General features: G+C 43.7%; 4 protein-coding genes across 6 annotated transcripts; 2 read left to right on the plus strand and 2 right to left on the minus strand.

Moving 5' to 3' along the window:
• The first annotated feature begins 13,954 nt into the window (after positions 1-13,954).
• On the plus strand, positions 13,955-16,824 carry GIP (gastric inhibitory polypeptide). Its single transcript, XM_069953590.1, has 6 exons — positions 13,955-13,968; positions 14,771-14,859; positions 15,102-15,248; positions 15,941-16,075; positions 16,178-16,255; positions 16,719-16,824. Exons 2-6 carry the CDS (start codon positions 14,783-14,785, stop codon positions 16,726-16,728), a joined length of 447 nt encoding a protein of 148 aa, XP_069809691.1. The 5' UTR covers positions 13,955-13,968; positions 14,771-14,782; the 3' UTR covers positions 16,729-16,824.
• Positions 16,825-32,366: 15,542 nt separating this feature from the next.
• On the plus strand, positions 32,367-44,329 carry SNF8 (SNF8 subunit of ESCRT-II). 3 transcript variants are annotated; one of them, XM_069952162.1, is made up of 8 exons: positions 32,367-32,465; positions 34,874-34,924; positions 37,070-37,208; positions 37,571-37,675; positions 37,818-37,890; positions 40,105-40,246; positions 41,220-41,294; positions 43,769-44,329. In XM_069952162.1, exons 1-8 carry the CDS (start codon positions 32,412-32,414, stop codon positions 43,904-43,906), a joined length of 777 nt encoding a protein of 258 aa, XP_069808263.1. In that variant the 5' UTR covers positions 32,367-32,411; the 3' UTR covers positions 43,907-44,329. The 3 variants fall into 3 exon arrangements, with proteins under 3 accessions (XP_069808263.1, XP_069808264.1, XP_069808266.1); XM_069952163.1 differs by lacking the exon at positions 32,367-32,465 and adding an exon at positions 32,492-32,513; XM_069952165.1 differs by lacking the exon at positions 32,367-32,465 and adding an exon at positions 32,723-32,888.
• A 5,957-nt stretch (positions 44,330-50,286) lies between these two features.
• UBE2Z (ubiquitin conjugating enzyme E2 Z) lies at positions 50,287-62,480 on the minus strand. The gene is made up of 7 exons (XM_069952575.1): positions 62,192-62,480; positions 57,932-58,004; positions 54,565-54,752; positions 54,337-54,448; positions 54,036-54,148; positions 51,940-52,030; positions 50,287-51,057 (listed from the first exon to the last, which is right to left on the minus strand). The coding sequence occupies exons 1-7, from the start codon at positions 62,380-62,382 to the stop codon at positions 50,887-50,889; spliced, it is 939 nt and encodes a 312-aa protein (XP_069808676.1). The 5' UTR covers positions 62,383-62,480; the 3' UTR covers positions 50,287-50,886.
• A 10,532-nt stretch (positions 62,481-73,012) lies between these two features.
• CALCOCO2 (calcium binding and coiled-coil domain 2) lies at positions 73,013-112,108 on the minus strand. Its single transcript, XM_069953171.1, has 19 exons — positions 111,989-112,108; positions 111,673-111,890; positions 98,747-98,825; positions 96,701-96,849; positions 96,052-96,093; positions 93,396-93,554; positions 92,538-92,623; positions 91,631-91,721; positions 90,866-90,930; positions 87,672-87,762; positions 87,485-87,580; positions 84,032-84,100; positions 82,178-82,285; positions 80,686-80,781; positions 80,296-80,400; positions 78,742-78,837; positions 76,599-76,704; positions 75,185-75,210; positions 73,013-73,597 (listed from the first exon to the last, which is right to left on the minus strand). The coding sequence occupies exons 2-19, from the start codon at positions 111,850-111,852 to the stop codon at positions 73,451-73,453; spliced, it is 1,791 nt and encodes a 596-aa protein (XP_069809272.1). The 5' UTR covers positions 111,853-111,890; positions 111,989-112,108; the 3' UTR covers positions 73,013-73,450.
• Between the last annotated feature and the right edge of the window lie 32,071 nt (positions 112,109-144,179).

The following is a 144,179-nucleotide window of genomic DNA, read 5'->3' on the forward strand; positions in this document are numbered from 1 at the left end:
TGTAACACCACACAGCACACTGTATTCTCTACCTGTAACACCACACAGCACGCTGTATTCTCTACCTGTAACACCACACAGCACACTGTATTCTCTACCTGTAACACCACACAGCACACTGTATTCTCTACCTGTAACAGCACGCTGTATTCTCTACCTGTAACACCACACAGCACGCTATATTCTCTACCTGTAACACCACACAGCACACTGTATTCTCTACCTGTAACACCACACAGAACACTGTATTCTCTACCTGTAACACCACACAGCACACTGTATTCTCTACCTGTAACACCACACAGCACACAGTTACTACCTGTAACACCACACAGCACACTGTATTCTCTACCTGTAACAGCACGCTCTATTCTCTACCTGTAACACCACACAGAGCACTGTATTCTCTACCTGTAACACCACACAGCACACTGTATTTTCTGCCTGTAACACCACACAGCACGCTGTATTCTCTACCTGTAACACCACACAGCATGCTGTATTCTCTACCTGTAACACCACACAGCACACTGTATTCTCTACCTGTAACACCACACAGCACACTGTATTCTCTACCTGTAACACCACACAGCACGCTGTATTCTCTACCTGTAACACCACACAGCACACTGTATTCTCTACCTGTAACACCACACAGCACACTGTATTCTCTACCTGTAACAGCACGCTGTATTCTCTACCTGTAACACCACACAGCACGCTATATTCTCTACCTGTAACACCACACAGCACACTGTATTCTCTACCTGTAACACCACACAGAACACTGTATTCTCTACCTGTAACACCACACAGCACACTGTATTCTCTACCTGTAACACCACACAGCACACAGTTACTACCTGTAACACCACACAGCACACTGTATTCTCTACCTGTAACAGCACGCTCTATTCTCTACCTGTAACACCACACAGAGCACTGTATTCTCTACCTGTAACACCACACAGCACACTGTATTTTCTGCCTGTAACACCACACAGCACGCTGTATTCTCTACCTGTAACACCACACAGCATGCTGTATTCTCTACCTGTAACACCACACAGCACACTGTATTCTCTACCTGTAACACCACACAGCACACTGTATTCTCTACCTGTAACACCACACAGCACGCTGTATTCCCTACCTGTAAGACCACACAGCACGCTGTATTCTCTACCTGTAACACCACACAGCACACAGTTACTACCTGTAACACCACACAGCACACTGTATTCTCTACCTGTAACACCACACAGCACACTGTATTCTCTACCTGTAACAGCATGCTGTATTCTCTACCTGTAACACCACACAGCACGCTGTATTCTCTACCTGTAACACCACACAGCATGCTGTATTCTCTACCTGTAACACCACACAGCACACTGTATTCTCTACCTGTAACACCACACAGAGCACTGTATTCTCTACCTGTAACACCACACAGCACACTGTATTTTCTGCCTGTAACACCACACAGCACGCTGTATTCTCTACCTGTAACACCACACAGCATGCTGTATTCTCTACCTGTAACACCACACAGCACACTGTATTCTCTACCTGTAACACCACACAGCACACAGTTACTACCTGTAACACCACACAGCACACTGTATTCTCTACCTGTAACAGCACGCTCTATTCTCTACCTGTAACACCACACAGAGCACTGTATTCTCTACCTGTAACACCACACAGCACACTGTATTTTCTGCCTGTAACACCACACAGCACGCTGTATTCTCTACCTGTAACACCACACAGCACACTGTATTCTCTACCTGTAACACCACACAGCACACTGTATTCTCTACCTGTAACACCACACAGCACACTGTATTCTCTACCTGTAACACCACACAGCACGCTGTATTCTCTACCTGTAAGACCACAAAGCACGCTGTATTCTCTACCTGTAACACCACACAGCACACAGTTACTACCTGTAACACCACACAGCACACTGTATTCTCTACCTGTAACACCACACAGCACACTGTATTCTCTACCTGTAACAGCACGCTGTATTCTCTACCTGTAACACCACACAGCACGCTGTATTCTCTACCTGTAACACCACACAGCACGCTGTATTCTCTACCTGTAACACCACACAGCACAGTTACTACCTGTAACACCACACAGCACGCTGTATTCTCTACCTGTAACACCACACAGCACGCTGTATTCTCTACATGTAACACCACACAGCACACAGTTACTACCTGTAACACCACACAGCACGCTGTATTCTCTACCTATAACACCACACAGCACGCTGTATTCTCTACCTGTAACACCACACAGAGCACTGTATTCTCTACCTGTAACACCACACAGCACACTGTATTTTCTGCCTGTAACACCACACAGCACGCTGTAATTTCTACCTGTAACACCACACAGCATGCTGTATTCTCTACCTGTAACACCACACAGCACGCTGCATTCTCTACCTGTAACACCACACAGCACGCTGTATTCTCTACCTGTAACACCACACAGCACTGTATTCTCTACCTGTAACACCACACAGTACGCTGTATTCTCTACCTGTAACACCACACAGCACGCTGTATTCTCTACCTGTAACACCACACAGCACGCTGTATTCTCTACCTGTAACACCACACAGCACTGTATTCTCTACCTGTAACACCACACAGCACACTGTATTCTCTACCTGTAATGCTGATATTGGAATAAAGTAAAGAACTTTTTAAATTAAATTTTTTTTCTTTTCATTTCCACACAGATATTATGATCAAGCATCTTTTATCTATGAAGTTGAGCCGCACAATAAGGACCTTATCCCATATTATCTTACATTGGATATACTGTTTATGCCATGTTTTTTGTCCAGGTGGCATTGTCAGTGCTGACTCTGATCCTCTCTGCTGTTTAGCATAATTTACTTCTGTTACTGAATCATTTTTGTGAATATACTGCAGTACTGCAATGAAACTCCAACATGTGTGAACACAGCCCTAATTTCACTGCACACTTCTGCACAATCAGCGAAATTGCAGCAGCTGCTTCTGGCCGGTCAGAGATGGTGAATCACTCAGGGGATTGGGGGATCCAGCCAAGCCTCCAGTGACATCACACCCTGCCCCCTGTCTGCATCATCAGCCTGTGCTCAGCAAACACACACACAATGTGAGACAGAAGCATGGAATATTTGTCTCCTAAGGTGGGAGAGCAGTGGGAACAGGAGACAATGTGAATTGGCACAGCGACTAGTTTTCTTCACTTCCTGGATTTCTATCAGCTAACAGTGTGGCAGAACCGGACAGATACGGTAATACATTGTATAGACACATCTTTATAACTTTTATTCTACTTTTAATAGAAAACTAATTTTCCTTATGTGGAGTTCCCCTTTAAGGGTCAATGGCCCAAAAATCATACCCTCAGTGGCTCTCCTAAAATTACATTACTTTTAATAATAAAATGTACACCTCAATGAACTTAGTAGCTAATAGGAACACCCATCAATCAAAACAACGCCATACAGTATTGGCATGATGAACCAGTCTATTAGTAGCAGCAGACTACTAATGTTATATTTTTCTATCGTTCTAGTGCAAATAGTGTGAAATTAAAACATACACCACATAGCCCCTTTCCTGGACTGGGAGACGCTGGGAGACAGCGTCTCCTAGTCCAGGCAAAGCTCCTGCCGCAATCACGCTGACAGCTAGCACAGCTCTCCTACTGATACCAGGACTTATCAGTCTGTGCCTATACCAAGACCTCCCCTCCCAGCACTGAAGCTGTTTCACAAACTGTTCTACCAGGACTCCCCACCGTTTATATCCAATTCATGAGTCTGATGAAGGTCGTATAGACCAAAACGTCATTTTATCTGCTTTGCCAACTATGCAAATAAAAATTACTTTAATTGCAACTCAGCGCGGAGTACATGCTTTTCCATTTCCATGCTTGTCTGGGCTTGACCCTTCTCCGGCACCACTGCTACTAGTACATAGATCCACAACACAGTTTTCTTCTCCGTAACGCTACACAACACTATGCAGTGTTAAACCCCTTTCAAGAGAGGACAAGTCAGAGACAACCTCAGCCCATGCCATGGACTAGGAGAGTCACAGAGCAGGACAGTATCCAAAGACAGCAGTAAGCTAGTAACTGATCCAGATAGAGCAAAGTTGCGCAAAGCCTAGGAACTCTATCTCACAGCGTGGTTGTCAGCAGGGAACCCTCAGCATTCCGCTCATCCCAGGTAACAAGGTCTGGGGCTTATGTCACCCCCTAGGACGGTTCAGCCAACTCTAGTGGGCATAAGGTGGTGTGAAGACTAACAAAAGGCCAATACATGGGCACAAGTGTTCTTCTTCTTCTAAGTATTCTTCTACCTCATCCTCCAACATCCCGGCAGAGCACAGTACTACTTGGGTTGACACTCTCAAGACATCCTCTTCTCTGCTACTCTGCTTCTCTATTTCACTCAACACACTACTCAGTCAGCACGACTATACTCTCCACTGCATTCCTGTCACAGACAGGAAGTGTATTATTCAGTGCTTTATCAAGAGAAACACCATAATTGTGTATCCTGCTCCAAACAAGTACTTTTCTAGTAAAACAAGCTTATTTGCGGTAAAGAGACTCTGTGATTTTTCACCTCACACCGACACAGTACACACTGCAACCTTGGGACACTTCCCCTTTCTGTGGGTGGCAGATCCGATAGTCCGGGAGGGTCACTACACCGCTCTGGCCATCCATGATTACACTACCCCAAGGGACCCCGTAGCAACCCGGCAGGACACTGACCACAGTAGAAAAAAGGTACAATCGGCCTAGTAAAATAAAAGCATGCGTGCCCTCACACCTGTGTGCCCAACCGGCACTGGCATCACAATATAACACCTCAAGGTCCGGCTGTATCTCAGCCATCCACTACCGGAGTGGATTCACACCTCACCATCTAGCAACTGACCGGCCAATCCTCCGACACAACATCACCGGGAGTACACCACACATGGAATCTTCATCTCCTAAGGTGGGAGAGCAGTGGGAGCAGGAGACAATGTGAATTGACACAGAGGACAGTTTTCTTCACTTCCTGGATTTCAAACAGCTACCAGTGTGGCAGAACCCCACGGATATAGTAATACATTGTATAGACACATTTATATAACTTTTAATGTACTTTTAATAGAAAAACAGTTTTTCTTATGTGGAGTTCCCCTTTAAACTACTTTGTTGTAGTATTACTGACCATCTCAGTCCATCTTATGTTATAATACACCAGGGATGGGGAACCTTCCGCCCTCCAACTGTTGCAAAACTACAATTCCCATCATGCCTGGACAGCCAAAGCTAAAGCTTTGGCTGTCCAGGCATGATGGGAATTGTAGTTTCGCAACAACTGGAGGGCAGAAGGTTCCCCATCCCTGTCATAGAGCCATGCATGAATCTTAAAAGGAAATACCTATCACAGAGGGTTTCCTCCATGGACTTATCTCGGGCGCTGCAGGTTATGTATATGTTAAATGCTACTAATGGTCCTGTATAAATACCCTGACACTTACAGACCTTGTGCTTTTCAGTCCACCGATGTTTTACTCTATAGTTCTGTCTCGATAACAACCACAAATTCACCATCAATCACTTAAACAACCACCCATAAAAACACAATCAAGGAAGCCCTAAAACTAATGTTGCAAAAGACAAACTGCAGTAAATCGAGGACAATAAAACATCGATTTATAGTCGATCTCAGCTCATATCTTCATCCACCGTGAAAGCTTCACGGAAAAAGTATCTAATTTTTCTTCAATATCAATTCAATAAAATACGGGCTAAGTAATTACAATTAGCGCAGGCAATTATATATTGTAAATGTTTACGCCACAACAGATTCTTGAATTATGCTTTGAGCATATGCAGTATAAAGACCCGAATTTAAATACCTTTAAAAATAATCTTTTTTTTTCTCTCTCTCTGTGACTCGTGTCAGGTTATTTCTGATTCAATGTTGCAAATTAGTAAAAAAAAAAAGAAAAAGAAATTGTTTTCAAAACAACTGGTGCATTAAAGTTATATAGATTTGTAAATTAAAAAAAATTATCAGTAATATTGTATATGTATAAGGACTGGCCTCTTACCTAGAATATGCGGTGCACTGGCTTAGAAGTTCACTCTAAGGCTATGTTCACACTACGTATATGTCCGGCCGCATATTTTCGTGGCCGGACATATACGTGTTAAACTCCGGCCGGGATTTACGTAAGTTGAGGCCGGCTACATATGGTCCGCGAACTTACGCCCGTAATCTACTTACGCTTCCCGAGCGCCCTACGTAGCGATCTGACAGCGGTCTTTGTGCAGCCGTAGATCGTATACTTTCCATTGTACGCAAACTACGTAAATCTCCGGCCACTTATTCACGGAACGCGCTACGTCCTGAAACTTACGTAGTGTGAACATAGCCTTAAAGTGGTATTCCAGCTATTTTCTTTTCAATCAACTTGTATTAGAAAGTTATATAGATTTGTAATTTACTTCTATTTAAAAATCCACAGTCTTCCAGTACTTATCAGCTGCTGTATGTCCTGTAGGAAGTGGTGTAATCTTTCCAGTCTGACACAGTGTTCTCTGCTGCCACCTCTGTCCATGTCAGGGACTGTCCAGAGCAGCAGCAAATCCCCATAGAAAACCTTTCCTGCTCTAGTTCCTGACATGGACAGAGGTGGCAGCAGAGAACACTGTCAGACTTGAAAGAATATACCCCTTTCTGCAGGACATACAGCAGCTGATAATTATTGGAAAAGCTTGAGAGTTTTAAATGGAAGTAATTTACAAATCTCTGTAATTTTCTGACAACAGTTGATATAAAAACAATTTTTTTTACCGGAGTACCCCTATAAATAACTGCACAGGCCGAATGTCCTCTGGTGTTCTGGCTTGATGGTGATATTAAAGGGGCTCGCCACTTACCATAAATTACTACATTTTCTTAATACATTCCTATGGATAATTCAGTGCCCTAGTGGACATCTCAGGTGTTTAAGAGTTGTTAGAGTTGTGAGTAGAAAAGAGCGAACCTCGATGACGCCTGGTTACATCTGAACCCAAGCATGTTGCATTTGCATGTGTGTGTGGCTGAAGAAGTTGAATGTAGCCCTATGGGTCCTATTAGACGGGCCGATGAAGGCCCGATCAATATAACACGGCCCAATAGTCGTTTAGCAAGGGCTGCACGAACATCGTTAGCGATGACTGTCCAGCCCTTGCCCAAACAGTTAATACTTTACCTTTCCATGCTCCTGGTCTTCCCCTGCGCACTGCATGTGTACAAGGCCATGGATGTGTGCTGACACTCAATCCAATACATGAAAGATATGCAAACAGCCAAATAAATACTGCATAACACAGACACACCAGACCTGACCAATACCACCATACTGTGACTGGATAACACCGCCACACCAGACCTGACCAATACCACCATACTGTGACTGGATAACACCGCCACACCAGACCTGACCAATACCACCACACTGTGACTGGATAACACTGCCATACCAGACCTGACCAATACCGCCATACTGTGACTGGATAACACCGACACACCAGACCTGACAAATACCACCATACTGTGACTGGATAACACCGCCACACCAGACCTGACCAATACCGCCATACTGTGACTGGATAACACCACCACACCAGACCTGACCAATACCACCATACTGTGACTGGATAACACCGCCACACCAGACCTGACCAATAGCGCCATACTGTGACTGGATAACACCGCCATACCAGACCTGACCAATACCACCATACTGTGACTGGATAACAACGCCACACCAGTCCTGACCAATAGCGCCATATTGTGACTGGATAACACACCACACCAAACCTGACCAATACCGCTATACTGTGACTGGTTAACCCCCATACCAGACCTGACCAACACTACTATACTGTGGCTGGATAACACCGCCACACCAGACCTGACCAATACCGCCATACTGTGACTGGATAAAACCACTACACCAGACCTGACCAATACCACCAAACTGTTACTGGATAACACCACTACACCAGACCTGACCAATACCACCATACTGTGACTGGATAACACCGCCATACCAGACCTGACCAATACCACCATACTGTGACTAAATAACACCGCCATACCAGACCTGACCAATACCACCATACTGTGACTGGAGAATTTTAAATAGAAGTAAATGACAAATCTGTATAACTTTCTAAAACCAGTTGACTTGAAAGAAAAAGATTTTCGCCAGAGTATTCCTTTAAATAACTGTTACACTTTAATCTTCATAGAGAAAAGTAGCACTAATGCATAGTGATCTGAGAGCCATATGCTGAGGACAGGAGGAACATTCTCTCTGACCATTTTTTTCCTTCTGTAACTTCCCCTAGAAGGGCACTGCATTATTTAAAGCTCAGTAGTATACGTAGGTGTTGTTTTGTTCAAGGTTATTATTGCTTATTCTTATTTGTTTGTTTTACAATTCAAATGTTTTATAACAGAGTGGGAGGAATCAGCAGGAAATCATTTCCAGATTTTCTTTTTGTTATATTTTGGATTTCCCCAATCGCAGTGGCCAAAACACCTTTAAGGAATACTCCAGCAAAAGAAATCTGTCAAATCCACTGGTGCCAGAGATTTTTAACTTACTTCTTTTAAAGGAAAATCTCCATTCTACCAGTCCTTATCAGCTGCTGTGTGTCCTGCAGTAATTGGTGTATTCTTTGTAGTCTGGAAAACAGGAGAGCTTTTCTATAGGGGTTTGCTAATGCTCTGGACAGTTTCTGACATGGACAGAGGTGGCACCAGAGAGCGCTGTGTCAGACTGGAAAGAATACACCACTTCCTGCAGGAAATACAGCAGCTGATAAGTACTGGAAGACTTGAGATTTTTAAATTGAAGTAAATTACAAAGCTATATAATCTGACCCAGGAATAGAACGGCGCCGTCACGAGGAAGAGGGTGCCGCGGGTCTGTTTTTTGAACCGTGGCCTGGAATTCCCTCCCACTGGGGGCGGGCCCGCCGTTCTATCAATGTGTCCTGGAGGAGGGCGGGCCCCCAGTGGGAGGGAATTCCACCAGCTTCCACGTGACGGCGCTGTTCTATCCCTGGATCAGGTTAAAGAGGATGTACCTGATGGAACATCCTCTATAATACATGTAGGTGTAGCAGAAATAGCAGCTGCACTTTAGCCAGAAACTAAGGTGGGGCATCACTTCTCAAGGGTCGCATGTGGTCCGTGATTACTGTGCAATGCAATCCAAAACAATCCAAAAAATCAGTGAAAATCTTGAGAGAGGTAAGCCCTTTCCATGTTTTACTATAGGACCCCACAATTACTTGTAACCCATCTGTAAGGTCGTCTCCCATTCTACATATGTTTAGACATTGGGGGAGATTTATCATACATGATGTAAAGTGAAACTGGCTCAGTTGCCCCTAGCAACCAATCAGATTCCACCTTTCATTTTCCAAAGAGTCTGTGTGGAATAAAAAATGGAATCTGATTGGTTGCTAGGGGCAACTGAGCCAGTTTCACTTTACACCATGTATGATAAATCTCCCCCATTGTCTTTATTGGATTGATCAATTGCACAATTAACTGTGAATAATTCATGGTTTAAAAAAAAAAAAACCTTCAGTTCTATCTAATAAGTTGTTGTTTTTCTGCTGAAATCACAATGAAAGCTATTAAGTAAATTATCCCTGATGCTGGAGGGTGTGTGTACTCACTAAGGCCTGAGCTATATAACTCTTATCACTTCTAATGAACAGGCAGGCCAGGAATTGCTACCATTGTAATAACAGGAAACCTTCCACTTAAGCTGAGCCTTATCTAATACAGGCAACACAGCGTGTGTACTGGCCCTCAAATGGGAGAGGTCAAGAGTTCAAGCAGAATGATAAGCAGCTCTCATTTACAATATATTTACAGTTTTCTAGTAGTTTTCAGTCCTATGTGTATCATGAGTTACCTCTGGTAGTCCCCGGCTTCATGTGTAGAGAATAGGACAATAACTAACTGGTACAAACCAAGTTTAAAAGATTTGGCTGACATTACTATTATTAATTTACTCTGTTACTAAGGCGCCCCCTAGTGTCTTATTTATTCCCTTTTAGAATGTCCACCTGTTATGGATGAACCTCAAGAGTGCTGTCATATTGACTGTTTGTTCCAAATATCAAGTTATAACATTTAGGCTATGGTCACACGTAGTATGTCACACGTAGTATGAGACCTGCCGTTCCGTGCGTTCAGTGACCCAGCCGGATTACGGAACGGACGGTTTTAGAAAAGATCATCAAAGATGATCTTTAGCACCGCTGAGTTCTGATGCGGGCGCATCCGTGTGCGCCCGCATCCGAACTCTCCACAGCACACAATGGAGCGTGCGCCCAGAGCTGCTTGCTCCATTGTGTAAACTGACAGAGTTTTCTTCGGCCGCTATTCACTGAATAGTGGCCGCAGAAGACTGACATGTCAGTTTTCCACGGCGCCACTAGGGATCCCGGCGGGAGCGTATACTATGAGTAAACACTTCGGATTTCCTCAGCCTGCCGCACTGCGTAACAATTTCTGCGGAACTTACGTAGTGTAAACATAGCTTTACAGTGCACACTGAGAATTAAACACCCTGACACTGATGGTTAAGGTGGATCTCCTTTATTCAAAGCTTAAGAAATGTAAACATTTCTACATGTTTAGAAGGTCAGTGCCATATTGTAATGGCTTCACTAAATATACAAAATATGACGTCCTTAACAGCCCCCCCCCCCTCGAAGCCATTTTCAAAAGCAGACAACCTTTATCTGCTCTGTGTGTGTGTGTGTGTGTTCCAAGGTCTTCATCATTTTAGTGACAGCCCATCTCTAGCAAATAGGTTGCCTCTTAAGGGGCTTATACAAAGAAAAGTCAAATTTTAGTCTATTACTCTCTTATATGGGGGTGACTTTGCTTTGTCTTTCTTAATTCTTTCTTAATTCTTCTTAATCATCTGAGATGGGGAAGTCATATACATAGTTGGAATAGTTATAACATCAGGATGATCCTTGAAGACGTGTTGTCCTTCCTCCTGGAAAAATATCTATAAGCATCAAGTTAGTTTTAACCCCTCATTCAACAGCCTTAAAGTGACACTGTCACCCTCTTTTTGCAATATGACTTCTCTACACAGGTGTAAAAGGTAAATTTAGCAGTTTTCATACCTTATTTTCTATCATTTTATCAACTGCAGATTGTGCTAAGAGGGCGGGGCTTCATGCTAATAACGCCACTTAGCCCTGCCTAGAGCACCACCCGTCTGTGACGTCGTCGGCACAAAGGCCCTGCCCCGTTGCCGACCATTGGAACAGGCTGGCCTAAAGATCTAGCTCCATCCCCTCTAGGTCGGCCCATACCATAATGGGTGTCGAACTTCTCGTACTCATGTTTACATATAGTTGCCTTTCCTTAGGGGGTGTCTGTCCTGACTAAAGAAATCCACGGCGTAGACAATGGTTGCCCTATTGTCCGGTTACCCCACCTCTTGGGTTCAGCACTGCATATTGGCTGGCTGTCTTAGCATACAGAAAGAGGTGTAGTCCCTGGCTTAAGTCAGGCCGGCTTAGTTACTGTAGCAGGAACTCTGGTCTGTGGACTGTCTCTCATGCACACTAACAAGAAGACCTAACTAAAGAACTAAATCCTGACAGGAAACTCCTATGCTTTGGTGTGACAGGAAGTAAAAAGAATAGAATTCATTTACAAATAGAATTAATTTACAAAATCCACAAAATTAATTTACAAAATAGAATAAATTTACTAAAAACTTGTGTTAGAGGGTATAGCGGTTGGGGGCATCCCTGTTCGCATTGCCTTATTCGCGGATGATCTTCTTATATTTTTAGAACACCCGAGCAGAGATTTACCAGCCGTATTTAATTGTCTACATGATTTCGGACTCAAATCTGGTTTCAGGGTCAATGTCTCTAAGAGCACACTGTTGGAGTTGCGGGCCAGCTCCTCTCGACTATCACAACAATCGTTAGGGGTCCCGGTATCCCTCACTCGCACTAATATGAAATATCTGGGGGTATTGTTGGGGTCAAGTCCTGGCACCTTGTATGGTCTAAACTTTCCTCCCCTCATCCAGTCCATTATAGCATCCTTGGAGAGATGGGCGAAACTACCCTTACCCTTGCTTGCCAGATGTCATCTGGTGAAAATGATGGCCTTCTCAAGGTTATTATATCCAATGCAGACCATCCCCGTCCTACTCAAACATGATGATGTTCGCCGGCTGAACTCGGCTTTTATTAAATTCATTTGGGGAGGCAGACGCCCCAGGATTGCATTGAAAAAGTTACAACTATTCCGTGACCAGGGGGGTCTTAATTTCCCAGACTTTAGACGTTACAACTTGGCGTGTCAAATGCGCCATGGAGTGGATTGGATGAGGAGAGGTGGCCCGTACTCCAATATCCGCCTGGAGGGTGCCCTTGCCTTCCCCTGCCCGTTGCAGTCGCTCCTTTACACAAAATTTCCTGCTATCCCTCCAGCTATCAAACGGAGCCTCCTTCTACGGGACACAATTATAGCATGGAAGTCTAGCTTAAAGGATGCGGGGTTGCCATTCGCCATTGGTAGGCATATGCCCATATGGCATCATCCTGAGGCACAAGAGCTATCTACTAACAAGTTATATCACAGATGGAAGGATAAGGGTATCACCCAAGTCAAACATCTTCTTCATAAGTCGGAACACAGATATCTGACTTTGGAGGAGACTCTGTCAAAATATGGGTTAACCTCGGATCATTTTTTGATTTATTCGCAGGTGGTGGCCTTTCTAAAATCTAGGCTCCGTAATCTCAAACCACTACACCAGTCATCTTTTTTTTATGACGTCATTCAAACAGAAACTCCTATTCATTCACTGTCTTATTTGGCATGGGCGTTGAGACGGCAAGCCTCGAGCCGATTGGACATGAGTGTTTTCAAACACTGGGAACATTATTTCAACAGGGGAGATCTTACCAAACCAATTCTGGATGGCTATGCTTCTGTGAGGAAGGCCATTGTAAATGAAACTTGGCGGGAAACACAATTTAAGTTAATCCATAATGCTACGTATGGCTTTACCCTGCCTAAAACCGTTGACAGGCCTGATCGGATTGAGGCTTGCCCGAACTGTAATGCCCGAGGCACGGATCTGGTACATGGCCTAGTCACTTGTCCTCTGACGACATTTCTGGGTACAACTGCAGAATCTTCTTATAGCTAAACTACATATTACTTTGTCGTTAGACCCACTGCAGATTTTCTCCTATTACTTACTTGGTTTTATCTTCTATGTTGTATCATTGTTTTTTCTTTACATATATGTGGTAACCTTTGCATAGATCTCTTGGCGGGAGTGTTTTCCGCTGTTTTGACAGATATTTGTAAAATGTTTTTGGTCAAAAAACAATAAAAAAAATGATATTTAAAAAAAAAAAATTCACTGTAACTTTCTGATACTAGTTGATTTGAAAGAAAAAAAATCTCCTTTAAAGGCCCAAATGTAGCATATTAACTAAGCAGCGGCGTGCCCTCCTTCATAGAATGTCCAGCTAAACCTGCCCTGTCCACGTTTTTCTCTAATATAATAAACAGCTCTCCATCTGGTCAATGAAGCATCAATTATTATCTATTTATCAGTATGATTCTGAGACCTATTTCCATTCAGAAATCCCCCTCCATAAACACTGAATGGTGATTTACATTAACTTTATTACTGTACACCGGCCGTTCATGTGACATTGACTCAATTGGTGCTAATGAAGCAAATATAATGAGTACAGCTGGCATGTTCCTGGGTAGCCAATAAGGGGCTGTCGCAGGGTATATAAAGTGGTGGCACTCACCAAGTGAGTCAGGAGTTCAAGACGCTGCTCACAGTAAGTAGCATGGGGTTCTTACTACTAATACGCCAGTATTATACTGCATTGCTATATGTACATAGACGTTCCTTTGGTCTGGTTTGTTGGGAGTCATTCTACTCCTGTGGGTTAATGCTAAAGTCAAGTATACAAAGTTATTAATATATAGAATATTATTCTGTATATACGACTGCTCGGGATGTTACTCTGATTGGGCCATTGATGGAATAACATCTGACACGTTCAATGGACAATGCAGAATCCAAGCCCCACTATGATCTAAATGTATGTGATGGTACACACCATGTATTGACACTGCTACTTAGTACTTTATTGCACTAAATGGCACTATATGGCATTCTTATTAAAGGGGTACTCCAGAAAAAAAATCTTTCAAATCATTGTAAATTTTAATTTACTTCTAGTAAAAAAAACTCAAGTCTTCCAGTACTTATCAGCTACTGTATGTCCTACAGGAAGTGGTGTATTCTTTCAAGTCTGACACAGTGTTCTGTGCTGCCACCTCTGTCCATGTCAGGAACTGTCCAGAGCAGGAGAGGTTTTCTATGGGGATTTGCTACTGCTCTGGACAGTTCCCAACATGGACAGAGGTGGCAGCAGAGAGCACTGTGTCAGACTGGAAAGAATACACCACTTCCTGCACCACATACAGTAGCTGATAAATACTGGAAGACTTGAGATTTTTTTAATAGAAGTAAATGACAAATATTTTTCGCTGGAGTACCACTTTAAGTGTTATGCAATGGAAACTTTTATGCTCCGTAAGAATAACACCTAGCAAATTTGTTCTTTCACGCAGATTACTAACAAAATGAAGACCAAATATTTTGCTGTCTTTTTCACTTTTATTGCCTTCAACACTATAGATTGTCAAGAAACTAATGTAAGGTACGTAGGAAATTCTATTTACATACAGGTAGTATAATGTGTGATGATCAAAAACTGTTCATGTTGTATAATTAAACCGATATGCCACACTCTCAGTGACAGGAAGAGGAAGAGGAGGGTTCTCCATTGTCATTTCCTGCCAGGAAGACCTATGGGAAGGAAAGAGGAGTACCCTCTAAATAACAAATAGCACCCAACTATCCTGAGGCTGTTGTTTTACATGTAACTTCTCTCTCTTCCAGGGCATCAGTGAGCAGTGAGGTGCCGCAGCCCGTACAGAGGCGATACTCAGAGGCCATTCTGGCCAGTGACTACAGCAGATCAGTCGACAACATGCTGAAAAAGAATTTTGTGGACTGGTTGTTGGGCAGAAGAGAGAAGAAAAGCGAGTATGTTGTTTAATGTTCCTATATAGAACCATAGATCAGATGGGTGCGCCATTATGAAGACCCTGAGCACCATATCACAATATTTTCCCTGCTTCTTCTTCTTTGTAGAGAGTCCTGTACATGGTCCATCACACATACCTTGAAGTTCCAAGATGGTACTTCTCAGTACAGCTTTCACTATATCTCATTGTTTCTAAGTACGTTAAAGGGGTTATCCAGCACTACAAAAACATGGCCACTTCTTCCCCTCTCTTGTCTCCAGTTCAGGTGTTGTTTGCTATTAAGCTCTATTTACTTCAGTGGAACTGAGTTTGAAACCCCACCCAATCTGGAGACATGAGAGGGGAAGAAGTGGCCATGTTTTTGTAGTGCTGGATAACCCCTTTAAACAGGTCTTTCCAGTAGAAACAATGGGGGGCATATTGCAAGGATATATGGGATAATTGTATAATTGGTGGTTGTCCAATTTCTGGTTCCCATAAAAAAATCTCAAGAACAAAGAAGCCTCACTTTATCATATACATGTGATGCACCAAAAGAACCGCTGATCATTTGGTTGCAATGGCAGGGACAGAACGTTGGGTTCCATATAATGTTCCGTACATGTATCTTGTTCTTCCAACAAGAATATGGTAGCTGCATGTTGAACTTATCATCTCGACCCTCTGACCCGTGCCTTTTCTCTTCCATAGCAATATCTCCGACTTTGCCAAACGACAGGTGGATTTCCAGATTCCTGACTTCACCGTGGACACTGACTCAATGGAAGGTTTTGAAGGGAACAAGAAATTTTTACCCTGGATCTTGAAATACAGGCAGATGACCAGGTAAATTAGTAAAAAGCCTTATGCTATGTCCTACATGATATACAGGATCTGAACACATGCCTAAACCAGCAGACAATATGTAATTCATCTGATCCTTTGCAGTGCTCAGAATGATGTGAACGCAGCGGTGTGTCGGCAAACCTTGGATCTACTCATGGCGATGGATTTATGCAATTCTAAGTGAGTATGTCTAGGGATGGGGAACCTTTAGGCCTTCCAGCTGTTGCAAAACTACAATTTCCATCATGCCTAGACAGCCAAATCTTTAGCTTTGGCTGTCTAGGCATGATGGGAATTGTAGTTCTGCAACAGCTGGAGGGCCAAAGGTTCCCTATCCCTGGTCTATGCCATAAGAATAATGGTGCACATGCAATGTTTTACCTTACTGCGCATGCTTTGTGCTTCAAGAAAATGGCAGCCATCTATGGCCGCCTTACAAGATATTTTGTTTTTGTTTCCCCAAATATGTCTTCAGCAGAGCCATGACAGGTTGTTGTCAATGTTGTCTCGTCCATCTTGTCTTTCTGTCTGCGAGAATATTGATAGCTATGCTATATTATTATTATTATTATTACATATGGAGAAAGGCAGGTTGGGTACATCATTCTTCTAATACAAGGATTTTTTTTTACCCTTTTTACAGATTCCCCTAATCATTATTGCATCACCCAGTTCAGCACCAGTTGTTGGGGAGACAGCGGACATATTTACAACTAACATATGGATAACATGCAATATGTATTCACAATGCAATAAAACATTCATATAAAAATAATCAGCCTTCCGGTATTTCTTTGAGTTTTTATGATATTTGACATCTGCAGGGCGGTTGTAGGTAATAGTGACCACAACATCATCACTTTGCAGTCATCTTTTTATAGCTACAAAAAAACAGGAAAGCCATGTGTGTCTGATCATGTGAGTCCTTAGTCATAGCAAAGTTGCATGGAATTGAAAGGAATTGGAAAAATATATTCCAGCAGGTACAGTCCATCATAGTTAGGTGAAAAAACTGGGAAACCTTTATTTGAAAAAAAAATATATATATTGTTCAAACAGTAAAAATGGTGCAAACGCAAGCCAACGCATTTCTAGTACATCACTAGAGATGAGCGAGCATGCTCGTCTGAGCTTGGTATTCGTTTGAGTATTAGGGTACTCGATGGTACTCGTTACTCGGACAAGCATCTCGCGATACTTGAGACAATTGCATCTTCCTCTTCCCGCATGCTTGGCTGCTTTTTCTCAGCCAATCATCATGCAGGAGAGTCTTTGGGAGCTCGTAGCATCACGTGGGAACCCTACATGTCGATAGCAGCGATTGGCTGGCCAGATCAGATGACCTGGGCATATAAGAATCAGGTCCTGCGGTGCTTGCATCAGACACAGGCTGGAAGAAATTAGGGAGAGAGCTGCTGTCTGTCAGAGAGCGTTAGGCAGGGAATAAGTGTGCGGTTAGGCAGGAATCCGACACGAAGAACCCAACAGTCCTTGCAAGGGCTTAAAAAAACTTTTTTTTTTTTTACTACTCTTGGCTGCTGGCTTGGATTTGTAGTGCAGCTGTCAGCAGTCGATTTGTCCTGTTGCTGACATTCTCTTGACTGGCTGGGATCTGTAGTTCAGCTATACTTATCCTAACTGTGCTGTGTCCTGTGCATGTGGTGCCTTAAAAAAAAAAAGCACCAGTTACACACACACACTCTATATGTCTACCCCCAAATCTGCTGTCATTAGTCAATTTGTCCTGTTGCTGACATTACCTTGGCTGGCTGGGATCTGTAGTTCAGCTATACCTATCCTCACTGAGCTGTGCCAGCCCCAGAGGTGTCCATGCATGCTGCCCCTGCTGTTTCCTGTCCATTTTCGTGTTGTTTCCATCATTTTCTAAGGTTTCCAGGTTTTCACACAACCTTCCCTGTGCAGAGCTTTGGTCCCCTGCAAAAGTGCTCAAGTTTCCCATTGACTTCAATGGGGTTTGTTACTCGAAACGCGCACACGAGTATTGGGAAATATTCGTCTCAAGTATTGAGCATCTGAGCATTTTAGTACTTGCTCATCTCTATCTCATCACCCATTCTTAGGGCCCCAATTTGACCGATTATCGCTTCATGAAATAGAGACGACGATCAGTTGATGAAACAATCATCGGCTAACCGTTGGTTCATGTTTGGACCTAAAATCCTCAGCCAATTATCTAATCTAAGGTCCAGTAAACGAGCGGCGATTTAGCAGTTCACTAAAATGATCGGGCCGTCGTCGGCGCGTGTAATAGAGCCCTTAGTCAGGGCTATTTGAACAATAAAGGCCTAATAAGTTTGTGCTCTTTACTATGCTGAATTATTTTTGTTGGAATATGGATCTTCTACACACTGGTCAAGATGCAATCTTGGCCAGTTCTTATAATGTGATTACAGAGGCAGGAACTATATATAGATAAGGATACACCAACTGTGTCTTGTGTTACAAACAATACTAGTAGAATTAGAAACCCAGGCCGAAGATATTATCTAGCAAACACAAGCATAAAGTATACACATCTTTTATTTCAACCACAAAGAACATATGCTTGGACTGTGGCTATCCAATAGACTTAAAGGGATTATCCAGCATTAGAAAAACTTGGCCATTTTCTTCAAGAGACAGCACCACTCTTGTCTCCAGTTTGGGTGTAGATTTTGCAACTAATTTCCATTGAAGTGAATGGAGCTTAATTGCAAACCACACTTGAAGGGGAGACAAGAGTCATTATCTCTGGAAGAAGGTGGCCATGCTTTTCTAATGCTGGATAACCCCTTTAATGGTTTAAGTATGCACTGGAGCATAGGGATAGGGAAATGCTGATGTATCAAAAAAGGTATACGAACTAATCCACCGCTCCCCACTCCTGATCTCTTCACTGGCTACTAGAGTTGAGCAGACTTCAAGCATGCTAAGGTTCGTCCAAATTCAGCATTTGATCACCGATGGCTGCTGAAGATGGATGCAGCCCTAGGGAGTCCTGGAAAACATGGGTACAGCCTATGGATCATCCGGCTCTCATCCACCACCAAGACCTCCAAGACCTTTAAGAGCAATTTGAAAACTCATCTCTTCAGAATAGGTTACAACCTAAAATAATATCAGATGCAGATATAATAACAAAAATGAAACACAAAATAAATAGCAGAACTTCAAGACAAGTTAAAGTGTCCCACCACTGGTGTTTTTCTCTTCTTTTTTTTTTTTTTAATATATTTTTATTAAAATTTTTCACATAGTAGTTTTTTCACAGTTTCACAAGGTATTTCGGATATACACAATCAACGGTATCCCCAAACCCCTCCCCCCCTCAACCCCCCCCTTCCCCCCTCTCTCGCAGTACCTCTCTCCATGCCGCCCTTAGATCAACCAAAAACAACCTAGAACGGTGGTAGCGAAACCATAGATCAGAAATCTGACAAGTGTAGCGGAGATAATGACAACTCCTCTGCCCTCCAGTATTGGTCTGGGGTGTGGGCCCGATTAGTACAGTTTGAGTCTCCCCAGGGAACCCGCCAGGTCCGCTTTCAGGTACCATTCTGTCAGTTTAAATGGGGAAATAGCATGAACAATTTCCTGGTCACTACAGAAGGAAGTTATAAACGATTTCCATTTAGAGATGAAGTGTGTAGTTTTCGTAGACTTATGCTGCTCAGCCTCCAGTTGGTCCATTGTCATATAGTATTTTACCTGGGCGACTACCTCAGAAACAGATGGGATGGTGGGTACAAGCCATTTGGTTAACAGACACCTCTTGGCCACTAAAATAAATATATGCATGAGATGGGAAATCGGGTTGTCGCTTTCAGGGATGTGGAGTATGATGGTAGGGGCTCGTATTGGTAACCTTTGGTGCAATTTGGACCACAACAATTCACTCAAGGCCGACCAGTATGAGTCCAGGACAGGGCAGGTCAGGAGACCATGTAAAAGGTCAGTGTTGGGTGTGCGGCACCGGGGACAGGCCGTGAGACGGTTGGGGTCTGTGGAAGTGCCCGGCAGTGAGAAGCCATATAGGGCGTGGTGCATTATTTTAAAATGCGTTTCCCTCCACCGTTCATTAATCACTGAAGCTCGTATTATACCCCAGCCCTTCAAGATGTTATCCTTCAGGCCGGTCTCCCCTAGCTTACGTTCCCAGTAATCGAACATTTGTGATTCCAAGTGCTCCAGACCTGATCGTTTGATGTCCTGATAGATAAGTGATAAGGAGTGACAGGCCTCCGAGCAGTCCACATAATTCTCCAGGATGCCTGGTTGTATTTCTCGTGACCAGTTCCCAAGGCGGGAAGTCAGGAAGGATGTGACTTGTCTATATGGTTGTCAGGATTTGAACCTAGTGACTCCTGCACTCCAGGCTGCAGCTCTACTCACTGAGCCACTGAACCTTGCTGGACAGCTCCAGTTCTGAATATATTGGTCAAGATCATGTTTCTTTAGTTCCCAGTCTTGAATCCTTAATTGGCTCCACCCCTGGACTTCCTATATAAACCCAGCCTTTCCAGTTCCTCCTTGTGAGATTATTGTGCTTTTGCCCTTAATCAAGCTACTCCTTACTCTGCTCTGCTGTTGTTACTTACCTGTGTACCGAACTCTGGCTAGTTATCTGACTCCGATTCTGCCTTATCCTCCAACTATATTGCTGCTCTCTGTGCACCGGACTCTGGCTAAGTATCTGACTACGCTTTGTATAAACCTCCAAACACATTGCTGCTACCTGTGTATGGACTTCTGGCTGACTGCTGACCACGCTTGTCTCCACCACTTCACTGCAACCTGTGTAGCGACCTCCAACTAACCAAGGTTAGTCTCTTGTACTTTTGTCTACATCCAGTGTTGTTATTGCTATTGGGCTCCAACCCAGACTAGACGACTAGACCGTTACAGAATAATCTCACCTAAAATATGGAGTCTGCTCTGACAACTTTGAGGGAACAAGTTGCTGAATTACAAGCATTTGGTGCTACCTATCAAGAAAAGTTTTCTAAATTACAAACTGTAGTACTGGATCAACAAAAGGACATTATTGAGCTACAAAGACAACTTCTGGACGTACGTGGCTCTGACTCAAATCCACGCATGCCGCTGCCATCAAAATGCAATGGTGACCGTCAACGTTACCGTGGATTCCTTAATCAATGCCGTATATATTTTCAAATGCAACCTGCCTCATTTTCTTGTGACAAGAAAAAAGTTCTGTTTATCATTAATCTCTTGACAGATGAAGCTCTTGCATGGGCTTCTCCATATGTGGAAAAAGACTGTGATATTCTCAATGACCTAAAAATCTTTATTATTGCTATGAATCAAGTTTTTGATGATCCAAATCGTTGTGCCACTGCTGAAACTAAATTGCACAATCTACGTCAGGGTAGACGCTCTGTTGCTGAATATACAGCCGAATTTAGACGCTGGGTTACTGATACTACATGGAATCCAGCAGCACAAAGAAGCCAGTTTCGCCGAGGACTATCAGAGCAAGTGAAGGATGAGCTTGCCAGAGTAGAGACCCCAGATGATTTGGAAGCCTTTATTCAACTGTGTATTCGAATTGACCAGAGACTTACTGAAAGAAGAAAGGAAAAACTGCAGGTATTTGGAAACAATCCTACTTTTTCTTTTAATCAACTACCATTAAACACCCAGAAAGATTCAGAAAGTGCACCTGAACCCATGCAAATTGATGCCATCCGGAGACCCCTTTCTACAGCAGAAAAAGAGAGGCGTCGTACCGAAAACTTGTGCCTCTATTGTGGGAGTAAAGGTCATTATGCAATCAACTGTCCTAACAAAGTCCAAAGGACCATAGCCTTTACTGGTGCCAAGTCTGTAAGTAACCCTGATCTTGAACATCTGGACTATGTTGCATATCCTATTTCCTCTATAACTATAGATAATGTGAAGGCATGTTCACCATCTTCTCACTTTATCATTCCGATACAAATCACCATTGGAAATTATAAGGTGCAGTCTTCAGCCATGTTGGATTCTGGGGCAGGAGGAAATTTCATGGACTTGGAATTTGCACTTAACCACAGCATTGAGAGGAGAAATAAAGCCATGCCTATTGATATGGAAACCGTAGATGGATCAGCCTTATCATCTGGGCCTGTAACCCATGAGACTGTTGAACTTCAGATCTATATTGAACCAGACCATCAAGAAACCATTAGTTTCCATCTGATTTCTTCTCCTAAATTTCCGGTTATTCTAGGAATTCCCTGGTTTTCTATCCACAACCCATCTATCAACTGGGAATCAAGGACAATTTCTTTTCCCTCTGAGTACTGTAAGAACAGCTGTCAGAAAAATGTTTCTGAATTCATCAAGGTGGCTGAGATTTCTCAACAGGATTGTACTAAGCTGCCACCTCAATACCAGCAGTTTAACGATGTCTGCAGCAAGAAGAATGCTGACCAACTACCACCTCATCGCCCTTATGATTGTCCTATTGAGTTACTACCTGGAGCAGCCATTCCTTTTGGGAGAATTTATAACCTCTCTGAACCTGAATTAAAAGCACTCAGAGAATACTTAGATGAAAATCTTAACAAAGGCTTCATTCGACCTTCTACATCTCCAGCTGGGGCACCTATATTCTTTGTAGAAAAGAAAGACTCAACCCTACGACCATGCATTGACTACAGGGAGCTAAATAAGATAACTGTGAAAAATCGCTACCCTCTCCCCTTAATTCCTGAGCTGTTGGAAAGACTCCGCTCTGCAAAGATCTTTACCAAACTAGATCTAAGAGGGGCCTATAATCTTATACGCGTTCGCCCAGGGGATGAGTGGAAAACTGCATTTAGAACTAGATATGGACATTATGAATATCTGGTAATGCCATTTGGCCTCTGTAATGCTCCTGCCACTTTTCAGCATTTTATCAATGATGTGTTTCGAGATTTCTTGGATCAATTTGTTATTGCTTATCTTGACGACATCCTCATATTTTCTGATAGCTTGGATGAGCATCGTAGACATGTAAATTTAGTCTTGGAACGTCTACAGAAAAATCACCTTTATATCAAACTGGAAAAATGTGAATTTGAACAAACTCAGATTCAGTTTCTTGGATATATAATTTCCCCAGAAGGTCTGACTATGGATCCCAGTAAAGTCAAGGCTGTCGTTGATTGGCCTACTCCAAGCAATTTAAAAGAAGTTCAGCGTTTTATTGGATTTGCTAATTTTTACAGAAAATTTGTAAAAAATTTTTCAAAAATCATTTTGCCAATCACTCATCTCACAAAGAAAGCAAAAACATTTAATTGGTCTCCAGAAGCACAGGTTGCATTTGAGAAACTAAAGACTCTTTTCACTTCGGCACCCTTACTAGTTCATCCAAATCCGGAATTACCTTTTATTGTTGAGGTTGATGCCTCAGAATCTGCAGTGGGAGCAGTATTATCCCAACGAATCGGTGACAAGATGCAGCTTCATCCGTGTGCATTTCTTTCTCATAAAATGTCATCTGCAGAAAGAAACTATGACATTGGAAATAAAGAACTTTTAGCCATAAAGGTTGCCTTCTCAGAATGGAGACATCTCTTGGAGGGAGCTAATCATCCAGTAACAGTCCTTACAGACCACAAAAATTTAGAATTCATACGTACTGCAAAAAGGCTATCTGCAAGACAAGCACGATGGGCCTTATTCTTCTCTAGATTTAACTTCATCATCTCTTATCGGCCAGGTTCAAGAAACGGCAAAGCCGACGCCTTGTCCAGGACTTTTACTGAGTCTCAAGAGAGATACAAGTCAGAGGGTACCATTTTGTCTCCTAAAAACTTTCTAGGAATACTTGACTTTAAAGAATTTTTGACAATGCTTAAAGATGGCTACCAAGATGATTCTTTCCTTAATCATCCTCCTAATGATGTGGATCTCTTTTTTAAGGAGGGGTTTTGGATGCAAGAACATAGGCTATATGTCCCCGAATCTGTTCGACTTGAAATCCTCAAGTTGGTCCATGATTCCAAACTTGCTGGACATCTTGGAATCAATAAAACTAATGAATTACTACTCCGTTCATTTTGGTGGCCTAACTGCAAGAAAGATGTTAAAAAATATGTATCCTCTTGTTTAACATGTGCACGAAACAAGACCCCACGATACCCCTCTTTAGGACTTCTTCAACCACTTCCAATTCCATCCAGGCCTTGGGGCTCAATTTCCATGGATTTTATTGTTGATCTTCCCTCTTCTAAAGAAATGACTGCTGTCCTCGTGGTGGTGGACCGACTTACAAAAATGGCTCATTTTATTCCAACTAAAGGGATTCCAACTGCTGAGCAAACTGCAGAATTAATAATCAAAGAAATATTTAGACTACATGGAATTCCTGATAATGTGGTTTCAGACAGAGGTGTACAATTTACTTCAAGATTTTGGAAAAGTTTCTGTACAGCCTTAGGAGTAACTGTTAATTTGTCTTCGGCCTTTCATCCACAATCTAATGGTCAGACTGAAAGGACCAACCAGACTCTTGAACAGTACCTTCGCTGCTTTATTTCATATCTTCAAGATGATTGGGTAGATTATCTACCAACAGCAGAATTTGCATACAACAACTCTGAACATAGTTCTACCTCTCAAAGTCCATTCTATGCTAATTATGGCTTGCATCCTGTGTTCATTCCTAACCTCCCACTCAATACTCCAATTCCTGCTGTTACTGAAAGATTATCAATGTTGCAAAAATCTCACAAAAAACTAGTAGAGATGTTACAAGAAGCCCAAAAGAACTACAAGAAAGCAGCGGATAAACATCGCAAAGCTCCACCTACATTTCAGGTTGGTGATCAGGTCTGGTTGTCCACAAAGAATTTGAAGGCTCATGTACCATCTCCTAAATTGGGGCAAAAATTCATTGGTCCTTTTAAGATTTCTGCAAAAATCAATGAAGTTGCTTTTCGTTTAGAACTTCCAAACAAACTGAAAATTCATCCTGTATTTCATGTATCTCTGCTTAAACCATTTAATGAAAATCCTTTTCCAGGAAGAAACCAGCCACCTCCTCCACCTGTAAATGTTCAAGGGGAAGAAGAATTTATTGTTGACAAGATTCTGGACTCTAGAATTTTTAGAAACAAATTGCAATATCTCATTCAATGGAAGGGATATGAGCCAGAAGAAAATTCCTGGGAGCCAGAGGAAAATGTCCATGCTCCTAGGTTAACAAAAGCATTTCACCAACAGCATCCTGAAAAACCAGCTCCTAGGATGTCCAGAGGCCATCTTGGAAGGAGGGGACTACTGTCAGGATTTGAACCTAGTGACTCCTGCACTCCAGGCTGCAGCTCTACTCACTGAGCCACTGAACCTTGCTGGACAGCTCCAGTTCTGAATATATTGGTCAAGATCATGTTTCTTTAGTTCCCAGTCTTGAATCCTTAATTGGCTCCACCCCTGGACTTCCTATATAAACCCAGCCTTTCCAGTTCCTCCTTGTGAGATTATTGTGCTTTTGCCCTTAATCAAGCTACTCCTTACTCTGCTCTGCTGTTGTTACTTACCTGTGTACCGAACTCTGGCTAGTTATCTGACTCCGATTCTGCCTTATCCTCCAACTATATTGCTGCTCTCTGTGCACCGGACTCTGGCTAAGTATCTGACTACGCTTTGTATAAACCTCCAAACACATTGCTGCTACCTGTGTATGGACTTCTGGCTGACTGCTGACCACGCTTGTCTCCACCACTTCACTGCAACCTGTGTAGCGACCTCCAACTAACCAAGGTTAGTCTCTTGTACTTTTGTCTACATCCAGTGTTGTTATTGCTATTGGGCTCCAACCCAGACTAGACGACTAGACCGTTACAATGGTAAGAAGTGGCCTGCTCCCAGGCCTGTGGCTGCCCGTAGTTCTGCAAACGTCAGAAAGGCGGTGTAGGCCACCCTTAGTTGTTGACTATAGTGAGCGAGGCGAGAGTTTGCTTTTTTCTTTTGGGAGGACACGTAGGCCATTATTCTACCCCTTAGCACCGCTTTCGCTGCATCCCAAAAGAGTTGGGCATCTTGGGTGTGAGCCTCATTATCGGAGGCATATGTCATCCACCATCCCCTTAACATGTCTTGAAAAGACTCATCCTTCGCCAAACCTAGGGGGAACTTCCACTGGAAGTCAGATCCACGGGGGTGCAGGTCAGTTACATCTAGACTAACCGGGGCATGGTCGGAGATTACCATCTCATGAATCTCAGATCGCCTTAATCTGGGAAGCAAGGGGGCGGATGCCAAGACGCCGTCAATACGGGACCAGGTGGAATGAACAGAGGAGAAGTGAGAGAATTCTCTCCCATCTGGGTGTAAGTGGCGCCACGTGTCGGTAAGACCGACTGTGCTAATAAAGTCCCCAAAGACGGCATCATTGGCAGACACCCTCCCCGGACCCACCTGTTTCCTTTTTCTATCCTCCAAAGGGGAAGGGACTGCATTAAAATCCCCGGACACCAGGACATGTTGTGACGGATCTGCCATCATTGATACCGCAAGCTCTGAAAAAAAGGGGCGAGAAGAGTCATTAGGACCGTATACATTATGAATTAGGAATTCTTCTGTACCAGTGTTTATTTTGACTACACAGTGCCTACCCTCTGTATCGCAACCCACTAGGGAAGCTGAACAAGAGAAGTGTTTGCTGATGAGTGTTAGCACCCCGGCCTTACGGTTATCAGAAGATGACCCAAACACTGGCCCCACCCACAATTTTCTCATTCTGTCAAAGTCAGCGGATGGTAAGTGGGTCTCCTGTAACAGGACCACATCAGGACGTAATTTTTTCAGATGACGTAGGACCATCATGCGTTTATGTGGAGATTTAAGCCCTTTAACGTTCCAGGAGATTATCCGCATAACCTGACAGAACCGAATAGATCATCTTCTGGCAACATAGAGAGAACGTACTGCGAGCATTTCCCCCCCCCCACCCTCCCATACCAACTCCCAACCAACCCTCCCACAACAGGACCCCCCCCCTCCCTCCCTTCCCAACCCCCAACCATCCCGACAACAACTGTTAACATGTAGTGAATAACCATCACAAACAACAAGGCAATCCCTAAGTGCTGATACCAGAACGTGTCTGGTAGGGATCCATGGTGCCTCATGGCCACCTTTTTTCCATGCGACAAGGCACAGGAGAGTACCTTCCTCCACATCTTCTAATGCCTTCATCCTTGGAGAGCATAGCCCTGCCTCCGTTAGTGAAAAAAGGTATATCCTGTGGTGTGATTCACCGTGTCCCAGGGGAGATAAAGCTGTTGACAACTTCCCCAACCAGGGGATAGACGGGGTAGCAGGATGCTTTCTCTAAAGGTAACCATAACAAGTCCACCTCTGAGGGTGGTAAGACCCGAAATCAACTGTGGGGTCCAGAGAAACATAGAACATAGCTTAGCCCCGGCGGGGCATAGGAGCGAAGCCGGAGCCTTCAAACCGGAGTAAGGGATGATCTCCTCTTGCGCTGTTCTTTGGGTAGCGAGTCACGAGACATCTCGGACCTCCTCGACTCTGTGGGCCACGAAGAGCTGGGGGGCCGCAAGGGGGACCTTGATGAGCTGGGCAGTGGATCTCCAGGGGGTCGCTCCTCACCCGGATCGGGATGAGTAGGTAATCCATCCGGCGGACGCAGGATGTAGGAAAGACCGTCCGCTGCAGCATCAGGAGAGGTGTAGGAGGAAGTGGAGCCGTCCTCATGAAACACCCGCAGGGTGGCTGGGTATATCAGGGCGAACTTGACTTTGTGCTTAAACAGGTCAGAGCATAGGGGTGAGAACAACCTGCGTCGTCTAGTTGTCTCCACAGAAAAGTCACTGAAAATCAGCAGCTTGCGATTCTGGTACGACAGCTCACCTTTATGGCGCCGAAACGCCTGCAAAATGTCCACCTTGTCAGTAAAGCGCAGAAATCTCACTATTATCTGCCGAGGTCGCTCTCTGGGTAATAGCGGCTTGGGTACCCCTTGTATCGGGCCCTGGCGTAGGTCCGGGCCGAGTCTATGGGCTCTCTCCACCTCGCATTCCCGTGGTAGCCGCAGTAGCTGGGGGAGGGTTACCTCACAGAAATGTCTCAGATCTTTGGCCGGGACTGACTCCGGTACCCCCAGAATTCTCAGGTTGTTCCTGCGGGACCGGTCCTCAAGATCTTGGACCTTGTCCCACAGGTTCTTATTGCATGGCGCCCGTTTTTCTCTTCTTTTATGCACCTGTCCAAAAGTTCTCAGGTTAAGTGGTGGATGAGGTATTTTACAGTGTCCCGACTAGGTGTCAGTGTTTCTTATGTATGTATATGAATATCATTGCACAGCTGAAGGAAGTAATGAGTTAAAGTTGTTTGTACCAAGTGTTATGTGCTGACCACTAGGAGGTGCTCTTTCTCTTTGTCCTATCCTCTTTTATCTTTTTCTTGCAGACACTCATCCCCACCACTTACAGAAGGGTACACCCCAGTAGGAGGAGTTACTGGTGGAGGAAGTGCAGTTCACTTCTTGTCAGATTCTCAGAGAGAGAGAGGACACAAACAAAACCGTTCCTGCAGTAGTTAAGCTAGGGCCTGGCTTAAGCTAGGACCTCTGTCAGGGACACCAAAGTCAGTTCAGACTAGCTTCCATTCTGAACAGATGCAGCTACAGACCAAGAGTTTTTCTCAAGCAACTACTACTTACACTATGCAGTGCTAAGTACAAGGGAGAGTAACCATCAAGGAATACCTAGGCCAGGCACACGTTTACAAAGTACAGGACAGACTCCTGAAGCAATAAGAGCTGATCCCAGTAGGACAACCATAAAGAAGGTCTATGTATCCTACTGCGCAGTGCAGGTAACTGGGACACCTCGGACACCTTGCTGCACCCAGATAACCACAGCTGGGGCTCGTACTATCTACCTAGGATTGTTTCTATGATACTAGAGGGCAGAAGGTGGTCAGAGATAGTCTAAACGTGAGTACAAGTATCACTTCACTACTAAAGATATCTACTAAGGTTCCGGCAGAGTACAAGGCTACACTGGGATCAGGGCTCCTTTGGCAAACTCCTGTTCTCTCTACCTTCTACAAAGCACTACTACTTCTCCTTCTCTTCTCAAGCACCTACCTCAAGCACCAAGTTAAGCACTGAAATCTGTATCAAGATTATTGTCTGTAAAACATGTACGTTTGGCTGGGTTCACACTACGTATATTTCAGTCAGTATTCTGGTCCTCATATTGCAACCAAAACCAGGAGTGGATTGAAAACACAGAAAGGCTCTGTTCACACAATGGTGAAATTGAGTGGATGGCCGTCATTTAATGGCAAATATTTGCTGTTATTTTAAAACAACGGCTGTTATATTGAAATAATGGCCGTTATTTACTGTTAAATGGCGGCCATCCACTCAATTTCAACATTGTGTGAACAGATCGTTTCTGTGTTTTCAATCCACTCCTGGTTTTGGTTGCTATGAGGACCACAATACTGACTGAAATATACGTAGTGTGAACCCAGCCTCAACCTGCAAAAGCTCTACAGTAAAGTTGTTCTATTTTTATATCAAACGCACAAGCCTCTATCTATCTACTCACACCTTTACCTATACACACATATGGCATTAGATGGCCATAACAGCTGACTATTGTGTATTATACCAATAGTTATTTGGAAACCACACTCACTAGGAAATTCCTATTTAGAGGAAACTCATAGGAGGAGCTGTAAAAATATTGGTTCAGATTTATTTGTTACAAATATAAACTGTTGTAATTTGCCATTAGCATCCAATGACAGGCCAGGTTTCAGATCTCATCAAGCTCTGGTAAAAATCATACCTGAGCCATTATTAGTTGCTGTGGGTAAATTCTATGAAATGACTTAGGCTACGTTCACACAGAGCAAAAGGAGCGGATTACGCAAGGAAATATTTCCGCCTGAAATCAACTGACTCTGAATTCCGAGCAGAATATAAGCAGAATGTAAGCAGAATCCCTGCGTATTCTGCTAGGAAAGTGTTCAGCTCGTAATCAGCTCTTGACAAATTCAGCGCGGAATACTCGAGGAATCCGCGCTGAATCCGCATGCATTCAGCGCTGAAATTCAGCGAGTATTTGGTGAGTAAACTAGACTATACCAGAACATATACTAGAATCCTCTTCCCCCCCCCCCTTTTCCCCATTTTCGCGCTGATTAAGCGCGTAATTTCCGCTTGTATTACGCTTGTATTCTGCGCTGAATACGCGCGCCATTCCGCGCTGAAACAGAAAATCAGAGCCCCATTGATTTGTATAGGCTTCCGCTAGCGGAAGAATGAACATGTTCATTCTTCTGGCGGAAAGCGGATTAGTTCAGTGCGGAAATTCCACTGTGTGAACTGCAGAGCAGAATTTCCATTCAACACAATGGAAATTAGCTCTGCACCTATTGTAACGGCTGAAATTTCAGCGCTGATTCAGCGCAGAAATTCAGCTGCTTTTGCTCAGTGGGAACGAGCCCTAAGGGTACTATTACACGGAACGATAATCGGCTGAATGGGCCCTATCCGACCAATTATCGTTCCGTGTAATAAACACAACGATTAGACGATGAACGTTGTCATCGGCTGAACGTTGATATAGGTCCAGACCTATAATTGTCGGCCAGCCGTCGGCTGGCGGCTAACGATTTGCAAAAGAATACATTACCTATCCATGGTCCAGGGCTCCTCCTGCTCCTCTTCTCCCTGGGTCTCGCGCACTTCAGCTTCTCAGCTGCCTGTCTTAGCTGACAGCCGCTCAGCCAATCACAGGCCGGGACCACCGCGGCCAGTGATTGGCTGAGTGGCCCGTCAGCTAAGACAGACCGCTCTGAAGCTGCAGCGTGCAGGACCCGTGGAGAAGAGGAGCAGGAGGAACCCCTGGACCCGGCATAGTTAATGTATACCAGTTAAGCAAGGGTTGCAAGGACATCTGTAACGATGTCCCTGCAGCCCTTGTTAAACGATTACCGGGCCGTGTAATAGGCCCTGTAAACGAGCGCCGATCTAGCCGATCGGCGCTTGTTTACATTTATTATCGAGCCCCTATCGGCCCGTCTAATAGTACCCTAAAGGCCCTATTACACTAAACCATATTGGCCTTACTTGGCCGATTACCGACCTGTTTAGTATGATAGGACATGTTGAAAGGCAACGATGAGCCGGCATACACAATGTCAGCCAAACGTGATCTTTCAACACTTTGAAAGATCGCGATATGTTCAGCGAAAGGTTTGCTGCGTGTCACTCCATGTAATAGGAGCGGGGACAGGAAACCGCTGCTGACTGCAATGAGTAGCCCAAACAATCTGAGGATCATTAGGGCAGCCCCTTCCACTGCTCCCTACTTGCTGTCTGTGCATGGCTTGTCAATTATCATTCAGGATCATTCAATTATCATTCATGATGTCCAGGAAGTGACATCACCATTTTATCCAGGAAGTGACATCATCATGTTATCCAGGAAGTGACATCACCATGTTATCCAGGAAGTGACATCACCATGTTATCCAGGAAGTGAAGCCTTGATGCAGTAGTAAGTGCAGGGGAAAAAACACTTTATAAGCATTTCCCATAATAAGTGTATATTGGTGATTTGTATAACTTTTGGGGGGCAATACAATACTTTAATAAACATTTTCACTGGACTTCTCCTTTAAGGTAATCTGCGGTTTTTGCGGACGTTACAGATGTAACATCTGCAGGAAATGCAGATCCAATAGACTTCTAATTGTTCAGCAATTACGGTCCACACTAGATCATGCCCTATTTTTTCCAGAATGGATTGCAGATCCGTGAAACTAGGTATAATGTGAATAACCCAATAGAAATCAATAGGCCCTAATGTTGTCTGTAACTGCGGATCCGCAATTACGGACAAATTTACAGGACATGTGAATAAGGCCTAGGCTGATTATCTGCCAAATTCTGCAGTCTGAGACAAAAAAAGAAGAAACAGGAACTGAGAAATTATGATCAGAGAAGACTCCCCCCTGTAGTCACTGGATTCAACTGCATCTAAATCTCTTATGTGATCTGCAGGGTGCCTTATTGGGTACTTGTACTCAGGCAGGTACTAGGTGTGGTTACACTAGTAAAGTAAAAGAATGTACTAATACTATAATAAATCATTAATAGGTCTTCACAAACATGGCCGCCTCGATGTCTCTCTATGAGTGTAGTTGCGGACACACTTTGAGTGGGATGTGTCATTAATATCTCCCCCTAGCGGTTATAAGCGTTTTCATCACAATGTCGTCATCAGCTAGTGTCGGCGTCGCGCGGTGGTGACGTAGGAGAAGTGCGGAAGTGAAGCTCCGAGCCGCAACGATGCACCGGAGAGGGGTGGGAGCGGGGGCGATAGCCAAGAAGAAGCTGGCGGAGGTGAACGGACGGTTGTTAGCCATGCCGTGGGCTCTCCGCATGTAACTAGTGTGTAGACGTGAGATGCTGTTGCCAGTAATGTGTCTTATTATGGTGACTAGTCCGTAAATGTAGCGTTATCCGTCCAGTGACGTCACCAAACCCTCCTAGTCACATGATGAGAGGAGAACTAGCTCTGTAGTGGTATCCGCACTGTTACCCCTAGCAACCAGTCCTGTAAGCTGATTGGTTATTAGGAATACTACTTTTATTTTCCCTCTCTGTTGCCCCTTCCTCTTTGTCAGTGTTCTCCAATTTGTTGCCTCTGAGCTAGTGCCAAACTACAACTCCCATCATGCCTCAACAGAGTCAGTGTCCTGCAGGAGGGTCATGTGACCTCCACCGCTCACAGCATGTCCTGCTGACCACCAAGGCTTCCTAAGAGTAAGCGCCATGTGTGGGGGTGTGCAGTGGGCACCGCTATCTAAGGCAGCAATGGGGAACCAGCTGCCCTCAACTGCTTCAAAACTACAACTCCCATCATGCCGGCACACCGCAAGCTTTGTTTGTCCAGGCATGATGGGAATTGTAGTTTTGCAGCAGTTGGAGGGCCGCACATGGTGCACCACTGATCTAAAGGGTTGTATGTAAATTACACTTAAAGGGGTTTTACAGACCTTGCTGGTGATGACCCATCCTTATGGAATACTTTTTATATCGCATTAGTTGGGGCTCCGACATCTTGCACCCCCACAATCACCTGGACTGTTCAAAGCACTTCATATCCCTCTCATTGGTTTCCAGGCACAGCTCCACACTTTTTTTTAGTGGCAGGGCCTGGTACTGCAGCTAGCTCCTATTCATTTGAATGGGACTGAGCTGCTGTACCAGGCGCAGTTACTAGCAGAAGTAAGGAGCTGTGTCTGGGCTTTTTAAGGTGCTGTAGCCATCTCAGTTGAAGGGGTACTCTGTCTGGGACCCTTTTTCTACAATAGTCATTGGAGGGGATGGGTGAAAACAATTACATCCACTTACCTCCCTAACTCCAGTGATGCAGCCCGCATCCAGCTTCCCCGGTCTCTGACCTTTTCGTGGTCTGAGTCAGGACTTAAAGTGACTCTGTACCCACAATCTGACCCCCCCAAACCGCTTGTACCTTCGGATAGCTGCTTTTAATCCAAGATCTGTTCTGGGGTCCGTTCGGCAGGTGGTGCAGTTATTGTCCTAAAAACAACTTTTAAACTGGCAGTCCTGTGCCCAACGGCCGGGGCCTAGAGTGTCTGTGCATTAGGCTGGCACAAACTCTGTTCCTCCTCCCCGCCCTCCTCATCATTAGGAATGGCCCTGACAGATTTTCTACTATTCATCAGCTGTGTGAATACAGCACATGGGCTGGATCGTTAAGGCACCTGTGCAGTGTTCACTGCAGAGGAATAGGAAAAATCCTGCCAGTGGCATTACTAATGATGAACAGTAGGGACAGAGGGGCGGTGTAAGGTAAGGGCACAGATACTCTAGGCCATGGCAGTTTGAAACAGGGCTGCAAGATTAAAAGTTGTTTTTAGGACAATAACTGCATCACCTGCCGAACGGACACCAGGACAGATCTTGGATTAAAAGCAGCTATCTGACGGTACAAGTGGTTTGGAAGGGTCAGGGTGTGGGTACAATGTTGCTTTAACCACGTCACTTCTCAGACCAGGAAGTTGCCGGAGACCGGAAGTGATGGATCGGTAAGGGTTTAAACAGTTGTGTCAACACCAGGCACCATTTTGGATCCTGTTTTACCCTCAGGCCAGGGTTAAAAGGAGTTTGAATGTAGAAGAGTTCGGACTTGCACCCAGCCACTTAAAGGGGTTTTCCAACGTTAGAAAAATGTGGCCGTTTTTTCCCCACAGACGGCCCCACTGTTTTTCCCAGTTCGTGTGTGTTGCTGCAGCTTAGTTCCATTTTTTTCCACTTAGTTTCAAGTTGTAATACCACACACAACCTGAGTGGCACTGTTTTTGAAAGAATCCAGGATAACCCCTTTTACTTCAAAGTCTGGGGCACCACCAGAACAGATTACTATGCTTACGTATGTTCATCAGTGACATTTGACCTGTTGTTCTTGTTCACAAGGGATCTCCAATGTGTGCGAAGCTACAAACCCATAGCAGGTCCTGGCAGCTGCAAATGACATACTGTGAGCTGTGGTCTTATAACAGCAGGGGAGCCATTGTTGGGCAGATGTGTAAGTGGTATATCACCATAATGCAGCCGGCTGGCAGTGTACAAATGTAATGATCATTGTAAGGTATACAGATAGGAGAGGAGTGGTCTGTATTTGCTCATACATAATACAGCAGATTTTAGGAACCCACGTATCCCCTTTTCCATGTGTCAGCACATAACTGTATAAATCTTAATATCCTCTCTTTCCTTCTCAGGCAAAGTACAAGGAGCGAGGGACTGTCTTGGCCGAGGATCAGCTTGTACAGGTGACTAAGGCCAGAAATAGAGATACATCCGGCTCTGTGCATTGCAATTACTAATATAAGACAAGGAAGTGGTAAAACATTGTACATCATGAGGGGTTGTCACTTGTCTGACACCCACAGCATGGCTGAACACTTCAGGAAGAGACACCCAGTCATTATATTGTGATGCATAGCGACAGATGTGTGATTGACTCTGCCAGATCCTTATACACCCTATACCAGGGATGTCAAACTCAGGCCCTCCAGGTGTTGCAAAACTACAAGTCCCATCATGCCTGGACAGCCAAAGCTTTGGCTGTTCAGGCATGATGGGAATTGTAGTTTTAAAACAGCTGGAGGGCCTGAGTTTGACACGTCTGCCCTATAAAGATGGTAAACGGATTATAAATGTATTCATATAGACAGATACGCCTCTTAGTAAATCCAGCCGGGTAAATGGGGGCAGGGCATTATAAATATATTTAGTAAATCTGTCAGCCCCTTCCTGCTGATAAGCCCCACCCACTTTGAACAAACTCAGGAAAAAAAATTTCTGCCAGAAAGCTGACTTCTATAGTATAATAAATCCCCTCCTAAAAAAACATTCATTCTTATGGAGCACTGTTAGATCCCCCCACAATCACTAGCCAGTAAGTGATTATGTGGCCAAGCAATGCTGCCACATTATTCTACCAATATGGTCCATGATATTCCGCCTGTGTCTGTTATGGGACAGTCACCCATTTTAAGGGTTTTTCTGCTTTTAGACATTGTCTACTTCAGGGGTGTCAAACTCAGGTCCCCCAGCTGTTGCACAACTACAATTCCCGTTATGCTTTAGCTTTGGTTGTCCAGGCATAATGGGAATTGTAGTTTTGTAACAGCTGGAGGGCCTGAGTTTGACACCTGTGGTCTACTTTTTAGAAGGGCCCTTTGAAAATAAGACTATCACTTAGTTGCCCCCTGCTGGAATCCTCAGCTGTATTATGCAGTGAAACCCGGCAGTAAGTGTTCAGTGTCTCTGCAGCACTACCACAGAAGACATTAAAGAAGTCCAGTGAAAATTGTTATTAAAGTATTGTATTGCCTCCCAAAAGTTACACAAATCCCCAATATACACTTATTATGGGAAATGCATATAAAGTGCTTTCTCCCTGCACTTACTACTGCATCAAGGCTTCACTTCCTGGATAACATGGTGATGTCACTTCCTGAATAAAATGGTGATTTCACTACCCGACTCCCAGAGCTGTGTGGGCTGTGGCTGCTGGAGAGGATGATGGCAGAGGGATGCTCAGTGCCCTGTGTCCTTTAGTGTTCCCCTGCCATCATCCTCTCCAGCAGCCACAGCCCACACAGCTCTGGGAGTCGGGTAGTGAAATCACCATTTTATTCAGGAAGTGACATCCCCATGTTATCCAGGAAGTGACATCCCCATGTTATCCAGGAAGTGACATCACCATGTTATCCAGGAAGTGACATCCCCATGTTATCCAGGAAGTGACATCCCCATGTTATCCAGGAAGTGACATCCCCATGTTATCCAGGAAGTGACATCCCCATGTTATCCAGGAAGTGACATCCCCATGTTATCCAGGAAGTGACATCCCCATCTTATCCAGGAAGTGACATCCCCATCTTATCCAGGAAGTGACATCCCCATCTTATCCAGGAAGTGACATCACCATGTTATCCAGGAAGTGAAGCCTTCATGCAGTAGTAAGTGCAGGGAAAAAAGCACTTTATAAGCATTTCCTGTAATAAGTGTATATTGGGGATTTGTATAACTTTGGGGGGGGGGGGGGGGCAATACAATACTTTAAAAAAAATTCACTGGACTTCTCCTTAAAGGGCCCATTCACACTACGGAATTGGCGCCGATTCCGTAGTATGGACAGACCCCTAAGCGCACACAGCTTTCATTTAAATAAGTAATACAGGATAGGTCCTTCAGAGCAGGAGACACTCTTGGGTACCACTCTGAATAGATGATCCCTCGGCTTTGAATGATCAGAATTCCCCAATAGGGTTTCTAAAAATAGGCTTTTTAATCTGGACCGTCTCTACAGGCGTGCTCCAGATAATAAAATGCCGCTGTCACATCCCATCATTCACTATTTGTTTTTATGTGAATCGCTCTAAGCCTGTTTTTTTCCTCATTTGTAGATGTCTAAGCAGCTAGAAATGTTCAAAACAAATCTGGAAGAATTTGCCAGCAAACACAAGCAGGAAATTCGCAAGAATCCCCAGTTCCGGGTCCAGTTTCAGGATATGTGTGCAACGATTGGTGTGGATCCTCTGGCTTGTAAGTTCAGTAATATAATACGTATTTATCACCAGTGGCTCCATCCAGCAGTCAGTTTCATATAGCGTTTAGGCTTTGTGTAAGATGTATCATGTTCGATCAGGGATGGAGAACCTTTGGCCCTCCAGCTGTTGCAAAACTACAATTCCCGTTATGCCTGGACAACCGACAACCGAAGCTACAATGGGAATTGTAGTTTTGCAACAGCTGGAGGGCCGAAGGTTCCCCATCCCTGTGTTAGATGATCACTGTTCCCAAATGTGTCCTTGTAGAATCACAGTGATTGATAAGTTTATAAATCCTCAGTGTTATATCATTTAAGATTCATTCTAAAGAACAAATGGTTCCTTATTGTTTTCCAGCTGGTAAAGGCTTCTGGTCAGAAATGCTGGGTGTCGGAGATTTCTACTATGAGCTTGGTGTACAGATAGTAGAAGTGTGTCTGGCTCTAAAGCACCAGAATGGAGGTAAGTTTGTCATACATTTTTAGATGGCAATGACATGGAAGAATATCTGAAAGCAAGTAGAGCCCCTTTAAGTGACCCCCTGAGCTCTGTGGGGCTCTGTAGATTGCTTCATCACTCTTAACATGCACTTATTTGTTCTTAGGTCTCATCACCCTGGCTGAGCTCCACCAGCAGGTTCTGAAGGGAAGAGGGAAGCTGGCTCAGGACGTCAGTCAGTGAGTATATCCACATGCAGCCGGGGTCACTGGGAACTGGCATATTATTTTTGAGAAAAATAGTTAACCCCCCCCCAATGATGGTGTATTTGTTACACAGAATAGTTTCTGATCATGAAATAAAATGTGATATTTGTTAAATAATGTAACTACTAGTTTTTAAATTAAAGGGGTTCCCCAGGCTTTCAAAAAAAAAAAAAAAAAATGTCTGCTTTCTTCCAGAAATGGCACCACCCCTGTCCTCTGCTTGGGTGTGTGTTTTGCAGTCATTGTAGTCAATTGAGATGAACTGTAATACCACACACAACCTGAGGACAGGGGTGGTGCTGTTTTTGCCACAATGTTCACACTGTGTAAAAAAAAATAAAAAAAATAGAAAAGGCGGCCACTTTTTCAAATTTTTTTTTTTTTTTTTTTTTTTTTTTTTTAAATAACGTCCATTATCAGCAAAATTTAATTAAAGTCAATGGAATGACGGGCACCCAATACATACAGTCTACTGAATAACGGACATCGTTCACGCAGCAAACTAATGTTCATGACAATTCGTGGATTTTTTTCAAACAATGGCCGTTTTTTTAGTTGTTCACACACACACACACTTTTTTTCAATGTCCTTTCACCGTCTATACTACTAAATTTGATGGACCCTCAAAAAAAAAAAAAACATACACAAAAGGGCCTGAACTAGAATAATGTATCAACGGCCATCATTGTAATCACGTCCGGACACCAAAAAAAACCAAAATGATAGACGTTATTTGGTACCCAAAGAAAAGGAAATTGACAAAGAAAACATCATGTAGAGATAGGCATACACTGCATTTTTCTAACCCTGGATAACCCGTTGTATAATACATATAGCAGTCACTGCAATGGGTATGTTATAGATATCTCTATTGGTGCCTGTACACACTGCATCCTTAAAGCAAATGAACCAGCACATAAGCTGGTAGAAGGTTTCATAGTCAGCTATTCGACGCTTCCATGCTTGTTCCACAGGTGCCATTTGTCTGAAAATCCGCCACCCCGCCCTGTAGTTATGGCCGCTTTTCATTATATGTAAATGAGGATGTTTGGTGCACGGGGGGCGGGCCTAGGTCTGCTTCTAGTGCACCAAACATGCCCATGTACATAACGAAGACTGTCCATAACTACAGAACAGGGTGGCAGATCGGGTTGATATGGTTCCCTGAACTGCTGTATACAGCTCCTGCAGTAGTAGCTGTATTCCCGAAAAAAAAGGACTTTAATCCCCCGGGCGTGTGACAGGCAGCGACGGGGAGGTAGTCATCTGGACGCCTCCCTGCCTGTATCTAGTCACCGCTCTCTGCCTGTCAGCGCGCTTGGAGAGGATGAATGACGGGCAGAGAGGTCTGTTACTGGCCTCTCTGGCTGTCAATCATCCCTCCGAGCGTGCTGACAGGCAGAGAGCGGTGACTAGATACAGGCAGGAAGCCGCCCAGATGACTACCTCCCCGCCGCTGCTGGTCATGCGCCCGGGGGATTAAAGTCCTTTTTTCGGTAATACAGCTCCTGCTGCAGTTGCGGTCGGTATGTTCCGCAGCTGCTGCAGGAGCTGTATACAGCGGTTCAGGGAACCATATCAGCCCAATTGGGCTGATTGGTTCCCTCTAAGCTCTCACAGATGTCACTGCAGGTTTCAATTGTAAATGGCTGAGCAGTAAGTTATAGAGCACTGGCATGTACAGACTGTGCCTGCACCTTCATAGCATGTGATGTAAAGCTACTGCGGATATTACGGGGAGAAATCAGGGTTGGGGGGGGGGGTTTTAAAGGGGCCGGGTCATATATCCGTGCAGGTATGTGACCCCATAGACCTTCACTAGACCAGGATCCAAACTTGCAGCATGAAATCCGCTGCGGATCTGGTACGTGTGAAGCTATCCTTACATGGATATTTGTAGTTATAAGACTATACTAGAAAAAAGTATAAAACATGTATATAAACCATGAAAGTGTGCGACTGTTTTCTCCCTGTAATGCCCGAAGTAGCTTTACATCACATGCTGTGGAGGTGCAGGCACAGTCTGTACATGCCAGTGCTCTTTTTAACTTACTGCTGCAAACTCACAGCGTGAAATCCGCTGCGGATCCGGTACGTGTGAAGCTACCCTAAATGTTTTGTGCATGGTGTATTATGCCTTGTTCCTCTCCCCCAGTCTCTTTCACGGAGTACAATTCTTGTTTCAGGGACGATATCATCAGAGCAATTAAAAAATTAAAAGTCCTTGGCAGCGGTTTTGGTATCATCCCAGTGGGCGGAACGTACCTGGTGCAGTCGGTTCCTGCTGAGCTGAACATGGATCACACAGTGGTCTTACAGCTGGCGGAGGTCAGTAAAGTTATATCACCGGACAGGACAGGCAGCAGTCATTGGTCATTGTACATTTTAGGCGTATAGTATAGTGTTAGTGAGCACTAGAATAAGTAAGGCTTCTCAAATCCAACAATGTTGATAAGCGTCAATAACTAGATACCAAGTAATGTGAAGACATCATCATAGCACCAGTCTGGAGTTTAAAGGGTTGTTCCATGCATAACTATTAATCTACTAGATGGAGCAAAAATAAATGGAATCATTTAAAAACAAAAATGCCCCAGTGTCTGGATATTGCTGCTGTTATGGTGCCCCCTGGTGTTCGTTTGATACCCTATTAGAACATCCACCTATCCATGGTATCCAGTGTTGGCGGTCACACATGCTCAGTAGCTTATCGCCTTTTGTGAGCATTGTACTCTGTTGGTTCTGTGTGGCACCACACAGCTCTGCTCAGAGAGGGGCATATGGATGTTCAGAGCACATTAAAGGGGAACTATCATCAGGTTAGACAAATCTAACCTGTCCCTATTGCACAGGAGACAATGAGAAGCAAACTCCAAACTGCTCTGGAACTGCAGAAAGGAAGAAGGTAAGAGACATACCTTTCTCCTCAGCGTCTCCTGTGCAATTACACCTGATTTGTGACGTCACGGTATTTCAGAGATCTACTAAATTAAGGGAAATAGCAGTATATGTGCATTTCCCATAATTAATGTACATTAGGAATTTGTCTAACTTTCCATAAGTAATAACATATTAAAAAATACTTTTGGCCGAACTTCTCCTTTAATTCTGCTGAGTTACACCACCGCTTTATATAGCAGAATTTCTCTAGGATATGGTAAGAGTTGGGGTGAAGGGATTTTTTTACCTCTGACATGCCAGGTACTGTTATAGGAGAATTGCCTCAGAATGACATTGTATATTGGTGATTCTGGATTATTAAATATATTAACAATCACTGGACTTTTTTTTTCTCCTGCAGAAGAAGAGCTACGTGACAGTCAGTGAAATTAAATCAAGTTTAAACTGGGAGAAAGAAAGAGCAATACACGTCCTGGTGAGTGTCCTCCCTTCTGTGTCATTAGACAGCCGGACACATGCGGGGTAGTGTCTCTGCTCTTCACTAGTATTACTGCCCATCACAAAGGGGCACAAATAATCAGTGTTACCCTTAGCAGCAATTCAGATGCTATACTGAATGGAATATGAGCTTGGTGCCACTAACCACAAATCTTTAGTGAAGCGCTTTATATCACATACTTGTTGCAGAATTTCAGCTGTGCAATCCACTATAATCCATTATGGTACAATGTAAGTCAGTGGGGTTTCAAACTGTAAAGTATGAATTATTGTAACACATGTATGTAATTCTGTTGGCTTTGTAAGGCAGGTCAAACAGTGGAATGTCTATGCAATAGGGGGATTTATGACCATCATTTCATGCACTGCTGAAGTTAGATACGCAAGATGTATTAACATTGAAAATGAGTACAGCTGGAGCATGCTCGAGTCCATCTGAAAGACTGCATTTCATTACCAGTGGCTGAAGAGGTTGGATGCAGCCCTTAGGCTGCTGGGAAAAGCCTATGGCTGTATTCATGATTTCCAGGACTCCATCCAACTTCTTCAGCCACCGCTAATCAAATGCCGAGGCTTCCGGGTCCGGACAGACTCAAGCATGCTCAAGTTGCACTCATCTCTACTTAATATACACAAACATCTTAATACATTTAATTTCCTTTGGGTTTCTGCCACGGATTTTTCGCTTGTATGGCGTTGATTATTCCAGTTTAGTGGGCCTAGTCCACCTTTAGACTACCCAGTGTTGTCTCCAAGTCAAGAAGTGGATATGCTTATCTGCCTTGGAAAAATCTGACTCATGTAAACTAAGGTGCATATTCCCAGTGCAATGTTGTTTTCAATATGGAGTCCACAAAGACAGCATTCATTGTGTGTCGACCCTCAAGTCAATGCAAATTCAGACGTAAGCTGCTGAAGATTACTTAAAGGGGTACTCCGGCACTGATTAAAAAAAAAAAAAACATCAAACATAGTTTCCCCACTTACCATCCCTCCCGAGGCTGTCTCCATTTGAATTTCCCGCTGTTTGCAGGTCCCTGAACCTCCAGTTTGTGTCTTCATTTTTTCTTCACTTCCTGGTTTAGGCTTTCCCATGATGCACTTTGTCTCCTGTGATGTCTGACTCTGTAAAACTCTTAGTAGAGAGATAGGGGTGCACAGCAGGACTGGGTGGTGCTGGTTACGGATGGATCTTCATCCACATATAATCCAATACAAAGACTCCGTAGCACTCGTTTTCATATGCAAAGTGTTCAGACGTTTATTTACAGCGTGAAAAAGGCAAGGCCAGGAAATATACAATCATTGCTTTGAAAGAGATAAATATTTTGGGTTATGGCGACAGTGGACGTTTCGACCCTGTCCAGGGTCTTTCTCAACGTCACTTGGTGTGTAGATGGGAAATGCGCTCCCGGCGCTGGTCTGTGGCGTATCAGGCGTATCTACACACCAAGTGACGTTGAGAGAAAGACCCTGGACAGGGTCGAAAGGTCCACTGTCGCCATAACCCAAAATATTTATCTCTTTCAAAGCAATGATTGTATATTTCCTGGCCTTGCTTTTTTCACGCTGTAAATAAACGTCTGAACACTTTGCATATGAAAACGAGTGCTACGGAGTCTTTGTATTGGTCTGTAAAACTGTTAGATGGCTTACAGCTTGTTCAGCCAATCAGAGCTGAGCAACCTGTGTCATCTGACAAAGGGAAATATGTAGAAGACGGCACTTCCGTGGCGGTGGTGCTCTAGGTGAGAAAAATGTTCAGATATTAGGAAGAGCCCGGCACTCACCAAGTAGATTATGCTTCTTTATTGTAGTGTAGCAAACATATGGTACAAGGACGTGTTTCGGCCAAGCATGGCCTTCATCAGCTAAGGGGTGTACACCCCTTAGCTGATGAAGGCCATGCTTGGCCGAAACGCGTCCTTGTACCATATGTTTGCTACACTACAATAAAGAAGCATAATCTACTTGGTGAGTGCCGGGCTCTTCCTAATATCTGACAAAGGGAGGCTGGCCTAACAGGGCTTAGACCTGCCTCCCTCTTGATGATGTTTTGTCACAAAATGGCTTCCTGGGGGTCAAGTCATTAGGTAAGAATGAGTTTACTTCACTTCCTGGTTGGGGGGTTGAGGGGGGAAAAGATAGGTGATTGAAGCATATGCAAAGTTATATAACTTTTTAATGTGTTTCAATTACTGGGAAAAAGTTTTTCACTGGAGTTGTCCTTTAAGTCAGGGGTAGGGAACCTTGGCTCTCCAGCTGTTACAAACCACAACTCCCATCATGCCTAGACAGCAAAAGCATGATGGGAGTTGTAGTTTTGCAACAGTTGCAACCAGTCTGGAGATAAGTTGCAGCATGGTTGTGCCATGTCTTACAACCACCAGAATGCAATGTAAAATTACTTCTTACTCTAAAATGCTGAGTGATCGCTCTCTCCTCTTCCAGGAACACTTACTAAAGGAAGGTTTGGCGTGGATTGACAAACAAGCAGCAGGGGAGCCCCAGTACTGGCTGCCAGCCCTCTTTTCCGAACTTTATTCCAGACAGATTACTCCAGATGAGAGTGGGGTGGGGGCTCCCTGACATCTGCCGCTGACAACTAATCTCCACTACCTCAGACTCGCCCGTCTATGAAAAGAGAAGCCTCTGAGGAAGCATTATTATCTGCTGGGGTGTAGCTGCCATGGGCTGCAGAAGGTATATGTATCTTACTTGTAATGTAGCACTTCTGTCCCCTTTTATATCTGAGCACTGGAGGGCAGTAGGTGTGATGCAGAGGACGGACTGTGTGTTTGCAGAGTTCACGTCTGGTCAGTACATACGCAGCATACCTGTAATATTCCTTCCCGTGTTTTCAAGGCTCTGTGAGTACCCAGCAGTGTATGCAATCCGACACGGGAGGATTGGGCCTATAGCAGCCATTGATCCTTAACAGCCTGGATGAGGAGCAATCTCATGTATCAATGTAATATACTTTCTATCAATAAAACCTTGGAATATTTACAATGCCAGATATTTCTATTGTGGGTATTAGGAATCTTTGCTTCAATTCTCTGGAGCAGGAAAATCTTATAGTGTTTAGTTTATTGATGCAGCAAGTAACAACAATCTACTGTATATTTTACCACTTTACAGTATGGCAGATGACACAATAACTCACTCCAGCCCAGACGGGGATTTCATTATTTTATTTATATAAGATTCCGATTTGCCAAATAAATCTTTACTGTACTTAATCCACCAACCAGTCACAGACCCCCGACATGACTCGCAATGAACATCACAACATAATAGAAGCAAGCAGTGTTCTTGAATGTCATAGTTTTCACAATAGGGAGGTGGCATATCAAATGGAGATGTATCCCTTGACCGGTCCAGAGCGTCACTTTGTAAGCACTAAGAGAACATAATCTTAAAACACACAACTTTCATGGATCCTTTTAACAGACACAAAGCATATTAGAACAATACAATATCAAGATGTACATACCTGCTCTTTAACTTACTAGACTGATCAGTGTATGATCCCCCATAGTCCTGTCGCTTATAAGCTTGCAGATATAATTACTACAAGTTTTTAGTATGCTTTCTTTAACATATTCTCAGGTTTTTTAAAGATCTCTGCTCGTTCAATATTTTTCACTTGCAAGGATTTAAAGGTAAGCATAAGGAAATATAAGATAATAAGGCAGACACAGTTTTCAGTAGTCTCTCATGGCAAAGCATACAATAGTTTCCATGCAATTACAGTATGCAGCACACACCCGGCATTTCCAGATAAGAGTCAACATTATTCATTAAAGGGGTATATCTATCTTGTCCCCTAGACGCAGGTTCTATCTTCAGATTGAAGGCACAGGACGTTGCCAGCCATTGAAGGTGTTGTGAATAGGCTTGATCGAATATCGGGAAAAGCTAGGCTGGACCTTCCGCATTTGATTCCCGATGCCTTCCCGGTCCGTGGGGAAGGAGGAGACAGCCCGGGTACCACCTGGAATTCCGGGATACAGCCTATTACCTAGGCTGAATCCCAGAATTCCAGGCAGTCCCCATGATGTCTCCTCCTTCCGCACGGACCGTGAAGACATCAGCAATAAAATGCAGAAGGTCCGGCCTAGCTTTTCCCGATGTTCAATCAAGCCTAGTTGTGAAAGTCAAAAACAGATGAAGCCACAGAGTTAAAGGGATTATCTATGCTTAGAAAAAAACATGGCTGCTTTCTTTCAGAAACAGCACCACTCTCCTCCTCAGTTTGAGTGTGTTAACTCTGTTCCACTGAAGTGAACGGTGGAGCTGTAACACCAGACATAGCCTGAGGACAGGAGTGGTGCTGTTTTTGCAAGAAAATAGCTGTGTTCTAATCCTGGATAACTTCCATTCACTTTACTGGTAGTTGAACACACTGAGCCTCACTGTTTGCTCAACTCTAGAAATTACATTAAAAGCAACAGGCCGGAGTGGGCTACGGAGCCTTTAATCTGAAGATCAGATTATTGGGGACACTTAAAGCATGTCCTGTGGATATGCCATGCATCCTAATGGGTATATCCCTTTAAGTGGCGCTACCACCGCCCACCCTTCATATCTGAATCAGCAGCATGGTGACTCTTCTAAGTATAAGTGCTCATAATCTAGTATACCACTGAAAACAGTATATCTGTCACTGTTAGGCTATGTTCACACACTGTACAAAAAATGGCCGTGGATAGTGGTAAACAACAGCCGTTCACAGCAGAACACACATTGTTTGTACACAGTGGGAACATAGGGGGAGATTTATCAAACATGGTGTAAAGTAAAACTGGCTCAGTTGCCCCTAGCAACCAATCAGATTCCACCTTTTATTTTCCAAAGAGTCTGTGAGGAATGAAAGGAGGAATCTGATTGGTTGCTAGGGGCGACTGAGCCAGTTTCACTGTACACCATGTTTGATAAATCTCCCCCATAGTCTTAAGCAGCTCTCACCATAACCAGCCTGATAGCTTCCCTTTAAAAAGGTGTCCTGGTCATGTGATGGTCAGATGGGTACAGAAGCTCTGATACCTGTAATGTTACACGCCATGTACCCATCTGACCAGGACACATTTTAATAAACAGTGAATGAGGTTTTACTGAATGACAACAGGCAGAGATCAAGAAATAGCTAGAGATATTTAAACAGGAATGTTCTGTAGCCTTTTATTACCAATAAAGATGTATATGATGAGAACAGAATGGAAGGGGGATTTATCAATGCTTGCACATTTCCACATACTTCTGTATGCCAGAAAACTGGTCTGCAAGCTTTGACAAAATCCTCCAATTCCCCTTTTACCTCTGCAAGCAGGAGAGACCCAATGAGAGGGCTGTGTTAGGCCACGTTACCACATGCCCCATGTGGTCACCAATATAGCAGATAACACTGCGGGGCTACTAGTGAAGAAACGGGGACGTGGTTTAGTCCTGTTTAATTCATTACTTTACCATAGTAGAAAACTCTACCTTATTTGCTTGACGGACCTATGACAGAAAGCATTTTAGAATGATAAACTATAGCGTCATTCACTGAGAACCAGAGAAATTATATATATATATTTTTTATCACAGTCAGTTCTTTCGCCTTTGTGACTCTGCATAGCAGAATTCTAGCTGCTGGTATGAATCTATTGCTGTAAATGTCTTACTAGGCAACAACCCATTCTTACCACATCAAGAGCAATGTAATATCACTTCCCACTGCAAATCAGTCAAACGGCAGGACTTGGCCATGAGTATTCACAGCAGGTACAGGCCGTTGATTCAGAGATAGTGTAAAGCAATGTAGCTGGGCGGGAAAGCGATATACAAGCCCTCATTCACACACCGCACACTTGGTCAGCATTTGAAAGCCAATGGAAATACTCAGCTCATCTTTGCATCCACTGATTTGGGTTTAAAATCCTGATCAAATCTGCAGTGTGTAAAATATAGCCTTCCAAGAACACTGTATATGTATATAGAAGTATAAATGTACCTCTGCAGGGATATTTATTCTTGCAAAAGTAAGGTAAAATAGCAACGGATTGCAGCTCAGCTTTTCTATATTAAAGGGGTTGTCCAGCGAAAATCTTTTTCTTTCAAATCAACTGGTGTCAGAAAGTTACAGATTTATAATTAATTTTACTTCTGTTTAAAAATCTCAACTCTTCCCATACTCATCAGCTGCTGTATGTCATGTAGGAAGTGTTTTTTTGTTATTTTTTGCCTGACATAGTGCTCTCTGCTGACATCTCTGGCTGAGACAGGAACTGTCCAGAGAAGAAGAGGCTTTCAAAGGGAATCCCTATTGAAAACCTTTCCTGCTCTGGACAGTTCCTGTCTCAGCCAGAGATGTCAGCAGAGAGCACTATGTCAGGCAAAAAATAACAAAAAAACACTTCCTACATGACATACAGCAGCTGATGAGTATGGGAAGAGTTGAGTTTTTTTTTGTTTGTTTTTTTTCAAATAAAAGTAAATTACAAATCTATTTAACTTTCTGACACCAGTTGATTTGAAAGAAAAAAACTTTCGCTGGACAACCCCTTTAACTAGTTCTGGTAAAGTGAAAGCTGAGCGGTGGTTGATTGGTGTCAACAAACTACACCCTACAACTACACGTTTCTGCATTGCACAGAATGATAAAGCTTGGCCATAGTGTAGAACTCTTTAAGATGAATCTCCACCTGTTACAACAGGATCACTTTAAGGTTAAATTCACACACAGTATTTTGGTCAGTATTTTGCAACCAAAACCAGGAGTGGATTGAAAACACAGAAAGGCTCTGTTCACACACTGTTGAAGTTTAGTGGATGGCCGCCATTAAATGGCAAATAATTGCTGTTATTTTAAGACAACGGCCGTTATTTGCCATTACATGACGGCCATCCACACAATTTCAACAGTGTGTGAATATAGTATTCTTGTCAGTATTTTTCAACCAAAACCAGAAGTGGATCGAAAACACAAAAAGGCTATGTGTGAACATAGCCTAATGATCCTTCTACAAGGTGTGATTATCGGCCAGGAGCGATGCTAGGCTACTGCAGCCAATAATTGTCCGGTGTAAGGGTCCATTTACACAGAAAGATTATCTGACAGATTGTCTGCCAAAGATTTGAAGCTAAAGCCAGAAACAGACTATAAACAGAGATCAAGTCATAAAGGAAAGACTCTGATTTTTTTTTCCTCTTTTCAAATCCATTCCTGGCTTTGGCTTCAAATCTTTGGCAAATAATCTTTCTGTGTAAATGGACCCTAAAAAAGTGACAGGGATCAGCCAAAGATTATCAGCCATCTTTATCGGCCACACATCTCCCTGTGTAAACAGCATCTGTGCGGTTAAGAAAGACAAAGGGAAACTGACAGCACAGATATATATTGGGTTCTGGGATATGTATTTATCCATGCTGTCAGTTTCCACATCACAAGCAGCAGTCTATACCTACTAGCAACGCTGTTTGTGATTCCACATCTTGTTCTCCGGTCGCTGCTGTTACTTCAGGCCGCCTCCTCTGGAACTGACAGCCATAGGAGGCGGCCTGAAGAGTTAGCCAGCATGAGGACCAGAAAGCCAGATGCTGGATTACAAGCAACGTGGCTGTTAGGTATAGACTGCTGCTTGTGATGTGGAAACTGACAGCACAGCTATATACATATCTTTGCTGTCAGTTTTCAGGGCTGCATGAGCGATACAAGGATCATTCATGTAGCCAATCTGTTTGATTTCTCAGGCCGTGTAAACGAGACGCTGATTGGCAATCATATGTGGCCCCCATGGCTAAAAACATTTGTGTGTTTAAAAGGACTCTAAGACATAGCCTGTACTGATCAAGTTCTTAATATGTCTTAGCAGTCAGAGCTCTGTTTTTCTGACACAGAACATAGACAGCGCTGCATGATTAAAAGTGTTTTTCCCATAATTATTCCCATCTTATTACCTATCCACAGGATGGGGCTCGGACTACTCGCACACTCACTATCACATGAATATCACATTCAAAAATGTACATGTTTGAATGAAGCAATGGTCACATATTCGCACTGCCACTCCAATAAGATATTATGGAAAAACCTCTTTAAAATCTGGAAGCCTACAGCCACCACTAGGGAAGCATAGGATCTTATTGCATACCATGATGTTGTAGCATTTAGACAGGTTATCCAGGATCAGAAAAACATAGAAGTTCTCTTCCAAAAACAGCACCGCTCCTGTCTTTGCGTTGTGTGTGGTATTACAACTTCGGTCCATTCAAGTCAATAGTGAAGCTGCAATACCAGACAAAAACTGAAGTCAAGAGTGGCACTGTTTCTTGATGAAAACAGCTAGGTTTTTCTAGTCCTGGATAACCACTTTAGAGGAGTCAGTCAGCTGAAATTCAGACCTAGACTGCTGACACAGTTAGTAATGTAACATCATAGCTATACATAGGCTTTGGAGCACTAAATCAGAAAAACAAAGCTTAACCAGAAATTTGGCACAAAATTTTCAGGCCTTTGTAGACTGGGAAAAAAACCCAACATGGAGGACATTCATTTTAAAGAGGTTGCAGTGGTTTTCAAAATGATTATAGACCAGTTCTTTCTTCTAAGGGGACCCCGATCCTCCTCAGGCTCTGCTACATCGCTGCATGTACAACACTCACTAGGCACTTGACTTTAGATGCGATCTGATACAAGAGTGAGTGTACACCATGTAGCGGCCTAATAAAAACCACTGTTCCGTTGGGGGATCCGCAGCAACCACACAGGAAATATTTTTTTTTGTGTTGTACCAAGTCTTACTGAGTGTGCTCTAATTTACTGTGGAAACAAAGGTCTAAAGAACATTGTAAACTATTCTTAGAATTTATCGTGAAGTGTAAAAAAAAACACTGGATCATGCTGCCTGCCCCTGCTTTCCTAAGGCATTTATAGGCGTCTATTCACATCTCTTCATGACCAGGATTTTGTGATTTTTGTTGGTCACAGAGATCTTCCATGTATTGGAATGAACAGTCTTATCCATCACGTTAAAATCCCAACATAAATAGATGTGAATGGGCTGCAGTGAATCCTAACTATTCACATTGCTTACCCAGATATACAGCAAGTACAAAGAAAAAGAAGTAGGAAAGCTATGGGGAAATAACAAGGACACAACCCATCAGGTAAAAGACAAAGTGCTGGTTTCGAAGGGGTGAAAAAACATAAAATAAAAAGAAGATGGTTCACGGCGTCTGTCATGTGGTGATCCTGTGGCTGGGCAAGGCTTGGCTCACCTGGATTTGAATTCTTTGGCTTGTCTGGGCCGATTAAATGACCATTTCACAAAGAACATAAGGTTTAGTGAAACTGCTGCCTTCACGTGTGATCCAGGCTCCATCCGCTCAAGCCTCACTGCTGTCTATGAAGCGACCACATGTCGTCTTTCCTTAGCGCTGGCAGAGAGATAGACTTACTCTGCTTCCAAACAGCCGCCAAAAGCATAAGTGGCTTTGTGCTCAACAAAGTCTTTAGTATCCAGCATAACAGCTAGAGTCTGACGTAACGACAGCCGACGCTCTACGTCTCATAGCCCCATACCTTATGGGTTTGAACTTCCTTGCGTGTCCATGTCTGTCTCAGAAGAGCTGGAGTCCGAGTCTATATCCACAGTTTCACGCCGGTGTTTTTCCCGCACTCTCTGATGGATAATTTGCAGACGACTGAGAAGAGACTGGTAGTCAAAGTGTCCTCGCTTTTCACCAAACGGGTCCTGTAAGCAGCGCAAAATGTAAGATGTCACCCTCACAACACACTACACAAGCAACACCAGATCCTAGGAGTCTCATCCCAAGAGGAGGTATTTCTAAGGGTCCATTTACACAGAAAGATTATCTGCCAAAGATTTGAAGCCAAAGCCAGAAACAGACTATAAACAGAGATCACGTCATAAAGGAAAGACTGAGATTTTTCCTCTTCAAATCCATTCCTGGCTTTGGCTTCAAATCTTTGGCAGATAATCTTTCTGTGTAAATGGACCCTTAGGGCGGGTTCACACTACGGAATCTGCGCTGAGAAGTTCCACCATTCTATGGCCGGGCCGATTCCGCCGAAAGAATTAACATGTAAATTCTTTCGGCGGAATTTGCCCGCCCAAATAATTGAGTCTATAGGACGGGCAGAGATGTGAACGGTTACGAGCAACGGAATCTGCCAGAACTTCTCCATGCGGATTCCGTAGTGTGAACGAATAGTGTATGACCCATTTTAAAGAAGCACCCTGGTTTACTTTTTTGCCCAAAAAACGCAAAATTCCCCCAAGCATTGCCACGTCTTCATCTGCTTCATTCTGACTCAGGTTTATCCATGTATTTCATCACCGACCACAAGAAAATGACATGACTTTATGTGTTATAGCAATAGGTCTGTCCTGTGACATCACCTGTCAGATACCTTGTGGTACCCCCCAAACCCCTCTCAGTTCTGTGTGCTCCTGCTATTTCTATAGGACCCAGAGAGTGTAACATAACAGGGAGCTGTAGTATTATCATTATCACATGGAAACATTACCTATTGTAAAAGGCATGGCTACCCCCCTCTCCACATAACACACACCCACACAAAGAACCAATACCCACACTATCAGCAAACTCACCTGCATGCTTTGTCCCTGTAAGTGAAATCTATCCTTGCAAACCACTTCATAAAAGTCATAGTATTCCAAGAAGGATTTTTCCATTACACTCCTATAGGAAAAAGAAAATCAGTCATACAAGAAGCATCTCCATGGTCAATAACAGCTAACCTCATTTATATGGTACGGCTACATGTCACATTGGAATCCAGTATATTGTGGCAGAAATCCAAGGATGTTCAATAGGTCTGCATGGAAGTTAGCCCCTTTAGTAATTTAATAGGACTAATCCTTGGCATTGTCAGAAATACCAAAATCGGTGTTAAATCCAATGTGACTTTACTGCATATGCCAAGATTATCCTTGTTATTAGGTTCCTAGCCACTCTAGCCCATATTATTGTATTGCACTCTATATGTAATTTGTTCTTTTGGAGTTCTGTTTTATTATTCAAAAATTTTATAAAAAAAAAACCTGGTGCATGTGGCAGTCAAGTCTAAAGCCCCTATTGCACAAAGCAATTATTAGCCGATATCGATATCGGCTGATCGTTGTCTTCCACATGTTGACAACTCAACAATCTCGATAGCAGTGGTAGATCCGATAGAAGTTGAATTTTTTGGGGCTTACTTTAAGGGTGGCTTCACACCTAACGGATCTGCAGCGGATTTCACACTGCAAATTTGCAGCGAAATCCGCAGCGGATCCATTACCTTGTATTTTCTATGAGAATACATACTCATAGCGGGATTGACATCCCGCAGGAGCATACTGTACCTGCTCCGCACTCCGGCTTGCTTTGGGGGTTCCCAGCATCTACATGTCCCGCTCAGCCAATCAGTGCTCTGCCGCAGCCACTGACTGGAGCAGGTACAGTATGCTCCGGCCGGTGGGGGGTTAACTTACATAATCAATCAACATGTCAATCCCACTGCGAGTATGTATTCTCATAGGAAATACAAGGCAATGGATCCGTTTAGTGTGAAGCTACCCTAATGGGGTATATCACTCAGTTAAAACCTTGAATGTGTGCTGCCCCGGCACAGAACAGAACATAAATAGGCTTTTCTTACTTTCCAAAGTGCCCTCCTATGTCATCTTTGGGTCCCTGACTGAACAATCCTGCCTCCGGAGTTGGACTCGCTCAACCAACACTGACTGAGATGGGACAGTGCCGCTGCCAGTGACTGGCTGAGTGGATATGTGGAGGCATAATCATTTAGTCAGAGACTCGGGGATGCAGTAGGTGGACACCAGGGGAGTGTGGAAAGGTAAGGATAGCAGTTTGTTACATTCTCTGCCAGGGCAGCAACATATTAAAAGTATAAAATGGCCAGAATACCCCTGTAGTCCAAAATGTGCCAGAATCATGTGACATTTGTGGTGCATAGCGCTGCACACATTTTCCATCCCTTTTCCAATAAGCCATGTTCCCTTGCCAGTTGCTGTTCATTTTGGTGCACTTTGCACTTATTTGTAGTGTGCCGCGATTCTGGTGCATCTGAGGACAAAATTCTGGCACAACAGCCGTACTAAATCTGGGACAAATGCCTGTAAAAACGAACCATCAGGCACATAAGTTGGCAGAATGAGAGAAGGAATGACATTACATACTGGTTTCTCCTATGGGAATACGAATTAGGAATTCTTGGCAACTCCAAAAGCCATATCAAGTTGTGTCTCAATCTGGGAAAACTGGATAGCGAACAACATGGCTGCGAGTTTGTCTGCGCTATGTATTACAGTTTACAAGTACATAGGATGGAAATCATAGCAAACATTCCCTTAGTTTCAAACTAGGGGGGAGGGGGGGTATCACAGCTAGAGATTAGCAAGCCTTGAGAACGTTCGGGTACGTCTGAAAATGACCCCTCTCCATTTGAATAACGGTGGCTGAAAGAGTCAGATGTGACAGTAGGGAGTCCGGAAAAACATGGCCTCTGGTCTATGGCTGTATTCATGTTTTCATGGACTCCCTAGGGCTGCATTCATCTTCCTCAGCCACTAGTAATCAAATGCTGAATGATGAGACTTAAGCATGCTCCAGTTGTGCTCATCTCGATCAGGCACGTTGTATTCCATAACAGCCCAGGTTAACACTGCAGTATGTAACCTACCGTAAGGCCTCAGGACACTGGCACTTTCCCTCCAGCATTTCGCACACTGCCACTCTAATGGTTTCATGCCGAATGCACTCATTGTAGTTCTTGCTGTCTCCCGAATGTCTTTCCTATGGAGTAAACAGTATATGCTTCAGAGAGCGGGAACCTATGGTCCTCCAGCTGTCGCAAAACTACAATTCCTATCAAGCAAAGCATGATGGGAATTGTTTAGCAACAGCTGGAGGGACGTAGGTTCCCAATACCTGATCTACTGTTACAGCACCATGAACTACATGCTTAGAAGAGAATCTGATACCTGCTCAAACCCGGGCTCATTGTGGTAAGGGTTTTCAGTCATCAGGGACTGGATAGAGATGAGCACTGAAGACAAGCTCTGAGCCGGACTCCACGCAGGTCCTGTCCAAGTACTGGTTGAGGCAAACAAATCGCATTGTTATAAACCAATGATCAGCGGAGCCTCAGACTCGTAGCTCAGTCACTACTAGATATGAGCAGCCAAGAAAAGACTAAAATATTTCCTTACCCAAGTATACTCAGGCAGACTTTGCCATTACGATAGAAATTGGGGTTAAACCTCACAGTATTGTTGCCTGTTGTCATCAGTTTAACTCGAGGGGGGTGAATTGGATAATCTGGAGGACATCGGAATAAGAACAAGAAGAAGCCGCCTTCATAAGGTGTATCAAAGGGACCTGTAATAAGTGCGTGGATCTGCAAGACAAGAGAATTTACACTGTTACCAAGGAGGAAAGAGATGTTCAGGGTGACGGCACCCATGCTTTATGATGAATACAACCACTCCCCAGCACTTAGAAAAAAGCCATGGATCCTGTCAACAATATAACAGGTATAGGGTGACTGTGGAGGATAGATACTCCCAGATACTATTAGGAGTAGTACTCATAAGGTGGCAGCAAATCTATATCAGACCTGTGCCTGTGATTTTCATGCAGATTTGCTGCTGTGTCCAGGAACAGGAGCTCCTAAAGAAGTTTGGCAGCAAAAAAAAAAAAAACTGTGATAGCGCTGAAAATGAGACATGTCCCATAAAGCAGGGGTCCCCAACCACCAGCGGTGCATAATTCTCAGGGGTGCAAATTTTGTAACCCTAAGAATGTACAATATATGTATCATCAATCACTACTGTACAGGAGCAGAGTCCAGGGTTCAACCCCGGCCCCTGTACATACATGTTATAGCGTACTACATGATGGAAGTACAGGGACTCTCTGTTCCTGTACATCAGAGCGGTGCTCGTCTTCTCCCGCACGTCGCTTGCCATCACATCATTTCATCGTGCACCAGCATTAGAATGAAGAGGACACGGCCAGTATGCAGCAGAGGAAAGGTCAGTGGGATGTTTATTATTATTATTTGTAAGGTCTAACTGCAACACTAGGGGCATCACGGGGGGGTCGACTGCAACACTAGGGGCATCACGGGGGGGTCGACTGCAACACTAGGGGCATCACGGGGGGGGGGGGGTCGACTGCAAAACTAGGGGCATCACGGGGGGGGGGGGGTCGACTGCAACACTAGGGGCATCACGGGGAGGGGGGTCGACTGCAACACTAGGGGCATCACGGGGGGGTCGACTGCAACACTAGGGGCATCACGGGGGGTCGACTGCAACACTAGGGGCGTCACGGGGGGGTCGACTGCAACACTAGGGGCATCACGGGGGGGTCGACTGCAACACTAGGGGCATCGACTGCAACACTAGGGGCATCACGGGGGGGGTCGACTGCAACACTAGGGGCATCACGGGGGGGTCGACTGCAACACTAGGGGCATCACGGGGGGGGTCGACTGCAACACTAGGGGCATCACGGGGGGGGTCGAGTCGACTGCAACACTAGGGGCATCACGGGGGGGTCGACTGCAACACTAGGGGCATCACGGGGGGGGGGGTTTGACTGCAACACTAGGGGCATCACGGTGGGGGGTCGACTGCAACACTAGGGGCATCACGGTGGGGGGGTCGACTGCAACACTAGGGGCATCACGGGGGGGGGGTCGACTGCAACACTAGGGGCATCACGGGGGGGGGGGTCGACTGCAACACTAGGGGCATCACGGGGGGGGTCGACTGCAACACTAGGGGCATCACGGGGGGGTCGACTGCAACACTAGGGGCATCACGGGGGGGGTCGACTGCAAAACTAGGGGCATCACGGGGGGGTCGACTGCAACACTAGGGGCATCACGGGGGGGGTCGACTGCAACACTAGGGGCATCACGGGGGGGTCGACTGCAACACTAGGGGCATCACGGGGGGGTCGACTGCAACACTAGGGGCATCACGGGGGGGGGTCGACTGCAACACTAGGGGCATCACGGGGGGGGTCGACTGCAACACTAGGGGCATCACGGGGGGGGGTCGAGTCGACTGCAACACTAGGGGCATCACGGGGGGGTCGACTGCAACACTAGGGGCATCACGGGGGGGGGGGGTTTGACTGCAACACTAGGGGCATCACGGTGGGGGGTCGACTGCAACACTAGGGGCATCACGGGGGGGGGGTCGACTGCAACACTAGGGGCATCACGGGGGGGTCGACTGCAACACTAGGGGCATCACGGGGGGGGGGGGGGTCGACTGCAACACTAGGGGCATCACGGGGGGGGGGGGTCGACTGCAACACTAGGGGCAACACGGGGGGGGGGGGGGTCGACTGCAACACTAGGGGCATCGGTGGGGGTCGACTGCAACACTAGGGGCATCACGGGGGGGGGAGGGTCGACTGCAACACTAGGGGCATCACGGTGGGGGTAGACTGCAACACTAGGGGCATCACGGTGGGGGGTCGACTGCAACACTAGGGGCATCACGGGGGGGGGGGGGGGTCGACTGCAACACTAGGGGCATCGGTGGGGGTCGACTGCAACACTAGGGGCATCACGGGGGGGGGGGTCGACTGCAACACTAGGGGCATCACGGTGGGGGTAGACTGCAACACTAGGGGCATCACGGTGGGGGGTCGACTGCAACACTAGGGGCATCGGGGGGGGGGGGTCGACTGCAACACTAGAGGCGGTTGACTGTTATACTAGGGGCATCATGGGGAGTCAACAACAATACTAGGGGCATGGAGAGAAGTAAAAAAAAGGCACAATAATTTATAACGTGAATATAGGCAAACATCATAATTAAATAACAGTATTTATTATCGCCAACCCCATCCAACCAAAGCCCCGCCCCCACCAGACCAGGCCATGGACAAATGGCCTTACCTGACACTGGTGAAGCAGAAGAAAAAACACAAAGGTAAAGGTCCTCATATAGCAACACCGTATTATGAATCAACGTGCACAAGCAGAGTGAATAGGTCACTGCCCACCTGGTAGGGATGTGCCAGGTCACAACCACTGTATAGAGCAATCACAATATAATACAGAAAATGGCCGCAGCAGTAGTAAAACCAACACAACACCCACGGGCACGGGACAACATAAGAAGGGAATGATCCTCCGCGCTGACCATGTAGGTAAGAGGTTTTTTATTTATACATAGGTAACGTGTTTCCGGACAACTAATCCCTACATAGGTATCATCCTAGGGATTATAGTTATCCGGAAACATGTTACCTTTGGATAAATGAAACTTCTTACATGGTCAGAGCGGAGGATCACTCCCTTTTTGTGCTTCGGATCTTCTTGCCTGAAACCAATCACTGGTGGGAAAAAAAAAAAAAAAAAAGGTTGGGGACCGCCGCACTAAGGGATAAAATCATATACAATCCTATAGAGCAGGCATGGGGAACCGTCGTCCCTCCAGCTGTGGCAAAACTACAATTCCCATCCAGGTATGATGGGAGTTGTAGTTTTGTCACAGCTGGAGGGCCCACAGAAAAACGTGAGCTGTAACCTGTCTGGATGAACGTGTGTACCTTTGTCATGTCATGAGGATCCGGCACCACAAACATCCCAGGAGGCGGCTCTTTATAAATTGACATAATATCCCTGAGGAAAAAAGAAGAAGAAATATCAAACACAGAATGAGAAGGGGAAGACCGCGATTACAGGGCTTTTCTCTCTGTCTTCCCCTCCCTTCTAAGACAGCTGATGTAAACAAGTCACTGGCAGGCTTTATCTGCAACTTTGTAGCTTCATTGTAATGCTGGGAGGGTTAGTCTGAGGTCAAGTTGCTGATGAACTCTCTTTGATTATCCCTCCTGGCATTACAAAGAAGCTACAAAGTTGCAGATAAAGCCTGCCAGGGACTCGTTTACATCAACCCTCTCAGGAGGGAGGAGGAGACAGAGAAAAGCTCACACACAGATTTTTGTGTTTTCAGCAGAAAGCAGCAGCTGAGAACTGGGGGAAGAAGACTTAATAGATAATAACGAATACAGAAGGAATTGTTAGTCTCACCATGGGCAGCAATATATCAAAAGTTATGTTTGAGTGGAATACCCCTTTAACCTGATGAACAGGGGACCCAGAGGAGGTTTGCGTTTTTCTGCTGAATGGAACAGGACAGACCTCTTCATTATTCCACCAAACAAGCATTTATTATTATTTTTATTTAACGTGGGAGTCTATATGACTGATACTACAAAGTGGCATCCATGATAGCTACACGGCAAACCCATTCCTGGCAAATGTGGTGGTGAACCACATATGATACAAGCAAAGAGAAGAGTGACAATGAGACACCACGCATACACATTGACCTATTTGTGTGATCTAACACTCAGGCCTTATTCACAAGGTCCCTAAATTGGTCCGTATTTGTGGATCCGCAACAACAGACAAATTTAGGGCCCACTGATTTCTACTGGACTGGTCACACTATCCATAGTTTAACGGATCCGCAATCCGTGCCGCAAAATAAACAGTGCGGGCCATAATTGCGGAGTCAATAGGAGAATCCATAATTTTTGCGGATCTGTAAATTTTAAAGATCCGCAAATATACAGATCACCTTAAAGGGATCTGTATCATTTTCTATCGACGTCAGACTCGTCTCTAGTGATAGCATAACGCGCACAGCTTCAGGCGGCGACCTCTCTGTGCCAGGACCGGGTCCAGGAGCGGGACTTCCAGGAAGGGGTAAGTATCCGCGGCTTCACTGGGGGGGGGGGGGGGGGTCAGGCGGGCCGGGGTGACAGGTCCTCTTTAATTTAATCCACAATATGTATTACAGATGCACTATGGATACATTTTTTGTGGATTGGAGACATTTACGGTCCTGAAAACCTGCAGGTGAAAACCAGCCAGTCTCACTAGTTCCTACCTATATTGATTTATACAGGTCGGATTAGAAAGGTAAGGGGTAGGTGCCTGAGCAGGGACACCTAGGCATAATGATATAACTAGGTACCACATAACAGGGTTACACTAGTACAAGTGATCGACCATCCATAAGATCACGAATCCCCAAATCCCCACAAAAATTCTCTCCTGCTCTCAAGACTGGAAAGAATACACCACTTCCTGCAGGACATACAGCGGCTGATAAGTACTGAAAGACTGAAGATTTTTAAATGAAAGTCAATAATGGTGCATTTACACAGACTGATTTATCTGAGATTTTTAAAGCCAAAGCCAGGAATGGATTTGAAAAGAGGAGAAATCTCAGTGTTTCATTTATGACTGTTCCCTGTTTATAGTCTGTTCCTGGCTTTGGCTTCAAAGATCTGTCAGATAAATCTGTCTGTGTAAACGCACCATTACAATTTCTGGCACCAGTTGATTTGAAAGAAGAAAAAAAAAAAAAAAAAAAAAAAAAAAAAAATATCGCCCTTTAATAAAATGTGTTTAGTATTTGAGTTAATGTTCTAACTCAATGACAAGGAAGCCTGCCGGGTCTCATGTACCAAAACTTGTGAGTTAGGCTAGGTTCACACTGCGTTTTTTTTTCATCCGTCTTTTGCAAAAAAAACAAATGAAAAACGGATTGCAAAAAGAACAGATGCATTTGTGTGCATCCGTTTTGATCCGTTTTTCCATTGACTTCCATTATAAAAAAAAAAATGGATCGAAACGGAACCGTTGTTTTTTTTTTTGAGGGACACAAAAACATTGCTGACACTTTTTTCGTCCATTAAACGGACTGCAAAAACGCAGTGTGAACCCACCCTTACCTCCCCCACTGTGCCATGTTTCCAGTGCCAGATGCAACCGGCATGATGATCCGCACAGCACAAACCAGGCTGAAACGGAGAGAAGAAGAGTTTCTCTCTATTCTTTCAGATTTGGCTGTGAAATAGAAAGTAAGATACAGGGAAGTTTATCTAATCTGTGGTCTCCAATCTGCAGGTGTTGGCTGCCCAGGCATGATGGGAGTTGTGGTTTTGAAACAGCTGGAAAACCTTAGGTTGTAGACCAGGGAGATCAATGTCACGGCCCTCCAGCTGTTGCAAAACTACAATCCCCATCATGCCTGGACAGCTAAAGCTTTGGCTGTCCAGACATGATGGAAATTGTTGTTTTGCAACAGCTGGAGGGCCGTGAGATTAACCCTGGAGTTGTACACCACTGAAGATGATGTTCTTCCGCTCTATGATTCTTCAACCACATGTCTGTGTGATGTCCATGACAACATGTGGCCAGCTCAATCTCATGAAGTCACTATCGCGGGCTGCCATTGGCTGTCCGGGCATGCTGGGAGCTGTAGTTTTCCAACAGCTAAAAAGTCTGCAAACACTGGTCTATACAGTCCTCAGTCAGTAGTATCACACCACACAGTTATACTAAACTTTTAGATTTCTAAAATCTTTTACATCTTTTTAGACACATTCTTGAGGGTGAAACATGTAAAAACCTGAAAAAAACACCACACAACAACAAATCCACCTCATTGTTTCGCTACGTAGTTTTTACCGCAAAGAAAGCGACGGCTACACGTCAAAGTAAACCTTTATGCCTAAAGGGATATTCCGCTCAAACATAACTTTTCATAGGAGACTAACAATTCATTCCATACTTATTATCTATTCCGTCTCCATCCCCCAGTTCTGAGCTGCTGCTTTCTGCTGATAATATAAAAATCTGTGTATAAGCCTCTCTCTCTGTCTCCTCCCCCCTCCCTCCTGAGACTGCTGATGTAAACAAGTCCCTTGCTGGCTTTATCTGCAATTTTATAATGCTGAAAGGGTTGCTGATGGACTCACTACGACTAATTATTCGTTAAATCGTACGAATCTAAGCGATAATCGTATCGTATCGAATCTAATACAACTAATTTGAATCGTTAAATCGTACGAATCTAAGCGATAATCGTACGAACGAGAAATCGTTGATCGTTTTATAAGACCTGGTCCTATTTTTATCGTTGCTCGTTCGCAAAACAGTCGCATTGAATAAGACGAACGCAATAGCGAAGAAAAAACTATTGCAAATACGATCATAAGTAACGATTATCGTTCCATGGAAATGAGCGAACGTTTTTAGGTCTTTCGCAATAGCGGTCGTTTGAGATTGTTAATCGTTAACGATTATGCGAACGATAATCGTCCGGTGAAATAGGGCCCAAATCCTTCCGGCATTACAAAGTTGCTTGTTTACATCAGTCGCCTCAGAAGGGAGGGGGAAGGAGGAGGAGACGGAGAGGAAAGCTCACGCACAGATTTTTGTGCCTTCAGCAGAAAGCAGCAGCTCAGAACTGGGGGAAGGAGACTGAATAGATAATAACAAGTATGGAAGTTATTGTTAGTCTCACCATGGGCAGCAACATATGAAAGGTTATGTTTGAGCGGAATATCCCTTTAACCCTTCAGTGACTGTAGGATATCCGACGTTATTATTGCTAAAATGCAAAACTACAATTCCCATCATGCCTGGACAGCCAAAGCTAAAGCTTTGGCTGTCCAGGCATGATGGGAATTGTAGTTCTGTAACAGCGGGATGGTCTGAGCTTGACACCTGTTGAGGTATCGATCACTATGGTAACCATAGATTGTTCTGTGTAATGTGACAGATCTGTGATACATATGTTGCTGGGTAAAACATTCAAAATGCTAAAATAGTATGTTTATATGTAATGACATCACAAACGTAGTGACGTCACTAGGTCAGGTTGTCATCCGGTAGACATGACATCATCACAGAGAACCTTCTTATAGTAGTGACCAGTGCTGCCCCCTGGGGTCAGGAATGAGGGGGCACAGCCAGCCCCGCCCACTAGGAGCCCCCCAGCCTCTCACCGCTTGATCCGCAGCACACACTGCGCTGACGCCCTCTCGTTGTCCCAGTCGGCGCTGGCTGTGGGGTCCCACACGGATGAGGTGGCCAGGTGCGAGCTCCCGGGGGGCTGCAGGCCGCTGAGGTGGGGCATCATCCCTCCCCCGACCGCCCCCTGCAGAATGATCGCCTCCGCCGCCGGACTCTCCGCCATTCCTTCTCACTCTCGCTTCCGGGACTCCGGAGCAGCGAGATGACAGGACAGAGAGACTTTCACTGTCATAGAAACGCCGGCCAGACAATCTATTTACTTCCGCCGGAAACAGAGCCATAGAGTCTGCGGGGACGGCTAGAGCGACCTGTTTACTAGCTAGATAAGAGCCGGGACTGACTTCCGGCGGAAGGGGCGGAGCAGGGGAGGGTGTTACTTGTCGCTTCTCAGGCGGTAAGTGGCCATCTTGTTGGTTGTGATGATAGGGGGAATCCTGCTATACTGGGACTAGTAGTTCAGCCATTATTCTGTATACCTGCCAGTATATCACCGGGGACATATTCGGGTTTAGTTGTGCAAAAAGGTTTATGTATATCAGTAATATCGTATATGTATAAGGCTAGGACTGGCCTCATGGCTACAATATGGGATGCACTGGCTTAGACGTTCACTCTCTTAAAGGGGTATTCCAGAAAAAATATATATTTTAAATCAACTGGTATCAGAAAGTTATACAGATTTGTAATTTACTTCTATTTGAAAATCTCAAATCTTCCAATACTTATCAGCTGCTGTATGTCCTGCAGGAAGAAGTGTGTTCAGTCTGCTCTCTGCTGCAGCAGCAATCCCCATAGAAAACCTCTCCTTCTCTGGACAGTTCCTGACATGGACAGAGGTGGCAGCAGAGAGCATTGTGTCAGACTGGAAAGCATACACCGCTTCCTGCAGGACATACAGCAGCTGATAAGTACTGGAAGACTTGAGATTTTTAAATAGAGGTAAATTACAAATCTATATAACGTTAACATTTTACTGTAGTACCCTTTTAACACAGTGGGATTTGGCTGTGTTACCAGAAGAGAAAGTACATGTTGTTGGAGGGTTTATAATGTATTCCCCTTTAAGGGAATCCCTTTAAATTTCTTTTTTTACTGATACAGCTATTCCATGAGAATGTAACCAGCCGCAGTGATCTGAATCTTTTATAGGAATCCATCGCATCTAGGTAACATAACGGAGGTCGAAGTGCCGTCCACCTTCTAGAAGTTCTTTAGATGGTCGTCCTCACATGGCCTGGATGACTGCAGGAGAAGATGGCCAGCGGCCCTGCGGAGGACGGCTACCCTGAGGGCCAAGATCAGAGCAAAGACCACAGCGTGGAGAGTGATAACCCTGATGAGCATGCGGATCACACCTATTCAGTGACGTGTGACATCGCAGAGAGTGACATCCCTTACTCTGCTCTCAGCCCTGATACTGTGGTGCTTAGAAGGAAAATCCGACGCTTGCATCGCCGGGCGCAGCGGCAGAAGCATAAGATCAAGTGTATGAAACAGCTGCTTAAAAGACTGAAAGCCTCCAGCTGACACTGGTGTATAGATGCAAGGAGGAGGCCGTTCTTCTGGACGTCTTATCCTTTCCCAGAACACAACAGTGATACAGATATTACTGCCCTGCTGGCCAGGATAAGGATTAGTCATGGTGGATGGGTATAAAGAACTCTGGACATGTCTCCAGTGACCATCTGTTGCAGAACTACATCTCCCAGCATGCCTTCAGCTGTTGGAAGTTGTAGTTGTGTTGGTCAACACTGCTGTAAATCAGAGGTCTGCGCAGTGGACGCTGTAGTCTCACAAACCCCTTTTAATCTAGAGAGCAGGAGAGGATTTCTATGGGGATTTGCTACTGCTCTGGACAGTTCCTGACATGGACAGAGGTGGCAGCACTGTGTCACACTGGAAAGAATACACCACTTCCTGCAGGACATACAGTAGCTGATAAGTACTGGAAGTAATTTATAAATCTCTGGCACTTTCTGACACCAGTTGATTTGAAAGAAAAAAAACAGGAATACTGATTTAATTTATCTGTAAATAAGGGGAATTGGGGGAAGAGACGCCCATGCTGCAGAGTGTATACATATGCCAAAAGGTCTGATGTTCGCTTGTTAATCATGCAAAGCAGCTCACACTACAGTGACTTCCCGTCTACGATTAGGAAGCATCGGTGTGACATCATGATGACATCCGCTATGATCTCACTGTGGCTTTTTATGTCAATATAAGTACTTGAAGTAACAGGCTATGGGCCCTATTCCACGGGCCGAGCAACGATGTAAACGTTTACTGGGCCTATTCCATGGCCCCGAAGATCGTTAGGCAAGGGCTGCAGGGATATCGTTACTGATGTCCTTGCAGCATACATTACCTGTCTGGGCTTCTCCTGCGCTCCGTCTTCCTCCCCGGGTCCCGCAGCACAGCATCAGCTTTGGTGCGGCCTGACTGAGCTCTCAGACAGCTAAGCCAATCACTAGCCGCGGCGGTCCCTCCCTGTGATTGGCTGAGCGGTCTGACAGCTCAGTCAGGCCGCTCCGGAGCTGCTGATGCTGCGGGACCCAGGGAGGAAGACGGAGCACAGGAGAAGCCCAGACAGGTAATGTATGCTGCTTCTCAAATCGTCGGCCGCCCGCCGCGCCCCGCTATTCCACCGTAGCGATGCGCGGTGGGTGACCGATGATTTTAGGTCTGACCCTAAATGAAGGATCAGCCGATGACACGATCATCGGCTGATCGCTCTCTATTCCACGGAGCGATAATTGGCCGAATGGGGCCGATTTGGCCGATTATCGCCCCCGTGGAATAGGGCCCTAAGGGTACTATTACACGGCCTGATAATTGTAAACAAGCACCGATCTGCTAGATTGGCGCTCGTTTACCGGGCCTATTACACGGCCTGATAATCGTATAACAAGGGCTGCATGGACATCGTTACCGATGTCCTTGCAGCCCTTGCTTAAACTGCATACATTACCTATCCATGCTGCAGGGCTCCTCTTGCGGTCCGCTTCTCCCTGGGTCCTGTGCGCTGCATCTTCAGAGCGGCCTGTCTTAACTGACAGGCCACTCAGCCAATCACTGGCTGTGATTGGCTGAGTGGCCTGTTAGTTAAAACAGGCTGCTCTGAAGCTGCAGCGTGCAGGACCTGGGGAGAAGAGGAGCCCTGGACCATGTATAGGTGAAGTATTTATTTTGCAAATCGCCAGCCGTGCACCTCTATTGCACGTAGCGGTGCACGGTCGGTGGCCGACAATTATAGGTCAGAACCCATATCAACGATGAGCCGATGACAACAATCATTGGCTGATCGTTATATTTATTACACTGAACAATAATCGACCGGATAGGGCCGATTCGGGCGATTATTGTTCCGTGTATTAGTACCCTAAGACAGGGCTACTGCACCTATGGATTCCATGCAGCTCTGTCATAGAGATCTAATATGGAGTTTTATTACTTTTTACATTCATGAATAAATGGATTTGAATCTGATCTTACCATTGGCTGATCACTATCTACTGATCGTCTAGCTGACCGCGCTCCCCTATAAACATAAATGGTCCACACACACATTATACCGTATATAGAATTGGTGGATTTTGCTCTTGATGATCTACCAGAACTTGCATCCGTGATGTCTATGTTACTCAATACTTTGTTAAAAAGTTCAGTAACATCTATAACTCTGCTGTTCCTTAGTTATTCCACCACCTTGAAATGTCATAGTTTTTATTAAATAGACAACTGGGTGTAACTGCTCTGTCTGTCAAAGGGGTGTGTCCCCAAACAGTCTGATACTGTGAGCACGGATTGGACAGTGTGAGGCTTCTACAGATGCCCACTTGTCAATTCATGAATAGTGAGGAATAACACAGGAGTGGAACAGAGCAGAGCTTTACATGATGGGAGAGAGAACAGGCCAAGGAAGGAAAAAAAACATATCCTCCACCATCGCTGCAAATATTTTGGAGAGGAGAGGAATTCTGGGAAGGAGTTTTCCTTAAGTGCTAGGCGCAGGGAATGTGCCATTCATTGTATAGTGGGGACACCAGGTAGCTGCAGCTTGACTCCTATTCACATCATATAGTCCTGTAAAACCCCTTTAAAGGGGTATTGCTCATTTCAATTTATATATTTAGTCATCTGAAAGATTTGTTAAGATTATTAACAGATCATTGTCTAGGTTACCGACCACCACTCTGCTATAAAAGCAATGGTCTATAGCTCTAATGTATAGAGATCAGGGCTGTATTTACCACTAGGTACCTGTGGTCCAGTGCCTAGGGCAGCACCAGGGAGCAGGGGAAAGGAAACAACTTTTTTTTTTTTTTGTTTAAAATTTTTTAGTCTCTCACCTCCCATTCAGACTTGCCAGTAAATCTGGTGTCTTTTTGAAGGGGGCGGTATGGTGGTACTGGCCAGGTCTGGTATTGCGTTGTTATCCAGGCACAGTATAGTGGTATTGGTCAGGTCTGGTGTGTAAGTGTTATCCAGTCACAGTATGGTGGTATTGGTCAGGTCTGGTGTGGTGGTGTTATCCAGTCACAGTATGGTGGTACTAGCCAGGTCTGGTGTAGCGGTGTTATCCAGTCACAGTATGGTGGTATTGGTCAGGTCTGGTGTGGCAGTGTTATCCAGTCACAGTATGGTGGTATTGGTCAGGTCCGGTGTGGCAGTGTTATCCAGTCACAGTATGGTGGTATTGGTCAGGTCTGGTGTGGTGGTGTTACCCAGTCACAGTATGGCGGTATTGGTCAGGTCCGGTGTGGCAGTGTTATCCAGTCACAGTATAGCGGTATTGGTCAGGTCTGGTGCGGTTGTGTTATCCAGTCACAGTATGGTGGTATTGGTCAGGTCTGGTGTGGTGGTGTTACCCAGTCACAGTATGGCGGTATTGGTCAGGTCCGGTGTGGCAGTGTTATCCAGTCACAGTATAGCGGTATTGGTCAGGTCTGGTGCGGTTGTGTTATCCAGTCACAGTATGGTGGTATTGGTCAGGTCTGGTGTGGCGGTGGTAAATGTGACACTTGGAGCTATTACCTACCAATCCTGTGAAGAGAATTCCCTCAGACAATATGCAGATGGCTCTAATCAGACCCTGGTCTTAAAGGGAAACTAACAGCAGGTAAAAGACTCCAACCGGCTGCTATTTTCCCTGAGGTTTTGAAAAAGAAAAGTGAAAATTTAGCAAACATGGCGCTAAAACAATTACTCATCATTTATGCTCCATGCCTTATGGCGTGTCTTCTAACCGGCTCTTGGTTTCCCTTTCCAGCGTAAAAACACTGCCTGGATAAGCCCTTTAATAAATTCTGCCCCATCTCATGCATAACTTTTTATTTAGCTCAACATACTTACAGAGACATTTAGTGGACGCTGGGCTGTCGGCAGATGGGTATACAGTAAATCTCATGACCAGATGTGCCTGTGACCTGAGGAGAATCCCTCCTTTGCTGTCCTCTTGTATGCTGTGATGGTCTAGTCATACATGCAAGGGGAGCTGAGGTTTCCCAGTCACTAGATCAGAGTCATTGCTGTGTATAATAACTGCAGCTCCACTACAGATCCTGCATGGGCAGTGCCCACACCATTATAGCACTGTAACAGTATGGCACAGGTTCTCTTTGGACTCATTTCAGGCATCAAGGGGTTAATTTACGATAATTTCAAAGGGATCTTCCCTGAAACTGTGTCTCTCAGAAACAACCAGCAGGGGTCGCACACACACAGGGGATGCCTATTGCACATCTGTACTTACCCACTATGTCACACAAGATTTATCTGTCCATGAAAGGACAATTGAATTGGCTTCCCTTATAGTTCCACTTGGGGCAAAAACTACATTAAAAGGGGATATTTCAGTGTCCCTTAGGCTCTATGTTTTCCCCAGAACACCCCTTTAAGTTTTGGCACTCTTTTTCTGCCCCTAAAGATATACCAATAAGGTTGACCAGGAATGTAATTGCACTAAGGCAGTGTTCATGCATGGTGTTTTTCATGTTTTTTTTTTTCTTTGCAAAATTACAGCAAAAACATCATGTGTGAACACAGCACTTTACATAGTTTGTCAGTTTTGGTCCCTGTCCCCATTAGGGCTTACAATCTAAATTGACATATCTGTATGTTTTTTGTATAGACAAATGTCAAAGGACAGCAGCTCTTCATAAGTAATCTTCCTTTATTCAGCCATATTGCATATAAAAAATTGTGACATTTCGGCTCTTACATACTAAGCCTTCCTTAAACATTTTTTGATATAAATGTGGTGGAAAGTGTCTAATGTTTTATGTGTGAGGAAGGCTTAGTATGTGAGAGCCGAAACATCACAATTTTTTTGATATGCAATATGGGTAAATAAGGGTATATTTATACAGAAAGATTATCTCACACATTATCTGCCAAAGATTTGAAGCCAAAGCCAGGAATGGATTTGAAAAGAGGAGAAATCTCATTCTTTCCTTTATGACCTGATCTCTGTTTATAGTCTGTTTCTGGCTTTGGCTTCAAATCTTTGGCAGATAATCTTTCTGTGTAAATGGACCCTTAAGGGTACGTTCACACTTACCAGATCCGCAGCTGATTTTCTGCTGCGGATCCGCAGCAGGTTTCATTTAAATAACTGAACACAGCATCAAATCTGCACCATCAAATCTGCTGCAGATCCTGTAGGTGTGAACACACCCTAAGGAAGATTACTTATGAAGAGCTTCTGTCCCTTGACATTTGTCTATACATTTGGGGCACCAGGTGACAGTCGGCTCGGCTGGGACTGTGCAGCCCGAACAGTTGCGATCACTGCTTCTGACCTGGATAGAGTGTCTATATGTTTTTTTGGGTGTGGGAGGAAACCCACACAAACGAAAAAGAAGAGAACATACAAACTCTTTGCAGATGTTGCCCTTGGTGGAGATTTGAACCCAGAACCCCTGCAAGGCTACAGTGCTAACCACCATGCTACCCAAAGACATACTAGGTTATGGATAACGTTGGCCACTGCAATGAAGAAATATATTTAAAGAGATTAAAACAGTATACTAGTATTGATATACAGTATAGGTAACTTTATTAGGATATACAGTTATTTATTAGAAATCACTCTTATGGGTCTGCAGTGGAACACCAATGCATCATATCATTCTCACACCCTAATTGTCTCAACAGTATCCTTCACTTTTCATTTTCTCCCCTTCTACTATCACAGTAAAAGATAATACAAACATAAAAAAAACTGACAAAATGATGAATAATACATCACCTTAAACACAGTGTCCTGCACTCTCTAATCCCGAACAGGAAAAGTGCTGTGAAACCGGAGCAGCTCTGGGTGAAGTGCAGGAGTGTGAGTATATACCAGGCTGAGCATATTTTTCATAATAATAATAGAACTCAGAATACCTCTTTAGGCTATGTTCACATGGCGTATAACACCGGCCGTTCTGTGACCTCTTCTGGGTCACAGAACGGCCGGTGTTACTGAAGATCATCCCGGCCGGTACTGCAGTACCGGCCAGATGATCTTCATTTCTCATGTGAACTCCGCACAGGGAGTGAACTGACATGTTCTGTGCTGCCGCTATTTAATGAATAGTGGCCGCAGAAAACTGACATGTCAGTTTTTCGTGGGGCTGGATGGAATCCCGTCCGAAGCGTACACTATGGGGGAGATTTATCAAACTGGTGTAAAGTAGAATTGTCTTAGTTGCCCCTAGCAACCAATCAGATTCCACCTTTCATTCCTCACAGATTCTTTGAGGAATGAAAGGTGGAATCTGATTGGTTGCTAGGGGCAACTAAAACAAGTCTACTTTACACCTGTTTGATAAATCTCCACCTATGTGTATACGCTACGGCCGGGATTCCCTTAATTCCAATACAACATATGTTTAGCATATGCTAAACATACGTTATGTGAACATAGCCTTACGACGGGAAGAAGGACCGTTAAACCCATAAAAGACTTATTATTATTCAAGAATTTTCCACCTCTTCCCCTTAAGGCAATGTTATCCAGAATTTGGCCAGTTGGGCATTCTTTAACTAAAATTATTTTTCAGAAATTACTAAAATGTTCATCGCTCTGACCCATGCTTTATATCCCAGTGGGGGACAAATCACCCTCCTAGCAGCTTGTAGACCAGCAACTATACTTCCTTGTAAACTAATACCCTTAAAGTGTCACTGTCGTTTACATTTCTTTTGCAGAAATCAATAGCACAGGCGATTTTAAGAAACTTTGTAATTGGGTTTATTAGCCAAAAAATGCATTTTTATCACTAAAAAGCAGTTTGAAGCTCTCCCCCCCTGTCTTCATTGTTCTCTATGGAGAGGGGAGTGGTGGAGGGAGATGAGGCACAAAAACAGGAAAACAGAGAGTTATTTTACAGCTACATCACCGGCTATCTCCCCTGACAGTCAGCACTAACCTCTCTGACCTCTGTATACCGGCTTTCATACAGGTCCCGCTGTGTAATTCTTTGTTCTCTGCTCTCTGCTGTCGACTAATCTCCCTCCTCCCCTCTCCATAGATTACACAGGGCCCGACTGTGTAAAAGAGTCCAAATTTCCTGATAATGAGCAGTAGATGAGAGAGCGGAGGGGAGGGGGGTCCTGGGGCAAGTCTTTTTAAATGCAGATAATGGCATATTTGCCTAATAAACCCAATTACAAAGTTTCTTAAAATCGCCTATACTATTGATTTTGTGCAAATAAAATGAAACGACAGTGACACTTTAATAAGATGTTAACAGGATCCAATGGGGCCATTCTCTAACAGCTCCATTACATCTCAGTGCAGAATGCAGCCATAATAGGGCACCCGTAGACATGCATGGGTCCTTACTGTATGTCAGTATGTGGATTTCAGACTAGGTCGCTGTAGTTATATGTATTCACAGGAAACAGCTCTGTTCTAATGGAGTACATATATAAAGCAGAGAGGCACTGAGGGTTATAAACAGGATTTAAGTTACCCAAAGGTATTGATCAGTATATAATTTTTAAGTCCACAACTGGAGTTCTACTTTAAGATCATGTTATTTTTGGGTCTGTTTTCAACTTATTAGAGATAAGCGCTACTCGAGCATGTTTGAGACCAGTCATTTGGCATTTGATAACCGATGGCTGAAGAAGTTGGATGCAGCCCTAGGGAGTCTGGAAAAAATGGATACAGTCTATGGCCTATGTCTGTACCCATGTTTTCCAGGACTTTTTAGGGCTGTATCCAACTTCTTCAGCCACCGGTAATCAAATGCCAGAGTTGCGCTCATCTCTAAAAATTAAGCGTAAAGTACACTATTTTAGGCAGTTTACATGCCAAAATACAGCCGCATTTTGACACCTAATTTGGGACATAAACATCCCAGAAAAGTTTGAGTTGCAAACGGTCAATTTTTGGGCTCTTGCTTTAGCCAAAAAAACATCTAAGGTCCCCTTTACGTATATATCCAGCGGTCCGGCCACGTTCCCCTCCGTACAAAGCCCTGGAAGGAAACTGATGTTTGAACTGATCCCATTATTTTAAATTACATCATTTTAAAATATCCGAGGGTGCCGGACCATCTGATGTATGTGAACCCAGCCTGAATGTATGGCACAAAAAAGGGGCAAAAAATAGCCCTCATGCAAAAAGAAGGCTCTACAAACTACTGAAATGTTCAAATGAAAAACTCAAAGCTCAAAATCTGCCTCAAGAAGCCTTTGATGGTGTAAACTTAAACTAGACAATATAAGAATGTGTGTAATGTAATCATTTGGCACCTTTTAAGCCACTATTCCTTGGGGTATGTTAAAGGGGGTATCCAGCGCTACAAAAACATGGCCACTTTCTTCCAGAGACAGCCCCACTCTTGTCTCCAGTTTGGGTGCAGGTTTTGCTGCTCAGTTCCATTGAAGTGAATGGAGCTTAATTGCAAAGTGCACCTGAACTGGAGACAAGAGCGGTGCTGTCTCTGAAATAAAATTGGCCATGTTTTTGTAGCACTGGATAACCCCTTTAACAACACGGAACTTGCGGAAATTTCAAACCGAGGCCGCGCAGCTGTTCCGTCTGTCCCATTAACTTGACAAACAAACATGAGACTATATTTCATAGTCCGCCACGCTTCCTCCGCTGTATGAACATACCCTTAACATGAATGCCATCTCCTTTCCCTCTTATTTACGTAATAAATGTAAATAAAAAATGCGCCAACAACGACCAAATTTTAGGTAATTTTACACCAAATTCTCGAAAAACAGACATTGATAAATCTGACCCACTGTATATACCTTTGGGCTGCAGCCAATTTTTTCCCCAGTTGAATCCTTATGGGACCTGACAGAGCTCCAAAGGAGAATGATTGTTGGTGCGGGTCTGCTAGGAGCACCTGTGACCAGAGTTGATAGGCACGTAGATGTTTAGTTTCCTCAAATACATCTCAGTATACAGAGACAGACAGAACATCCGCAGACGGAAGTAGCTGTGGTTGAAAGTCAAAGGGACAGAACTGTAACCAAAAGACTACAATTACTGCAGAGATGATGCGGTAAATAAAGATGTGGTTTTTTGGCTCCAGTTTGACTCATTTCCTCTTCTGTCCCTTGTCAAGCTTTCACTTTCAACCACAGCTACTTCTGTCTACAGATGTTTTGCTGGTCTTTACATAGTTAGGCTATGTTCACACAACGTAAGTTCCGTAGTAATCATGGTCGTCGTTGAAAATCGGCAACAACGGCCGTGATTACTATGGGATTTACATTGTGCTGCAGCTGAGGGAATCACGGCCCTTAGCAACCAATCAGATTCCAACTTTCATTTTCCAAAGAGTCTGTGAGGAAAGAAAAGTGGAATCTGATTGGTTGCTAGGGGCAACTGAGCCAGTTACACTGTACACCATGTTTGATAAATCTCCCCCATAGTATACGCTCCGGCCGGGATCCCTAGCAGTGCCACAAAAAACGGACATGTCAGTTTTCTGCGGCCGTTATTCATTGATCTTCTCTGACACCGTCCGGGTCACAAAACGGCCAGTGTCTTACGCCATGTGAACATGGCCTAAAATGTGATCAAGGAAACATAAGCCTTGAAAAATCCATCAACACAGGTCACAGACGTCCCTACCAGGTGTGCATCAATAATCATTGCCCCCTTTGGAACGCTCTCAGATATATCACCGCCCAAAAAAACTTGTCTCAAAAAAAATAAGGGGGTTCTAAGGAGTTGGCCAACACCCTATAGGTTTATAATGAGAGCATGCTTATGGCCTGGCTTCATTCTCAGCCTCGTGACACATCACATGATCTTCATATATTTGACGCTGATGAGGTGAAAATGTTTGATCACATTCAGGACAACGTAAAGGACTTGGTGGTCGTCCGCTGGCAGCGCCGCTCAGTGGTCCTTGCTGTAAATTAACATAAGAAGGCGAGAAATGTTACAGGAGAGTGAGCATCACTGTATTGTGTGTTCTTTGGCTGTGATATAGTATATAAGAAGTGAATGTACATGTATTGCTTCAATAACCGGGAGAACTGGAGATTGTGGAACTGAAGCAGCATTCATGAAATCTGTATATATCCTATAACCATACGTAGCATCAATCTATAATGTGTCATTCTATCAGATGGTGGAAGCCAAACTGCTCTGAGTATATCACCTGTGCTTCCCTGAATTCCTTATACTGTACTTTTTTTTATTTGGGGGGGGGGGGGGGGTTTTTACTATGTTCGCCCTGAGGTAAAACTGACTCGTTATATATGTTCCTTAAGTTGTTACGATTACAACGATATGTAACATGTATAACTTTTTTTTTATTTGATGGCTTGTAAAAAATTAAAACCTTTTAAAGAAAATATATGTTCCTTAAAATCGCTCCATTCCCATGCTTATAGCGCTTTTATCCTTTGGTCTCTGGGTCTGTGTCAGGTGTCATTTTTTGCGCCATGATGTGATCTTTCTATCGGTACCTTGATTGCGCATATATGACTTTTTGATCGCTTTTTATTACAATTATTCTGGATTTGATGCGACCAAAAATGCGCAATTTTGCACGTTGGGATTTTTTTGCGCTGACGCCGTTTACCGTGTGAGATCAGGAATGTGATTAATTAATAGTTCGGGCGATTACGCACGCGGCGATAGCAAACATGTTTGTTTATTAATTAATTTATTTATTTTTATTTATAAAATGGGGAAAGGGGGGTGATTCAGACTTTTATTAGGGGAGGGGATTTTGTGTTATTAAAAATACATTTTTCTTTTACTTTACACATATACTAGAAGCCCCCCTGGGGGACTTCTAGTATATGTACTCTGATCTCTCATAGAGATCCATGCAGTGTAGTTATACTGCATGAATCCATGAGATCGGTGTTCTATTACTTTTGGCTGCTGCAGCCAAAAGTAATAGAATGCCGAGCCGGGATCAGCGCCATTACGGAGCAGACCCCGGCCCGGTATGGATGCAGGGATCGCCCCCCCGCAATCGCGCCGCAGGGGGGCGATCCCCCCACTAGACCACTAGGGATGTATAACAGCAAGTATTTAGAAGCAGCTGTCAACTTTGACAGCTGCTTCTAAGTACTTAATTAGCGGGCACGGCGATCGGACCGTGCCCGCTAATAGCCGCGAGCCCGGGCTACATGCGGCACCCGGGATCGCGGCGACCCCCCTCTGAACTCCCATAGCGGCACGAGGACGTTCAATAACGTCCTGGTGCAGCTATGGGTTAAACTCCATTTACTTCAATGGAACTGAGTTTCAAAACCCCACCCAAACTGGAGACAACAGTAGGGGGAAAGTGGCCATGTTTTTGTAGCACTGGATAACCCCTTTAAGGGACAGTAGTGTGAGTTCTGGGGAGTTCTTAAGCTGAGGTTTGTGTGACAATTGGTCGACATTATGTAAGTAGTATACTCGTATCTTTAGCTTAATGAATGTCTGTGAAATACCTAAAAACAGCATTAGGGTTAGAAGTCAATTCTGCACTTACCCCCCTGGAGAAACGAGGAACATTTCCTGAAAGAAAAGAAAGATAAAAATTTAGATGAATAAAAGCAAGCAAAATGTGAAACTACAGAGCAGAAGAGAGATCTGTCATCTGTCAGCAACACCATGGCTCAGACGGTCCAGTGAGCCATCATCTGTGGCCTGCACATAGTCACTGACTAAACACACAATAGAAGCCTAGGAGCCATGATCGCAAATCCAGACTGCATGATGACTTGTCGGTATGGGTTCAGGAAAAATGCAGGGACCATGGAATACGGAATACTACTACTGTGCACAATTGTGGACTGTATTGTAAGGGTAGGTTGCAGTCCGCTTAATAGATCAGTTTTTAGATGGTACACAAAAAGGTGGTCAACCAATTTTTTTGTTTTGCTTTTTATAATGGAAGTCAATGGAAAAAATGGATGCACACAATTGCATCCGTTTTCCTTCCAATTAGGCTGGGTTTACATATATAAGTTGGCATCAGTTGCGTTTTTTGCCTAAAAACTGACCACAACTGATGTCACAACTGATGCCAAAAATGCATCAGTTGTGATCAGTTTTTCTATCCGTCTTTTCATTAAAAACCATCAGTTGCCATCAGTTTCCATCAGTTGTCATCAGTTGTCACAAGTTGCGCTCATCAGTTGACATTTTTTTCCCCAGTATGTTTTCCTGTCATTTTCAATGGGATTTGCGGGGGAGCGCACGGGGGCTATATACTAAATTGGGGGAGCTCACAGGGGGGCTATATACTACAAGGGGAGAGCGCACAGGGGGGCTATATGGGAGGGGGAGAGCGCACAGGGGGGCTATATGGGAGGGGGAGAGCGCCCAGGGGGGGCTATATACTATTGGGGGAGAGCGCACAGCAATGCTGTATACTAATTGGGGGAGAGCACACAGGGAAGCTAAATATTACTGGGGGGGCAACAGGGGGGCTATATACTACTGGAGGAGAAACAGGGGGGGTGATATACTACTGGGGGACCAAGGGGGGACAGCACACAGGGGGAGATATATGTTTATTTTGTGTACTATTTGCCTGAACGCCGGATGCCAGAGCCGAACGGCATGCGTCTTGCCCGGCAAGGCATCCGGCGCTCTATTTGATTGAATTGGTGCGGCGCCGCATCACCGGAGCGGCGGTCCGCCAGGACGCTGCAAGATGCGTCCTAACGCACCGACGGTCCGGCGATGCGGCGGCCACTAGTTCACCGCCGCACATTTTGAACGATCCCATTGAAAACAATGGGATCAGTTCAAAGATGCGTTTCCCTCCGGCGCTTTTCTCCTGCGCCAGAGGGAAACGCCGCCGCACCGCCGGACATATGTAAACCCGGCCTTAGACGGACTGCAAAAACACAGTGTGGCCCTGCCCTAAAACATCTGAAAAGCCTCACGTAGAATACCTTCATATGGATTCCCAAAAATCAAGCTTTGATCTGGAGACGTGGAAGAGGTAGGCCCTCTGCCTAACAAACGGCTGTGGAGTTCATCTAGCGTTATACGATCATTCTATAAATGAAGACACGTGTACATGTTATACAGTGCCCATAGGCTGTGTGTATAAGACATAGAGAGAGGCAATAACATTGATAACTATTCTCTATATTTAAAACATATATGGGTATCGGGGGTCACTTGAGCACTATCATCGGCTCACCTCAATATAGATTTCTATATATAATTTATTAGTCTCACCTTTATATTGTATGCTTTCACCCTGCTATTTCTTCACGATTGTCTATTTTGCATCCTGAGATTTTTGCATCAGTTTTTTCACTTGTTTGGTGGGGGGGGGGGGGGGGGGGTTGGGTGGTGGGGGGGGGGGGGGGGGGGGTTGACGGGGACATCTTTTTCTGGGTTTTATCTAAGGGAGACAGCAAGTACTCTACTATTATTCTTTGGTATTGATTTGATGGTCCTCGTTATTAATTTCAGGTTTATTTGGTCGTTTGAAACCTTTATACAACCTTTCCCTCTTCCTAAACCTATGGAAAGCCATCTTGGATCTACAGTGTGTTCAAACTTTGGAGTACCGTTTGGGATCCCCTGACTGATATATCCACATGGAATCATATTCCTAATACCTTATTGGAGTTCATGAGAGGCGATCTTTGGATCTGGCACGGCTCTCCAGCCATCTACGACCTTTGCACATAGATGAATTTACTTTGGACTGATTCGCATTTGCTCTGGTTGATGGCTAGGGGTTGGTGTGTTTGCCCATATGACTATTATAGTCTTTATTTGGCCGGCGCTCTTCCCACGCCGGCTTGGCACGTCGCCTTCACGCATTGAATGTCTGTATATATTTTTTCTTTATGTATTAGTATTTGTACTATTTTTATGAATTATAAACTGCACTTTTATTATTTAACTCTTTAATAATAATAACCTTTTCATGTATATATTTTTTGGTGGTATCGGATCCATTTATATAGTGACATTGCATATTGTAATTATAATTTTTGGATACTTGGGCTCATATTTTTGAAATTATTTTAGGCTCCCATTCTTGAAATCATCTTTCAATATTCCACTCTTGTTTCTTGTACTCTTTATTTTCATACCACTCTTTTCCTTGGTGAATACAAATGTTTTTCTTTATATAGTGGCCACTATTGACACAGTGATGCCTCTGGCAACACGAGTGTTAATCTCCGGCGCATGCGCATAGGGTTACTATTCACGTCACCATCACGTGACCTTGTAGTGTTCATGTGATTAGACACATGTCCTAATAGGAATGGCGGCGGAGCTAAGCCGGCGTGGATTACGCGTCCTGGGGTCCTCCTCTCTTGTACGAGTAAGTCGATTCAAACGCTACATACCTGTTTCTTATTATCCATTTATCTTTTGATATAAATATGTGTAAGGTGGGACTAGAGCTTCACCCTTGAGAAAGTCCTGGTGACGGAACGCGTGGGGTTCTCTGGTCTGACCTGACTTGGGATAGCAGCAGCCATCTATATGCTTGTTTCACATTTTTGTTTTTTATGCTCCCTAGGTGATTTTTGGCCTTGTGCCTTACATCGTTTTTCATCTATTTTGGTTTCTGGGATTCATTTGTAATTTTGCATAATAATTTTGGTTTTTAATATATTTGCCACCTTCATATGATTTTTTTGCTGCTGCTCCGTTTATTGGCTTGTGTTAGGTCAGGTTTTTGCCGTGTTTGATTGGAACCGGTGAATTGGTATGTGTGTATTTTTAAATGATTTTAAATGTTTGTCCCCTTTTTTCATTGATGAATTAATAAAGATTTCATAGATATTTATTCATTTGATCAGGAGGTGCAGTGTATGTTTTTTCAGCCATTTTCTCTTGTTGATTGCAATAACATTGATTTGATATCATATTGACAGGACCTGATAGGTGCCGGATTATAACTTAGGCTAAGTTCCCACTTCGGGAAAATATCGGGCAAGGCGTCCATCTTGTAACGTTACCTGATTTGTTTCCCAAAGTGGGAACATAGCCACACTCTGTATTATCAGGCAGCTAAAGAAAAGCTATAGACTATATACTATACAACAATCACTGTATTACCCTGTGTATATCCTTGAAGTCCTGAATTTCTTCTTCACGAAGTTCTAGAGCACTTCTCAATGTAAGTATTTCCTCTCCCTGCTCTCTACTTACGTCCTGTGAACAATAGGAAAGACAACTAGGGTTACTGTACTGTTGGTTATATAGTGTAGCAGTCTTTTTTCTGGGGGGAAAAAAAAAATTACAAAAACAATATAAACACAGAGGGGGAGATTTATCAAAAATAGTGTAAAGTGAAACTGGCTCAGTTGCCCCTAGTAACCAATCAGATTCCACTTTTCATTCCTCACAGACTCTTTGAAAAATGAAAAGTGGAATCTGATTGGTTGCTAGGGGCAACTGAGCCAGTTTCACTTTACACCATGTTTGATAAATCTCCTCCATAGGGTTCAGATAGTTAAAGAGGACCTGTCACCCCCGGTAGGATCACGTGAGTATAGGGTGCTCTAACGGGGGGTTGGGAGCCTGTCACCCCGGCACGGGGGGTGACAGGTTCCCTTTAATGGTACAATGCTCCTGTGGGCATCTAAAGTTCTGGGCCTCGTAACTAGAGATGAGCGAACTTGGTGAAAGTTCAGGTTCATACCCAAACTTTCCCAAGTTTCTCTACCCTTTTCTCTACTCATCTCTACTCAAAGGTCTCTATGGGAAGGTGTCATCTGGTTGTAACAATTTCTTTTTCATGCATTGCATCAGTGATTCCCAACCTGTGGCTCTCCAGCTGTTACAGAACTTAAAGGGGTACTCCAGCAAGATTCTTTGAAAATTCTTTCAAATCAACTGATTTTAGAAAATTATACAGATTTGCTATTTACTTCTACTAAAAATCTCAAGTTTTCCAGTACTTATCAGTTGCTGTATGTCCTGCAGGAAGTGGAGTATTCTTTTGAGTCTATACAGCAGGAGGTTTTCTATGGGGATTTTCTACAGCTCTGGACAGTTCCTGACATGGACAGAGGTGGCAACAGAGAGCACTGTGTCATACTGGAAAGAATACACCACTTCCTGCAAGATATACAGCAGCTGATAAGTACTGTAAGACTTGAGATTTTTAAAATAGAAGTAAATTATAAATCTACATAACTTTCTGACACCAGTTTATTTGAAAGAATTTTTTTGCTGGAGTACCCCTTTAAACTCCTAACAGGTTGGGGACCACCGGCTTATACTATGAAATAATATAAATTATTTACAATATGGGGCTGGGTTCACACTACGTATATTTCAGTCAGTTTTGTGGTCCTCATATTGCAACCAAAACCAGGAGTGGATTTACACAGAAAGGATCTGTTCACACAATGTTGAGTGGATGGCCGCCATTTAATGGCAAATATTTGCTGTTATTTTAAAACAACGGCTGTTATATTGAAATAATGGCCGTTATTTACTGTTATATGGCGGCCATCTACTCAATTTCAACATTGTGTGAACAGATCCTTTCTGTGTTTTCAATCCACTCCTGATTTTGGTTGCAATATGAGGACCACAATACTGACTGAAATATACGTAGTGTGAACCCAGCCTTATGAAGTGTAGATAATACTAAGCATTCACCTGCTGCTGCGCCAGTTGCAGTTCCAGGCTGTTCATCGCCTCTTCAGCAGATCTGAGTTTTGTTCGCAGTCCTGTCTCATTCTGTCTCGTTCGTTCTGCTTCCATCTTTTCAAAATGAATCGTGCAATTAAATATAATTCCCCACAACTTTCTGCTGCACTGGATTTACTGGGGGGGGTGTCAGAATTTGTGCTCCACGTACAGAGAGTAGGGAACGTCTTCATGGTTGTCCGCGGCCGTTGAGGCAAGAGGCAGGGACAGTGGGCGGGACTAGTCAGGGCTTGTATGTGCCATTTGCCTCTCCTGACACCAGTTTTATTTTATCCCTCGTGGTATCCCACTGTATTAATCTACAAACAATGTAAAGTCGTCTAAAGTAAATGTAATCACCTTGAACTCTCCTTTCATCCTTTTAACTTCACCCTCCAGATTAGCAATTGTTATATGCAGTGCCCCCATTTGTTTCAATTTATTTTCATTTTCAGCCTGGAGAAATAGAAAAAAAAATACGTATGAAGATATAGGTCTTCATTACTGATCAGTCAGTATCATAAAGCGCTGCGGAATCTGTTGCCGCTATACAAATACATATTATTATAAGGCTAGGTTTATATATATAGGTTGCATCCTTTTCCGTTTTTTATGGAAGAAACGGACCACAACTGATGTCACAACTGATGCCAAAAAGGCATTCGTTGTCATCAGGCTTTCTATCCTTTTTTTTGATAAAAACCATCAGTTCCAATCAGTTGCCATAAGTTTATTACATCAGTTGTGATCAGTTTTTTCCTCTACATACAGCGGCTATCTATTATAGGGGCAGCAGCACAGGAGTAGATGGCCGCGTGAGGTGTACCCCTAAAGTAGATGGTCTTCTTTAGGGGGTACACCTCACGGGGCTATCTACTATAGGGTCAGCTGCTACAGCATCAGAGCAGGTGAACTACTATAGGGGGTAAGGGGGGGGGGGCAACTTACATTGGACCCTCTACTGGGGGCAGTAGAACATGGGGACATCTCCTATAGGGGCCACTGTGCTGCAGGGCTAGGGTCAAAAGGGTTAATGGGCGGGCCTGGGACACCTTTCCTATGAAAGCCGGACGGTGCATAAATGCATGCGTTGGTACCGGCAAGGCCTCCGACACTCCATAGACTTCAATAAATGCAGCCGCCGCATCACTGGACCGGTGGTGTGTTAGGACGCTGCAAGATAAGTTCTGCCGCATGATGCCTCCAGCGATGCGGTGGCACTATTTGCACGCCGCATGCTTTGAACTGTCCCATTGAAAACAATGAGATCAGTTCAAAGATGGATTTCCCTCCAGAGCATTTCTCCTGCACCAGAAGGAAACATCGCCGCACCGCCGGATGAATGTAAACCCGGCCTTATTATTATTTGTCACCCTTGGATACCCTGCATGGGCAGTGTATGAAAAATCAAATCGAGGACCCCCCCCAAATTTTTCTGATATCGGGTTGTATCATACATGTGTACATACAGGTTGTTACATGGTTGACTGTTACATTCCCCCTGTAGCACCCCCACAGGAGGAATGAAGTATTACATAGTGTACAGATAAATCAACTTGTCTTGAGAAAGAGAAGTCCTTGGTAACCACTATCTGCTCTGGCTGGTTGAGTCCCAGTTCTATTGAATAATAGGGGGAGATTTGCGAGCAGGTGTGTTAAACCAGACAACCCCTTGAAGAAATCTAGACTGAACCATTACTATAGGGAAGTTCAGTTTTTACCAGTTTTTACCACACTAGTAGTATAATCTACGACGTTGCAAGAATGAGAATGAAAAATACTGAATGTATCCAACAGCGATGTACAGGTATGTCTCTATCGGGCCAGCTTTGTGTCCCATTATATACTGTACCTTAAGTGACTCTATCTGCCGGTGTAAGCTGTCTTGCATCTCTTCTGCAGATCTAAGCTTTTCAGTCTTCAGCTCCAAATTGCGTTCTAGATCAAGAACTTTCCTTAACTTAAAAGGGAAAAGAAAATACCTTTAAAACAAGTAGACTGGTTCCTTAGGCAGGTCTCTGACGTGTCCTGCTATAGAATATATAGGAGGCATTTCCAAATCTGCAATCTGATTGGTTGTTATTGGCAACCCTAATGACATGACATATACAGGTAATATGATTATTGTCTTTATTATGAATTGTTCTGCATACTTCGTGTATATTATATGCATGAAATTCATTTGATGTATTTGTGTCTGTTTCTATACTAAATAATGGTTCAAAAATTCCTTAAAGGGGTTGGCCACTTTATAGTAAAATTGTTCAGTGTACAGTATTAGTAACTGTATTCACAGCACTTACGGACAGCAGCTCCCTGTGTACCTCATAGAGCTAACATCAGACTTCCCTCCTCCAGGCTGTGCTGTCCTGCTCTGTGGTGAGTCTGTCCATAAGATGGCCGACATGGTGGATCATGTGACCATGCCCCGCCCCCCAGTGTACTCCAAAGGCATATACAGGCTCAGTGGTGAACACTGGGGGGCGGGACATGGTCACATGCTCCTCCATGTCAGCCATCTTATGGACAGACTCACCACAGAGCAGGACAGCACAGCCTGGAGGGCAGTCTGATATTAGCTGTATGAAATACACAGAAAGCTGCTGTCAGTAAGTGCAGTGAATTCGGTTACTAATACTGTACACTGAACTATTTTACTATAAAATGGCCAAACCCTTTAATGTATCTATCAGTATTGTACATTCCAATATAAGAAGCCTCTAAGGACAGGTTCATTTAGTTGCTGTTATAGTTTATAAGGTTAAAAAAAAATAAAAGATTGGAGTCTATTAAGTTCAACCGATAAGATAACCCTACAGTGTTAATCCAGGGCAAGGGTGCACAACCTCCAAACTACAATTGCCCCATTTTAGTGGAAATTTTCTTCCCAACGGAATGTTTCAGCATGTTTATGATCTTGCACTAGTGAAGCAGAGAGAATCTACAATATATCATCCATGCATCTAGCACTGTGCCTCATTTCAGTCAACAAGACATCACATGGAACAGCAGGTGCAATATAAAATCTAGCTTCTTGAATGGTGGCTCCAGATCGCCAGACGCATGTCAGCTCAGCTTAAAGGGGTATTCCGCAAAAACATAACTTTTGATAATGTTGCCCATTATGAGATTAACAATTCATTCTATACTTGTTATTATCTATTCAGTCTCCTTCCCCCAGTTCTGTGCTGCTGCTTTCTGCTGAAAACACAAAAAACTGTGTTTGAGCTTTTCTGTTCGCCTCCTACAAAGATTTGCAAATAGCATTAAGCATTGCTTAATCTGAATTACTACATCCCCGAGTCTATGTATATTTCATTTAATGGTGTCCTAAACACATTGTATGAAATTAGGGATCTGTCTTTTTTTTCCTTAGAAATAACACCATTCCTGTCTATGGAATGTGACTGGGATTATGCCACAACCCCCGTCACCTGACAACCTAATACCAACACAGACTTCTGAGCAAGTTTGTGTATTATTGTATGTGTATGTGTGTACATGAACAGGTTATTGTTGTATGTGGCTTTACGCACTGCACTCCGGCATGTCGCTGCATAACCGGCTTTACAGCATTTTATCAATTTTGAGTGCACCAAATACACGTCTAATGCCTTATAGGTCTCCTTTTATGACACACAGTCAGGTAGAGACATCTTGTCTTGACAATGAGACGGTATATGGACATTGCTCGGATGTATCTTACCTCTTTATCCAGTAATTGTCTTACATTCTCTCTCTGTTTTTTCTCTTTTTCCAGTGTGTACGCCTGCAACTTATCAGATAAAGTCAGCATTAGCATTGCCGAAATTGATCTCACCATGATACTAAAACCTTATTTACACATAATTTGTGTGATCAAGATTTAGGGACCATCCTGGCAATGTTTTGTGTTCTTCAGAGTACACCGACCCGTAGTACATGTAGTGTCATCTGGCCCTCCAGCTGTTGCAAAACTACAATTCCCATCATGCCTGGACAATGGCGTTGGCTGCCCAGGCATGATGGGAATTGTAGTTTTGTTTTGTGCATTAAATATACTACAGTGTGAAGGGAAAGGATGTTGGATCAGGTTGAATTGAAAGGCTATGTTCACACAACGTCAAAGATAGAGAAAAGGCGGCTGTTTTTGCCGCGGTTTAACTGACTGCAATGGCAATGCATTAAAGTCAATGGGAAGACGAACGTCCAATGCTCACAATGTATTGAATAACGGACATTTTTTCTGCGGACGTCAAAAGTATGAACATGATCATTATTTTCGGACGTCTTTTGCAAACAGCGGACGTTTTTTATTAGTTGTTCACACAGTTTTTCTTTTGTCACCGTTCTTTCTCCATTTTTACTATTAAATTCAATTGACTTTTTCAATTAAGCCGCATCCAAAGTCCAATTAGTAATCCCAAAGTAGTATAATGTACCGACAGCCGTGATTGCACCAAGGGGAGGCCAGGCTGCTAAATGACGTCCGTTATTTTAGACTCAAAATGACAGACTTCATTTTAAACAGAGCTGAAAAAACCTTGTGTGAACATAGCCTAAAAGAGCAAATATGTTAGGTCTCCACTCATGATTGTTCACTAACACTTCTAACTTCATATGCACACCTTGTATTTTGTTAGTATCCTTGTAAATTGTTTTACATGTCTAAAATGTATTGTGTGTATAAAAGAGGATCAATGATATATAGGAAAACCCAGATTTTATAAGGCAAGATTTTGACTTCAAATGTGTGAGAACTCCAGCCAAATCTGTAAATCTGGTGCAGAGAAGGGGTGGGGGAAACATAATAAAGACTCTGTACTTACCCATACCTGTTTCCCCGCAGAGAAGCGTCACCAGCTCTCTGACAGCTGCCATTCAGCGAGTTTGGTGTTTGGACTTAACTAATCATGCAGACATTTAAATTCATTGTGATCAGCAGCACGTCTCAGTTATCAAAAAATGATAACTTAAAGGGGTACTCTGGCAAAAAGAAATTAAAATCAACTGGTACCAGAAAGCTATATAGAATTTTTAATGACTTCTATTTGAAAATCTCCAGTCTTCCAGTACTTCTCAGCTGCTTTACGTCCTGCACGAAGTGGTGTATTCTTTCCAGTCTGACACAGTGCTCTCTGCTGCCACCTCTGTCCATGACAGGAACTGTCCAGAGCAGTAGCAAATCCCCATAGAAAGCCTCTCCCACCTCTGGACAGTTCCTGACATGGACAGAGGTGGCAGCAGAGAGCACTGTGTCAGACTGGAAAGAATACAACAGTACCTATATAACTTTCTAGTACCAGTAGATTTGAAAAAACAATATTTTACACCGTAGTACCCCTTTAAACGGCCACATAAAAGATCTATCTGATCAGTCAACAAATGAGCATTTTCTTTTTATTCAGCTTTTTTTTTTTATTCAGAGTTTGGCTATAATTCTCCTTTAAAAGCAACCATAGAACTACCACTAAGGCTGTTTTCACATTTGGTCACAGCATTTTTATCAGTTTTTCTGTCAGTATTTGTAGCCAAAATCAGGAGTGGAACTGACAAGGCAAAATTATAATGGAAAGATTTGGTTGAAATAATACTGACCAAAAAAACTGACAGAAATACTAAGTGTGAACATTGCCTCAAACTGCACTTTGTCCTACAGGGTGACTGTGAAATGTTGTGCCAAAACCACACTTTTTTCTTGTCCTTTAAGGCCTTCTTTTGTGGGTGGACGTAGTTTTACTCCGAAATAATAGCCATTACAAAACAACGGCCCTTATTCCACAAACGACAGCCGTCGTTTTGAAATAAAAACTGTTATTTGGACGCCAAATGATGGCCGTCAGACGGCCCAAAAAAAGGCCTTGTGTGGTCAAAGACTTACATTGATTTATTATACAGTGCAAGAAAACTATAAGGGAGATTTATCAACCATGGTGTAAAAGTGAAACTGGCTCAGTTGCCCCTAGCAACCAATCAGATTCCACCTTTTATTCCTCACAGATTCTTTGAAAAATGAAAGGTGGAATCTGATTGGTTGCTAGGGACAACTAAGACAATTCTACTTTACACTAGTTTGATAAATCTCCCCCTATATATTTTATATGCATACATTGTATATGTGCAGAATTCTTTATTTATGTGAAAACCATGGTACGGTATGGCATGTAATGTATAGTAGTCAGGCCCAAGTAAATGTAATCTTTCCTCTAACGAAGCAGCGACCCGTCGTGAAATTTACCCTCTAATATTACACATCTGCCCTTAAAGGTGTTGTCCGGCGCTAAAAAATTATTCACAGAATAACACACATTACAAAGTTATACAACTTTGTAATGTATGTTATGTCTGTGAATGGCCCCCTTCCCCGTGTCCCACCACCCCCACCCGTGTACCCGGAAGTGTGGTGCGGTATACATACCTGTCACGTGCCGACCACGGTCTCCGATCCTCAGCAGTGACGTCTTCTTCGGGAGGCCGGCGGATCTTCCTGAGTGCCGGCCGCCCTCTGCAGCGTCATCCGAAGCTCAGCCGCGATTGGCTGAGCATAACTGTGCTCAGCCAATCGCAGCTGAGCAGCTGATGATGTGGCCGCGTCATCAGCCGCTCAGCCGCGATTGGCTGAGCACAGTTATGCTCAGCCAATCGCGGCTGAGCTTCGGATGACGCTGCAGAGGGCGGCCAGCACTCGGGAAGATCCGCCGGCCTCCCGAAGAAGACGTCACTGACTGAAGATCGGAGACCGTGGTCGGCACGTGACAGGTAATGTATAGCGCACCACACTTCCGGGTACACGGGTGGGGGTGGTGGGACACGGGGAAGGGGGCCATTCACAGACATAACATACATTACAAAGTTGTATAACTTTGTAATGTGTGTTATTCTGTGAATAATTTTTTAGCGCCGGACAACCCCTTTAACACAAATACTGTACATAACATACGCTCTATGGGGGGGATTTATCAAACATGGTGTAAAGTCAAACTGGCTCAGTCGCCCCTAGCAACCAATCAGATTCCACCTTTCATTTTCCAAAGAGTCTGTAAGGAATGAAAAGTGGAATCTGGTTGGTTGCTAGGGGCAACGGAGCCAGTTTCACTTTACACCATGTTTGATAAATCTCCCCCTATATATATTAGCCACCACATAAGTAGTATACAACAACCCCATTAATAACGCTTACTTCATGTTCTGCTTTCAGTTTTACAGTCTCTTCTTTACATTGATTCACAGTGCAGGTCATGGTCTCCACTACCTTCTGCTTGGCCACAGCTTCATTCTGTCAAATAAAGCAAAAAAGTATAAATTTCAGTCATCATCATCATATAATCTTCACATAGTACTGTACTATTGTCACACCAGAAACTCACCTGGAAGTGATGCCTTTCAGCCATTGACTTCTCTAGGACTTTTTCCAACTCTTCCTTTTCCGAGAGAAATTTCTCCTCTTTTTCCCAGTATCTATAGAGGATAGAAGGATTGTAGTGCCACCTGGTCAGCTTTAAGCTTTGTTCACACAATGATTTTTAACGACCGTTGTTTGATAGACAAAACCATGATCATTATTTGATGATAATAATAATAATAATAATAAGTACAGCCGTTTGGCACATGAATTGGAACTGAGAGATTCCCTTTAAAATGGCTTGTGTTGTTAATGTTATTATTTGATTTATTTGACAGCAAAATCAGTTTGTTAGTATTCATCCTTCTTCTTATTCAGTGACATCATTTATCTGATCAAATATTTAAAAAAATACTAAGTTATACCGGGTTTAGCTACTGATATATTCAGCATATTGCACCTAACCATTCCATCTGTACAGAAATATAGGTCTGTGATTATTGCTATATACTGTATCAATAATCAATGCAGCGAGAAAGAGGGTTTTGTCATTTCAATTATTCCTTTCAAAACACAAACACAATTGGTAAAAATGACCAACTATATATTCATTCTAATACATACAGATTGAGTTCTGATATGAGTGTTGCATTTTCCTCTTCAAGGGTTTTCATGTGGCTTTGTAGTTCCTGTAAATATAAGACATAAATGAGTACTAACTAAAAAACATACACTGAGAAAAGTAAAGGGTTACGGAAGAGTTTCCAGTATGGGAGACTTCATATGTCGCCCTGTATGGATCAGGCTGCATGGCAGCTAAGGTAAGTTAATGGGGTCACCCCTAAAAGTGGGAGTGACCGCGCCCTGGCAGTTGCAAGAACCTTAGGTGCAACCACTGTAGTGTAACATCTGTTATATAGATTTGTAATTTACTTCTATTTAAAAATATTTAAAAAGCTCAAGTCTTCCAGTACATATCAGCTGCTGTATGTCCTGCAGGAAGTGATGTATTCTTTCCAGTCTGACCCAGTGCTCTCTGGTGCCACCACTGTCCAGAGCAGTAGCAAATCCCCATAGAAAGCCTCTCCCGCTCTGGACAGTTCCTATCATAGACAGAGGTGGCAGCAGAGGGCACCGTGTCAGACTGGAAAGAATACAACAGTACCTATACAACTTTCTATTACCAGTAGATTTGAACAAAAGGATTTTAAACCGGAGTACCCCTTTAAACGGCCACATAAAAGATCTGATCAGTCAACAAATGAGCGTTTTCTTTTTATTCAGCTTTTTTTTTAGTCAGAGTTTGGCTATATTTCTCCTTTAAAAGCAACCATAGAACTACCACTAAGGCTGTTTTCACATTTTGGTCACAGTATTTTCGTCAGTTTTTCTGTCAGTATTTGTAGTCAAAATCAGCAGTGGAACTGACAAGGCAAAATTATAATGGAAAGATTTGGTTGAAATAATACTGGACAAAAAACTGACAGAAATACTATGTGTGAACATTGCCTCAAACTGCACTTTGTCCTACAGGGTGACTGTGAAATGCTGTGCCAAAACCACACATTTTTTTGTCCTTTGAGGCCTTCTTTTGTGGGCGGATGTAGTTTTGCTCCGAAATAATAACCAACATTACAAAACAACGGCCCTTATTCGACAGCAAGTCGTTTTGAAATAAAAATTGTTATTTGGATGTCAAATGATGGCCGTCAGACGGCCCAAAGAAGGCCTTGTGTGGTCGAAGACTTACATTGATTTATTATACAGTGCAAGAAAACTATGGGGGAAATTTATCAAGCATGGTGTAAAGTGAAAATGGCTCAGGTGCCCCTAGCAACCAATCAGATTCCACCTTTCATTCCTCACAGATTCTATAAAAAATGAAAGGTGGAATCTGATTGGTTGCTAGGGGCAACTAAGACAATTCTACTTTACACTAGTTTGATAAATTTCCCCCTATATATTTTATATGCATACATTGTATATGTGCAGAATTGTTTATGTATGTAAAAACCATGGTATGGCATGTAATGTATAGTAGTCGGACCCAAGTAAATGTAATCTTTCCTCTACAGAAGCAGCGACCCGTCGTGAAATTCACCCTCTAATATTACACATCTGCCCTTAACACAAATACTGTACATAACATACGCTCTATGGGGGAGATTTATCAAACATGCTGTAAAGTGAAACTGTCTCAGTTTCCCCTAGCAACCAATCAGATTCCACCTTTCATTTTCCAAAGAGTCTGTAAGGAATGAAAAGTGGAATCTGATTGGTTGCTAGGGGCAACTGAGCCAGTTTCACTTTACACCATGTTTGATAAATCTCCCCCTATATATATTAACCACCACATAAGTAGTATACAACAACCCCATTAATAACGCTTACTTCATGTTCTGCTTTCAGTTTTACAGTCTCTTCTTTACATTGATGGGTAATAGTGCAAGTCATGGTCTCCACTACCTTCTGCTTGGCAACAGCTTCATTCTGTCAAATAAAGCAAAAAAGTATAAATTCCAGTCATCATCATCATATAATCTTCACATAGTACTGTACTATTGTCACACTAGAAACTCACCTGGAAGTGATGCCTTTCAGCCATTGACTTCTCTAGGACTTTTTCCAACTCTTCCTTTTCCGAGAGAAATTTCTCCTCTTTTTCCCCGTATCTATAGAGGATAGAAGGATTGTAGTGCCACCTGGTCAGCTTTAGGCTTTGTTCACACAATGATTTTTAACGACCGCTGCTCGATACACAAAACCATGGCCATTATTTGATAATAATAATAATAATAATAATAATAATAATAATAAGTACAGCCGTTTGGCACATGAATTGGAACTGAGAGATTCCCTTTAAAATGGCTTGTGTTGTTAATGTTATTATTTGATTTATTTGACTGCAAAATCAGTTTGTTAGTATTCATCCTTCTTCTTATTCAGTGACATCATTTATCTGATCAAATATTTAAAAAATATTGTGTTATACCGGGTTTACCTACTGGTATATTCAGCATATTGCACCTAACCATTCCATCTGTACAGAAATATAGGTCTGTAATTATTGCCATATACTGTATCAATAATCAATGCAGCGAGAATGAGGGTTTTGTCATTTCAATGATTTCTGTCAAAAATTATATTTTGCGACAGGTACGCTTCAACTCAAACACAATTGGTAAAAATGACCAACTATATATTCATTCTTATACATACAGATTGAGTTCTGACTTGACCTTCGCATTTTCCTCTTCAAGGGTTTTTATGTGGATTTGTAGTTCCTGTAAATATAAGACATAAATGAGTACTAACTAGAAAACATACACTGAGAAAAGAAAAGGGTTACAGAAGAGTTTCCAGTAAGGGAGACTTCACATGTCGCCCTGTATGGATCAGGCTGCATGGCAGCTAAGGTAAGTAAATGGGGTCACCCCTAAAAGTGGGAGTGACCGCACCCTGGCAGTTGCAAGAAATTCAACAATTTTCAAGAAGTTGTATTGCAACTGTCGGGTAGTGGCCACATGTGGGTTACAGCGCTGCTCCATTCACTAACCTTAGGTGCAACCACTGTAGTGTAACATCTGCTATATAGATTTGTAATTTACTTATATTTAACTATTTAAAAAGCTCAAGTCTTCCAGTACATATCAGCTGCTGTATGTCCTGCAGGAAGTGGTGTATTCTTTTCAGTCTGACACAGTGCTCTCTGCTGCCACCTCTGTCCATGGCAGGAACTGTCTAGAGCAGAAGAGGTTTTCTATGGTGATTTGCTACTGCTCTGAACAGTTCATATGTGGCATCAGAGAGCACTGTGTCAGACTGGAAAGAATAAAATACTTCCTGCAGGACATACAACAGCTGATAAGTACTTGTAGACTAAAGATTTTTAAATAGAAAAAAAATTACAAATCTATATAACTTTCTGAAACCAGTGGATCTGAAAGGAAAAAAAAATTTCTGGAGATATTTTGTTTGGCTCACCTCAAGGTGCTTTATTTCTGTCTGTATGTCGTCCTTTAATCTCTCCATCTCCTTAATTTCAGAAAGCAATTTCTCCTCTTGGTTCCTTTGCCTGTAAAGACGAATAGCATTGGAAAGTGAAGGTCCTTCTCATCTTACATGTGATATCACACATGGTGGTGTATCTGGACTGGCCTATCCTTATACAGGTCTCTATTATAAGTTAGGGGCCTATTCCACGGAGCAATAATCAGCCAGATCGGCCCGATCTGGCCGATAATCACTCCATGGAATAGAGACAACAATCAGCCGGTGATCGTGTCATCGGCTGATCGTTTATTTAGGTTTAAACCTAAAATCATCAGGCACCCACTGTGCATCGCTGCGTGGAAGAGCGATGCGCGGTGGGCGACCGACGATCTCATAAGCACCATACATTACCCACACATGTTGCAGGTCTTCCCCTGCGCTCCTTCTTCCCGGTCCCGCGCGCAGCAGCAGCTTCAGTGCGGCCTGTAGCTGACAGACCGCTCAGCCAATCACTGGCCAGGACCGCCGCGGCCAGTGATTGGCTGAGCGGTCTGTCAGCTAAGACAGGCCGCACCGAAGCTGCTGCTGCGTGCGGGACTGTGGGGAAGAAGGTGCGCAGGAGAAGATCTGCAACATAATTAGGTAATGTATGGTGTTTAACAAGGGCTGCAAGGACATCAGTAACGATGTCCCTGCAGCCCTTGCTAAACGATTTTTTTGGGTCGTGGAATAGGCCCAGTAAACAAGCACCGATCTAGCAGATCGGCACTCGTTTACATTATTGGTTGGGCCCCCATCGGCCTGTGGAATAGGACCCTAACTGTGTGCCAATCATTCACTACCACTTAGGGGACCTATGTGCATCTATACACTAAACTCATACTCAGTATACACTTACATTTGCAGGTCTATGTTCAATGACTGAATGGTTTCCTTCATTCTCTCATTTTCATCCACAAGATTCTTGACTTGGACGCTCAGCTCCTTCAATACATGAAATAATTAACAATATATTTTATGCTTAAAGCATTACTGATATATATATAGACATGTCAAATGTTTTGATCAGTTCGGATCTTGGTGTTCAGCCCTCCATTGAAGGGTAGATAGGGCCTGAGAGAAGCACGCAGCTGAGCACTTCACCCCATAGACTTACTATAGAACCTGACTACTGCAGCCAGATAGGAAGATCAGCAGGCCGAAGGATGAAGCGCTCAGCCAGGTTTTTCTCAACCGATCACAATTTGTCAAAGTTTCTTAAAAGATCTCATAGTAGTCTATGGGTGATGGATGGATGGATGCCACTGTTGAGCCTGCACCACAGCCTTTGTATATTAGAAGCTTTTCCTAGTGCAGTAATTAATAATAGGTGAAAAAACATAATGTGAACATCCCCTTACAGGTCCAAGTTTATGAACTACATACTCCAATGACATGATCTAGTTTAACTTTTCCCTTTTATTACCTAATTTACCTAATCCCAGTTATTTCACAATAGAGAATTTACTAGTATATAGTACATTTCACTCCCATGTGTTACACAGACAGTTTACTAATTGCTGAAATAATTGTGTAATACCTAATTTCGCCTGTGGAGGTGCTGCAGGGAAAATTAACACTTGCCAGGTTCCTCCACAGATTATAGCTGATTACCCCAACAGCAATACATTGCACGCTTACATTATTGTTAGGGAATGGACAACTAATAATAGACAACCCCTTTAATTTACACCGATTTTAAGAAAATATACACCACCATATTTTCCGTCTCCAGCCTCTGTATCGTCTCTGTAGATCTCGTTGGATCGTCCTGGAGATTCTGGATCCTCCCAGCTTGGGCCTGGTTTTCATTTTGCAGAGAGGATAGCTTTTCTTTTAGACTTGAATTCTCCTCTTTCAGCTTCTCCAACGCTTCCTAGAAGAGACATCACAGGGTTGTATGAAGGGAGAGAATTTCTAGTGGCTACAAAACTAGACGGATGTCAAATGATTTGGGATCACATCTTGGTACAATGGTCCCTGAGGCACAATGTACCTGTTCTGATGCCGGCTGAACTAAAGCTCCTGTCTCTTATTATATTAATTTAGAGTAAATTGTTATTGCTTCTGTATGGCCAGGAGAAGGCGCAGAGTATTGCTGGATTCAAGGGAATAGTAGATAGGCTGCGAGTAGGTCGGCACTCCCAGGGCAAAAAAAGATGAAGTTAAAACATAACTTTTAATTATAAAAATGTATTAAAACCAACGCGTTTCGCGCTACCGTGCTTAATCATGGTCCATCTACTATTCCCTTGAATCCAGCGTCTAGCACACGCCAGGACTCGTGCACCCCACCCACCTTTCTTCATTCACCTGGAGCAACACGGCAATCTCCGTCGGGTGAGCTGATCCACATCCCTGCTGATCACGCAGAGTATTGCTGCCTGCCTGCACCCTGTACTGTGGCACAGAGAGTGTCAATGGATGCTGTAATACAGTCTAATGTAGATCTGTGTGGTGCTTCAGAAGATTGGGCAATGTGTGTTTTCCTATCATCTCCAGTTCTGATTTGACATACATGCATCTTTTTATCCAACATATTAAAGGGGTATTCTGCACCAACATAACTTTTCATCTGTTGCTGCCCATGGTGAGACTAAAAATTTATTCCATACTTGTTATTATCTAATCAGTCTACTTCCCCCAGTTTTGAGCTGCTGCTTTCTGCTGAGAACACAAAAAAGACGGTGTGCAAGCTTTTCTCTCTGTCTCCTCCTCCTCCCTGTCCCTCCCCTGTCCCTGTCTGCAACATTGTAACTTCTTTGTAATGCCAGGAGGATTAATCACAGTAAGACTGGGTTCACACTACGTTTTTGCAATCCGTTTTTGAAAAAAAAAAAAAAGATGAAAAACGGATTGCAAAAAACGGATGCAACTGTGTGCATCCGTTATGATCCATTTTTCCATTTACTTCCATTATTTAAAAAAACGGATCCGTTATTTTTTGACGGACACAAAAAGTGGTCGACCTCATTTTTGTGTCCGTCAAACAAAACGGATTGCAAAAACGTAGTGTGAACCCAGCCTAAGTTCATTGGCAACTTGACCTCATGTTAACCCTCCCAAAGAAGCTACAAATTTGCAAAGAAAGCCTGCCAGGGACTTGTTTACATCAGCTGTCTCAGAAAGGTGGGAGGAGGAAGGGGAGACAGAGAGGCTCACACACAGTATTTTGTGCCTTAAGCAGAAAGCAGCAGCTCAGAACTGGGGGAAGGAGACTGAATAGATAATAACAAGTATGGAAGGAATTGTTAGTCTCACCATGGGCAGCAATATATGAAAAATTATGTTTGAGTGGAATACCCCTTTAATACCCCTATTAAGACTGTGCTCATATGCAAAGAAAGAGTCTGTTGAGCCTCATGTAAGATTCTTGAAAAACAGGACTAGCCAGATATCCCTCCAGGGAAGGATCCAACCAAGGGGTGGCTCCGGTAAGGAAACCACTATATTAACTGGCCCTTTCACTCAATGTCCAACTCGATTTACAAGCCCAAGGACATGACAAGAGAAAACCAAAGCCAGGTATCAACCCACAGACAGCTGTTTCGGAGTGTCTCCTCATCAGTGTCACAGGACTTGTCAGATATTCCTCCAGGGATGGACCAAGCCGACGGGGGCTCCTGTACGGAATCCACCATATTAAGTGGCCCTTTCAGATTTCACTGTATTGAGCACTTTAACCAGCAGCCGGCAGTGTTTTCTTTTGCTGGTCTCCCTGAGATCAGTGATCGGTTTCCTGTATGATTTTACTAGTCATTGCTCCCACCTAGCCATACTGATGAGGGGCCTCACCGTGAAACAGCCGTCTGTGGATGGATACCTGGCCTTGGTTTTCTCTTGTCATGTCCTTGGGCTCGTAAATTGAGTTGGACATTTACTGAAAGGGCCACTTAATATGGTGGTTTCCTTACTGGAGCCACCCTTTGGCTAAGTCCCTCCTTGGAGGGATATATGGCTAGTCCTGTGTTTCAAGACTCTTAACTGAGGCTCCATGGACTCTTTTTTGCATATTTATATTTCCCAGAGAGCAATGCACCTAGGATTTCACTGCATTGAGTGCTTTAACCGGCAGCTGACATTGTTATCTTTGGCTGGTCTCCCTGAGATCAGTGATCTGTTTCCCATATCCTCATATGCATGATATACAAAATGAATAGAGCACTGGCAGTGCATGCACTTTGCGCACCATTTATTCTAAGGACAATATTGTCCCTGTGGTGTCATCTCCATTCACTTATGGAGGAAGAGAGTCCAGTGATAAGAGTATAAACCACACATGTTCCCAAAAGCAATATTAATACACTGTATTATGAAGATACCACACAACATGACAATGGGATATGTTCCGTTAACAAAATAAATGTCTGTACCTTAAGTTCTGCATTCTCTTCATTTTTCTTCATCATCTCCATCTATTAGAAAAAATATATAACAGGGTGTAAGTATACATTATTACAGCCATACCATATCCACTGGCTATGGAAAGGAACTGATTGCCCTCCATAACCCCATACATTTACAGTTTCTGATCATGAGTTAGGGCTTGTCCAGTCAGCAGCCACTAGCAAGCTTCCATTAGTTCAGTACTTACAGTATTAAAGGGGTACTCCGAAGAAAGGGGAAAAAAAAGTTTTTATATCAACTGGTTTCAGAAAGTTATACAGATTTGTAATTTATTTGCTGCTGTATGTTCTGCAGGTCTGACAGAGTGCTCTCTGCTGCCACCTCTGTCCATGTCAGGAACTGTCCAGAGCAGGAGATGTTCTATGGGGATTTGCTGCTGCTCTGGACAGTTCCTGACATGGACAGAGGTGGCAGCAGAGAGCACTGTGTCAGACTGGAAATAATACACCTGCAGGACATCCAGCAGCTGATAAGTACTTGAAGATTTTTTTTTTTTTTTTTTTTCGCCAGAGTATCCCTTTAAAGAATCTGCCTTATTTTGCTTATCTCCATATCTCACTAAAAGGATTTGTTTATTGGATTACTATAGTAAGCACATATCAGCCAAAATCAGACCTCAGTTGTCACCATCAGGATATCATCATCATCATCATCTTCTGGGATGTTGTAACAGAACTGAAAAGGAATACTGGCTCCGCGCACTTCTCCATTTTGGTCCACGTAGCAGAACTGGTAGTAGTCATCATCCTTGGGCAGATAGTATGCTGAAAAAAGATGAGTCAGCTATCATATGCCTGTGACTGTGCCAGATAATATAGGTCTTACATGGAAGCTTTCCGTTGTAAATGGAAGGGGAAACATTTTTTTATTAGATAGATTTTTTTTAACTCACAGTACAAACACATACTACATACCGGGCAGCCCATAGTAGATAGCAGCGGTCTGCTGCCACCACTCCTATTCCATGGGGCGACAGCAGCAGATCGTTGCTATATTAGTCATTTGTCTTTCAACATGTTGAAAGACAAACGACAGCAACAATCAGCCGACATTGTTTATGTCGGCTGATCGTTGCCTTCTATTACACAAGACGTAACAGCTGATATTTGTCTCGTGTAATAGGGCCTTAAAACTTCTAGGTCCCAATCAAAAATCTGTAGGCATCGATTGACATATAGCATATATTGTTGCAGAAATCCACCTTAAATCCACCTTAAAATTTTTCTTTGCAATCAACTGGAAAATAACAGATTTGTAATTTACTTCTATTTAAAAAAAATTCAAGTCTTCCAGTACTTAACAGCTGCTGTATGTCCTGCCTTTCTATGTCTATGTAAGGCCTAGTTTACATATATCCGGCGATACGGCGGCGTTTCCCTCCGGTGCAGTAGAAAAGCAACGGAGGGAGACGCATCTCTGAACTGATCCCATTGTCTTCAATGGGACTGTTCGGAAGATGCATTCTCACAAATCTGCCGCCGGACCGCCAGACTGACCGCACGGGAGAACGCAGCTTGCAGCTTTCTAATGTGCGGCCAGCTACCTTATCCGGCACCGAATCCGTTAAAGTCTATGGAACGCCAGAGGCATGCTGTGTACAGACGCATGCATTATGCATCCTCTGGCTTTTGCCTCCGGCGCTCCATAGAGATATCCCTGTCCCTGCCCCCCCATTAACCCTTGTAACCCTGTCTCTTGGCAGAGAGGTCCCTTGCAGGAGCGGCAGCCCCCCAGCTCCTCTATATATGTGCATCCCCCTTTAGGACAGGGGTAGGGAACCTTGGCTCTCCAGCTATTGCAAAACTACAACTCCCATCATGCCTGGATATCCCAGACATGATGGGAGTTGTAGTTTTGCAATAGCTGGAGAGCCAAGGTTCCCTACCCCTGTTATAGCAGATGTCCCTATGTCCTGCTGCCCAGAGTAGATGGCTCCCGTGTGCTGCTGCCCCCTATATAGATGTCCCCCTATATGCTGTAGAGAAAAAAAAAACTCTTGACAATTAATTGAATAAACATCATTTTGGCATCAGTTGTGACATCAGTTGTAGGCAGGTTCCTACAAAAAAAACTGAAACGGACACAACTTATATATGTAAACTAGGCCTAAGCAGTTTTGCTATAAACTTTTTTTTTTCTTTGTTTAAATCAACAGTATACAAACAGTCAAACTGTGGTCCGTTCTTGATATTTGACTGCAAGCTGCTAAGGCCTTATTCACACGTCCCATAAAATTGTAAAGTTTAGGGCCCATTGTAGTGAATGTGGCCATTCACATGATCCGTGCCGTGATCCACACCGCGACCCGCACCACAAAAAAATAGGACATGTTGTAGTGCGGATCGCGGCACGAATCCCCCCCACATCCCCCCCCGCCACCCGGCTGCTCTCCGGTCATCTCATCTACAACTCACCTACTCCCCGCGATGACCGGCTTCATCTTCACCAGAAGCGGCCGGGACTACGCTACCTTCTCCTGGCAGCAGAGTCCCGGCACTTCCAGGGAGACACTCAAGTATTCATATAGACGAATATGATCCATGTCTTTGTGTCAGTGTCTTTGCTGTATTAGTAATGTGGTTTATACTGTATTTATCTTAAGAATTGTATCACAGACAAGGCATAGAAGTCAGTCACTGTATAAGCACTATATACACTGACCTTTGAAGAGAACACTGTTATCCACTTTGGTCCGTGCTGAAATCCAGGTGAAATATTCGCTCGTAGTTTTCCAACCAACCTTTAGAGTAAAACAAACACAAATCGGAGCTTAGATGGTGAAACTGGGTTGGCAGAAAGTTTAATTGTTGGGATAAAACACTATTGGGAACTGCATTTGAAGGGAATCTGTGATCAGTTTCATACTGCCCGAACCACGTGTAATGATATATGATTCACTCTAAATGTTGTAGTATTTCAGGTGAATCATAAGGAACAGCGATTTCTCCCCACTCTGCCGGCTTTGATTAATTGATTTTTCTCTATATCTAAATAATAATGTAGTGGAGCCCCGGTGTTAGGCTCGACCAGTCACTTGCTAGATGGTGCTGTGTGACTCCACTGCAGTAGTGGTTGGTCGGGGAATAGCTCAGCCAGATGGTAAGTTGTCGTGACACCAGTGCCGGTTGGGCACAAAGGTATGATGGCACACCTGCTTTCATTTAGAGAGGCTGGCTATACCCTTTACCCTTTAGTCAGTAACCTGCTGGGTTGTGAAGGGGTCCTTTGGGCGCTTGGCAGTGGTCTGGAGTGGACTTGTGACCCACCCGGACTATTGATACCGCCACCCACGAAAAGGGGAGATGACCCAAGGAAGGTGTTGTTACTGTGTAGGTGTTTGGATAAGAGTCCTGTTACAATAAATAAACTCATCTTTACTGCAGGAATACTTGATACAGAGATATACAGTAGACTTCTGACTAGATAATGAACTTTGGACTTGACTGACAAGACTTGTACTGAGAGCTTGAGAGGTAGAATAGCTGTGCTGACTTGGTTGCGGATGGAGAAGTAGAGAGGAGGATGTCGAGAGAGTCCCAACCCAATGTAGTACTGTGCTCTGCCGGAACTTTAGAAGTAGAATAAGTAGAATACTTGAGAGCAGAGAGAATACTTTGCACCACCTATTGCCCACCAGTGTCGGGTGACCCGTCCTAGAGGGTGACACAAGCCCCAGACCTTGTTACCTGAGTTGAGCAGAGTGGTCAGAGTTTTCTGACTACACCCATGCTGCGAGATAGAGTATGTAGGCTTCTAGCAACTTTGCTCTATCCAGATCAGTTCCTCTGTTATAGGATACCGCCCTGCACCTTTAGACTTGTTCACGGCGTGGGCTGGGATGATCCCTGACTTGTCCTCTCCGAGAGTGCTTAACACTGCATAGTGTGTAGAAGTGCTGCTTTCAAGAAACGGGTGTCCGTGCTTCCCATGTGTGTCTGTGCTTCCCATGTGTGTCTGTTCTGCTTAACAGCTAGACTAAGACTCACTGGACATGTCCTCTCAAAGGGGACCTGGCACAAGCCAGGGCCCAACCTAGCCGCTGTAGGGACTGTGCTGGTTTGCGTCCACTCCGCTCAACAACGTGACTAAGACTCACTAACACTTCCTCTCCCCATGTGACTACCTCCTACAGGGTATGTAATACCTGCTGTGAGTGCGTGAGAAGAGAGTACAAGAGAAGAAAAGAAATAGGTAGAGAAGAAGAAAGAGCTCTCATTGGTGCAAAAGTCACAAACAACAATAACCCGTTGAGTACTACAGCTGTGCAACACCTAGGTACAAGATATACATACTAGCAACATCTAGTGGCAAAACTTATGTACGACTACATCACCACTTACACTTAGAGTACAGGCTTTTGCGAAGGGTGTATCTACTAGCAACACCTGTGGTGGAACACCACAATGAGATCTATCAATCAAGTCTGGTGACTCAATGCAAAGGCTTCGAACACCATTCCCAGACAGCTTTACAACTATGATTCTTCTGAAACCCCATATGTTTGAGGGTGAAACATATATCATTGTACAGAGGTAACCTGTCAGTGTTTCATGCTACCCATGGTTCAGGCAACCGATAACAGGTTCTCATTAAAAGAGGTATTGCAAGCTGTAAAAAAAATGTGATAGCAGTGCAGGAAACTGTTGGTCTTGTCACAGAGTGCTTCTTGCATTTGGGGTCAGTACATGGATTGCCTGCTCAGCCAATCAGTAGCTGAGACAGGAAACTGCTACAGCCACTGATTGGCTGATCAGGCAATGCCTGCACCAACCCAAAAAAGGAAGTGACCTGTAATGTGATCAGGAGAACTGTGGCAGTGGTGGAGGCAAGGAAGGTATTATATGGAACACCCCTTTAATAATTGACACTGTGATTTTTAGTAAGGTCCTTGGTCACCTCCTGTAGTTCTTCATTATAAAAAGGAAGGGAGGGCAGTGGAATTTCTCTAGGGATATCACAAAGGTAATGTGCTAATGGCTTAAAGGGGAAGTCCCGTGAAAAAGAAAAAATACAGACAGGCAGGGGGGTGGGGGGAAATAATAAACAATGTTAACTGACCAATCCATATGCCCTGTAGCACCCCTCTGGGGTCCTGTTCACAGTCCCTGGTGACCTGCAGCTCCTAGTAGCAACATCACTTACCCACCCAGATTGCCCACCCAGCCAATGTAAGCACTGCTGAGTGGGCAATCGCTTTGCTGGGCCGTGACGTTGCAGCTGGAAGAGCCGGTTAGATGGCAGCCAGCGGTGAACAGGAGGAGTTTACTTGTTTATTATTTTCTCACACACACACACACACAACCCCATCCCACCTGCCTGCCAGTTTTGATTTTGGGACTTCCTCTTTAAAGCATCATTCTGCAGATCGTGTAACCATGGATACGTCCACATCTGGCGAGTTCCATTATGTTGAATCAGAATAGGGCTTGTGCACAGAATTTATCCGGCATGGACGTATGCATGATTACCCGATCTCCTGTCAGCTGAAGTCACTGCATGCTAATCGGAAAAAGCAGAAGACCGACAGGTACACTTTAAGGCTATGTTCACAGAATGTTTTTCAACGGCCGTTATTTAATACTCAAATCCACAGCCGGTATTTTGAGTATAAAATAACAGCCGTTGTTTAACACACTTTGGCGCCGTTATTTTATACATTGTGTGAACTAACGGCTGTTGTTTCCATAGACATCAATGGAAAAATAGACGTTTGGCGGATGAAGAGGTTATTTAGCCATTCATTTGAACTGGTCATCTACTGCACTGTTGTCCAACCTGTGACCCCCAGCTCTTTCAAAACCAAAACACCCAGCATACTTGGCCAGCCACAAGGCAGGCAGGGCAGTCAGAGTTCCAGTTTTGCAACAACTGGAAACGCCCCCAGTTACAGAGAACACTGTACTGTATACAGCAACAAAGCCCTTCTGTTGTTTGTTCGTTACGCTTGAGCTGTAATGGAAGGTGAGAAGGAATGAAGAAGTGTTAGGGAACATCTCCTTGAAGAAATTCTTAAGACACCAGCACACTCGACAGTGACAGGATATTAGCTTGATGTCAAAAATAGATATGAAGGGGGACATTTACTATTCTTGTGCCTTTGGCGTACACCATGGAGAAAACGCAGATTTGCCCCTTTTCCTGGCATACACCTGACGTATCCCCCTCTCCCCTGGCATACACCTGACGTATCCCCTTCTCCCCTGGCATACACCTGCCGTATCCCCCACTCCTCTGGCATACACCTGCCGTATCCCCCACTCCCCATCACGTCAGAAATATACACCTGCCTTACATGCTTAGTGAATCTAGTGGGACAATTGGGGACGGGGCCTTATTTAAGACTGGCGTACAAGTACACCAGTCTTCAAAAATGTCCCCCGCAATGTTACATGCTTGTGCCTGGGCTACTCCTACACTTGCCACAGTTGGGGCTACCTGTCATGAACCCTAAATCTGTTTATCTTCTATAACAATCTACCTTATTCCTCATTTTTTAATGTATGGTATGTTATGCATAATATAAACTGTTTATTAGTAAATGGTAGACATAAGTTAGTATTACAATAAAATTAAATACCCAGAGTTGGACAATATAGTATAAAATGGGCCTGAAGCCTCTCCGGACAATGTAGTATAAAATGGGCCTGAAGCCTCTCCTGACCTGTCTGTTTTACTTGTATTCACTATGAAATAACAATAATTATAAAACATCTGTTCTATTGCTCTGCGTGGTGCCATTCATAGATAATCCTTACCAGAAATGTAAATGCGGTGTCCCACCACAGGTGTTTCTTATGTCACACCTGTCGCAAAAGCCCTTTTCCCAAAACTAAGTGGTGATGAAGATAGTTTATTATTTCACCACTAGATGTCAGTGTTTATTATGTATGCTCTTATGGATTGCAAAGCTGAAGCTAACAAAGGGTTACTGTTTCTTATGTATTATGTACTTTTATTGTCCAATAGACATACTGTTCTTTTCTGACCTATCATTTTTTGTTCTCTTTGCACACATTCCTTTCCACCACTCACATGGTCTTTTACATACCCCTGTAGGAAGTTGTCAGTTGGTGGGAGGAAGTGTAGCTTCAGTCTTACTCAGATTCTCCTGGGGGGAGGACACAGAGCAGATGTCCCTGCTGTAGCCGTGCCAGGGCCTAGCTCTGCCAGGACCCCTGTCCGGGACAGTATAGGGCAGAAGGTAGTCAGACACTAGTCTAAACACAGTGCTATATACACCCTAGCACAGCAGTATGACACATAAATAGCCAACTGGGTGCTACCTGTTGGGGTTGTGTCCCTACACTGTCTGGAACTGTAAGTTTTGATTGGTTACTGACAGGAAATACTGACGCACAGAACTAGGAAACCCAGTTACTTATTGAGGCATACATTTCTATAAAGAATAAGGCAATATGTCCATCTCATTCATCCTAGCACCCTTCAGTGTTGATCCAAAGGCAAAAAATCTGAATAAATCCTTAGAACATTTCACATCACAAAAATATATAAAACATATATGCATGTATAAAACAGTAGTGCTTGAATACAAACAGGGTATGGTCCAAATTTACATTCCATTGTCCTACATTCTATCACATACATCCGTATACTGATGGCTTCCTCATAGCCCCTCTAGGACCATTTACATAAACCTTTACCATATATCATGCCATTAATACACATTACTTCCAAGTAGACATGATTGCCCATACAGCTCCCTCGCCTATAACCTAATAGGAGCCATTACACAACAAGCACTACTTATATACAGCCTCATTTCATACCCCTGCCCAGCTACCTCAGCAGTCACAGGAACTGGCCCCAGTGGAACAAAGTTACTATAGGAAGTCTAGGTATTCCACTACGCAGTGCAGGATGACTGGGAAGTCTCGGGAGTCTGCTTAGCCCAGATAACTTAGCCTGGGACTCGTACTACCCTAATAGGACAAGTAGCTCACATCTGTAGGGTAGAAGGTGGTCAGACATAAGTCTAAACATGAGTACAAGTGTTCTCTCTATATTCTCTCAAGCTCCAAACTGTTCCAGGCAGAGTACACGTCTATTTGGACAAGGCCCTTCAGGCAGCCTTTCTCCTCTACTCTCTCTTCTGCAAAACTCTCCTCTCAAAAGCACCTTATCTCTACCTCAACTGCAGTCACCTGAGTAACCTCAAGAATTGTTTTCTTGTGTTGCACTGAACTGTATTCCTGCCAAAGTACTATTGTATTGCTCTAAGTTTCTGCAAGTAAACTGTTCTATTTTTGTTCTAATTATTGGACTCTGGCCTATTCTTTCACACCCGCACCTACACACCATCACACTTGAGTTAAACTTTTTGTGTAGGCAGAGCACCAAGCTGTTTTTTAGAACCTTCTAAGGTTTTTTGGTCTTAAACGGACAAAAAAAGTAAGATGGTGTGTGAACACGGCTTTTTCCTGTGTTTCTCTCTGCTCCTGGTCCTGTTATCCTCATAACATATTTTTTCCCCAGCGGGAAATGTATCAACCATATGTTATATACTCTTCTGTATACCAGCCCCAGCTCACACAGATATGTGTCATCTACTCAGCAGTCAGTATCAAGAAAACATCATGTAAACAATGTAAGATAAAAAATAAGGAGCACATTGTTCTAACATGTCAAGCCCGATCCTCGCTGGTTTCTTATAATGGATTGCACTGTAAATATATTAAATGAGTCATTTATCACAGAGAGAGTCAATGGCTATTTTGATCAAGGGTAATAAAGAGAAGAAATCCTCCCGGGCAGATGATATAAGAATACTCCTGTTATTAAGAGACATGGAAAGCGCCTTGTTTCCTCCCCGTAGTGGCAGCTGACTCTGCTCTAAGCCAGAGAGAGAGAGAGAGAGAGATGACCCCCTGTGAGTACATGGTACATTCTATTCCTATCAGCTGGTATTGGGAGTGTTCTATTATTTGTTATTGTGGTTTTACTTTTTAAATTTTTAACTCTTTACAATGAAAAACGTAAGAAGCACAGGGACGGCAACAACAGACTGGGATATTACTTAGGTTCATATTTGCCAATTTAGGTATCAGTGGAATAAAAAAAATTATATATATATATATATATATATATATATATATATATAATGGGGAACCGATGCAGAGGGGAAGGTAACACACATACCTTCCTCCCTTATGGTCCCTGGCGCATTAGATTTGTTCAACCTGCTAATAGTTCCCTTTAATATATTATATTACTAGCAATAAGGCTTTTTTGGGCATCTGTCTACAATTTTGACCAGCAAATCCTACTACCATAATAGGGGTCCATTTCGGAAATACAAGACAAGTGGTAAATAAATAAAAAAAAACTATTTTTAAAACAAATCTGTACTGCCCAGGGGCATGAGGAAAGAAGAAAGCCGGGGAGAGAGGCATTGCAGGCCTAGGGCATGGATGCTCTGAGCCCTGCCTCATTGACACACTGCACAAATAAGTTGTTTTCACACCAAACACCGGCCACAAGAGACAGGCATACCCGAAGACCAGACATGCCTGGGACAGGACATCATTTTTGCTGGGCAACCCCTTTAAAGCGGTTATTCAGGCTTACAAAAACATGGCCACATTCTTCCAGAAACAGCACCCCTTTGTCCTCTGTTTGAGTGTGGTATTGCATTTTAGTACCATTAAAGTGAATGGAGCTGAATTTTAATACTACACACAACCTGAGGACAGGGGTGGTGCTGTTTCTGCACAAAAGTAGCTGTTTTTTTTTCTAATCCTTGATAACCCCTTTAAGGCTACATTGACACATCTGTTGTTCTATCCTCAATTGCGGACATAACATGGGACCAATGATATTTAATGGCTCCGACATGTTGTAATTAGAGATGAGCGAACCAGCTGGATTGCACGGAGGGAACAGACAGCGGGAGTCAGCCCCCGAGATTTCTGATTCATACGAACCAGAAATCCGGCTGGTTCACTCATCTCTAGTTGTAATGCGGACCGCATTTTGCAGCCCAGATTGCACTGGTTATGAAGTGGGAATGTAGTGCTCCGTGAAGCACGGAGCACTAAAGATGCACATTCGTAATGCGGGCCACGCCCATGGGTCCACGGTCATGGGCTGCACTACGGGTGTGTGAATGTAGCCTAAGGCTACGTTCACACTACATAAGTTCCGCAGAAATCACAGCCGTTGTAACAACGGCCGTGATTTCTGCGGTACTTACGTAGTGCTGCAGGCTGAGGGAATCCCGGCCAGAGTGTATGCACATAGTATACAATCCGCCTGGGATTCCTAGCGGCGCCGTAGAAAACTGACATGTCAGTTTTCTGCGGCCACTATATAGTGAATAGCAGCTGCAGAAGACCCTGTCAGTTCTCACAATGGAGCAAGCGGCTCCAGCTACACACTCCATTGTGTGCTGTGCATCAGAACTCAGCGGCGCTAAAGATGATCTTTTCTGAGACCTGCCGTTCTGTGACCCGGCCGGTCTCATACTACGTGTGACCATAGCCTAAGACTGTAAACAGTCGAAGTGTCATCTTTCTAGTCTGTTTGGTGATATATTAACCGCAATATCTGTTGTCACCGCTGAGTCAGGGCTATGTAATTTACATAATGCTATCAATGGGAGAAAGGCACTGTGCTTGTGATGTTGGTGTGGGAGGAGCATCCTATGATGTCAGAGTCAAAGGTGCAGCGATGCATGTGACTGCAGAAAGGCCCTAGCTGATGTCCCTGCCAGAGGACTGAAAATAGCAAGCTGCAGCCCATAGCAAGTAAAGGCATAATGTCCCCAACCAGAAAAACTGCAAACGAGAAAAGCTCTTTTGCTGTTACAACTTAGCAAGGAGCAAGATGGGCAGTGGTAGTCAATGAAATGGGGTGACAGCCATGATTGTCAAACTTATATGACAAATTAAGTCAATCCTAAGTCTTACTTAATACTGAGGCTCCCCTGCAAATCAACCAGCTACTTTGAAGGTGACCCCAAAAACTGCAAACTCAAAATGGACAGAAGCGTATACAACTGGGTGGTTTCACAGTTTTAACTGCCCACTTTAAATTGTATGGGTGCCCATACAGTTGAATAGTAACAATAAACAAGGATGGGTGGCACTAGCGGTATAAGTCCATGGTGAAAGGCCAGGCTCCCGGTGCAGACAAGAGGCAAGACTCTGGTGGTGCGAACTGTGGCAAAACAGTCATATGTAGAAATATATAGAAGTAAAAGGAGAAACAGTTGCACTCACCGCTCCGGTCTTCTTAATTCTTTTTCTTTACATGAAAACATGGAAAACATATAGTGCGGACATATCAGTGAGCAGACGCTAAAAAACAAAGAGTGGTGACAGTTTGTTTCGCGCTCTACGGCGCTTCTACAGACCTCCCCTAACTGCACAACGTCAGCACGCTATTCAAATAGCTGGCCATTATCTATGACGTGTGCACTCATGTGAAATAAACCAAAGCAAGTGTATAATACAAGTTAAAAACCTGGACGAAAATAGTCTAACAGGTATTAAAAACAAATATACAAGAGAGTGCATAACTATCAAACTGCAAAATATTAAATAAGATAGTTACGATCGACCCTATCATTGAGGCCACCGGGACCCTCTGCGCCTGTGCGAATAATCCAACATAATCCAGTTCTCAGTAGAGCTCTATGTCTATCTTCCCCTCTTCTATTTGGCACCCTCTCGATGCCTGCAAATTTAAGGGCCGATGTGTCACCTCCATGACACTGTCGGACATGTTCAATCAGGCGGGGAGCACCCACGCCTGATCTGACAGCGTAGACATGTTCTCTAAAGCGCGTATTAAGCGCTCTTTTGGTTTGGCCGATATAAAATCGCCCACAAGGACAAATAATAGAATATACTAGTCCAAAAGTTCTACAACAGATAAAATCTTTTATATTTATTTGAACCCCGTTAAGTGTGAGTGTGGACCCCTTATAGACATATTTACACCAGTTGCATGTTCCGCAGCAATAATTTCCTTTTAGATCCCTATGTAGCCATGTATTTTTCTTTGACATGAAATTACTACGTACCAGGATATTTTTTAGGCTTTTACTGCGTTTAAATGTGACAAATGGTTTCTGTTCTGTCCACTCTTTTAAATCCTCATCTTCTTCAATGAGATACCAATATTTGTTAATGGCATTTCTGATGGCTGGAGCTACAGCTGACAATTTGAATGAAAAAGCAAAGCGTTTATTTTTATTTTTATTCTTACGTTGCCTATCTTTAGTGGGATTAAGGAGGGATAGTCTGTTTTTACTGGCTGCTCTATTACGTGCCTCATCTAAGAGTTTCCTAGGATAGCCCCTCTGCAGTAAGCGTAAGGTGAGGTCATCTGCCTGGCGATAAAACGACTCCAACGTACTATTAAACCGGCGGAGTCGGAGAAACTGGCCATAGGGGTACCGCTCTCTTGGTAGCTTCTGTGTGGTAAGTATCATACCTTAATAGAGTATTAGAAGCAGTAGGCTTCCTGTAGCCGGTGGTTCTCTAAATTTAGGCCCTTTTTGTGTAACATTACGTCCAAGAATTCTAAATTTTCATTACTGGTTTAACTGGTGAAAAACATGTTCATGGAACAGGCGCAGAGGGTCCCGGTGGCCTCAATGATAGGGTCGATCGTAACTATCTTATTTAATATTTTGCAGTTTGATAGTTATGCACTCTCTTGTATATTTGTTTTTAATACCTGTTAGACTATTTACATCCAGGTTTTTAACTTGTATTATACACTTGCTTTGGTTTATTTCACATGAGTGCACACGTCATAGATAATGGCCAGCTATTTGAATAGCGTGCTGACGTTGTGCAGTTAGGGGAGGTCTGTAGAAGCGCCGTAGAGCGCGAAACAAGCTGTCACCACTCTTTGTTTTTTAGCGTCTGCTCACTGATATGTCCGCACTATATGTTTTCCATGTTTTCATGTAAAGAATAAAGAATTAAGAAGACCGGAGCGGTGAGTGCAACTGTTTCTCCTTTTACTTCTATATATTACCCATACAGTTGAATACTATGGTGCAGTATGAAACCACCAACTACCATTACCACAAATTTACATAATCTATAGGTTGTGACACTGACAATGCACCATAAGGCGGAATAGGCCTGCACCCCAAGCAGCACCCTTTGTCATGGGAACGGGTTTAGGTGAGGGTTTTTATTTTGGAGAGAGCACTTACTCTTGTGTGAAGAGCCATAGGGGGCACATATTGTGTGTGGAGTTACTAAGGGGTCCCTACTGTGTGGAGGGGCACTAAGGGGCCACTTTAACTGTGTTGGGAAAGGTGTGCAGACACTGCTACTGTGTAGTGGCACTAAGAGACACTATTACTGTGTGGTGGCACTATCAACGTGGTAATGGGACTGCAGAGCGCTACTTTTGTGTAGGCTACATACTATCCGGGGCTCAGTTTTTTTGGTGGTGACTATAGTTATAAGGACAATAGGGGCAGCAACAAGCACAGGGTAGTACTGTTAAAGGGACAACAAAATGGGAAGTTGTTTAGAAAATAGGTAGGCAAAATAATGGAGAAGTAAGGACTCTGGTTACCTGTGAGTCACTGGGTTCAACTGTACTGTAATCACATGGTCTGCAGCACCCCTATATAGAGCCGGTATCTGCTGCTATATGGTCACTCTATAGGGGTTATATTTGTCTGTTTATGTGTTTTAATAACAGTATGGTGGTCATGGTGTGCTCATATTATTTAGTAGCAGTATGGTGGTCATGGTGTGCTCATATTATTTAGTAGCAGTACGGTGGTATTTTCCAGACACAATGGGGGGGATTTATGAAACTTGTGCCTGGTGTACTGCAAAAAATCACAGATTTTTAAGCAAACAGCTTATTTGTACACAACCTTTGGCTGACGCACAAAGAGACAACGACAATGAGAAGGTGCAAAGGGTACATGGCCTCCTATGGCACCTGATTAAGGCTGGGTTCACACTGTGTTTTTGCAGTCTGTTTAACGTATACGTTTTATGGGGGGAAAAGAGTATGCAGAAAGTAATGTAAAAACACATGCAATTATGTGCAATCTGTTTGGATCCATTTTTTTTTCATTGACTTCTATTATAAAAAGAAACGTTTTATCAAAACGGTTTTCGTAGTTTTTTTTGTTGTTTTAGCGCACACAAAAACGTGGCTGACCACATTTTTGTGTATGTTAAAAGAAACAGTTAAAGAATGCATATGCTAAACAGACTGCAAAAACGCAGCGTGAACCCGCCTTACCATAATGTACATGAAAAAACTCTAAATCAGTGTAGATTTCTGAGACTGCTGAACAAACCAAAAGGTTTCTGGACCAAATATTAAGTTCTGTTTTTCTATTGTATCAAACACTTATTTCATGCATTAGAAAATCAAATTTAAAAATCAAACAATGTGATGCAATTTTTTGTTTTATACATTCTGGGGGAGATTTATCAAACATGGTGTAAAGTGAAACTGGCCCAGTTGCCCCTAGCAACCAATCAGATTCCACCTTTCATTCCTCACAGACTCTTTGGAAAATGAAAGGTGGAATCTGATTGGTTGCTAGGGGCAACTGAGCCAGTTTCACTTTACACCATGTTTGATAAATCTCCCCCTCTGTCTCTCACAGTTGAAGTGCACCAACAATAAAAAATGACACACCACTCAATTCTTTGTAGGTGGGAAAACTTGGAAAATTGGGAGTGTAGCCACTGTAACAGAAAGTTACCACCCGACTAAAGCATAAAATAGATGTTCAGCCACACCTTGACCAAACAGATTGGGAAACTTTGTTCAAAATCTATTTCAAAGGTCAGAAAATGATAATCAAATGAGAAAAAAAGAAACATCAAAAGCAGAAGGAGGGCATCACCACAGAAAAAGAGAACCGATCTTGTACAGGAAAATAAATAACCCCAAAAGTGGTTTCAGGGTTTGGATCATGGCCACTGGGGGAAAAAAAAGAAAAAAAAAGTAGGGTACACCTTCCCACTGGCAGTGTAATTGAGTGGGTAATTTACACGTCATACATATAAGATTGTTGTCAGTCAGCTCCCCTAATATAAACAGGATCTGACAACTATCTTATGGCAAACCACAACAACACTACAAAGCATGTGCAAGATTTTAGCAGGTTAGGGTGCCTTTACACAGAGAGATTTATCTGACAGATTTTTGAAGCAAAAGCAAGGAACAGATTCTAAACAGAGAACAGGTCATGAAATCCATTCCTGGCTTTGGCTTCAAAAATCTGTCAGATAAATCTCTCCGTGTAAGGGCCAGTTCACACGGAGTAAAACTGGCGGAATTCCACAACGGAACTCTCCGCCGCGCAATCTCGCCAAACTCTGTGTAATATAGGCAGTCTGTGGAGTGGCTTGCGCCTCCTCTCTCCATGCGGAAAAATTGATATGTCAATTCTTTGAGCGGAGACAGGAGGCACGCGAGCCCTCCCATAGACTACCTGTATTCCACACAGTTTGACGGGATTCCGCGACAGAATTCCGCCAGTTTTACTCTGTGTGAAATGGCCCTAAAGGCACCCTTAGAAGACGACCTTGTACACTGCCATTACATAATACATTCAGACCTACTTTAAAGATTCCAATCCAGTCCTTAGGGTTGAAGTCAAGACTCTCTTCTGTACGGAAGTCGCACTGCACGTCAGTTTTAGGAGGGTAGAATTTCTTCACGTTTGTGAAGACGACTTGTGAAAAGATGCTTTCTGAAGCGGGTATAATAGATGTGGGTGGGTCTTCTGCTTCACAATCCATGATCAGCCCAGCCGAATAATGTCACCTAGGCCCTGTGTCTGAGGAAGTAAGAAAACACATTTAGGTTCAGAGAGTTCACACAGACAGATCCATGTTACACACACACATACAACCAGGACTACCAGGAAAGCGTTACCTTATTAGCTGTTCATCCAAAAACTCTCAGAAATCAGCAGAGAAGCCGGATAAGGCTGAGGACCTGCGTCACACTCTAAAATGAAAGTGAAAACGCTGTATTGTAGGTTATAGAGGAAAACCTCCCTCTGGTTTGCTCTGCTAGAAGCCTGACCCTCCTCCACTCCTTCTCTGAGCTGTGACATAGCATTATTCGCTTGTCTATTAAAGGTACAGAGTACAAAATACTCCACATAAAACTCACATCAAAGAAATGTGGTTTACCAACCAAGGCTATGTTCACACTGAGTAATTCAGTTGGAATTGCGTGACAGAAAGTTCTTCAATTCCGCCTAATTTACTCAGTGTGAACATACCCCAATGCAGTAACCAGGGGGGCAGGTGGTGTTTAGCTGGGGCAAGACGTTGTTGTACGGCTGAGGCACTTGGCACAGTGGACAGGAGTGGTATTGGAGGTACTGACACACAGCTTTTTTAAGATAGGGCAGGTGGGGTGTAGGTCAAGTAATTCAACTTAACCAGATGAAACGTTTACTGAAAGAGTGACAGTACACGCTATACAGTTCTTTCTATAAAAGTGCAATATGCAAAAACACTCCTGAGATCACTTAAAGGGGTGGTTCAGCGAAAATAAATTTCTTTCAAATCAACTGGTACCAGAAAGTGACAGAGATTTGTAATTTACTTCTATTAAAAAAATCTTCAGTCTTCTACTACTTATGAACTGTTGTATGTCCTGCAGAAAGTAATGTATTCTTTCCAGTGTGACACAGTGCTCTCTGCCGCCACCTCTGTCCATGTCAGGAACTGTCCAGAGCAGTAACAAATCCCCATAGAAAACCTCTCCTTTTCTGGACAGTTCCTGACAGAGGTGGCAGCAGGGAGAACTTTGCCAAATTGGAAAGAACACACCACTTCCTGCAGGACATACAGCAGATGATAAGTACTGGAAGACTGGAGATTTTTTAATAGAAGTAAATTACAAATCTCTGGCAAGTTCTGGCACCAATTGATTTGAGGAATACTTGAGACTTGAACTTCTCAGCTTCTACCTGGTGAATATATATATGGCTGGACTAAATGGAGGGCACCTGGGGCATGTGGCCTCCACCAGCCTGAACCTGGAAGCAGCATACAGAAGCCAATTACATCAGCCCCATGCCTGGAGATTCATAGCACCTGTTAGTCCTCAGATGTTGCTGTACTTAGCGTGGGGGGGGGAGGTGGAGGAGGAGGGGGAGGGTCCCAGGGGAGAGGGGAGGGGTTGCGCTGAATCTCCACACTACATTCTGCTGCCTGTCACCCCGGTCACTCCCTGTCTCTATATAATAAGATGAAACCCCCAGGTTACTATATAGAGGCAGTGAGTGACCGGGTGACAGGAGCAGTGCTGAGGGATTATATGTCATCCTGGAGCTGCTAAACAGGGTGGCCCACCTGCTGCTCAGGGGCCCACCAAGGGGAAGGGCCCACAGGGGGATTCCCCTGTTCCCCTGTGTGCCAGTCTGAGCCTGCATACAGTCTCTTTTTAGTATAGTCTCCCTCCTCTGTGCAGTCTTCTATAGTATGTGGCCCCTCTGTGTCTTCCCCATAGTAAAGGACCTCTCCGTCTGTGCAGCCTCCTATAGTAGATGACCCCCTCTGTGCAGACCCCATAGTAGAGACCCTTCTCGTTTTTTTTCATGCAGTGTCATGGCCACTGGTTCCCATTTGTTTGGCTTAGACTGGAAATCAGCCATGTGTCCGATGATGGTGATATCTATATGTACCGGTGTTGTTTGGCCAATGGTCTCTGCCTCCTCTACAGTAATGGCTTGATCTTTGCGGTCAAACGTCTCCTCCAGGTTAATCCTAACCCTTGGCACATCTGCAGTGTAAAAGGGAAGACATCAGAATCATCCTGCTGCTCCGTGGACAGAATACAAGCTGCCATAGACAACACCCAGTATAACTCTAACAGGGTAACTGAAGGGTATCAGAATCTAAATCTTAAAGGGGTACTCCGTTGAAAATAGTTTTCTTTCAAAACAGCTGGTTTGAGAAAGATAAATAGATATGTAATTTACTTCTATTTAAAAACCTCCAGTACTTATCAGCTGCTGTATGCCCTTCAGGAAGTGGTTCATTCTTTCAGTTTGGCACAGTGCAAATCCCCATGGAAAACCTCTTCTGCAGCAGAGAAGCACTGTGTTAGACTAGAAAGAATACACAACTTCCCGCAGGACATGCAGAAGATGATAAGTACTGGAAGACTGGAGATTTTTAAATAGAAGTAGGATACAAATTTATATAACTTTCTGACATCAGTCAAGTTGAAACAAGAAGAAAAATGCCTTAAGGACAGAGCCCAAAATGGCCTTAAAGGGGTAGTGCGGCGCTAAACAAATACTCACCTGATTCGTGTCGACCCCCGTCTGCCATCTTGGGACAATGATGTCATCTTCGGGAGGCACGTGGGTGGGGGAACACGGGGAAGGGGGCCATTCACTAACATAACATACATTACAAAGTTGTATAACTTTGTAATGTGTGTTATTTAGTGAATAATTGTTTAGTGCCGCACTACCCCTTTAAAGACCAAGCTAAATTCCAGGAATATGACATGCGTGACTTTGTCCATTAATAACTTCGGAATGCTTTTACCTATCCAGCTGATTCTGAGATAGTTTTCTCGTGACATGTTATACTTTATAATTCTGGTAAAATTGAGTCGATACTTACAGCCTATTTTTAGGGAAACCCCCAAAATAACGTGAAAAAATTTAGAAAAATAGCATTTTTCTAACTTTGGAACTTTCTGCTTGTAAGGAAAATGGTTATGCCACATAAATTAGATATTAAATAGCATTAGCAACATGTCTACTTTATGTTGGCAGCATTTATTAAATTTGCCCTCAATTCTTTAAGACAATAAAAAGCTTCAAAGTTTAGCAGCATTTTTCAAAATTTTCACAAGAATTTCAAAATCTGATTTTTTAAAGGGGTTATCCAGCGCTACAAAAACATGGCCACTTTCCCCTACTGTTGTCTCCAGGTACAGGTTTTGAAACTCAGTTCCATTGAAGTAAATGGAGCTTAATTGCAAACCGCACCTGAACTGGAGACAACAGTAGGGGGAAAAGTGGCCATGTTTTTGTAGCGCTGGATAACCCCTTTAAGGGACCAGTTCACGTTTGAAGTGTATTTGAGGGGACTATATGTTATGAAGCCCCACAAACAGGGCCGGCGTCAACACCCGGCTAACTAGGGCAAATGCCGGGGCCCACAGCTCCTCTAGGGGCCTAGTCCCGTCTGTTACTACATTTTTTTGTTAGTAAAAAAAAAAAAGTGTAGTAGCAAAGGGGATTGGGCCCCTAGAGGCCACATGTGACCAGGGCCGGCCTTAAGGTAATTGGCGCCCTGTGCAAAACTTTTTTCGGCGCCACCCCCCCCCCCCCACGGGGTCTGCTGAGACCCCCTTAAGGTGTTATAAAGCTCCTACTTCTCCAGACAATATCCAGCACCCATCACCCGACCCTCCCAAATATTACCGCCACACCACAACCACTACCATCACTATCATATTGTTACTGACCAAATCAGTATACTAAATCCAATAAAACACAGTACCAGATTACAAGTAACAAATATTACCACTGCATACTGACTAATACCACTGCATATTGACTAATACCACTGCAAACTGAATAACACCACCACATTCTGACTAATACCATTGCTGCTACTGAAAAACACCACTACATACTGACTAACACCACCACTGATACTGAACAACACCACCACATACTGACTAAAACCACCGCCACCACTGAATAAAATCCTCTGTACACAGATCACTATAGAGGTAGAGCCAGCCCTACACAGGTTCTATACACCATATACATTACAGTAAAGTTATATCCAGTCACTCACAGGAGACGTCTTCTCTGATCAGAGTTCTTCCCTTTTCATCTTCTTCTCCATCTGCCCTGGGCCGTTATGAGAACTTCTTCGAGCCACGAATCCACAGAATCTGCCAGACAGACATATTAGTCTCCTCACTCTGGCATCATCCTCATCTCTATACTAACTGCACATCTGTATTGGCCCCTTTACACCCTTATTTAGTGGGTAGGCTGACTCTATGTGACCCCCTTATAGTATATGCCCCCCTGTGTAGCCTCCTTATAGATGGCCCCTTGTTTAGACTTCCCTATATATGGCCCTATGTGGATCTCCTTAAGAACCACCCTCTGTGTAGTCCCCCTATGGTATATGGCCCCCCCTCTCTGTAGCCCTCCCTTATAAATGGCCCCCTCTTTGTAGTCTCCCTTACAGATGCCCCCCCATGTTGTCCCCTCTGCCCCTCTTACAGATGGCCCCCCTGTGTTGTCCTCTCTGCCCCTCTTACAGATGCCCCCCCTGTGTTGTCCTCTCTGCCCCTCTTACAGATGGCCCCCCTGTGTTGTTCTCTCTGCCCCTCTTACAGATTCCCCCATGTTGTCCCCTCTGCCCCTCTTACAGATGGCCCCTCTGTGTTGTACCCCTTATAAATGGCCCCCGTGTTGTCCATCCCCTTATAGATGGCCCCCGTATTGTCACCCTTATAGATAGCCCCCCTGTGTTGTCCATCCCCCTTACAGATGGCCCCCTTATGTTGTATCTTCTTATAGATTGCCCCCCTTGTTGTCCCCCTTATAGATAGCCCCCTTATGTTGTCCCCCCTTATAGCTTGCCCCCTTATGTTGTCCCCTCTTATAGATTGCCCCCTTATGTTGTCTCCCCTTATAGATTGCCCCCTTACAGATTGCCCCCCTAATGTTGTCTCCCCCCTTATAGATACCTCCCCTATTGATTGCACCCTTGTTGTCTCCCCCTTTAGATTGCCCCGTTGTTGTCTCCCCCCTTATAGATGCCCCCCTATAGATTGCCCCCTTGTTGTCTCCCCCTTTAGATTGCCCCCTTGTTGTCTCCCTACTTATAGATGCCCCCCTATAGATTGCCCCCTTGTTGTCTCCCCCTTTAGATTGCCCCATTGTTGTCTCCCCCCTTATAGATGCCCCCCTATAGATTGCCCCCTTGTTGTCTCACACCTTATAGATGCCTCCCCTATTGATTGCCCCCTTATTTTGTCTACCCCCTTACAGATGCCTCTCCAATAGATTTCCCCCTTGTTGTCTCCCCCTTATAGATCCCCCCCTATAGATTGCCCCCTTGTTGTCTACCCCCTATAGATTGCCCCCTTGTTGTCTACCCCCTTATAAATTCCCCCTTGTTGTCTCCCCCCTTATAGATGCCTCCCCTATAGATTGCCCCCTTGTTGTCTCTTCCCTTATAGATGCCTCCCTATAGATTGCCCCCTTGTTGTGTACCCCCTTATAGATTGCCCCCTTGTTGTCTCACACCTTATAGATGCCTCCCCTATTGATTGCCCCCTTATGTTGTCTACCCCCTTACAGATGCCTCCCCAATAGATTTACCCCTTGTTATCTCCCCCTTATAGATCCCCCCCTTGTTGTCTACCCCCTTATTAATTCCCCCCTATATATTGCCCCATTGTTGTCTCTTCCCTTATAGATGCCTCCCTATAGATTGCCCCCTTGTTGTGTACCCCCTTATAGATTGCCCCCTTGTTGTCTCCCCCTATAGATTGCACACACACACACAACTCCCCCGCCGCGGCTCTCGTCTCATCCCGGCCGATGCGCGCTCTCTGGGCAAGTCACCGCCACCGCACACACCAGTGACTTTAGCGCACGCTGGGGCCGGTACTTCCTCCCTGTGCCGGAAGTACAAGGCCGACGGCTGACGCAGAGGTCACTGATGCGTGCTCTGCTGGGGAATTCCCAGGGAGCGCGCATCAGCCAGGGGCGCACTGTCCTATCAATCTTGTGACCGCAAGCAGTCACAAGATTGATAGGACACAGTACGCGGCGCCCGTGGGGAGGGGAGGCTGGGGGAAGCCACCACAGGAGGGGGGCGCAAGGCGGCCAGCTAGGGGAGCGCTCGGGCAGAAAGACAGCTGCACAGCTGTCTCTCTGCCTCAGCGCCCCCCCAGCTAGACGGGAGTGATGCGCCCTGTGCAAGCGCACAGGTCGCACACCCCAAAGGCCGGCCCTGCATGTGACAGTTAGGGGCCCGCCGATACATACTGGGGTCCCCGGGCACCTGTCTTCCTTCACAAATCTTCCCTACAGCCGAGTAGGAAAGAGGACCTTTGAGTGTGAAGGATCTTTGATGATGTCACGGGTCATGTGATTGGACACCTGACCTGATAGAGGGCAGCACGGTAGGCTCTGCAAACTAATAGTCAACTGTATGTGCTGGTGCTTCTAGTTGTTTTGTGTATAGAGGTCCTGCTGTAATATATATATATATATATATATATATATATTACAGCAGGATATATATATATATATATATATATATATATATATATATATATATATATATATATATTTATATATATATTACAGCAGGACCTCTATACACAAAACGACTAGATATCTGTATCTATCTATCTATCTATCTCCTATCTATCTATCTATCTATCTATCTATCTATCTCCTATCTATCTATCTATCTATCTGGTAAGACCTCTAGTTCTCCTATATACAGGTCCTTCAGTGATATACAGTGTGTGTGTGTGTGTGTGTGTTTGTATATATATATATATATATATATATATATATATATATATATATATATATATATATATATATATATACGCACACACACACACACAGCAGGAGCTGTATACAGGAGAACTAGCAGCACCAGCATGAGATATATATATATATATATATATATATATATATATATATATATATATGACTGGGTCTGACTCCTCCAGAGTCCTGACTACTGCAGAGATCAGGAGATACAAGAGGAGAAAGATATGCAGCAGCCCCATGTTTCTTTTGCTGCAAATCTTTCCTCGCCTGTCTCTCCATGATTTGCTCCTCAAAGGGGCCCGCAGAGGCTCTGTCGGCCAAGGGCCCACAAAAAGCTGGAGCTGGCCCTGCCCACAAAGCACCCCATTTCAGAAACTGCACCCCCTAAACTGTTCAAAATCTATTCCAGAAAGTTTTTTTTAACTCTTTAGGTGAGTCACAGAAATAAAAGCTAAGTGTGTGAGAAGATTTCAATTTTCTTTGCAGAAATTATATTGTGATCCAATATCTCTCTAAATAGAAAACCTATTTCCAGAGAAATGCACCACAATTTTTATTGCCCCATGTCTGTAGTTTATAGAAATACCCCATATGTGCCCCTATTGTGCTGTTTGACTCAACCAGAAGCCTCAGATATAAAGGAGCGCCTAGTGAATTTTGAAGCCTCTATTACAATTGGCCAATTTTTAAAGTACCACTTAAGGTTGGTAGAGGCTCTGTGATACCAAAACATAACAAACACCCCTAAATAGACACTATTTAGGAAACTACACCCCTCAAAGATTGCAACAAGAGGTGCAGTGAGCATATGAACCCCACTGGTGACAGACACAAATGAGGAACAATCTTCTGTGAAAATGAAAAATTTGAATTTTCTACACTAAAACGTTGGTGTAACTTTGAATTTTTCATGTTCACAAGGGATTAAAAAAAAAATTTGGATTGTGGAAGCTGGATTCAGCCAGAATGGAGGACGAAGGCCATATCAGATTTAGAAAGCCCCCATGCTGCCAAAACAGTGGAAACCCCCCACAAGTGACCCCATTATAGAAACTATACCCCTCAAGGAATCTAACAAGGGGTATGTTGACCACATGGACCCCACTGGTGACAGGCACAAGTGTGAAACAATGTGCCATGAAAATGAAAATTCTAATTTTTTACACATAAATTTTGGTGTAATTTAGAATTTTTTATGTTCACAAGGGGCTAAAAGAAAAATAAAATACTAATCATGTAGAGCAATTTACCCCGATTACAGGAATACCCCACATGTGGGCACAAAGTGCCAAGGGGGTGCACGGAAAGCCCCCAAAGGGAAGGAGCGCAATTTGGATTTTGGAAGTTGGAGTAGGCCAGAATAGAGGACGAAGGCCATGTCGATTTAGAGGCCCCGTGATGCCAAAACAGTGGAAACCCCCGCTGCGAGTATGTATTCTCATAGGGATGCACTGACACTAGATCCGCAGCAGATTCAGCTGGGAACAAGCTGCAGATCCGGTGTGTGTGACGCCACCCTAAAGGTTGACGCACAGGCAGCATCTCTGATATGATGCTGGGAGTGGGGGAACTGTAATGAAGCAGCTCCAAGCTCCATTCATACAGTTCCCCCGCTCCCAGCATCATGTAAGAGATGATGCCACGCCGGGGGGGGGGGGGGGGGGGGCGACACTCAGTTATAAGTATATGACCTGTCCATCTGCTGCCTGACACAGAAGGATATGCCGCTCCTGAGTCGCCCTTCCCCCACGGTTCCTCCTGCGCTCTGTGTCAGGAAGCAGCAGTAGTGCTGTGGTGATTGGGCCTGTAAGCCCACCTAGCTTAAAGGCCTGATTGTAATCGTGACCTCAGAAACCCCTATAGCCTTCCATGTTTGCTCATTATCTATATCTTTATTCACGGGGCATGCTGTTACCACAGGTCTGTAGAGCAAAGCTGGACAAAGGGAACAAAACACAACCAGGTTATCTGAGACTGGAATGTATACTGTGCTGTCCCCAGGGAGGAGACTTTTGTAAGTAACATTGGCTGCAAAGCAATAAATCTGCACTGTTATCAGACTAAAAATTCTGCCTGCCCGTACTCCCAGGCATTACAAGCCGCATCTACTGTACGCATCCATCATACAAATACACATACAACAATCCCTCACCCAAGAAAATAAAAATCTGTTCACACTAATGTTTGATTTTTGTTTTAAACAAATGCATTTTCTTGGTGAGTAGAAGAGATGGGTTGTGTTTCGATCCTTTTCTTAACTTTTTTTTTGGAATGCCCACGGAGGGGATGGGTGGAAAGAAATACAAACTTACCTCCCTTGCTGTCGTGTTGCCATCCCTATTCCGCTGCTCCGGTCCCTGGCAGGTGGCCACCAACGTGATGTCACAGGCCCACTTAGCCATTCAGTGTCAAGGCAGGAAATGACTACAACCACTGAATCCCGCCACTCACCTAGTAGAATTATGCTTGTTTATTATGTGCAAAACATCTTAAGGTACAGGAGGGTGCATTTTAGCATATAGCCTTCATGGAGCTGATGAAGGCTATATGCCGAAACGCGTCCTCCTGTACCTTATGATGTTTTGCACATAATAAACAAGCATAACTCTACTAGGTGAATGCCGGCATTTTGTTAACCACAACTTCTGGGATGCCATCCCACCACAAGCACCACCACCACAGAAGTGCCGTCTCCTCTACAATACAACATACAACCACTGAATGGCTGAGCGGGCCTGCAACATCACGTCGATGAACTGGAAGCGGCCAGACACTGGAGAGAAGAGTGGTGGAATGTGGGCAGGAGCCAGGGAGGTAAGTGGATGTTATTTTTTTCACTCTCCCCTGGCATTCACAAAAAAGGACAACTATATTCCTGAGAATGGGTGAGGAAAGAAATAAAGCTGTATTATTATTATTATTATTATTATTATTAAATCAGTGCTCATTTGCAGTGCCTTTACACAATAAATGAAGCAGCTGGCCCACACGAATGATCCTTGTTGTCAGTTTCTAGATCACACAAGCACTGTATACATACCATCTCTACTGCTGTGTGATCTGGGATCCTGCCCTCTGTCTGGGAGAGGCAGAGAGTGGGATGCCAGATCACACAGCAGCGCACTAGATATGTATGTACTGCTTGTGTAATGTGAAGACTGACACCACAGATATATTTTGTGTTTTCCATGAAAAGTCACACTTATTCACCAGCATACGTTGTGAAATGAATAGAAAATAGTCAAGACATTGACAAGGTTAGAAATAATGATTTGTATTTGAAATAACATTGTTCTTACATCACACTTTGCTTTTGTCAAAGAATCCTCCTTTTGCAGCAATTACAGCATTGCACACCTTTGGCATTCTAACTATTAATCTGTTGAGGTAAGCTGGAGAAATTGCACCCCACGCTTCTAGAAGCAGCTCCCACAAGTTGGATTGGTTGGATGGGCACTTCTGGCGTACCATACGGTCAAGCTGCTCCCACAACAGCTCAATGGGGTGGTGATCTGGTGACTGCGCTGGCCACTCCATTACCTATGATAGAATACCAGCTGCTGCTTCTGCTGTAAATAGTTCTTGCACAATTTGGAGGTGTGTTTAGGGTCACTGTCCTGTTGTAGGATGAAATTGGCTCCAATCAAGCGCTGTCCACTGGGTATGGCATGGCGGTGCAGAGTGATAGCCTTCCTTATTCAGAATCCCTTTTACCCTGTACAAATCTCCCACCTTACCAGCACCAAAGCAACCCCAGACCATCACATTACCTCCACCATGCTTAACAGATGGCGTCAGGCATTCTTCCAGCATCTTTTCATTTGTTCTGTGTCTCACAAACGTTCTTCTTTGTGATCCAAACACCTCAAACTTGGATTCATCCGTCCACAACACTTTTTTCCAGTCTTCCAGTGTTCTTTTGCCCATCTTAATCTTTTTCTTTTATTGGCCAGTCTCAGATATGGCTTTTTCTTTGCCACTCTGCCCTAAAGCCCAAAATCCCGCAGCCGCCTCTTCAATTTTAAGAAGATGCCTGTTTTAAGAAGATGCCTGTTGGGGACCTGTGAGGCGTCTGTTTCTGAAACTAGAGACTCTAATGTGCTTATCTTCTTGCTTAGTTGTGCAACGCGGCCTCCCACTTCTTTTTCTACTCTGGTTAGAGCCTGTTTGTGCTGTCCTCTGAAGGGAGTAGTACACACCGTTGTAGGAAATCTTCAATTTCTTAGCAATTTCTCGCATGGAATAGCCTTCATTTCTAAGAACAAGAATAGACTGTCAAGTTTCAGATGAAAGTTCTCTTGAGTGTTTAATTGATCCCACAAATGTGATGCTCCAGAAACACAATCTGCTCAAAGGAAGGTCAGTTTTGTAGCTTCTGTAACAAGCTAGACTGTTTTCAGATGTGTGAACATGATTGCACAAGGGTTTTCTAATCATCAATTAGCCTTCTGAGCCAATGAGCAAACACATTGTACCATTAGAGCACTGGAGTGATAGTTGCTGGAATTAGGCCTCTATAAACCTATGTAGATATTGCAGCAAAAAACAGACATTTGCAGCTAGAATAGTCATTTACCACATTAGCAATGTATAGAGTGTATTTCTTTAAAGTTAGGACTAGTTTAAAGTTATCTTCATTGAAAAGTACAGTGCTTTTCCTTTAAAAATAAGGACATTTCAATGTGACCCCAAACTTTTAAACGGTAGTGTATGCATATACATGCTGTCAGTTTTACTTTGCTATCGGACGCACATTTCTTGTTTACACAGGAAGAGTGCAGCCGATAGCAATAAATTTTGTCGCAGTCCAAAACATGCAAATCAGCCGAAAATGGGGCGTTTATCCACTCCTCAGCTGAGTAATGTCACTTTTACATGGGCCGATTATCGACGAAGGAGTGTCTCTAGCAAAGCCCCTATCCAAAAATCAGCCCTGTGTAGTTCTGCTGAATGCCCAAACCAATTTATGGTCTCTGTAGGGTACTGCCGTACTCAAGACAAAAGTGGACATTTGAGAAAATTTAAGCTGAACTTCATAATAAGAAAACTGTCATTTTTAATTTTTACAGCCACATTTTCATAGATTCTATTAAACATTTGTGGGGGGTAAAAGCTCATTACACCCCTAGATAAAGTCCATGATGGGTGTAGTTTCCAAAGTAAGGTCTTTTAAGGAGGGGTTATTACGAATCCATGGGATGGTCCTTTATTTGGGAGGCCTGTGTGCAGGTCAAGCATGAGATATTTTGAAAAACTCCCAAATTGGGGTGAAAATAAATAAATAAGTTTATTTTTTTTGTTGTTGTTGTGTTACAACTAAAAATGTATACAATTTAAAATGATGACAGGGATGAGTGAAATTTCACATCCACTTTGCTTCAATTCCTGAGAACCACCTAAAGGGTTAAAGGGGTTATCCAGCGCTACAGAAACATGGCCACTTTCCCCCTACTGTTGTCTCCAGTTTGGGTGGGGTTTTGAAACTCAGTTCCATTGAAGTAAATGGAGCTTAATTGCAAACCGCACCTGAACTGGAGACAACAGTAGGGGGAAAAGTGGCCACGTTTTTGTAGCGCTGGATAACCCCTTTAAGAAAGTTCCTAAATCTTGTTATGAATTTTTCGAGGGGTGCTGTTTTGAATGAGAGATTTATTGGGGCTTCTAAAATACGTCGCTCAAATCTACGACAGACACACTCTGCTACACTCTCTAAAAGCGCTTTCTTGAGGCCTAATTCATTTCCTTTTCATAGCTGCTAGAATACTGATCCCATGTAGATGAAAGAACACGCTACCTCAGACCGTCTTGAAATGGTTCACAAAGATTGGTCATCTCCACAGAATGGAGGAGCTAGTTACCGAATTGTCCCTGTGAGCGGACCTCCATAATAAGATATTGCATCTCTGGGAATCATTTATAGCCTCCCCATTTCTGTCAGCCCAATAACTTTTGCATGTATAGGCCCTATTGACCTTTCTCCATCCTCTCACCTCTCTCTGAATTACATTGGTTGGGAGGGGCAGCAGGACAGCTTTGGATGCCCATAAATCAAAGAAAAAGAACAAGGCACTACTCAAATCAATGAATAATAATAAGGGGTGCTCTACCCAACCTGGCATAAACAATAAACGTAACCCAAAAAAGAAGAGAAAGCTATGCCAAAAATAGGGGGTGGCACATCCACAGGTAATTAAATAATAAGAATGAAATAATGGACTACGGTCCAAAATATAAGTAATCTAGAAATCTTTATTAATGTACAAAGAAGCAGGTGCAAGACATACAGTTTAAAATCATTTAAAATACACAAAACACAAACATGGAACTGTGCAAAATAAGCACAGACCCATTCATCAACCTATTCATAGATTTTCAGGAGGTAACTTTAAAGCAACCCTATACACACAATCTGTCTTCCCCAAACCGCTTGTACCTTTAGATAGCTGCTTTTAATCCAAGATCTGTTCTGGGGTCCGTTCGGCAGGTGATGCAGTTATTGTCCTAAACAACTACTTTTAAACTGGCAGCCCCATGTCGAACGGCCGTGGCCTAGAGTGTCTGTGCCCCAACTTTGCACCACCCCTCTGTCCCTCTTCCCCACCCTTTTCATCATTAGGAATGATCCAGACAGATTTTCTACTATTCATCACCTGTGTCAGCACGGCACATGGGCTGGATCTTTAAGGCATCAGTGCAATGTTCAGACAGGAGAAAATGTTCTAGGGGGATTCTTAATGATGAAGAGGGTAGGGAGGAGGGACGGAGGGGTGGTGCAAAGTTAGGGCAAAGATTCTAGGCCACGGCCATTTGACACAGGGCTGCCAGTTTAAAAGTATTTTTTTAGGACAATAACTGCATCCCCTACCAAACGGACCCCAGGACAGATCTTGGATTAAAAGCAGCTATCCGAAGGTACAAGTGGTTTGGGGGGTCAGATTGTGGGTACAGAGTCGCTTTAATCTCTTAAGGACGCATGACATACTGGAACGTCATGCGTCCGCAAGAGGTGTTAAGAGAGGGGCAGCGCGGCGACCCCGCTCTGAACCACTGCGGTCCCGGGGGCGGCGTGTAGCCCAAAGCCGCGGCTATTAGCGGGCACGGCCCGATCGCCGTGCCCGCTAATACAGTAATCAGATGCAGCTGTCATAGATGACAGCTGCATCCAATTACCGGACGCAGCACTTCCCTGGTGTCTAGTGGGGTGGATCGCGATACACACATCCTGCTCCGGCCGGGGTCTCCGCCAAAATGGCGCTGATCCCGGCTCGGCACTTGGATGCTTTCGGCTGCAGCAGCCGAAAACATCCGAGTGCCGATCTCATTGATTTTTGCTGTATTACTATACAGCAAAGATCTCAATGAGAGATCAAAGTGTATATACTAGAAGTCCCCTAGGGGGAATAACCCTAACCCCAGGGGGGCTCCTAGTATAAGTGTAAAAAAAAGCTCCCTCCCCTAATAAAAGTTTGAATCACCCCCCCTTTTCCATGTTTTAAATAAAAGTAAATAAATAAATAAACATGTTTGCTATCACTGCGTGCGTAATTGTTAACAATGGTTTGAATTTTTTACAAGCCATCAGATAAAAGAAAAGTTATACGTTATATATCGTTGTAATCAGAACGACTTGCATGAACGAACATGCATAACAAGTCAGTTTTACCCCAGGGCGAATGGCGTACAAACCAATACCCCCCAAATAAAAGAAATGTGTTTTTTTGTTCAATTTCACCCCACTTTTAATTTTTTCCTGGTTTTGCAGTGTACTTTATGCAAAAATTCAGCCTGTCATTGCAAAGTACAATTAGTGACGCAAAAAATAAGGGCTCATGTGGGTTTCTAAGTGGCAAAATGCAAGTGCTATGGCCTTTTAAACATAAGGAGGAAAAAACGAAAACGCAAAAAACGAAAAGTGTCTCCGTCCTTAAGGGGTTAAAGTGTCCCTGTCGTTATAACTTTCAAAATCTAAATCAACAGTAAAGGTGATATAAAGCAAGTTTGCAATTTATATTCATTATAATTTTTTTTAGTTATCATGGAAAACACGGCACTTCATTTTTGAGACTTTTTTTTCTCAAAAAAGAAAACAGGAAGTCCTGTGTATCCCAGGCCATCTGAGCACTCACAGAGAGAAGGCAGTCATGTGACTGACTGACACATTGAGCCGTAACTCTCTGTACTGGCCGGATTTTCTGTGATTAGTCTGTTTTTTTTACAACCAGCACAAGTCAGAAAATCTGCCTGCAGGAGACTGGACCTGGATTTCTGGTAAGTACAGCTTTGTTTTACAGCATGATAACAGCAACAAAAATAATGAATGTATATGGCAAACTTGCTTTATTTCACATCTACTGTTTTAGATTTTGAAAGTTACAACGACAGGTACACTTTAAGATGACACTATATTGAGGCCCTGCTTGGCTGAGCATAACTATGTGATCTGCATGAGTATTTTAGAAGCCTATTTTATATGTATATGTTTTTCATGTGAATTAAGAATGTTTTTAGTGCTCCAATTGATGTCAGAGGAAGGATTGGAGCATAATACTTGTGCACATTGCCTTTTCTTTTCTTACACAATGAATATGCTCTAAAAATGCATTGTGTAAACAATAGTGCATATTCCCATTAAAATCAATGGGGCATGGTTTGCAGACATATTATTTGTATTATGCTCAAAATAGAACACTGTGTGAATCTAGCTTAAAGCTGCAGCACTCACACCACTTTTTCTTATATCCATGCACTGATTTAGTGGATTTGGCACTTTTCTTGCCATTTTTTACCATTGCAGAATAATTCTATTTATAAATGTCTCCCATCATTTTCATATTGTTTTTCTGCTATCTTTCCACCGAGTCTATTAGAACCAAATCTCTCTCTTTACCACATCACTTCCGCATGTATTCCTATGAGAGTCCGGAATGACAAATATCATCCCACTGTAAAGTATTAGACGTAAATCAGATAATTTTTTGCTGGCTTCATGGTGGAGTAATATCTTTTCGCTGAACTCTTAAAGAAACTTAATAACTGTGTAATTTTTTACTTTGCCGCCTTTTGATATATCTATTGTTCTATCCTGAAAATGTAGACTGGTTGAGGTTGATATTAGCAATATTCCTCACAGCAGGCACCAGGCTGTATAGAGATTAGTTACTTAGGACAGGGCTGGGACTTGAGCTCACGGTATCCCATGGGAAATTACCATGGCTTAACAAATTATATTAATTAAATGAAGCGTGGCAAGGACGTTGCAGGGATGTGCCACTGGAATAGTAGTGCAGACTACATAGGCAGTATTTTCTCGTACATGCCAACCAATTGGGGAATGTATAAAAAAAAATGTGAAGATTTCATAGCGATCAGATTAGTGATCATTTTGATCAGTTCTTTAGTTTTTTGGATCTTGGCGACTTAGTCCTCAGAATTTAACATTTTGGTTAACATGATAGTTTCCCCCCAGAAGATTTCACATTCTGAAATTATCTTTTTTATTATTATTATTATCATTATTATTATTATTATTATTATTATTATTATTATTATTATTATTATTATTATTATTATTATTATTATCATCTTAGGATAGATATATGTTTTTTTTAATTTGTTTGTTTTTTTAAACCACATTTATATCATGTCAAAAAAATGTGCAAAAGAAAAGAAAGATGGGTACAGAAGTTCAATGGAGTACATATAACTTTACAGTACAACAATAGGTTAAAGAAGGGCTGATGAAAGGGTCAGAACAGCACCTCTAGTGTGCGAGTCTATAGGTCCAAGACAGCTAACTCCTCATCACTGGTATGTTATCTTGTTGGCGAACTAGTTTACGCCTTCCCAAGGCAGTAGGTTCATCAGGTATTAGAATAGCAGCCTAACATATCAAACTATAAACATATACTAAACAATAATACCAATAGAGAAAACAAAAATACAGAAATACAAAGGTGAGTCCTGTGTCCTGGTACCTGGGGCGTATACATCGGCATAAATGAAAGTGCTGGTATTCCACCAGATTGCATGTATGTGGGTCTGAAACATTGCAGAGAGCAAGGTGTCCGCATTTCGAGGTGTCAATCAGACGGAGGTCGTAGATGACGTGAAGGATTCCGAAGGAGCCCTAGATTTTAAGGATTTCCAAGGATCCCTATAAGTGTAAAGGCCCTATTGCACAAAACTATTATGAGCCTTACTTGGTTTCATAAGAGAAACAGATCGCTGATCTCAGGGAGACCAGCCAAACGACAACACTGCTGGCTGCTAGTAAAAGCGCTCAATGCAGTGAAGTCCTAGGTGCATTGCCCCCTATGAAACATGAATATGCAAAAGAAGAGCCCGTGGAGCCTCATCAAAGAGTCTCAAAACACAGGACTAGCCAGATATCCCTCCAGGAAGGACCCAGCCAGTGGGGGGCTCCTGTAAGGAAACCACCAAAACGACCATATTAAGTGGCCCCATAAGTCAATGTAATGACAAGGGAAAAACCAAGGCCAGGTAACCATCCACATACAGCTGTTTCAGGGTGTTGCCCCTCATCAGTGTGGAGCAGGATTCTGGCTAGGTGGGAGTAATGCCTAGTAGAGCCTTACTTGGTTTCATGTAAAAGGCCACAATCAGCCAATAAGTAAAATGGCATCTGATCCTGGTGTTTGAACATTTTGAAAGAGCACAATCATGTCAGCAATGGCCTGCTGCTCATCACTCCGTGTAAAAGGAGCGGCAGTAGCAGACTGCCACTGACTTTGATGGGCAGCCCAAACAATCTAAGTAGGGATGGTCCGAACCTGCCGAGGTTCGGGTTCGTTCGAAACTGAACTCTCGGTAATGATTCCCGCTGTCTTCCACCTTCGTGGAGAGGGTGGATACAGCTGGAAGACCGCTTGGAAAACTGGGATACAGCCATAGCCTAAGGGTCCATTTACACAGAAAGATTATCTGACAGATTATCTGACAAAGATTTAAAGTGAAAGCCAGACTATAAACAGAGATCAGGTCATAAAGGAAAGACCGAGATTTCTCCTCTTTTCAAATCCATTCCTGGCTTTGGCTTCAAATCTTTGGGAGATACTCAGAAAGATTATCTGACAGATTAAACAGACCCATAGGCTGTATCCCAGTTTTCCAGGCGGTCCTCCGGCTGTATCCACCCTCTCCACGGAGTGGGCAGACAGCGGGAATCATTGCCGAGAGTTCAGGTTCGTACGAACCCAAACCTCGGCAGGTTTGGACCATCCCTAAGGGCCCTATTCCACCGGACGATTATCATTCAGATTATCGTTAAATCGTTCGAATCTAAACGATAATCGTTTGGTTGAAATGCAGTTAACGATTAACGACCTGACGAAAAATCATTGATCGCTTTATAAGACCTGGACCTATTTTTATCGTTGCTCGTTCGCAAAACGTTCGCAAATCGTTCGCATTGAATAAGACATCGTTTGGTCGTTCGCAATAGATACGAACGCAATAGCGAATAAATAGCGAGGAAAGAACGCAATTACGATCATAAGTAACGATTATCGTTCCATGGAAATGAGTGAACCTTTTCAGGTCTTTCGCAATAGCGGTCGTTTGAGATCGTTAATCATTAACGATTATGCAAACGATAATCGTCCGGTGGAATAGGGCCCTAAGTCTAAGGACTATAGATTTTTGCTAAGTTGTGACAGCTACATGTTCACACACAGTATTTAGCTCAGTCTTTTTTCAACCAAAACCAGCAGTGGAACTGACAGGGCAAAATTATAATGGAAAGTGGTGTAAAGTGAAACTGGTGGAACTCTCTGCCGGAGAATCCCGCCAGCCTCCGTGTCTCTTCCGTGCTGGGAGAGGAGGCGCGTGAGCCTCTGATAGACGGCCAGTATGACACGGAGGCTGACAGGATTCCGACAGTTTTACTCCGTGTGAAGGGGCACAAGAATTAGAATGAATTGTTGACCACCTCAGTGGTTTATAGTGGGGTTGATATTTTAAAGTACACCCTCCATCCAATAGATCTGTGTCTGGTTTTGAGATGTTCACACATAAGAGGAGATTTATCAATCATGGTGTAAAGTGAAACTGGCCCAGTCGCCCCTAGCAACCAATCAGATTACACTTTTCATTCCTCACAGACTCTTTGGAAAATGAAAGAGGGAATCTGATTGGTTGCTAGGGGCAACTGAGCCAGTTTTACTCCGTGTGAACTGGCCCTAAAAGTTCTGCCATATCAGTAAAAAGAATAATTTGTAGACCTGGACAACTAAATGTATCTTTTATAGAGATAAGCAAACCTTCGAGCGTGCTCTGGTTCATCCAAACCTGAGTGTGCAGCATTTGATTACCGGTGGCTGAAGAAGTTGGATGCAGTCCCAGAGATACCTGGAAAACATGGATACAGCCTATGGCCTATGGCTGTATCCTCCTTTTCCTGGCAGTCTTAAGGCCCTATTCCACAGAATGATCATTGGCCGTATTCGGCCTTATTTGGCCGATTGTCGTCCCGTGGAATAGAAGGCAATGATCAGCCGACATCATTCATGTTGGCTGATCGTTGCGTCTTTTGTCTGAAAAACAAACAACCAGGATAGCAGCGATCTGCTGCCGTCGCTCCAAGGAATGGGGGTGGCGGCAGCAGACTGCCACTATCCTTTATGGGCTGCCCGGACGATCTAACGATCACTCAGGCAGCCCCCCCCCGCAGCCCCTCCCGTACTCACCCGCTCGCTGCCGACGCGTGGAATAGCGGTAGCGAGCGGGGAACGAGGAGTAAACGAACGATGATAGCGCTCTTTTACTCCTCACTGTCAGCCCGTGGAATAGGGCCTTTAGGGCTGCATCCAACCAGGGCCGTCTTAACAGCATTATGGGCCCCTGGGCAGAGGTGCGAATTTCTCCCCCCCCCCCCCCACGCGCCGGTCTTGCGCCGTGCAGACCACGGAAAAGGAAGATGTCACGTCGGCTGGGGGGGAGGGGGGAGCAGATGACGGCAGCACAGGCACAATACCTACAAGGGAGCTTGCTTGGGGACCGGGGACAGGGAATATGTCACAGCGGGCAGGGGCCCCCTAGGACGCAAGGGCCCCTGGGCAGCCGCCTACCATGCCCAATGGGTAAGACGGCCCTGCATCCAACTGGTTGGTTGTTGTTGGAAAGGAGTACTCCAGCGGAAAAGAAATTCTTTCAAATCAACTGATATCAGAAAGGGACAGAAATTTGTATTTTACTTCTATTCAAAAAATATCCAGTCTCCCAGCACTTGTCAGCTGCTGTATGACCTGCAGGAATAGGTGTATTCTTTTCAGTCTGACACAGTGCTCTCTGCTCCCACCTCTTTTCATATCAGGGACTGTCCAGAGCAGTAACAAATCTCCATAGAAATCCTGTGTTTCTCTTCAGACTGAAAAGAATACACCACTTACTGTAGGACATTCAGCAGCTGATAAGTACTGGAAGACTTTAGATTTTTGTAATAGAAGTAAATTACAAATCTCTGGCACTTGCTGGGGCTAGTTTATTTGAAAAAGAAAACACTTTTTTGCTGGAGTACCCATTTAACCTCTTAAAGACCACCTATATGTGTTTCTACAGAGGTCATTAGGGATTTTTTTTCTAAAGCATTTTTTATGGCACTTTAACAATAGTGACTGCACAGGAGATGGTGCCACCATAGGACAGAGAAAGGCAGACAATCTGGGAGGCAGAAATTGTATTTTACTGTTTCTGTCTTCCTAATCACTCTGAAGACAATACTCATAGGATCTCCATAGTTCCCAGGGATCAAGTGATTGCTGGGTGACAGATCACATGACCATGCTGCTGGGTCTAACAAAGCCTCACCCTGATGGTAATAGTTTTCACTTGTCAGAGCTCTTTTCCCATGTAACTGTGGCTACTATGGCACCTGCAATTATGAGATAAATAAGTAACAAAAATAAATATAGTTCCCTTACGTCCTCAGCAGCAGCACGAATGGGGGAAGATCCTATCTTCCTGCAATGGTAGGACAGATGGTACTAATAAAAGAAGATTGATTAGGAGCCCTATAAGAAGGCCATACAGACCCCTCCTCCTTGTGTTTTTTTCTGTCCTCAGGCCTATGTTTGTGTCTGACTTTCCTTTCCAAAGATTCTTCCTTTCCACATGGTCGTGTGGAGAGGGGAAGCGGCTGCTGCAGTAAGTATCATGGTGCTGCCAGACCTGTCTGTGTCCTCACCTGGGCGGCTGCTGCAGTAAGTATCATGGTGCTGCCAGATCTGTGTCCTCACCTGGGCGGCTGCTGATGTTTCTTGATACTTCAGCAAGGTAAGATATGCTGCTTTTTCTTTTGAGCTGGAAGCCTGGCCTGTGTGTCAGGAGGAGTATTGGAGATATATGTGTTGTATGAGGCTTTTACGCCTCAAATGTTTCGTTTCAATGTCTTTCACTTTTTTAACATTGGTTGTGCAAGTCCTGTTAGACTGCTTCTCTATATGAGTGACCTATGTAACTATAGTGTGTATACATGAACACAGCTTTAAAGCTGCTAGTTGTGTATTTAGTACACCTGCTGTCTCATTATTTTCTCCAGTACTGCTACAATGAAGCTATGAAACTGTGTGTGTGAACACAGCCTTAGCGCTGCTAATTGTGTACGCCTGTTGCCTCATTACTTTCTATAGTACTGCCATCAGATGATGCAGTGAAGCTATAAAACTGTGTGCACACAACCCTAGAGCTGCTAGTTGTGCAGTGTGCACACCTGCTGCCTGATTACTTTCTATAGTACTGCTACCAGATGATGCAGTGAAGCTCTGAAACTGTATGTGAACACAGCCCTAGAGCTGCTAATTGTGTACACCTGTTGCCTCATTACTTTCTATAGTACTGCCATCGGATGATGCAGTGAAGCTATAAAACTGTGTTTGTGTGTGCACACAACCCTAGAGCTGCTATTTGTGCATTGTGAACACCTGCTGCCTAATTACTTTCTATAGTACTGCTACCAGATGATGCAGTGACATTGTGTGTGTGAACACAGCCTTAGAATTGTAGTTGTGTAGTGTGTATACCTGCGGTCTGATTACTTTTCCAGTATTTCTATCAGATGATACAATGAAGCTATAAAACTGTGTATGAACACAGCCTTAGAGTTATTGTGTAGTGGTAGATACACCTCCTGTCTAATAACTTTCACTAATACTAACAGATGATGCAGTCACCCTATGGAGCGTCTGTGTGCTACTCCAGTGCTGCCATTTAACAATGCAGTGAAGCTACGGTGTGTGAACACGGCCTTAGAATTGTTAGTTGTATACTATACACCTGCTGTCTATTTATACTTTCACTATACTGCTATCAGATGATACAGTGATCATGTGGACCTTCTGTGTGCTGACATTTAAGAATGCAGTGAAGCTACTGTGTGTGAACACTGCCTTAGAATTTAGTTGTGTACTATGTACACCTGCTGTTTAATTACCTTCGCTAATACTGCTATCAGATGATGGTTATCATGTGGACCTTCTGTGTGCTGCTATTTAAGAATGCAGTGAAGTTATGAAGCCACTATGTGTGAACATTGCCTTAGAATTGTAGTGTATTGTGTAACACCTGCTGTCTGATTTCTTTCACTATACTGCCATCAGATGATGCAGTGCCCTATGAAGCTACTGTGTGTGAACACAGCCTTAGAGTTGCTAGTTGTGTACTGGATACATCTATCGAATTACTTTCCCTAATACTGCTATCAGATCATAAAGTGACCATATGGAGCTATGTGTGTGAGCACATGCTTAGAGCTGCTGGATGTGTACTGGATACACCTGCTGTCTGATTACTTTCCCTAATACCGCCATCAGATGATGCAGTGATTCTATGGAGCTTTTTTGCGCTGCTCCAGTGCTGCTATTTAAGAATGCAGTAAAGCTACTGTGTGTGAACATGGCCTTAGGATTGTAGATGTGTACATCTGTGTACTATCTGATTAGTACTGTTATCAGATAATGCAGTGACCTATGAAGCTACATGCTTAGAGATGCTGGATGTGTACTGTGTATACCTGCAGTATAATTACTCTGTAATACTGTGTACACCTGCTGTCTAGTTACACTCTGTAATACTGATATCAAATGATGCAGTGACCCTATGGAGCTTCTGTGTACTGAAGGATGCAGTAAAGCTATGAAGCTGCTATGTGTGAACACCGCCTTAGGATTGCTGGTTGCATATTAAGTGCACCTGTGTGTCTGATTCCAGGCACTCTGCACTAGTCTGTTAGTCGGCCGGTCAGTCTGGCACAATTTCCATCCTTGGATGTAGCAGGATTCTGGTAACAGAACTTCTGGAGGGGGAAAAAGCTTTCTTGGCGTACAGATCCCGCAAGATTCGACTTTCAGGTGGCAGGGAATTCGTTTGTGGATTGCAACTTTTTCTCAGAAGAGACAATGACTGCTTAAGATTTTACATCTGAATGATAATCTACAGGCTGAACTGGATGGAGTCCGAGGTCATGGCTCCTTCAGACGCACAAATACCTTTGTTCAAAAAAAAAAAAATTTCTTAGTAATTTTCAAAAAATAAATAAATAAATAAATAAATAAAAATAAATAAAAAAAAAAAAGTCTATATTACTATAGCTGAGCAGTATACTTGGCTGCCCGATCCCCACAGTTTGGAGACTGGTCCTTCGTTGAAAGGGGGCAGATGGTCACTCCAATATAAAGATAGTTGGATCTGTATTGGACATTCTCATGAAAGTTCTTTTTTTCTTATGATCAGGTCCATTATCTGCCCCAGTCTAATAAGAAGAGAAGGAACTTCTACTTTTGTTCCCCATTCCGTAGGAATTCTAGTACGGAAGGTAAAGGAAAGAATCCTGCACAAGAAGGACCAGACGTCTCGGAGGCCTTGGGGATGGGGACAAGAACTTGTGACTATGTCTTTTCTGACAATTTATTTCCATAATGAGAAAGGTCTGTACCAGTGTTATATGATAGGAAAGGCTGCCATATTGAATTTTGATCTGTGGGTCCCTCCTAGAGGGATGTTATCTGACCGTGTATACCTGTATACAGCCTCCTCTGAGGAAGGTGCTGTATGTGGGATCTATGATCTGTAGGTCCCTCCTAGAAGAAGGATGTTATCTGACCAGGTATACCTGCATGTACCTGTATACAGCCTCCTCTGAGAAAGCAGTTGTATGGAGGATTTATGCTCTGTAGTTCCCTCCTAGAAGAAGGACGTTATCTGACCAGGTATACCCCCATGTACCTGTATACAGCCTTCTCTGAGAAGGCGGTTGTATGGAGGATTTATGCTCTAGTTCCCTCCTAGAAGAAGGACGTTATCTGGCCATGTATACCCCCATGTACCTGTCTACAGACAAAAGCTGCATATTCCTTTACATCAAGACCCTTTGTACAAGGCAATTGGAATTCTTTTCAATTTACAGCCCTTCTGTCTGGAATCATCTTGGCTCCATCTACAGTCACCAAGGTGATGTCTATTGTACTTTGACTGTTTGAGAAAATTGAAGCTCATCATTGTTTCTGGCATGGAACAATTCCTAGGGAGGAGAATAGATCCCCAGTCTGTGACTTTCTTCCTCCAGAGAGATTACAGAAGTTGACACAAGTGGGGGTTCTCAGCACTCCCCAGTTGCTGTCACTTCATCTGATACCCTTGGGTCTTATGTCTACACTGGAAATAACACCCAGAGAAAAGGATAGCTTTCCCTGCTCAATGGCAGCAGTCTCCCAATGAAGTGGGTAGAGAAAACCATTGATATATCAAGCAGTGGGGCGCTTGTATGCAGGAGCAGCGAGCAAAGGAGCCTTAATCCCCATCAGAGATGTTGCTGGCATCCAACATATGAAATGAATACTAGTCCACTCCAGCACACCAATCTATGGTAAGCTATCAGTATAAGATGAAAACCGCATCTAGGATGGCGCATATCGATCTTTATAGGGGCACTAAATCAGTAGCATTACTACTGGAGGCAGGGGCATTTTGTCTGCTGGCAATCTATGCTGCGATGTAACCCTGTCGGAGGAAGGGTCTCTGGACCAGAAGCTTTCTGGTAAATCGCATGGAGGGTAGACCTATTCCTATTCAAGGTTCAAATTGGAAAACCTTTTTTCCCCACTCCTAAAAAGCCCAGAGTCTTGCAGAATCTCAGACAAGGTTGGGCCTTGGTCAGCCTCATTTGCCCCTATTGACCCAAGAGGGCATGGTTCACAATGGTGAGCCCCCTGCCTAAGAATGTTCTGGGAACTCTCCCAGTCTCCCCAGCTACTGACTCACAGTAGCAGAGATTACTCCCAGCGTCCCTGCCAGGTGTGGGCAGAGTCTAAAAATCTTGCAAGTAGCAAGTCTCTGGTTTCATGATGGCCTCTTATTATCTAAAAGCATGGCGCTAATTCCATAGGAATAATCTGGAGGCTTCTGTATACCCTCAGTTAATAACTCAAGAGGGCAGGCTTGTCCGAAGCTTGACTGCCGTCAACAAGGTGGGAATTGATAGGCTGTCAAAGTGGTGACCACTCTTCTGCAGTCCAGAGCCACAACTGCCTACAGAACCTACCTGAAGGTAAAGAAGATGTTTGAAGCCTGGTGGGTGAAAGTCTCTTCCACATTTCCATTGTTACAATCCATTACTCCTGCCAACACGGGAGAGAAGGAGCTTCATCCCTTAGATGTGGGAAGGGCTTGGAGCGTGGATATTGAATGGGCAAACTCCTTCAGGAAATCTAACCACTTGTTTTTATCCTTTGCAGGGAAAAACAAAGGATGCAAGTCATCCAAAGCTTCCCTGTCCAGATGGATAAGGGAAGTAATCTCCATATGCTACCAAGAAGCTGGATTACAGGTACCTGGTGCAATCAAGGCACATTCAATGAGGCCATATCATCCACATGGGCTGAAAAAAAGATCTGTACCCTTGGAACAAATATGCAGGACTGCTTCATGGTCGTCCGTCAATACCTTTGTCAAGCACTATAGACTAGATAGTCAACCAGTTTTTGGCTCAGCCATTCTGTCTTCTGTAATGTAATGGCCCTCCCTAGTCTGTTTTCATAGCTTGCTATATCCCCATTCGTGCTGCTGCTGAGGACGTAAGGGAAAGGATAATTTTTTACTCACCGTAAATTTTCTTTCCTGTAGTCCGAAGCAGCAGCACGGACTTCCCGCCCTGATTTAAACAAACTATTATTTATGCAGCATACCTTGATTGTTTTAATGCCTTATTAACTAAGATTTTATTATGAATTTTAAATTTTGTTGTCGTTAGAATTGACACAAGGAGGAGAGGTCTGTATGGCCTTCTTATAGGGCTCCTAATCAATCTTCTTTTATTAGTACCATCTGTCCTACCATTGCAGGAAGATAGGATCTTCCCCCATTCGTGCTGCTGCTTCGGACTACAGGAAAGAAAATTTACGGTGAGTAAAAAATTATCCTGTCTTTCCTGACCTTTTAGAGAAAATATAATTTTTGGAAAAAAATAGTTCAAAAGTATAATAAATAATATTTAAAAAATCTTTGCAAGTCATACACAAAGGCATGATCCCTAATGAACTCACCTTAACCAGGGCATGCCAAATATCTTAACAATACAAAAAGGGGAAAAAAACAGGGGGGGGGGTTGTTTTTAAGCATTTCTAGATTATTTTTTATTTTAATTATTATTCATTAGGAAGTTAGTCAGCTAAAATACAGAACTGAGCTATTATTACCTCATTTTTGTTGTTCAGCTTGGTTCAGCTGGGTCATGTGATCTCAAGATGACTCCCTGGACCTTATACGTGTCTCTGTGGTCTCAATGGAGCCGCCATCTCAGCCAGCAAAACTCTGAATAATACATAATTTTTTATTTAGGTTCCAGTGTCAAAGAAAAATTGTGTAATGTTGCTGAACAACAGTGTTAGAGAAAGAAAAGTGATATATACTGATATAATAAACTACATACATGATGTGAAATTGATTTAGATTCACTGTCAAAAAAATGTTAGGCTATGTTTACACGCTGTACAAACGTTCATAATCATTAATTCCGGCCCTAGGTTGAGTTAAAAAATGGCCGTTCACACTTGTTTGTACAGCTTGTAAACATAGCCTTAAAACATTTCAGCTGTGTTGAAGAAAATAACCCTAATATATAATTTATAATTATCCAAATAAACAAGTAACATACAATGTCCATTAACCCCTTAAAGCAAATGTACAACTAGGTACATCGCTTTGAGTTTTTTACCTGAACAGACTGGTGGCGGTGCAGGGATGCCGGAGGTGCAGTCCTTTTTGTGAACCACTGCCCAATTCCCACGCACAGCGCCGGTCTATTTTTTTCACCTAGAGACCCATATGAGGCCTTTTGTGGTGACACCAATGTTACTTTGTAATTACACACTAAATTTTTCCATAAAATGTGCAGCAAAACAGAAAAAAAAATGGAGCGTGAAATAGGGGGGAAAAGACTATTTTTCTAATTTTAATTTTTTTTTGGGGGGGGGGTAATCTTTATGCCATTTGCCATGTGGTAAAACTGACCTCTTCTTACACCTGTCGCAAAAGCTTTTTCTCTAGGTTAAGTGGTGATGAAGGTATCTTGTAGTTTCACCACAAGATGTCAGTATTTTATTTGTGAGCTAATAAAGGGTTACTATTTCTTATGTCTTATGTACTTTTAAAGCCCAATGGAGATGCTCTTTGTTTCTGACCAATCGCTTCTCTTCATTTCTTGCACACGTTCCTTTCCACCACTCACAGGGTCCCTTACATAGTCCCTGAAGGAAGTTGCTTGGTGGGAGGAGGTATAGCTTCAGTCTTATCCAGATTCTTACAGAGAGAGGACACACAGAGCGGATGTCCCTGCTGTAGCCAAGCTGGGGCCTGGCTCTGCCAGAACTCTTGTCCAGGACGGTCCAGTCGAGTCTAAGACACGTGTAGGCAGAAGCACTCAGTTCTTTTAGTCTATCTACTGTATCTACTATGCAGTGCTAAACACTACAGAGGGAGAAAAGTTGGGGATCATCCTAGCCCACACCAGGAAACCACTCTACAAAGTGCAGGGCAGTTTTCTACTACACAAGAGGAACCAGCCCTGATAGAACAAAGCTACCAGAAGATCTATGTATTCTATCTCACAGTGCAGGTTAACTGGGACACCCTCTGCAACTTAGCTTCACCCAAGTAACCAAGGCTGGGGCTTGTATCACCCTATTAGGACGAGTACCTCAACACTGTAGGGCAGAAGGTGGTAAGACCATAGACTAAACATGGGTAAGGGTATACTTCTCTCTTTGAAGTATCTCTCTAAAGTTCCTGCAGAGCACAGTACTACATTGGATTAGGACTCCCTTGACAAACTCCTCTAGGCTACTCTACTCTCATCTAAACTCTTGAAGCAGTGCTACAACTACCTCTACTCTTCGTTTCAAGCATCTTATTAGCATCAACCAAGTTAGGCACTTAAGTCTGTACAAAGATTATTTATTTCTGCAAAAGTGTTTTATATTTTCAAGAGACTGTACAGTAAAACTGTTCTATTCTTCCATCGCTGGGACTCAGTCATCTTTTCCTACGCACCAGCATCTATTTACACTAACTGTACACCTTAGGTTATTTTTCCCCTTTCTGTGGGTGGCAGTACCGATATTCCAGGTGGGTCACTTGCCACTAAGAACTACTGTGACAAGAGCCCAAGGGACCGACTACAGCCCAGCAGGTCACCGACCATTTTGGGAGTACAGCCAGCCATACTAAAAGCAGGTACTAACATCACACCTGTGTGCTGGACTAGCACTGCCGTCACAACAGTACCATCTTTGGCTAAGCTGTACAACACATCCAACCACCACAGAACTGGCATCACCAGCAACACCTTAGGACATCACCTTTCGAGTTACCACAATTTTAACGATAAACAACTTTTATTTTTTATTTTACTACTTAAAAATAAATGTTCTTACAATTGCTCTATTCTGACTGTTATAACCTTTTTATCTTTCAGTCTGTAGGGCTGTGGGAGGGCTCATATTTTCACGCCATAATCAGTTTTTATCGGTTCCACACTTGCATATTCTTGACTTCCAGCAGGGCAGGAAGTCAATGGCTTCTTATCCTGTCGGAGAGACGCAGCATTTAACTGTGGGCGTTTGTCATGAATGCTGACAGTTAAAGGGCCGGGGCCTGCAGGCTCCCTTAATACATGGGCCCCGTAGCAGTGGCATGCCTAAATAGTAGCTACGCCACTGTTGTGTGTTTGCCATACCCAATGGTTACATGTAAGGAAGTAAATATTTTATAAAGATTTCAGTCACAGAGGTGAGAACCAATCCCTGCAAAGTCCCATGAGGATGATACTTTCTAGTTAGTCCTGGCTTGACCAGTAGCGTGGGAACACATATCCCCTTTAAGTCAACAGTTGTAAGAGAGGAGCAAGCCTCAGAAACAGAACCTTTTAAAGCCTCTGAACCTAAACTACTTCAAGCCTGAAGATTTTTGATGCAGTGCCTCTGAACCTGATCCAATATCTGCTACCCTGATACTAGTAAGTGATGCAACATCCTGGTCCGGTAGCTACCTTTTGCTTCTGGGACACATAAACAATAAATCACATTATGCGGATAAGATTTAAGCCTACAGGCCAGACTAAAAGGAAAGTTCTGGTCCTGATGCAGACAGTAAAAAATAAGCAAAACTAGAAGAGGTATCAGTCTCTAGTAGTAAGCTTGTCTTCTATCCCAGTGATTTTCAACCAGTGTGCCGTGGCACACTAGTGTGCCGCGACACATGGTCGGGTGTGCCGCGGGGAAAGTTCCCCAAACTATGGTGCCCCTGTGAAACAGGAGAAAACAATGGGGGAGAGAAACCTGGGGATGGGGGAGAAGCAGGGGGGAGAGAAACATGGGGATGGGGGAGAGAAACAGCGGAGAGAAGCAGGGGGAGAGAAGTTTGGTGGAGAGAAGCAGGGGGGAGAGAAGTATGGTGGAGAGAAGCAAAGAGGGGAGAAGTATGGTGGAGAGAAGCACAGGGGGGAGAAGAAAACAGGCCCAGGTTTCACACTGAGTGAGTATAAATACATTTAGAATCTATATTATTAACTATATGTATAATATGTACTGTTTTAGTGTCATTTTGTGCCATTTTGGTTGGTGGTGTGCCCCGGGATTCTTTAAGTATAAAAAGTGTGCCGCGGCTCAAAACAGGTTGAAAATCACTATCCAATGGGTAGGAGACAAGTCAGAGATTGTGGGGGTCAGACCTCTGTACCCCCTTCCGATCTTCATATCAGGTATCCCGGCTTTTTTGTTATGAATAGAGCCATGGGTACAAGAAAGAAAGAAGCCAGTCCAGTTTTGAAACGCGTTGGGTCTAATAAGTTTTTAAACAGTATCCGCTCTGTGCACCTTATTCATTCTTGGACCTGCACCCAGTGTACCCAATACAAGTGGAAGGGGTTCTTTTTAGCTTCTAAAATCCCTAGAGGATCAGTGGAAGTGACTGTGGTCTTTACATGCCTTGCATTGTAGCGCTGCCTTTCTTTCCTTTTCTGCATGGCTAGGTGGGTTGAGAGAGTGACACAAGAACATTCCCCAGACCAAAACGTTGCCACCAATGGTGTTCTTCCAGCGATGGTTGCAGGGTGCTTGTCATCTGATGTTTTTTGCCTGACACTCCAACGTCCATCCATTCAATGAAGCAGAAAAGGTGACTTATCAGAGAAGGTAACCCTTTGCCAATCAGCAGAGGTTCAGTTCTGATACTGCCATGAAAAGTGAAGCCTTTTAACTTTGTTATCTGAAACTCAGTGATCATCCACCTGCATATGCAGTAGAGTCCAATGAACTGTTGTATTAGACGCACATCCGGTGGCCCTTTGGTTCTTGGTAGTGTTATTGAGCTGCTTCACCGTAGTGTGTCCGTCTGCCCTCATGCACCTTCGTAGCCAATATTCACCTCTCCCATCAGTGCCATGTTGTGTTCTGCAGTTTCCATGTTGTTCATTCACAATGGTGCCATTTGTCCACTTATCATACACTCACTAGAACAGTTTTCAAACTGCACAGTTTCAGGAATACTCCAACCCTTGGCCCAAAAGCCAATAATCATTACTCAAATGGCCTTTTCATTTAACTGGAACAGACAAGAAGAGGTTAAAGGGAACCAATTAGCCCAATTGGGCTGATTTGGTTCCCTGCAGCGCTGTATAAAGCTCCTGTGCAGCTCGCGGCACGTATCGGCCATGGCTACAGCAGCAGCTTTACACCCCAGAAAATTAAGTTTAATCCCCCTGAGCGCGGCAGGTAGTCATCTGGGCGGCTCCGCACACCTGCCAGTGAGCTCAGTGGGGATGAGCGACAGGCAGGGAGACCTGTTACTGGCTCCTCTCCAAGAGAGGCCTTTTACTGGTGCAAGCTGCAGGAGCTTTACACAGTGTGCAGGGAACCAAATTAGCCAAATTGGGCTGATTGGTTCCCTTTGATAAATTAGTCAAATGTATGTCTATATTTTTGTAATAGCTCCTCTCTCCACCCGATCTCACTACACTCTGTTTCGTCCGAACCCAAACGCTCTGCACAGTGGTGTAGCTGGGATTCATGGAGCCCCCTAGCAAAAACTGTACGGTACCCCATGAATCTTGTACAGGCACCACCACCACATACTCACCTGGCCCATTGCAGTTCCCCAGCATTCCTTTGTTCTCTCCTGCACATGAGTGACATCACTTGTTTAACTGGGAGCTGGGAGAAAGAACACCAGGGGACCGTACCAGGCCAGGTCAGTATGAGGGCGGGCTCTTGTGGCTGGAGGTGCATTGCTGCCTGCGGTGATAAGAGCAGGAAGCCAATGGTGATCATTACAAATGCTCATAGTTAAAGGTTCAGTGCATGGGGGTCCCTATAGTGCACAGGCCCCATAGCAGTGCCGTGGTCTGCCTTTATGGTAGCTACACCACTGACTCTGCATTTGATTACTGGCGGTTGAAGAAGCTGCATGCAGTCCTGGAAAACATGGATAGAGCCAACGTCTTCAGTCACTAGTAATCAAATGCAGAGCATTCAGGGTCTGATAAACCCCAGCGTGCTTGAGGTTTGCTTATCTCTATTCAACAGCACCAGAGGCATTTTTTTTTTAACATTGGGATTCAGGTGTTGGGGCAGCTGTGGGGGGATGCAGTCCGCAGTGAAATATCCACTGCTTAAACACAAAGCCCAGCAATGTATATGTATATATATGTACAGTGTGTGGTCAAGAAGTGGTTAAGTAACCCTAATAGATCTATTTTATTCATTCTGAAATCCATTGGCTGAAGTATTATTATTCCAGCCGGCTAGAAAACGAGGAATAACTCCTGTTAGTGATGCCTCAGAATAATAGTAATGTCTAATAATGGCCACGCTGTAAATCAATGGATGACGGGATGAATGCATCTGAATTATTAAACGATACAACAACCATAATTAAATAGACCTGGCATATCTGTATGATGAGAGAGGAATTGTGAGGCTGGATTACACTGCATTCTGAGACCGTTCTGTGGAAGAGGAGCTATTACTTAGGAAATCA

The sequence above is a fragment of the Dendropsophus ebraccatus genome, chromosome 14 (genome assembly GCF_027789765.1).
Source record: "Dendropsophus ebraccatus isolate aDenEbr1 chromosome 14, aDenEbr1.pat, whole genome shotgun sequence".
Lineage (NCBI taxonomy): Eukaryota > Metazoa > Chordata > Amphibia > Anura > Hylidae > Dendropsophus > Dendropsophus ebraccatus.

Excerpts from the sequence above, each read along its gene's own strand:
- UBE2Z (XM_069952575.1), bottom strand. The coding sequence starts at position 62,382 with ATGGCGGAGAGTCCGGCGGCGGAGGCGATCATTCTGCAGGGGGCGGTC. Across the intron at positions 54,753-57,931 it reads ATCCTCATGACATGACAAAG|ATCCACGCACTTATTACAGG; the intron begins GTACACACGTTC and ends CTTGTCTTGCAG. Across the intron at positions 54,149-54,336 it reads ATGAGCCCGGGTTTGAGCAG|GAAAGACATTCGGGAGACAG; the intron begins GTATCAGATTCT and ends TTTACTCCATAG.
- SNF8 (XM_069952162.1), top strand. The coding sequence starts at position 32,412 with ATGCACCGGAGAGGGGTGGGAGCGGGGGCGATAGCCAAGAAGAAGCTG. Across the intron at positions 37,209-37,570 it reads TGGTGTGGATCCTCTGGCTT|CTGGTAAAGGCTTCTGGTCA; the intron begins GTAAGTTCAGTA and ends ATTGTTTTCCAG. Across the intron at positions 37,676-37,817 it reads TCTAAAGCACCAGAATGGAG|GTCTCATCACCCTGGCTGAG; the intron begins GTAAGTTTGTCA and ends ATTTGTTCTTAG.
- CALCOCO2 (XM_069953171.1), bottom strand. The coding sequence starts at position 111,852 with ATGGATTGTGAAGCAGAAGACCCACCCACATCTATTATACCCGCTTCA. Across the intron at positions 90,931-91,630 it reads CAGAAATAAAGCACCTTGAG|GAACTACAAATCCACATAAA; the intron begins GTGAGCCAAACA and ends TTATATTTACAG. Across the intron at positions 87,763-90,865 it reads GTCAAGTCAGAACTCAATCT|ATACTGGGAAAAAGAGGAGA; the intron begins GTATGTATAAGA and ends TATCCTCTATAG.
- GIP (XM_069953590.1), top strand. The coding sequence starts at position 14,783 with ATGAAGACCAAATATTTTGCTGTCTTTTTCACTTTTATTGCCTTCAAC. Across the intron at positions 14,860-15,101 it reads TGTCAAGAAACTAATGTAAG|GGCATCAGTGAGCAGTGAGG; the intron begins GTACGTAGGAAA and ends TCTCTCTTCCAG. Across the intron at positions 16,076-16,177 it reads AAATACAGGCAGATGACCAG|TGCTCAGAATGATGTGAACG; the intron begins GTAAATTAGTAA and ends GATCCTTTGCAG.